This window comes from Lepidochelys kempii, chromosome 1 (assembly GCF_965140285.1).
Source record: "Lepidochelys kempii isolate rLepKem1 chromosome 1, rLepKem1.hap1, whole genome shotgun sequence".
In the NCBI taxonomy this organism is placed as follows: Eukaryota; Metazoa; Chordata; order Testudines; family Cheloniidae; genus Lepidochelys; species Lepidochelys kempii.
Window position 1 is genome coordinate 295,676,386 of NC_136380.1, and position 144,179 is coordinate 295,820,564.

The 144,179-nt window shown below is 44.2% G+C and overlaps 1 protein-coding gene and 1 long non-coding RNA gene across 6 annotated transcripts; one reads left to right on the plus strand and one right to left on the minus strand.

Annotated features, from left to right (window-relative positions):
* Positions 1 to 9,062: 9,062 nt before the first annotated feature.
* LOC144930115 (uncharacterized) lies at positions 9,063 to 48,542 on the minus strand. Of its 4 annotated transcripts, none has more exons than XR_013635204.1 (6): positions 48,149 to 48,542; positions 38,379 to 38,501; positions 38,025 to 38,164; positions 22,622 to 22,722; positions 14,825 to 14,880; positions 9,063 to 9,740 (listed from the first exon to the last, which is right to left on the minus strand). It is a non-coding gene; the product is annotated as an uncharacterized LOC144930115 (long non-coding RNA). The 4 variants fall into 4 exon arrangements; XR_013635203.1 differs by having other exon boundaries at positions 38,379 to 38,504; XR_013635205.1 differs by lacking the exon at positions 9,063 to 9,740 and adding an exon at positions 13,999 to 14,292 and having other exon boundaries at positions 38,379 to 38,504.
* On the plus strand, positions 48,272 to 116,850 carry SLC38A1 (solute carrier family 38 member 1). Of its 2 annotated transcripts, XM_073327992.2 has the most exons (16): positions 48,272 to 48,926; positions 74,202 to 74,412; positions 84,341 to 84,416; positions 84,867 to 84,982; positions 93,297 to 93,370; positions 95,001 to 95,093; positions 95,419 to 95,500; positions 97,107 to 97,189; positions 99,008 to 99,066; positions 99,180 to 99,308; positions 100,415 to 100,494; positions 102,015 to 102,115; positions 107,049 to 107,167; positions 108,164 to 108,305; positions 108,398 to 108,495; positions 109,755 to 116,850. In XM_073327992.2, exons 2-16 carry the CDS (start codon positions 74,294 to 74,296, stop codon positions 109,854 to 109,856), a joined length of 1,473 nt encoding a protein of 490 aa, XP_073184093.1. In that variant the 5' UTR covers positions 48,272 to 48,926; positions 74,202 to 74,293; the 3' UTR covers positions 109,857 to 116,850. The 2 variants fall into 2 exon arrangements, with proteins under 2 accessions (XP_073184093.1, XP_073184094.1); XM_073327993.1 differs by lacking the exon at positions 109,755 to 116,850 and having other exon boundaries at positions 108,164 to 108,301; positions 108,398 to 108,487.
* Positions 116,851 to 144,179: the final 27,329 nt, after the last annotated feature.

The following is a 144,179-nucleotide window of genomic DNA, read 5'->3' on the forward strand; positions in this document are numbered from 1 at the left end:
TGTGCTAGGGACCTAGAGGGGAATGGCCGTACCATTGCAAGTTCCTTGGATAAGCTAGTTTGCTTACGTCAGGGTGTCCCAAACTGTTTTCATAGTAATATTTCTCTAAGAGGAATAAAAGTATTCTGATGTCTACCCACATGAACAATTTTTTAAAATGAAGTGCTAGACAATGGGTCTTACTGGAAAAAAAAGCTGTGGATTGGGAGTATTGTAATGCTCTGGATGAAGAAGGATGCTCGCTTTTTCTCCTTTCTTGTTCATTTTAGCAGAAGACTCAGCAAACAAACCCATAAATATTCAGCTTGTAATATTCAGTACTGGGTCTGATTCTGGCAACTGCTAAAAAAAGAAAAAGAAAAAAGAAAAACCTCCTTTTTATTCAAAGAACTGAGAGGGAGGTTGAATTCAAACCCCTCCTACTCCTGTTCACTTCTATTTTGAATATTATTTATTTGTATTACCATAGCAGCCAAGGAGCCTTAGTCTTGGACAAGAACCGCATTGTGCTTGAAGCCCAGACCACTGAGTTCAATGGGACAAGGCACTGGAATACTTTTAAGCATCTGGGCCCTGATGTCTTCAACAGGGATTCGGTGAGTGGGGCTTCTCCACCAGAAATATTATAGTTCTCTAAGTATGGATCCTCCTCAACATCAGGCAACTTGGGAACGTAGGCAATTATCCACTTTTCCAGGTAAAGTAAAGATTACACATCAGAGGAGATGTAAGTTACACTTCAACAAGTAAGCCTTTCCTGTCTATTGACATATAACATCAATAAGTAGTGGAAGAAGTCTTAGTCTTGTGGCTAAGGCATTGGCTGGGGCCTCAAAAAATAAGGGTTCAATTCTAACTTTGCTACAAGCTTTGTGTGGGGCCCTAAGCATGTCATTTCACTGTGATTCAGTACCCCAGTTATAAAATAAGAAGAGTAATATTTCCCTATGTCATAAATATAAAGGGAAGGGTAAACACCTTTAAAATCCCTCCTGGCCAGAGGAAAAACCCTTTCATTTGTAAAGGGTTAAGAAGCTAAAGGTAACCTCGCTGGCACCTGACCAAAATGACCAATGAGGAGACAAGATACTTTCAAAAGCTGGGAGGAGGGAGAGAAACAAAAGGTCTGTGTCTGTCTGTGTGATGCTTTTGCTGGGGACAGAACAGGAATGGAGTCTTAGAACTTAGTATGTAACCTAGCTAGGTATGTGTTAGATTATGATTTCTTTAAATGGCTGAGAAAATAGCTGTGCTGAATAGAATAAATATTCCTGTCTGTGTGTCTTTTTTGTAACTTAAGGTTTTGCTTAGAGGGATTCTCTATGTTTTGAATCTAACTACCCTGTAAGGTATTTACCATCCTGATTTTACAGAGGTGATTCTTTTTTACTTCTATTAAAAGTCTTCTTGTAAGAACACTGAATGCTTTTTCATTGTTCTTAAGATCCAAGGGTTTGGGTCAGTTGTCACCTATGCAAATTGGTGAGGATTTTTACCAAACCTTCCCCAGGAAGTGGGGTGCAAGGGTTGGGAGGTTTTTTGGGGGGAAAGACGTTTACAAACAACGTTTTCTCAGGAACCCAGATAAAGTTTGGTGGTGGCAGTGGAAGTTCAAGGGCAAAGGGTAAAATAGTTTGTACCTTGGGGAAGTTTTAACTTAAGCTGGTAAAAGTAAGCTTAGGAGGTTTTCATGCAGGTCCCCACATCTGTACCCTAGAGTTCAGAGTGGGGGAGGAACCTTGACATGGCCTTTCATCTTTAATGTGTAAGTTCTGTGTGGATATTCTGTCTGCTACCTTGTATTTTATTGAACTCACTTGTAGAGAATATTACAGAGCAGAGCATACCCTTGCATATATTATCCTGTAAGAAAGCACCTACCTCCTTCTTCCCTCCCACCAATATACTTTGCATGACCACAGTCCCAAATTGTGTGTATGTTTTTTTAAGCTATCAAAGAAAACAGGTCCTTGTGTCTGAAATAAGATTTTGTTTAAAACCTTTCTGAGTCAAAGATTTTGATCCTGCCATTTTGATGTAGCATTTTACCACCAGCATCCACCTTTAACAGAGTTTGTTTCCCTCTTTTGGTTTCATTCTTCAACCTGTTCACCGAGGAGATCTTTAAACATGACATTTATCACTTGTATTTGTTTAGTTAGTTCACTGCTCATCTCTGAGTTTCAGTGAAGATCAGTATTGACTGTACGTGAGAGACTTGTGACGGTTATTATTTTTGAATCTGTAACATTCAAATTAAGTGCAAAGTCTGGTGAAAATACACATTTTGTTCTTCCTTTCAACACCCGTCTGATAGGGAATCACACTCTTTGACCTTGACAAATTATTTTCTTCTCCTTTATATTTTCTGGCTGCAGTCTGGATAGAATTAAACTTTTGTAGAACTCTAGTGCTGATTTTGATGCTGTTGATCAAGCAACAGGACCAGATTCCTCTCTATATTGTTCAGACACTTGGATATTAAGAGTTCTAATTAGGCTTCTAGCCAGTGATGGCTGAGTTGTGTCTCCCTGAACCATGAGGGACTTTCATGTCTAATGAGAATAAATCTCTAAGCAGTTTTTCTACAAGTTCTTTCCAGATTTCACTCTTCAAGGCTTATATCAAGGCCAATAAATCACAGGTTCTTCCACCATGCTCTTTTCAAGTTTTTGCACTGTATTGCAAAATTACAAAACTTTTTTTCTGGAAGAAGCCTCTCCATTGCTTTTTAGAGATTTTCCATTTGCTCTGTAGAGTTTTCCATTTGTCAAGCCTTTACAGGGATTATAAAAAGATACCTGAATTCAAAAAGAATAAATAGATAACTATCCCAATTTCCCTATGAAATATAGATGGAAGATACTATTGCATAGTTTGACAATGGGATATGATGTTTTGATATAATAGGTGGGCTAAAAATACCCAGTATTTAATGCCTGCAGGAATCAACTCATTTGAAGATTAACCTTCAAGAGTATCTACTTAAGAGAATGAAACAAAACTAGGAATAATTTTACTATTTCCAAATCCAGATAAAACTTCTGACAGGGTGAAGTACATTGTTATTGGGTTTTTCAATAATAAGATATTATCTGGCCCTAAATTCAGGTAATGAATATTGATAAATAATATATAATATGTTGATGAGCATGGTATCCAAATAGCTATATTTATGTTATTAAACATAATGGCAAATAATGGCAAATGGCAATTATTTGGCAAATAGATGGCAAATAATAGAGACAAGAGAGTCCCAACAAAAAGGATATTTGGTCTATGTGGTAGTCAAAAACTAAATGTAAGGTAGGCACTAAATGCTTAGCCAAGGAATTGACAAAGGAACACATTTTGAGGCCTTGTCAGAAAAACACGGGAAAGTTTTTTCAATATAACTTAAGGTGAGAATTTAAACCAATAAAGTTAAACTGGTATAACCCATGTTAGACATTCTTATTCCAATATAATAGGATCTTTTTTCAGGTTAATTTATATTGCTTAGGCAGGAGTTTAAGCTAAACTGAAAAATAAAAAAGCCATACTAAAATAAGAGTGTCCAAATAGGGAGTTATGCTTGTATACCTGTATAACTATATTGGTATAACTGGTAAAACTTTACTGTGTAGATAAGGCCTGAGAGGTACTGAACACCCACAACACCCACTGACTTTCATAGGAGGTGCAGAGGCTCTGCAGGTAGTGTTAATACTCCGCAGCATTGATCCCACCATAGGTAAGAGTTAATATAGAACATAAACTTAGCCTAGAAGTGAAGTGGGGAAGCCACAAGATAGCAGAATGCTTAGTACCAACAATTTGTAACAAAAGAAGACATTCTGAAGTAAAAATCCACAATTGTTACAGAAAATGTCCAATGAATTACACAAGTCAGACTGGTATGAAACATGTGCTACTCCTGGGGGAATTCTATGCCATTGCACAATGCAGAATTTTGCAGAAATTAATGTGTGTGCAGAATTTCCCTTTTTCCCCCACAGAAACGGGCTGCAGAGATGTTGGCCACCACTAGGGGCTGTTGAACCCGGCAGCGCCCAGTTCGCAAATAGAAGAAAAGGCCTGGGACAGAGGGAGGAAACTGGAGGGTTCCCAGCAGCTGCAATTCCGAGCGTACTCTGAAGGAAGGAGGTGGTGTGCAGGAAACTCCTTGCAAGCCCAGGACCCAGCATCAGGCTGTTTCTCCCTCTGGATCCCTGGGCTCGAGGAGGGTAGGGTCTGTGAGTGTCTGAGCGGGGGTGGGAATGGGACGGCTAGGCTCGGGGGGGCTGGGAGAAAGGGGAGACTCACACCCTCTCCCCCCTCAGAGCCCAGTCTGGGCCAAGGGGGCCCAATGGCTGGCCTCTGGGGGGTAGGGGTGTGAGTGTCTGGATGTGGGGGGGCGGGGGAATGGCTGGGCTCTTGGGGGTAGAGGTGTGAGTGTCTGGCCACCTGATGGGGCTCTGGGGAGGAGGAGCCAGAGAAACAGGAACTGGGTTGTCATAAGGGGTTTTTTAACTCTCTACTCCTGGGGGAATTTTCATGCGTGTCTGTTTTGTTACAGACCTACTGGCTGACAGGTATTCTGAAATAAATTACCAGAATAATTAAAACTGGCATGATTATATAGTGTTATTTTGACAAATAACATTTGCAGAATTTTGCAGAATTTTAAAATATTGTGTGCAGAATTTTTAATTTTTTGGTGCAGAACTCCCTCAGGAGTAATGTGTAAAGTCTGGAGACAACCAAACGTGCTACCAGAATACAGGTGCATATACATGTGTGCCCATTTTTTGCTTGGGCTGTGGGGCAATATGTATGGTTCTGGAATACTTGGATATTTAGCTTTGCCATAATAAATGTAAGCTGTAATGTGACTTACTTGTTCAAGCCACTCCTGCTAAGGAAGAATAATTAGCCTAGTGGGTGTGTTTAGGGGCCATTGCTGGGTCATATCAGTAGCAAATGTGCAAACACACTCCCTCCCACTTCCGTTCACACTCAGTTTTAAAAAATTCTTAATCTCCTGGGTCACAAAGTGACATAACAGAGCCTGACCTTTACTTAGTCACTCTCTTTCCTGAAACTGAACAATTTACTGAACACAGTTGCCTAGATGCAGTCAGATAGGAAGGAAAAGAGGGCTATTTTGAACAAACAGACTTACACAATGCTATCAGTGAGTGGAGGCATTGTCCTGGAGGGGTTAGGTTGTTTTTTTTTTTTTTTGGCTCATCCTAAATGGCTTAATCACTAGGAATTTGAAAACATAACCAGCTCTATGTAGTGTGTCTGTACTATGACTGGTTTTCCTATGGTGGTTCCATTAAGAATGAGTTTGTCCAATAAACAATAAAGTGAAGCAGTCTTTTAATTGGATACTGTGGGCTTTTCCATTTTTCATTATACTTTGCTGCACAGTGCATCCTAGAGTAATCAAATTGCTTTTAGAGATAATGTATATATTTATATATATAAGCTGAGAGCTACTAAAATTTCATCTAGACAGCCTTATAGGTAGTGTTGGGGAGGAGCCAGAGGTCTTGACATATGTAGGTGGTACATGTAAGTACCAGACATAGGGAAAAGTAGGAGAGAGGTCTTGGAGGCCAAATTTAGGCTGCTAGATAAGAGATTAAAGTTCAGGACTTCCACGATAGCATTTCTGAAATGCTTCCAGTTCCATGTGCAGGGCTAGTAAGACACACAGAACTGCAGTGTTTCAACGTGTGGACGAGACAACAGTGTAGGGATTTAGGTTTATTAGGAACTGGGGCATCTTCTGATGAAGGACTGGCCCGTATGGGAGTCACAATGGAACATAAAATCAAAAAGGTTGCAGAAGGTTTTTTAAACAAAGGGCTAGGGGAAAGCCAAAAAGGTGTGGAGGAGCACATGGTTCAGGGAGAGAAGTCTGTTAGGAATGAATTTACTAAAGAGAGAACTCTATATCCTAGTAAAGAGGACAGAAAAAAACTTGATAAAGTACAGGTAGGAGCTAGTGAGGAACAGTCAAACAAACTAAAGTCCCATTTAAAAATAACACATGAAGGCAAACAACTGAATATTGACCAAAATGTACCTGTGCTTATATACAAATGCTAGAAGTCTAAATACTACTCGAGGTGAACTAGACTGCCTGGCACTAAATGAGGATATTGATATAATAGGCATCACAGAAACTTGGTGGAATGAGGATAATCAATGGGGGGCAGTAATACCAGGGTATAAAATATTATTGGAATGAGAGAGTAGGTCACCCTGGTGGGAGTGACACTATATATAAAAGGAAGCATATAGTCAAAATCAGGAAAAAAATCTTAAATGAAACAAAGTGTACCATAGGATCGCTATGGGTGTGTCTACACTACGGAATAAGGTCGAATTTATAGAAGTCGGTTTTTTAGAAATCGGTTTTATATATTCGAGTGTGTGTGTCCCCACAGAAAATGCTCTAAGTGCATTAAGTGCATTAACTCGGCGGAGTGCTTCCACAGTACCGAGGCTAGAGTCGACTTCCGGAGCATTGCACTGTGGATAGCTATCCCACAGTTCCCGCAGTCTCCGCTGCCCATTGGAATTCTGGGTTGAGATCCCAATGCCTGATGGGGCTAAAACATTGTCGCGGGTGGTTCTGGGTACATATCGTCAGGCCCCCGTTCCCTCCCTCCCTCCCTCCCTCCGTGAAAGCAAAGGCAGACAATTGTTTCGCGCCTTTTTTCCTGAGTTACCTGTGCAGACACCATACCACAGCAAGCATGGAGCCCGCTCAGGTAACCGTCACCCTATGTCTCCTGGGTGCTGGCAGATGCGGTACGGCTTTGCTACACAGTAGCAGCAACCCCTTGCCTTCTGGCAGCAGACGGTGCAGTACGATTGGTAGCCGTCCTCGTCGTGTCCGAGGTGCTCCTGGCCACGTTGGCTGGGAGCGCCTGGGCAGACATGGGCACAGGGACTAAGTGGAGTGACTGGAGTGACTTGACCAGGTCATTCTCTTTAGTCCTGCAGTCAGTCCTATTGAACCGTCTTATGGCGAGCAGGCAGGCGATACGGATTGCTAGCAGTCGTACTGTACCATCTTCTGCCGGGCAGGCAAGAGATGAGGATTGCTAGCAGTCGTATTGTACCATCTTCTGCCAGGCAGGCAAGAGATGAGGATGGCGAGCAGTCGTACTGTACCATCTTCTGCCGAGCAGCCATGAGATGTGGATGGCATGCAGTCCTTCTGCACCGTCTGCTGCCAGCCAAAGATGTAAAAGATAGATGGAGTGGATCAAAACAAGAAATAGACCAGATTTGTTTTGTACTCATTTGCCTCCTCCCCTGTCTAGGGGACTCATTCCTCTAGGTCACACTGCAGTCACTCACAGAGAAGGTGCAGTGAGGTAAATCTAGACATGTATCAATCAGAGGCCAGGCTAACCTCCTCGTTCCAATAAGAACAATAACTTAGGTGCACCATTTCTTATTGGAACCCTCCGTGAAGTCCTGCCTGAAATACTCCTTGATGTAATGACACCCCTTTGTTGATTTTAGCTCCCTGAAGCCAACCCTGTAAGCTGTGTCGTCAGTCGCCCCTCCCTCCGTCAGAGCAACGGCAGACAATCGTTCCGCGCCTTTTTTCTGTGCGGATGCCATACCAAGGCAAGCATGGAGGCCGCTCAGCTCACTTGGGCAATTAGGAGCACATTAAACACCACACGCATTATCCAGCAGTATATGCAGCACCAGAACCGGGCAAAGCGATACCGGGCGAGGAGGCGACGTCAGCGCGGTCACATGAGTGATCAGGACATGGACACAGATTTCTCTGACAGCATGGGCCCTGCCAATGCATGCATCATGGTGCTAATGGGGCAGGTTCATGCTGTGGAACGCCGATTCTGGGCTTGGGAAACAAGCACAGACTGGTGGGACTGCATAGTGTTGCAGGTCTGGGACGATTCCCAGTGGCTGCGAAACTTTCGCATGCGTAAGGGCACTTTCATGGAACTTTGTGACTTGCTTTCCCCTGCCCTGAGGCGCATGAATACCAAGATGAGAGCAGCCCTCACAGTTGAGAAGCGAGTGGCGATAGCCCTGTGGAAGCTTGCACTCCAGACAGCTACCGGTCAGTTGGGAATCAATTTGGAGTGGGCAAATCTATTGTTGGGGCTGCTGTGATGCAAGTAGCCCACGCAATCAAAGATCTGCTGATATCAAGGGTAGTGACCCTGGGAAATGTGCAGGTCATAGTGGATGGCTTTGCTGCAATGGGATTCCCTAACTGTGGTGGGGCCATAGACTGAACCCATATCCCTATCTTGGCACCGGAGCACCAAGCCGCCGAGTACATAAACCGCAAGGGGTACTTTTCGATAGTGCTGCAAGCTCTGGTGGATCACAAGGGACAGTTCACCAACATCAACGTGGGATGGCCGGGAAAGGTACATGACGCTTGCATCTTCAGGAACTCTGGTCTGTTTCAAAAGCTGCAGGAAGGGACTTTATTCCCAGACCAGAAAATAACTGTTGGGGATGTTGAAATGCCTATAGTTATCCTTGCGGACCCAGCCTACCCCTTAATGCCATGGCTCATGAAGCCATACACAGGCAGCCTGGACAGTAGTCAGGAGCTGTTCAACTACAGGCTGAGCAAGTGCAGAATGGTGGCAGAATGTGCATTTGGATGTTTAAAGGAGCGCTGGCGCAGTTTACTGACTCGCTTAGACCTCAGCGAAACCAATATTCCCACCGTTATTACTGCTTGCTGTGTGCTCCACAATATCTGTGAGAGTAAGGGGGAGACGTTTATGGCGGGGTGGGAGGTTGAGGCAAATCGCCTGGCTGCTGGTTACGTGCAGCCAGACACCAGAGTGGTTAGAAGAGCACAGGAGGGCGCGGTATGCATCAGAGAAGCTTTGAAAACCAGTTTCATGACTGGCCAGGCTACGGTGTGAAAGTTCTCTTTGTGTCTCCTTGATGAAACCCCCCCGCCCCTTGGTTCACTCTACTTCCCTGTAAGCTAACCACCCGCCCCTCCTCCCTTCAATCACCGCTTGCAGAGGCAATAAAGTCATTGTTGCTTCACATTCATGCATTCTTTATTCATTCATCACACAAATAGGGGGATGACTACCGAGGTAGCCCAGGAGGGGTGGTGGAGGAGGGAAGGAAAATGCCACACAGCACTTTAAGCACAGCACTTTAAAAGTTTACAACTTTAAAATTTATTGAATGACAGCCTTCTTTTTTTTGGGCAATCCTCTGTGGTGGAGTGGCTGGTTGGCCGGAGGCCCCCCACCGCGTTTTTGGGCATCTGGATGTGGAGGCTATGCAACTTGGGGAGGAGGGCGGTTGGTTACAGAGGGGCAGCAGTGGCAGTCTGTGCTCCCACTGCCTTTGCTGCAGCTCAACCATACACTGGAGCATACTGGTTTGGTCCTCCAGCAGCCTCAGCATTGAATCCTGCTTCCTCTCATCACGCTGCCGCCACATTTGAGCTTCAGCCCTGTCTTCAGCCCGCCACTTACTCTCTTCAGCCCGCCACTTACTCTCTTCAGCCCGCCACCTCTCCTCCCGGTCATTTTGTGCTTTCCTGCACTCTGACATTATTTGCCTCCACGCATTCGTCTGTGCTCTGTCAGTGTGGGAGGACAGCATGAGCTCAGAGAACATTTCATCGCGAGTGCATTTTTTTTTCTTTCTAAGCTTCACTAGCCTCTGGGAAGGAGAAGATCCTGTGATCATTGAAACACATGCAGCTGGTGGAGAAAAAAAAGGGACAGCGGTATTTAAAAAGACACATTTTATAAAACAGTGGCTACACTCTTTCAGGGTAAACCTTGCTGTTAACATTACATACATAGCACATGTGCTTTCGTTACAAGGTCGCATTTTGCCTCCTCCCACCGCGTGACTACCCCCTCAACCTTCCCCCCTCCCTGTGGCTAACAGCGGGGAACATTTCTGTTTAGCCACAGGCAAACAGCCCAGCAGGAATGGGCTCCTCTGAGTGTCCCCTGAAGAAAAGCACTCTATTTCAACCAGGTGACCATGAATTATGTCTCACTCTCCTGAGGATAACACAGAGAGATAAAAAACGGATGTTGTTTGAATGCCAGCAAACATACACTGCAATGCTTTGTTCTACAATGATTCCCGAGTACGTGTTACTGGCCTGGAGCGGTAAAGTGTCCTACCATGAAGGATGCAATAAGGCTGCCCTCCCCAGAAACCTTTTGCAAAGGCTTTAGGAGTACATCCAGGAGAACCGCGAATGCCAGGGCAAAGCAATCCTTTCACATGCTTGCTTTTAAACCATGTATAGTATTTTAAAAGGTACACTCACCAGAGGTCCCTTCTCCGCCTGCTGGGTCCAGGAGGCAGCCTTGGGTGGGTTCGGGGGGTACTGGCTCCAGGTCTAGGGTGAGAAACAGTTCCTGGCTGTCGGGAAAACCGGTTTCTCTGCTTGCTTGCTGTGAGCTATCTACAACCTCATCATCATCATCATCTTCTTCATCCCCAAAACCTGCTTCCATATTGCCTCCATCTCCATTGAAGGAGTCAAACAACACGGCTGGGGTAGTGGTGGCTGAACCCCCTAAAATGGCATGCAGCTCATCATAGAAGCGGCATGTTTGGGGCTCTGACCCAGAGCGGCTGTTCGCCTCTCTGGTTTTCTGGTAGGCTTGCCTCAGCTCCTTCAGTTTCACGCGGCACTGCTTCGGGTCCCTGTTATGGCCTCTGTCCTTCATGCCCTGGGAGCTTTTGACAAAGGTTTTGGCATTTCGAAAACTGGAACGGAGTTCTGATAGCACAGATTCTTCTCCCCAAACAGCGATCAGATCCCGTACCTCCCATTCGGTCCATGCTGGAGCTCTTTTGCGATTCTGGGACTCCATCATGGTCACCTGTGCTGATGAGCTCTGCATGGTCACCTGCAGCTTGCCACGCTGGCCAAACAGGAAATGAGATTCAAAAGTTCCCAGTTCTTTTCCTGTCTACCTGGCCAGTGCATCTGAGTTGAGAGTGCTGTCCAGAGCGGTCACAATGGAGCACTCTGGGATAGCTCCCGGAGGCCAATACCATCGAATTGTGTCCACAGTACCCCAAATTCGAGCCGGCAAGGCCGATTTAAGCGCTAATCCACTTGTCAGGGGTGGAGTAAGGAAATCGATTTTAAGAGCCCTTTAAGTCAAAATAAAGGGCTTCATCGTGTGGACGGGTGCAGGTTTACATCGATTTAATGCTGCTAAATTCAACCTAAAGTCCTAGTGTAGACCAGGGCTATGGTTAGAAATGCCATGTGTGAATAAAAAGAGTACAGCAATAGGATTATATTACTGACCACCTCACCAGGAAATGCTGAGGGAGGTTAGAGAGGCTACAAAAGTAGAAAGTCCAATAATCAGAAGTGATTTCCACTATCCTCATATCGACCGGGTAAATGTCACTTCAGGGTGTGATGGCGAGATAACATTTCTAGACACCATAAATGACTGCCTCTTGGAGCAGCTAGTCCTGCAATCCACAAGGGGAGAGGCAATTCTTGATTTAGTCCTAAATGGAGTACAGGATCTGATCCAAGAGGTAACCATAGCCGAACTGCTCCATAACAGAGTCCATAATGTAATTAAATTCAAAATCCTTCTGGGGGGATTAATACCAAAAAACCCCACCACAGTAACATTTAACTTTAAAAAGGGGAACTACTCAAAAATGAGGCTGTTTGTTAGGTGGAAATTAACAGGAGCTGTCACAAGAGTTAAATGCCCACAAGCAGCCTAGGAGCCATTTAAAAACTCCATAATAGAGTCTGAGACTAAATGTATACTCCAAATCAGAAAAGACAGGAGGAAGACCAAAAAAATGCCCCCATGGGTAAACAGTAGAGTAATGGAGGCCATGAGAGGCAAAAAACCCTCATCCTTTAAAATCTGGAAGTCAAAACCTAGTGAGGATAATAGGAAGGAGCACAAATTTTGGCAGATTAAGTGTAAAAATATAATAAGGCCAGCCAAGAAAGAATTTGAGAAGCAACTTGCTAGAGATGCAAAAACTAACAGTAAGAATTTTTTTAAGCACATCAGAAGCAGGAAGCCTGCCACGCAATGACAAAGGTGCTAAAGGAGCACTCAAGGAAGACAAGGTCATTGCAGAGAAGCTAAATGAATTCTATGCATCAGTCTTCACCTCAGAGGATGTGGGAGATGCCCACATCACAGCTATTCTTTTTGGATGACAATTCCGAAATACTGCTTCACACTGATGTGTCAATAGAAGATGTTTTAGAACAAACTGATATATCAAACAGTAATAAGTCACCAGGACCAGATGGTATTCACCCAAGAGTTCTGAAGGAACTCAAATAGGAAATTGCAGAAGGAAAGGTTACTCACCCTTGTGCAGTAAATGTATTTCTTCAAGATGTATGTCCCTGTGAGTGATCCACTTCAAGTGTGCATATGCCCCAAGTGCCCTCAATCAGAGATTTTCATTAGCAACATCCATTCGGCTCACACATGCACTCCAAACATCCTCATGCCCCGTGCTGAAGCTCTATAGGGCTGGTGGGTGAACTGCCTCGGTTTCTTTACTACTGCGAAGTCCCACCAAGAAACTCTGAAGCAGAGGTGAAGGAGGGCGGGTAGTGGAGCAGCCATAGGGACACACATCTTGAAGAACTACAATTACTGCAAAGGGTGAGTAACCTCTCTTTCTTCTTCTTCAAGTAGTGTTGCTTTGGGTGCTCCACTTCAGTGACTATCCCTGGGAGGAGGGAGCTTCAGAACAGAGACCAGTAGAGAAGTCAGAACTGCACTGCCCACTGCCATGTCAGATCTACAGGCATGGACCAAGGCATAGTGTTTGGAGAAGGTATGTACTGAAGACCCATAGCAGTCATGCAGATTTCAGATACTGGAAAGTCCTTCAGTAAGGTCACAGATGTTGACTGCAACCTAGTAGAGTGGGGCTTGGTCTACACTACAAAGTTAGGTCGACACATACTGTGTTAGGTTGAGTTAATAATGTATATGTCTACACTACTGAGTCCCTTCCGCCAATCTAAAGGGCTTGTAAAGTCGACTTCTGTATTCCACCTCCGCGAGAGGCGTAGTGGTTCAGTTGACATCCATACATCAACATGGGGATAGTGTAGACACTGCGCTGTGTAATTTGAATGAATTGGTCTTCAGGAGGTGTCCCCCAGTGCTCTGCTGTGACCGCTCTGGAGAGCACTTTCAACTCCACTGCACTTCAGCCAGGTACACAGGAAACAGCCGCCCCCCTGTTAAAGCTGCGGGAACATTTGAATTTTCATTTCCTGTTTTATCGGCATGGAGAGCTCGTCAGCACAGCTGACAATGGATGCTCAAGGCCGCAAACATGCTCCAGCATGGAGCACACAGGAGGTAGTGGATCTTATTTCTGTTTGGGGAGAAGAGTCTGTGCAGGCAGAACTCTGAACCAGCAGAAGAAACACTAACATCTTTGCCAAGATTGCATGGGGTATGGGGGAGAAGGGCTACACCGGGGGCACAGCAGTGCCACGTGAAAAAAGAGTTTTGACAAGCTTACCAGAAGACAAGGGAGGTGAACAGTCGCTCTGGTTCTGAGCCACAGACATGCCGCTTCTATGAGGAGCTGCATGCAATTCTAGGCGGCAACCCCACCACTACCCCAAAATGCTTCGTGGATACCTCCCAGGAGCCCCAGGAGACCTCGGGCAACAACTAGAAGGACATTGTTGACGATGAACAGGAGGAGGAGGAGAATGCATGGCAGGCAAATGGAGGATCCATTTTCCCCGACAGCCAAGAACTTTTAAAAACTCTGGAGCCCATCCCCTCACAGGACCAATTTTCGGCTGAGTGTGATGCCGGGGAAGGCACCTCTGGTGAGTACACATTTTCAATCAGACTGTAGGGGTTACATACTATTATTTTTAATGTTGAATTTGAATTAAAAAATTTTGATAGAAGTTATCGACAGCCACTCCAGGTACACAGAGGGTACTCTCTGGAAAAGACTGTTTGTGTGCCTGGGGATGGCCCAGGAATCCTCCCTTGAGATCTCTAGGAAGCTTTCGTTGAGGTACTCTGCAATCCTTTGCAGAAGGTTTCTGGGAAGAGCTGCCTTATTTCTTCCACCACGAAAGGACACTTTTCCATGCCACTCCAGTATTAACTCTGCTGGCATCACTGTGGCACACAGCATTGCAGCATAAGGACCAGGTCTGTACCCAGACGCTTGCAGCATCTGCTCCCTTTCTGCCTCTGTCACCCTCAGGAGAGCGGTATCGCATATGGTCACCTAGGGGAAATGGGAAGGTTTTAAATGCTAGCCCTTAAACTGCAAGCAATTTGATAAGTAATCTGCCCCTGTTAGGTGAATTCTGGTCAAACAACCACACTTTCCTGAGCGTGCCCTGGTTGTGCTTGGAAGGCATCACTGCGTATTGCAGGGGTAGGAGGCACGACGCTGTTCATCTCCCTGTTCATCTCCCTTCCACCCCAACCCGGTGCCACTTTTGTAACAATCAAACTATTTGTGGGTCTTTACGCTGGTGCCTGTCTTCAAGCACCATCCAGGTTGCTATGGGAAAGGGGGTTGTGCTGAGGTTGCAACCAGTGATCCTAAGGATGTCTTAACAAAAGCTACAGCACAAAACCTCTTGCCCAGGCCTCGTGGCCTGATTCACCAGGGCTGTAGCAGCAAACCGACTCTTGCAGTAGCCAGCAGTTCTGCTTAAGTTGTGGCTTGCAGGGAAGTGCACTGAGGGTTTTTTCTTTTATAAAAAGATTTAACCTTGCACCAGAAACAATGTATGCACTGTCAATATTACCCTTGTGCTTTGTATTCTTTGCAGCTGAAACCTTGTCCGTAGGCACATCCTCCATGCTGAAACAGAGAGTTTCCCAGATTAGAAGGTGGAAAAGAAGACTTGGGAGGACATGTTCAATGAGTTAATGCGTGCCTCCGAGAGTGACAAGATGGAGCTCAGTGCATGGAGGACTGTGCTGTCAGAGAGCCTACACAATGACTGCGAGGACAGAATAGCATGCAGGGAACACATGCGTGACACACAGGACAAGATGGTACAGATTATGAGGGAGCAAACCGGTTGAGGTTCAAGAAAGGGAGCTGGACACTACAGTTCCTCTGCAGCCTGTGCTGAACCTGCTGCCATTGTTGCCAAGTTCCACATCCTCCTCTCTCAGACGTCCTAGGATATGGGGGCGGAAAGTCTAGTATCCCTTGCACTCAACTCCAGGGGAGGGTGCAAGGACGAGAAGGTGCCCATTCCCACACTTCTGATTGTTACTGCAGTGCAATTGTAAGCAAGCTGTCCTTGTTCCTCCTCCCCCCCCACCCAGTGTTATCAGCCCTTCTGCCCCAGGTTGTCTTACTTTTCTTTGCTGTTTCTCAAAGTTTGTGAGCATAATAAAAATCAATGGATTGAGGAGAAAAGGCTCTTTATTAATTTAGCACACTGTGGTTAGCGGGGGTGTAATTTACAGGGGAGTACATGCAATGAAGGGGACAGCTAGGTAAGGAACAACACACGTAAGTGTCACATTACTGTGGGTCATTGATTAAACTAGTTTTCAAAGCCTCACGGAGACGCAGTGCACCTCGATGTGATCTTCTTATTGCCCTGGTGTCTGGCTGCTCAAAACTGGCTGCCAGGTGATCTGCCTTCACCCCCCACACTGCCAGAAACTTTTCTCCCTTTGTTTCATGGATATTATGGAGCACACAGCACGCAGCAACAATAATAGGGATATTGCTTTCACTGAGGTCTAACCTAGTAAGCAAACTACGCCAGTGGGCTTTTAAACATCCAAAGGCACATTCTACCACCATTCTGCCTTGTTCAACCTATGGTTGAACCACTCCTTACTGCTGTCCAGGCTGCCTCTGTACAGCTTCATGAGCCATGGGAGCAAGGGGTAGGCTGGATCTCTCAGGATCACAATTGGCATTTCATCATCACCCAGGGTTATTTTGCAGTCTGGAAAGAAATTTCCTTCTTGCAGCTTTCTGAACAAACAAGAGTTTCTAAAGATGCGTGCATCATGCACCTTTCCTGACCATCCTATGCTGATGTTGGTGAAATGGCTCCTGTGATTCACCAGCACTTGCAACACCATTAAGAAGTACCCCTTTCAATTTATGTACTCTTTGGCAAGGTGGTCTGCTGCCGAATTAGGGATATGCATTCTGTCTATCACCCCACTGCAGTTAGGGAACCCCATCATGGCAAAAGCATCCACTATGTCCTGTACATTTCACAGAGTCACTACCCTTCTGAGCAGAAGTCTATTGATTGCCCTGGCAACTTGGATCACAGCAGACCCCATGAAAGATTTACTGACTCTAAATTGATTCCACACTGACCAGTAGCAGTCTGGTGTTGCAAGCTTCCACAGAGCTATCACCACTCATTTCTCAACTGTCAGAGCAACTCTCTTTTTAGTATCGCTGCGCTTCAGGGCTGGGGAAAGCTCTTCACACAGTTCCATGAAAATGCCCTTGCACATTTGAAAGTTCTGCAGTGACTGCTCATCATCCCATAGCTGCATAACTGTGCATCCCACCAGTCAGTGCTTGTTTCCCGGGTCCAGAAGAGGCACTCCACCATGTCAAGGTGATACACAACTGTTGTCCGCATCTGTGAATTGCTCTGCTGCATGGCTTCCAGCAGGACTGCTTGCATGGCACCACATTTTCCATATGGCAGCTCCTGCTTCAACTGAGCAAATAAGCAGGATAAGGCATGAGGTGTTTGTAATGCTCACAACTACTGTGTACAGCTGAGCAGGGTCCATGCTTGCTGTGCTATGGCATGTGTACAGGTAACCCAGGCTTAGGGAAAAGGGCACAAAAAATGCTTGGTTTGTTTGCTGTTGATTTCAGGGATGGAGGGAAGGAGGAAGGCTAATGCCATGTTCCCATAACCACCCGTGCAAATGTTTTGGTCCCATGGGGCATTGCAAGCCCAACCCAACATTCCACTCACCTCCATGCACTGTGGGATAGCTACCCAGAGTGCCTCGCTCCGTGAGTCGATGCAAGCCTTGCTAGTGAGGATGAGCTCTGCTGACACAATGTGCATAGTGGGGACATGCAGAATTGACTTGCTTAAATCGGAGGCTCAAAGTCAACTTAAATAAAATCGACTTAATTTTGTATTGTAGACATACCCTGGGCCAGAACCCTAGCAGGATATTGGGGGCATTGGCAACCTCATAGTAAGCAATAATACATTCCAAAATTCACCTTGATTGTCTCCAGGTGGAAGTGGTGGAACTCTTTGATCTGTCTGCAATGGATACAAATAGTCTAGGAGACTTCTGAAATAATTTGGTCCTATCAAGTTAGAAAGTCAATGCTCTTCTGACATCTAAGGTAGGGAAAGAAGCTTCCTGACCCAAGTTATGTGGTTTTGGAGAAAAAGGGCAGTAAACACATGGTCTGAGTCAGATGAAACTCAGATGATACCTTAGGAAGGAATTTGGGATGTGGATGTAGAAACTTTATCCTTGAAAAATACTGCAAAGGGAGGACCCACCATCAAGGTCCTGATTTTCCCCAACTCTTTAAGCTGATGTAATGGCTAAAAAAATGTCTTCATGGATAAATATAATAATGAGCAGATCACTAAGGTTCAAAAGGAGGCCCTCTGAGAGCTCTGAGAACTAGTTTAAGATTCCAGACTGAAGTGGGGGCTTTTACTTGAAGGAAGAGGTTCCCCAGTCCTTTAATTAACTTCACACTTGTGCGGTGAAGGAATACTGAGAATCCTTCCACTGGAGAATGGAAGGCTGATGAACTTGATAAGCCTGTTTTCTGTTGTTGTATCAGGTAATCCAGCATAAGTGTCAGCAAGGCAGAATCAGGTGCAATTTGCCAGTATTCACACCAACAGCCAAATCTTTTCCACTTCTGAAGGTAGAACATGGGTAGACTCCTTCGTGCTATAGCTCTACTAAACAGGTGTACTGTAATCAATGAGCCATGCTTTGAGGCAGAGAATCTTTAGTCTGGGATGAAGCACTCAGCCCGCATCTTGAGAGAGAAGATGAGGGAAGGATGGAAGATTGATCGCTGGACAAAGACAATCAAAACAAATAAGATACCATGCTTGTCTTAGCCACATAGGGACTATAAGGATAACCTTGTCCTTGTCCTGCCTGATCTTGTTCATCACTTCTAGAATTAAAGGTTTGGAGGGGAAATACATAATACAGCTCCTTCATCTAAGGAAGGAGAAAGCATCTCCCAAGGATTGAAGGCCTATGCATTCCCTTGAACAGATGAGGCAACACTTTTTGTTTGTGGCTGAGGCAAAAAGATCCACCTCTGGACGTTCCCACATTCAAAATATGTCTTCTAGGATCTATGGGTCCAGTGCCATTTGTAGTCTTGGGCAAAGCATCTGCTGAGACCATCAGCTGTGGTGTTTTGTACTCCAGGAAGTTACAGTGTCAAAATGTGAATACGATGGGTTGTGCACCAATTCCATAACTTTTATTGCTTCAGCATACAGAGAGAGGGATCTCGCTCCACCCTGCCAGTTGATATGAAACATGCAGGCCACATTGTCCATCAAGTTCTTGATAGACTTCCCTCTGATGAGAGGTAGAAAGTAGAGACAGGCATTTCTGACTACCTTAGTTCCAGCAAGTTGATGTAAAGACTGTTCTCCTGAAGTGACCATCTGTGCTGGACTACATGAAGACCGAAATGCACCCCTTCTCCCATCCAAGCAGCAATACATCTGTCCCAATGTTATGGTAATCCTTTCATCAGTCTAGGGAATCTTTCACCTGACACAAAACAGAAACTTATTTGTCAAAGCTGTGTCCATTTTGTGAATAGACTGTTCTGAGCTATGCTTGAAAGCAGCAAAGGCATAATCTTGCATGATTATGATTATGATGAAAGTGCAAGCTGCCATGTGACCCAGGTGCTGCAAACAGAACCTCACTGAGGTTTGAGAGCTTGCTTGAATAGTCTTGATGAAGTTTAATAAGGTTACGAATCTCTCCATAACAAGATAGGCCCTTGTAGTTAGTGAATCCAAAGACACCTCTATGAAGTAAATTTTCTGCATGTGGGTCAATGCAGACTTGTTGAAACTGAGCAGGAGGCCTAACTGCAGACAGTAATAGGGCCCTCTAGATGGCTGACAGCACTTCCTTATAAGACTGACCCTTGAACAGCCAGTTGTTGAGGTATGTAAACATGACAATTGCCTCTCAGTGAAGGGGAGCAGCCACCACTGCCAGAACTTTTGAGAACACTCTTGGAGTTGGGGAGGGTATCACAATATGGAAATAGGCATCTTGGAGGTTGAGGGCTAAAAAATAATCCCCTTGGTCCAATGAAGGAATTATCACTGCCTGAGTCACTATCCTGAAATTTTGGGGCTTCACAAATTTGTTTAGGAGCTTTAGATCTAAAATCGGTCTCCACCCTCTGTTTTTCTTGGGTTGAGAAAGTACCTCAAGAACCCCTTTCCCGCCTTGTAGAGCTGGGACAAGCTCTAGCACTCCTAATCCAGTTTGTCTCCTGTCTTAGTAGGAGCTCATGAGAGGGGTCCCTGAAGAGGGGGAAGAAGGGTGGGAAGGAGGGGGGATGTGAAGTAGATGATATAGCCCAGTGTAACAATCTCCAAAATTCATTTGCCTGTGGTAACGTGCTCTCATGCATGCCATAAATCAGAGAGCTAGCTTCCAAATGGCGGGAGAAGGCAAACAGTTGTAGCTGGCAGGCTAAAAAGCATGGGAGGCTTCAAACTCTTAACCAGTCTGTCAAAACTGATGCTTGGAAGATGAAACTGTGTACCTGAACCAGATAGTTTTGTGTTTCCCTTCCTCTGGAACCTGTGCTTCTTTCTGGGGTTCGGTAGGTCTCTGGAACATGGAGAAATATATCACGTGGGAATCTCTGGGCAGTGGGAGATCTATTAAACCTTCTCTTGCTTGCAAGAATATAGATTCCCAGGAATCACAGAGTGGATCTGTAGTTTTTCAGAGTATGAAGGGACTCACCCATGTTCTCTGCAAACAACTTAGGCCTGTTGAAGGGAAGGTCCTCCACGGTACTCTGGAGCTTCTTTAGGAAGAAGCCACAATGACCTGTACATGACTACTGCTGTAGAGATGGAACAGGCTGTTGTGTCTCCAGCATCCAAGGATGCTTGGAGGGATGTCCAGGCTAATAATTGTCCTCCAGCAACAATAGTTTGGAATTGCTCTCTTTGTTCTGGAAGAAGGTGCTCAAAAAACTCATTAAACTATATAGTTCATGTGATTGTATTTGGACATAAAGGCCTGATAATTAGTGTCCCAAAATTGTACGGTCACTGATGAATAGGACTTCCGTCCAAAAAGATGGAGATTCTTCTATTCCTTGTTTTATACGGCTGCCTTGGCATTCTGTAGTTTTCTCTGCTCATTTATTGCCTCTACCACCAGGGAATAGGAGACAAATGGGAGAACAAAAATTCAGAGCCTTGATGGGAACATAGTCTTTCCTATCAGACCTCTTGCAAGTTAGTGGCACTTTAGCTGGGGTCTGCCGAACCATCCTCATGAGATCCAAGATCACCTCATTAATTAGAATGGTGACTCTGGTTGGTGTTGCTGATTGGAGGATATTTAATAACTTGTGTTGCAATTCCTTGACCTCTTCAAGCAGTATCTGAAGGGAGTCTGCCATGCTATTTGAAGAAGAAATATTAACTGAAGTATGTAACCTCTCGCTGAAACAAATCTCTGTGCCAGAGGACTGGAGAGTAGCTAACGTAACACCGATTTTTAAAAATGTCTCTAGAGGCGATCCTGGCAATTAATGGCTGGTGAACCTAACTTCAGTACCGGACAAATTGGTAGAAACTGTAGTAAGGAACAGATCTATCAGACACCTAGATGAACATGATTTGTTGGGGAAGAGTCATCTTGGCTTTTGTAAAGGGAACTCATGTCTTTGAGAGTGTCAACAAGCATGTGGACAAGGGTGATCAAGTGGATATAATGTACTTGGACTTTCATAAAGCCTTTGGCAAGGTCCCTCACCAAAGGCTCTTAAGCAAAGGAAGTAGTCATGAGATAAGAGGGAAAGTCCATTCATGAATCAGTAGCTGGTAACAGATAGGAATCAAAAGATAGGAACTAATTATCAGTTTTCACAATGGAGAGAGGTAAACAGCAAGATCCCCTAAGGATCTACACTGGGACCTGTGCTGTTCAACATATTCATTAATGATCTGGAAAAAAGAATGAATAGTGAAGTGGCAAAGTTTGCAGATGATACAAAATTATTCAAGATAGTTAAGTCCAAAGCTGACTGTGAAGAGTTCCAAAGGATCTCACTAAACTGGATGACTGGGCAACAAAATGGCAGATGAAATTCAACACTGGTAAGTGCAAAGTAATGCACACTGAAAAAAATAATCCCAACTACACGTGTACAATGATGAGTTCTAAATGAGCTGTTACCACTCAAACCATTAGGAAAGAGAAAGTAAGACAGAAAATATCATAATGCCAGTATATAAATCTATGGTGCATCCACACCTGGAATAGTGTCCAGTTCTCCCCATCTCAAAAAGAATACAGTGGAACTGGAAAAGGTTCAGAGAAAGGCAACAAAGAGTATCAAGAGTATGGAACGGCTTCCATACGAGGAGAAATTAAAAAGATTAGGGCTGTTCAGTTTAGGGAAGGTATGATGAAGGAGGGATATGACAGAGATCTATTAAAATCATGAATGGTGTGGAAAAAGTGAATAGAGAAGTGTTATTTACCCTTTCTACCATACAAAAACCAGGGGTCAACTAATGAAATTAAAAGGCAGCAGGTTTAAAACAAACAAACAAGAGGAAGTGTGTTTTTCATACAGTGTACAATTAACCTGTGGAACTCGTTGCCATGGGATGTTGTGATGGCCAAATGTATAACTGGGTTAAAAAAAGAACTAATAAATTCAGAGAGGATAGGTCCATCAGTGCCTCTTAATCAAGATGGTCAGGGACGTAACCCCATGCTCGGGGTGATCCTAAACCAGGAGGGGAAGTGTGACAGTATCCCCAGGGTACAACCTGGAACTGGGTTACCATTGTTCCCCCTTAACTCTCCAGCCTGGGCTGTTTCTCACAATGTTTTGTTAGTGACAAGCAGCAAACCCTCCAGGTGCTGTTATCACTCAGCATAACAACATGTGGAACCCCACACCCAGCTAGATTGCATGAAAGCTCCCAGAGCCACTCATGAATCACACAGAGAAAGGCACCAGAAAATCTCCCAAGCCCCCAGACTTGCACTCCAGAACTGTACCGTCTTGCCCTGATCAGAAGCTTGACCAGTGTAAGTTTATTACCCAGTCTGCCCCTCCCTCAATGTGGAGAGGAAATACACAAGCCTTTGTAAACTAAGCTGAGATTTCGCAAGCACTTCAACCACATAACATATAAAACAGATGTATTAACTACAGAAAGATAGATTTTAAGTTATTATAAGTGGTAGGCACAAAAGATCAGAGATAGTTACCAAAGGAAATAAAAGGTAACTGCACAGTCTAAACCTTAAACCTTATTACACTAGGCAGTGTTTGGATCAAGCAGTTTTCTCACCCCAGTGGATTTTATAGTTCTTTATACACAGGCTTCTCCCTTAAGCCTTGGACCAGTCTCCTCAGTTGAAGTCTTTGTCTTCCCAGCATTCTTGTTGCTTCCTGTGTAGGTGAAGGAGGAGAAAGGCAAAGGCATGATGCTACTGTCCTTTAATTTATACCCTCAGTCCATGTTCTGGGAAAATACTAGCCTAGACATGTTCTGGTGGGCTTTGTTGAGACAGAGTTGAGCAATCCCCCTGGTGTGGTCTTGTGCAACTGAGTCACAGAGTTGAGAAGTCCCCATTGTATGGTGCCTGCACAACAACTCCCTGCTCATTGGTGATTTAACAACCTTCTGGCCAGGGGTCACCACCCTTGTAGTGGAGACTACAAGTGAATATACTTACAACATATTTCACTAAAACCATATAGCAAAATATCATAACTTCATATATGTTAGGATATAGATATTCAGGCCTGTCTGCCAAGGCCTGTACTTTAAGAATTTAGGTGTATTCTTATCACTTGGCTAATTATAGAGGTATAAAAGAAAGAATCAAAATCACTATCTGCTGGTGTAAGGGCCTTCTCTTACTGTGACAGTCTGAGGCCCTGTTCTTAGGCTAAGGCCTTTGGCTAAGCAACAGAGGCAGCCATAAGCTAGGAAGTGAACAGTCACATCCTCACATTCCAAACTAGTCACATTGAAATAAGGTGCTATTGTATGCCTATCACCTCCAGAGAAAGGGAAGTGCCTAGAAAATGTAAAAGAAAACTTAGTTTGATAGCATCCTGTCTGGCAAGAACTCACTTATCAATAGCTGGGATGTGAAATCCTCACTTCTGTATTGTTTTGTCATTATAGTTCCCACTTTGCTATTGTTTGTCTGTATAATCTCTGTCTGGTTCTGTGATTGTTCCTGTATGCTGTATAATTAATTTTGCTGGGTGTAAACTAATTAAGGTGGTGGGATATAATTGGGTACATAATCATGTTACAATATGTTAGGATTCGTTAGTTAAATTTCATTGAAAATGATTGGTTAAGGTATAGCTAAGCAGAACTCAAGTTTTACTATACAATCTGTAGTCAATGAGGAAGTGAGTGGGTGTGGGGGGGGAGTGGGAGTGGGTGTGGGAGATGGTAACAGGGAATGGGGGTAAGGAAATTGCAATCATGTTTTGCTAAAGGGGGAAATGGGAACAGGGAATGGGGGTAAGGAAATTGGAATAATGTTTTGCTAAGGGCAGGAATGGGAACAGGGACACAGGTGTAAGGCTCTGTGGTGTCAGAGCTGGGAAGGAGGACACTAAGGAAGGAAACTGGAATCATGCTTGCTGGAAGTTCACCCCAATAAACATCGAATTGTTTGCACCTTTGGACTTCGGGTATTGTTGCTCTCTGTTCATGCAAGAAGGACCAGGGAAGTAAGTGGGTGAAGGAATAAGCCCCCTAACAATATACACTAATGAAATACATATTTTGACAGAACAATGTGTTTCGGCAGATCATGACCTTTCACATGATATCCTTCATGGCATGCTTTGTATGAAATATATCATAATTATATATTAATGATGAATATAGGGGTTACAGGGTGCTGCTCTGAGGTACAGAGTGCCACAGAAGACAGGAGTGGAGCGCTCCAAAATTTTACTGTTTTGTAGACTCTCCTTGAACCTCTGGTATTGGCCACTGTCGGAGACAGGAGACTGGGATAGACAGACCATTGGTCTGACCCAGTATGACAGTTCTTATGTTCCAATCATTAATTGGTGTCATCTTAGAAATTGATTACTATCGTTGTTGGCAGCATGCTCATTACTTTACAAGACACAAAAGTGGAGATGGACTACGCTCTGAGGCATTTTTAGTCTAAAGTGTAGCTATATGGTCTAATCTTTGCATTAGCTGGACCACACATATTTCACTTCCAATCATTTTTATAAAAATAACATATATTTTACAGTACTACCTGAAGTGACAATAAAAAACCCATAAAACACTGATTCTACTCTGATTAAACTTTCCACAGAGAAGAAGTAATGGCCACAGATTATTAAAAAGGTCTAAAAGTCAGACACCATTATTGTAAGTTTCATTATTACAGTCTGAGCTTGTTTTATTGCAATGTAAATATTTGTTCGCAATGGTACAGTTGATTGTGATGAAAAAATCTAAGCAAATGTGGGCAGACCCAGCTCCCAGCTCCTACTACAAACCACTGGAGGCTTCTCCACAGCAAACAAAAGGAAATATAAACCTCATTCTCAGGGTAAGCCTTCACAGCAGAGGTAACTTGGGTGATCTGCACACAGGTCTGAGCACCAGGATTAGCCTATCCCAGGTGTGAGCAGTCACAATGCAAAGCAGTACTTGAGTTACTGTCTCTTCACTGGTGCTCACTCAAGGGTGTCACTAGGATTTCTGGGGGCATATCCCCTGGTTCTTTGTGCTGCAGATAGCTGAACTGCTCTATGATTCTTTCCCAGTGAATTGGGGAAGAATTTGTCCATCTTTCTGGGTACACGCGGGGGATTGTGGGAAGGCACTGGAGACTATCAGCACTCAAATGATTCAGCCTGCATCCTCACTACAAAGTGGGCAGGATATTAGCTCGAATGAAAGCAGAACCCAGGCTCTAACCCTAACCCATGCCCCCAGCTATGCCAGCTAGCCCAGGTTCAAAGCAGACATGCCAAACCTGCAAAAAAAAAAAAAAATGCAGAAATTGGGCTTATTTTTGGCTTAATTGGCTTGTGAGTTGCTTGTTGGCTAGTTTTTGGCTTGTAGCTTGTTGCTTGTTTGGCTTGTAGCTTGTTGTAGCCTGTTGTTTCTTTTTTTGATCAGCTCCCGGCAAGGGGGGGCAAGAAGGAGCAAGGTGGGGAGAGAGTCATGGATGCACAGCAGACCCACGACAGTCCCAGATTGCACGCCGGGGGATCTAGTCATATAGAGTGTTGGGGTTCTTAGGGATTGGCTTGTTTTGGCCTTGTTTTGAAATGGGATTAGCTTGATTTTTGGCTTATTGTGAAAGTCGGGGGTGCTTATTTACCATGTGAAAATTGGCAACTGTGGTTCAAAGCTCCACTTTGAGTGTTTTTTGTGTGTGGACAGGAGAGGAGTTAGGGGCAACACCCAAGTAAGAGCCCAGTGAGGTCTCTGCAGTGAAGACATTGCTTGAGAGTGAGCTCACTTAGTTGTAGATATCACAAGACCAAAGGAATTGACTTTCAAATGCCCTGGTGATGGATCTGCTAAGTTGGGGATTATAACTCCAATCAGTCTCTTCAATGTACTTCCCCTTCTCCTGGGCAGGTAATGAGATGAGAAAGATCCTGAACCAGCAAGTTGTCATGCTCTGGGATGCAGCAAGTGCATAGCTAGCTAGGAGCAGCAGGGAAGCTGGATGCAGGGGCCGCATGCCTAGCCAGGAGCTCCAAGGAATCTGGAGGCAGCAAAGATTCTCCACGAACGATATGCAGAGCCATGTATGAAACAGCAGGTGGCTGACAGATATTACAGCTGTGTGCAGGTTTGTGTGGGACTTCTGGGGGAGAAGTAACAGTTGGGGAGGGAACCACTATAGAGGGGCCCCAATGAGAGACAGTAACTTAACCTGACCTGGTAAGTCATAGTAAGTTTTGGGGAGTTCAGTTTATATGTCACCAGTGCTTGAACCTGCTCCCTTTGAAGTTAATGGCAAAATTCCCATCAACTTCAACTGCCTCAGGTTTGGACTCTAAGGCCCCAAACTAGCAAAGCATGTAAGCACATGCTTAACTTTAAGCAGGTAAGCAGTCCTTTGACTTCAATGCGTGTGTTTAAGTGTTTCCTGGACTGGGGCCTAAATTAGGGATCACCTTCTATGCAAGTCATCTTACACACACATATGTAAGGAATGTATGTTAAAGTTTTATAAAACAAGGGTCCAAGTGCTTCCTCCAGTGCCTAGCAAGTAACCCAGCCAGCTGCTGCAGAACTCCACAGGGCAAAGCAAGAGTTGGGGAGAACCCTTCCTCCAAGAATGTAGTGGGTCACTACTCCATGGCCACTACTCTTACCTAGCACTATTACAGAATTATGTCTGGATGATTACCAAAAGATCTGTGTGTGTGTGGTGCCTGTCTGTCTGTCTGTGTGTTGTATCACAACATGGTTAAAAGAACTGCTAATCCATGCAGGATACCTAACTTCCAACCGGCCAAATCAGACCAACCATGGAAAACCATGTTAAATCACGAGAATGCATTTAACAGGGACTGGGTGACCTAACCTCTCAGAACAAGCTGCGTTTTCAGTTTTTAATGACTCTTATAAATATTACCAGACATTACGCCAGCTGTGCCAGTAAAAGAATTCCTCACAAGATGGTCTTTAACAGTGAACATTTGCTTCTGAGATTGCCAAAATGAATATATTTATAGAAACATCTTCTCACTCTTAGAGGTTGAGCATTCAGAACAGGGTTGAGCCTTAATGGCAGGATAGTGTCAGGAAGACTAAGACTATGATTATTATGATTTATTTGTATTATCACAGTGCCTAGGAGCCCAAAATATGGATGAGGATACCATTATGCTAGGTGCTGTACAAATACAGAACACAGAGAGTCCCTGCCCAAAGAGTTTACAATCTATATGAACCTCAGTCTCCAGGACTAACAATCCATATCCTTCATGATTGCAGACACAGTGATCTGGGGAGCTGGATAATTTGATAAAGAATAACAACATGTGCTATGTTTCAGAGTAGCCGCCGTGATAGTCTGTATTCGCAAAAAGAGAAGGAGTACTTGTGGCACCTTAGAGACGAACCAATTTATTTGAGCATGAGCTTTCGTGAGCTACAGCTCACTTCATCGGATGTGTGAGATGGAATCATATGATGTAATAATGTCCACAGTGCCTCTTGCAGTGCTTACTTACTGCTTGGCTTCACAGTCAGTGGCCAACTAAGATATTTCTATTCATACCTCAGAACAGATTTTAATAATTCCTGTATAATCATATTAAGTAGAATGAATATGAAAAAATTATGAAAAAATAATCACAAAATTTTCTGTCAGCTAACTTTCTCTTCTACATAGGAGACACTGTCTTGATATGCAGTATTAAGCATTAAAGAGGATCAAACGAAAAAAGATCAAAAATTCAAATGTTATTCTTATTAGAGTCCACTTCAGGGTTATTTTCTTGTTTTTCATTTCCTGTCAGAACTTGATTCTCAGATGAATTTGACATATGCAAACTCTCTACACATGCAGTAATCAGATTTAGATTTAGATTTATGACTAGGATGAGTGGGTGGAACTGGGGCTAGATTGGGATCATCAGGACTTTGGTTGCTAGTCTCCTTAACTCTGGTCTTTGAAGAAAGATCTGGAAGCAATACATATTTGATAGCTATTATAATTCTGTATCACAGAAGTATTATTGAAATAACACATCACTATTAAAAATGAAAGCATTTCTGTTTTCCTGAAAAGTATATAATTATCTCCTGGAAAAAAGGAAAACTCAATGCATGTTACATTGAATGTACACCAAAACTGATATGGAAAATTCCCTTGTATACTAACAGAATGTTCATTTTGAAGGGAAAAAAGCCCCCCAAAATTGCCACCTTCCTGCAACTTCTGAACAGGACTGTTTCAGAATTGCAGTATAGTATAGGGTCCCATACTTGCAGAAAAGGCCATTCTGAAGTCTGCAGGGTCCCTTTGGGAAACAATGGTTTTATTTAACAACTTGCCTTGGTGAACTTCAGAACAAGGATATTTTTTTCTCACACCATTTGTTTTTAAATCATATAGGATGAAAGACTGGAATGTGCCATCAAAAATATGTCATATTCAGTATGTACTTAAAGTCTGTTGACATCTCCTAAATCCATTTTACCAGCATGAATTGTGTTGCACAGTATTAATTAGCATTCTGTGTAACATATGGACTCAAATCATCCCAATGGATGGAAGCCAGAGGGCAAGATTTTCTGTTCCTAAGTGACAAAAAGTATTGATGCTCAAGTATAAATATAATTAACTTTGTGCTGATGTGAGTTATTAAATCCACTCCGTGTCCCTGGTATAAGAGAAAATAAATAATAGTTTAATCCCAAGAATTAATTTCTTTATAACTGAAGTATTATGATGCAAAACAGTGTACCTGCAAAATGCATATTATTGAAATCTTACATTGCCCAGTAAATTCAGTGTTCTGGAACCAGTTTTGTTAGTAACATAATAACTTTGAGATTAGGAATGCCAAAGTTAGGATAGTGCTATAAGAGACAAAGTTAGTGAAAGTGTTAAACATCATAAACAGCATATTCATATTTCTCTCTATATATAAATCAATGCATATATAGACCATAGAATCATGGAAGTGTAGGACTGGAAGGGACCTCAAGAGGTCTTCTAGTCCAGTCCCCTAAACTCAAGGCAGGACTAAGTATTATCTAGATCTATTGATTATATAGCTCAGTCAATGCAAATATATACATTTGGTTAGCTTGTTACAAATATATTAATTAATTGTTACTACTCCCTCTAACTCTCACACACACACACAGACAAATCTATATATATATTTGAATTTACTCTCCCAAAGACAACATTTAGGATAGACTGTAACTTGGACTTCACATTTGCAAAGAAGTGTAAGAGAGAGTTGGCCCTGGTCTACACTAGGATGTTAGGTCGAATTTAGCAGCGTTAAATCGATGTAAACCTGCACCCGTCCACACAATGAAGCCCTTTATTTTGACTTAAAGGGCTCTTAAAATCGATTTCCTTACTCCACCCCTGACAAGTGGATTAGAGCTTAAATCGACGTTGCTGGCTCGAATTTGGGGTACTGTGGACACAATTCGATGGTATTGGCCTGCGGGAGCTATCCCAGAGTGCTCCATTATGACCGCTCTGGACAGCACTCTCAACTCAGATGCACTGGCCAGGTAGACAGGAAAAGAACCGCGAACTTTTGAATCTCATTTCCTGTTTGGCCAGCGTGGCAAGCTGCAGGTGACCATGCAGAGCTCATCAGCACAGGTGACCATGATGGAGTCCCAGAATCGCAAAAGAGCTCCAGCATGGACCGAACGGGAGGTACGGGATCTGATCGCTGTTTGGGGAGAGGAATCCGTGCTATCAGAACTCCGTTCCAGTTTTCGAAATGCCAAAACCTTTTGAAAATCTCCCAGGGCATGAAGGACAGAGGCCATAACAAGGACCCGAAGCAGTGCCGCGTGAAACTGAAGGAGCTGAGGCAAGCCTACCAGAAAACCAGAGAGGTGAACAGCCGCTCTGGGTCAGAGCCCCAAACATGCCGCTTCTATGATGAGCTGCATGCCATTTTAGGGGGTTCAGCCACCACTACCCCAGCCGTGTTGTTTGACTCCTTCAATGGAGATGGAGGCAATACGGAAGCAGGTTTTGGGGACGAAGAAGATGATGAGGAGGAGGTTGTAGATAGCTCACATCAAGCAAGCGGAAAAACCGGTTTTCCTGACAGCCAGGAACTGTTTCTCACCCTAGACCTGGAGCCAGTACCCCCCGAACCCACCCAAGGCTGCCTCCTGGACCCAGCAGGCGGAGAAGGGACCTCTGGTGAGTGTACCTTTTAAAATACTATACATGGTTTAAAAGCAAGCATGTGAAAGGATTACTTTGCCCTGGCATTTGCGGTTCTCCTAGATGTAGTCCTAAAGCCTTTGCAAAAGGTTTCTGGGGAGGGCAGCCTTATTGCGTCCTTCATGGTAGGACACTTTACCACTCCAGGCCAGTAACACGTACTCGGGAATCATTGTAGAACAAAGCATTGCAGTGTATGTTTGCTGGCATTCAAACAACATCCGTTTTTTATCTCTCTGTGTTATCCTCAGGAGAGTGAGATATAATTCATGGTCACCTGGTTGAAATAGAGTGCTTTTCTTCAGGGGGCACTCAGAAGAGCCCTTTCCTGCTGGGCTGTTTGCCTGTGGCTAAACAGAAATGTTCCCCGCTGTTAGCCACAGGGAGGGGGGAAGGTTGAGGGGGTAGTCACGCGGTGGGAGGAGGCAAAATGCGACCTTGTAACGAAAGCACATGTGCTATGTATGTAATGTTAACAGCAAGGTTTACCCTGAAAGAGTGTAGCCACTATTTTATAAAATGTGTCTTTTTAAATACCGCTGTCCCTTTTTTTTTCTCCACCAGCTGCCTGTGTTTCAATGATCACAGGATCTTCTCCTTCCCAGAGGCTAGTGAAGCTTAGAAAGAAAAAAAAAACGCACTCGCGATGAAATGTTCTCTGAGCTCATGCTGTCCTCCCACACTGACAGAGCACAGACGAATGCGTGGAGGCAAATAATGTCAGAGTGCAGGAAAGCACAAAATGACCAGAAGGAGAGGTGGAGGGCTGAAGAGAGTAAGTGGCGGGCTGAAGAGAGTAAGTGGCGGGCTGAAGACAGGGCTGAAGCTCAAATGTGGCGGCAGCGTGATGAGAGGAGGCAGGATTCTATGCTGAGGCTGCTGCAGGACCAAACCAGTATGCTCCAGTGTATGGTTGAGCTGCAGCAAAGGCAGCGGGAGCACAGACTGCCACTGCTGCCCCTCTGTAACCAACCGCCCTCCTCCCCAAGTTGCATAGCCTCCACACCCAGACGCCCAAGAACGCAGTGGGGGGGCCTCCGGCCAACCAGCCACTCCACCACAGAGGATTGCCCAAAAAAAAGAAGGCTGTCATTCAATAAATTTTAAAGTTGTAAACTTTTAAAGTGCTGTGCTTAAAGTGCTGTGTGGCATTTTCCTTCCCTCCTCCACCACCCCTCCTGGGCTACCTTGGTAGTCATCCCCCTATTTGTGTGATGAATGAATAAAGAATGCATGAATGTGAAGCAACAATGACTTTATTGCCTCTGCAAGCGGTGATTGAAGGGAGGAGGGGTGGGTGGTTAGCTTACAGGGAAGTAGAGTGAACCAAGGGGCGGGGGGTTTCATCAAGGAGACACAAAGAGAACTTTCACACCGTAGCCTGGCCAGTCATGAAACTGGTTTTCAAAGCTTCTCTGATGCATACCGCGCCCTCCTGTGCTCTTCTAACCATCCTGGTGTCTGGCTGCGCGTAACCAGCAGCCAGGCGATTTGCCTCAACCTCCCACCCCGCCATAAACGTCTCCCCCTTACTCTCACAGATATTGTGGAGCACACAGCAAGCAGTAATAACAGTGGAAATATTGGTTTCGCTGAGGTCTAAGCGAGTCAGTAAACTGCGCCAGCGCGCCTTTAAACGTCCAAATGCACATTCTACCACCATTCTGCACTTGCTCAGCCTGTAGTTGAACAGCTCCTGACTACTGTCCAGGCTGCCTGTGTACGGCTTCATGAGCCATGGCATTAAGGGGTAGGCTGGGTCCCCAAGGATACATATAGGCATTTCAACATCCCCAACAGTTATTTTCTGGTCTGGGAATAAAGTCCCTTCCTGCAGCTTTTGAAACAGACCAGAGTTCCTGAAGATGCGAGCATCATGCACCTTTCCTGGCCATCCCACGTTGATGTTGGTGAAACGTCCCTTGTGATCCACCAAAGCTTGCAGCACTATCGAAAAGTACCCTTTGCGGTTTATGTACTCGGCGGCTTGGTGCTCCGGTGCCAAGATAGGGATATGGGTTCCGTCTATAGCCCCACCACAGTTAGGGAATCCCATTGCAGCAAAGCCATCCACTATGACCTGCACATTTCCCAGGGTCACTACATCACATCACTGCATCACAGCAGCCCCAACAATAGATTTGCCCACTCCAAATTGATTCCCAACTGACCGGTGGCTGTCTGGCGTTGCAAGCTTCCACAGGGCTATTGCCACTCGCTTCTCAACTGTGAGGGCTGCTCTCATCTTGGTATTCATGCGCCTCAGGGCAGGGGAAAGCAAGTCACAAAGTTCCATGAAAGTGCCCTTACGCATGCGAAACTTTCACAGCCACTGGGAATCGTCCCAGACCTGCAACACTATGCGGTCCCACCAGTCTGTGCTTGTTTCCCGAGCCCAGAATCGGCATTCCACAGCATGAACCTGCCTCATTAGCACCATGATGCATGCATTGGCAGGGCCCATGCTTTCAGAGTAATCTGTGTCCATGTCCTGATCACTCACGTGACCGCGCTGACGTCGCCTCCTCGCCCGGTATCGCTTTGCCAGGTTCTGGTGCTGCATATACTGCTGGATAATTCGTGTGGTGTTTAATGTGCTCCTAATTGCCAAAGTGAGCTGAGCGGCCTCCATGCTTGCCTTGGTATGGCGTCCGCACAGAAAAAAGGGGCGGAACGATTGTCTGCCGTTGCTCTGACAGAGGGAGGGGCGACTGACGACACGGCTTTCAGGGTTGGCTTCAGGGAGCTAAAATCAACAAAGTGGGTGTCTTTACATCAAGGAGTATTTCAGGCAGGACTTCACGGAGGGTTCCAATAAGAAATGGTGCACCTAAGTTATCGTTCTTATTGGAACAAGGAGGTTAGCCTGGCCTCTGATTGATACATGGCTAGATTTACCTCGCTGCACCTTCTCTGTGAGTGACTGCAGTGTGACCTAGAGGAATGAGTCCCCTAGACAGGGGAGGAGGCAAATGAGTACAAAACAAATCTGGTCTATTTCTTGTTTTGACCCACTCCATCTATCTTTTACATCTTTGGCTGGCAGCATACGATGCAGAAGGACTGCATGCCATCCACATCTCATGGCTGCTCGGCAGAAGATGGTACAGTACGACTGCTAGCCATCCTCATCTCTTGCCTGCCTGGCAGAAGATGGTACAATACGACTACTAGCAATCCTCATCTCTTGCCTGCCTGGCAGAAGATGGTACAGTACGACTGCTAGCAGTCCATATCGCCTGCCCGCTCACCATAAGACGGTTCAATAGGACTGACTGCAGGACTAAAGAGAATGACCTGGTCAAGTCACTCCAAATTTAGTCCCTGTGCCCATGTCTGCCCAGGCGCTCCCAGCCGACGTGGCCAGGAGCACCTCGGACACGACGAGGACGACTACCAATCGTATTGCACCGTCTGCTGCCAGAAGGCAATGGGTTGTTGCTACTGTGCAGCAAAGCCGTACCGCGTCTGCCAGCACCCAGGAGACATAGGGTGACGGTTACCTGAGCGGGCTCCATGCTTGCCGTGGTATGGCGTCTGCACAGGTAACTCAGGAAAAAAGGCGCGAAATGATTGTCTGCCCTTGCTTTCACGGAGGGAGGGAGGGACGGAACGGGGGCCTGATGATATGTACCCAGAACCACCCACGACAATGTTTTAGCCCCATCAGGCATTGGGATCTCAACCCAGAATTCCAATGGGCAGCGGAGACTGCGGGAACTGTGGGATAGCTACCCACAGTGCAACACTCCGGAAGTCGACTCTAGCCTCGGTACTGTGGAAGCGCTCCGCCGAGTTAATGCACTTAATGCACTTAGAGCATTTTCTGTGGGGACACACACACTCGAATATATAAAACCGATTTCTAAAAAACCGACTTCGATAAATTCGACCTTATTCCGTAGTGTAGACATACCCTAAGAGCCCTCACTTACAACCCTGTGTGAGCTCACTAAATCTTGGGTCTGGGCCCACAGGGCGAAGTGGGTGCTGCACAAATTCCACTCCCACCTCCCAAGCAGGTAGATGAGATGTTGTGGGTGGAACCTTGCCTCTGCCTGCCTAATACACTGGACAGCACAATTATTCACACATGCAGACAAATCAGAGAAATTATTGCAACTCTTGGACACAAATCTCTGATGTGGTCCAGATCTGCTCTCATATATTGTATGAGGTGCCCGAAGCAAGAGGGTAACTGGGTTAAGAAAAATCAAGGAAGTTCCAAGGGGTAATTACAGGAGGATGGAGAGATGTGAAGAAACTCTCTGTTTAGGGCCAGTCTTGAAAGTCCTAATAACAGGCATTTTTGCTTGTGAAAGGACTGTAAAACCAGATCGTTAGCAGGGTTCTCTTCAGGTTCTCTTTCTATTGCACTGTGTGTAAGATGAGTTTGTTGCTGCTTTTCCAGATAACTAATTACCTAATTCTGAAATATGACACAGTGAATCACATGAATTTGTTAGAGGAAGTAGTAACAATTAATTAATGTATTTGTAACAAGCTAACCAATTACTGACAAGCATTAGTTCCTGTTTAACAACAGCTGTATATCAAGGAGAAAAGTAAACAGATATAGAAATACTGTATTAAACTTTGGCAACACGTATTCCTGCTTCCAGGAAAAATGAAAAGCAAACAAGTAGGGTGGAACTCTTATGTCTATACAAGCTACATACGCACATGTAGGCAAAACAATCAGCTATACAACTAAGAGCAACTATATACTCAGAATAAAAAAAATTACTTGGATTGTAATAATTATATAATGTTGGAAATATCTGGCTTCCAGGACTTTTAAATTATTTATGGCAATTACATCTTCCCTGTAGAAGGTTTAGTAAGAGTAGGGTCAGGGTTTTTGTTTGTTTGTTTGTTTGTTTGTTTGTTTGTTTTTATTATCACCTCTCGTGATATTGGTTAAATATATGTACATTTTTCATAAAATTTTCTAGAGTGAAAGGTGTACGATCCATCCATGTGTACTACTTGTGTGTTTGGGTTTAAGATTTGCAGCTATTAGAAAGATTAAACCAGTTTTTATTTTCTTATTTTGTTGTTACTGTTACATGCTTGATGCTTTTCTCATTATTATAGGTGACATACGTATAGTTAAAGTTGTCCATGGTTTCCATTTGATTGCTCTATTTTCAGTTCCTTAAAATGGCATAGAACTTTTACTGTTCAGGATGAAATTTTCCATGGAGGTTTCTGCCTCAAGCTGATTTTTTTCCCTAAAGTTTCAGCTAAAATAGTTCAGCCATTTTCAAACACAAAGTTAGGGAAAAATACTTTGTTTGCCTAAACTAAAAAACTTCTTACACCTGTTTCATTGAGAAACTCTAGCACCTCCATGCATTGGAACAGGGTTTTAAAATTTGGCAGGGGAGTAGCCCTGGTGTCAGAGATGTGTCTTTTGCTGTTTCTGTGAAAATTCTCCTCCAAATCATACAATGTTTCTTTCTGTTCTGCAGCCAGCTTCTCTTTCTGCTCTTTCCACAGAATAGCCAGTGAGAGTCCTTTCTTTTATAACCTTCACCGTCCTCTTTGTCAGGTGACCCCTGACCAGCTTCATCAGGTGATCAAAGTCCCCCACCAAGTGATCTATTGCTTAGTTATCAGCTCACAGGGGCAGAACCAGTTTTCTTGATTTTTTTAAATCATAGTCAGTGTCAAAAACCTATGTTAGTGCAGAGTCAAGGTTGCTTGGTGGTATGTTTGCAGAACATTGAGTTGAGCAAAACTCAAACGTCTTTAAAACCAGGAAATGCACAGTTAAGGTTGCCCATGCAAATTAACACACACACCCCCACACACTCCCTGCAAGCAGGAAATGCATCCCTCTGAAGTCTTTGCTCCCTGGTATACAAACATTTCTACTGGTCTTACTTCCCTCCCTCCTATAACTGGACTCACATGCAGTGCCTGTAGCAAAGGATGATTATCTTACAGTGGATTGGTGTTCCTGCTCATGTTTCATAATGGTTGGATGGTGAAGTTTGTGGCAAGGATGGACTTCTGTTTCAAAATACTTAGTTTTACTTTTGAGAGAAAGATCCTCTGACCCCTGATCCAGGAATCGCTCAAAATCCACACAGTGGCAAGACAGGGCACACATATTCCTTTTCCATCAATGGTCAAGGTACCTGCACTGTCAGTTCCAAACCTCCATCCAAGGCACCTTTGGAAACATCACATTCACCTGCCCCAAAATCAGGAAGTAGCCACTCTATTCCCTCCTCTCCTGCCCATCCCATTTCTGCAGAGGCTAGTAAAATGCATTTTTCTCAAACAACAAATGCAAGGCTTGCCTACCATCTGTTCTCATTTCCTGTACCCTCCACAGCTGTAACCCTTCTTCAAGTCCCTGTTCCTCCAACACACACAAAGTCCTGTTCTCTGATTCCTCTGCACCCAAAATAACAAAATTGTTGGCTAGACCACCTGCTGACTAATCTGCTGTGTTCACAGTAAACCTACCCACAAAATAAAACATGTTATATTATAACAGAGACAACTTTCTGTAAGCAACATGAGCTATTAAATCTTTATTGCATAGGTAAACAAAGGTTCAGACTAGAAACATCAGTGGCAAGGTGTTCACCAGGAGTAATGGTGTTGGTATATACTCTTGGATTACCCAGGCAATCATAAAGTGGCTGCACAGAAACCCTCTCATTTTTTTACTTTACTGGTGCATGTGCACTGTAATCCTTCCAGATGGTACATCTACACAAGCAAAGAAGTGAGCATGTTTTTAAATACTATTCTCATTTGGATCTCCCAAAGATTTAGTGGGTAAAACTTGACAGAATGAGACCATTTTGACTCATATCAGATCAATAATTTGATGTCTAGCTCTGCTTAAATAACAACCGACAACTATAACAACAACCCTAGAAACTTTTTTGAAAAATGGCTATTTTGGGCTAGAGGACATATATCTCCACAACCCCTAACTCAAATGAGGCTACATTTGGGTCACTAATCCTACTCCACACCTGCCTGAGGTATACCAAAATTCAGAGGAATCCAACAAAGTTAGGTAGATGTAATTCGCCTTGCGTCGACCTATTCGTGCATGTGTCTATGCTAAAATTTGTCTCCCGCTGATGTAAGCACCCTGTCACAGTGATGCTGTAAAACCACCTCCCCGAACAGCGCGAACACTCACGTCAACACACTGAAAGTGTAGACACAGTGTAACTTGTGTTGACCCTAATAGTCATCTAGCCGCTGTCCTATAATGCCCCATTCCTTGCAACAGTGACTGTTCTGGTCACATTTATAAACTCCTCTGCTCAGAGGTCATGGAGACCAGAAAACTTCCCTCCTTTGAACTCCACCCCATCCCCATTTTTTAAATGCATTTTTCTGATTGCCCGCCTTGGCAAGCACACCTAGCAACTCTCCCTTCTTGTGTGCAGCTACTCAACTGACCATGCCAGCTCCACACCAGACATGCCAAACCTGCGGAAAAAAATGCAGAAATTTGGCTTGGTTTTGGTTTAATTGGCTTGTGAGTTGCTTGTTGGCTAGCTTTTTGCTTGTAGCTTGCTGCTTCTTTTTTTTGATCGGCTCCCGGCAAGGGCGGGGCAAGCAGGGGCAAGGGTGGGAGAGAGTCAGGGGTGCACAGCAGCACAGCCCACCACAGTCCCAGCCTGCACGCCGGGGGGATCTACTCACATAGAATGTTGGGGTTCTTAGGGATTGGCTTGTTTTGGCCTTGTTTGGAAATGGGATTAGTTTGATTTTTGGCTTCTGGTCAAAGTCAGGGTGCATATTTACCGTGTGAAAGTTGGCAGCTGTGCTCCACGAATTAAACATGCTCCTACGTGGAATAAGTGGGAGGTACTGGATCTCCTGGGCCTGTGAGGAGAAGTGGCTGTGCAAGCACAACTACAGACCAGTCATAGAAACATGGACATCTGCGAAAAGATTGCATGGGGATTCAAGCAAAGGCATAAAACAGGAATCAGCAATAGTGCTACGGGAAAGTGAAGAAACTGAGCCAGGAAGACGTGCCACTTTTACAACAAGCTGCACACAACCAGCATCCTGCAAACCACCCAGGGATACCTTGGAAGAGCCTAAGACAAAGACCCTTACTGTGAACAGCAAGGCAGGGGAGGAGAGAGTCACCTTGTGTTGTGCATCTTCTGTTGTGACTGTAAATCCAATGATACATCTGTCTGTTTTTTTTCCAGCAGCTGCTGCTGTTACAGCCTTGAAGGGTCCACCTCCATGCCTGCTGAATGTCTAACTCTGCTGAGGAGGAGAAAGAAAAGGAGTAGGAAGGACATGTTCGCTGAGATCTTACAAGCCTGTGCTGCATCAGACTGCAAATATACGGCCTGAAGTGCCAACAAGATAGCATGGAGAGGGAAAGAGCAAACAGGAGAAAGGCCCAGGAAAAAGTAAGGGAGATGCAAGATGACGCAGTGGGTCTTCTCAGGCAGCAAACGCAAATGCTGCAGACCCTGGCTGCCCTACAGGTCCAAAAATCCCAGACTTCCCACCCTCTGTTCTCCTTAGAGAACTCCATGGTAGCAGCTCCCTGCAGCCCCCAATATTCTATGTGGCACCAAGGGCTACATCAATACCCCTACCATTCCCTGCGATGGGTCACCATGGAAGACTACAGTTTCTCATGAAGTGATCTGTGAGAGCCACAGTAGTAGTTGCATGGAGTGGAAAATACAGTAGGTAAGTATAAATACACAGCACATGAAAAGATGGGAGCTGCCTTACTAAGTGAGGGGTCAGTGCTAATGAGCCAATTCAATTAAGATGGAAGTGGACTATTCCCAACTCTGTTCACATATCTATTCAAGGGACACCATAACCACATCAGCTACACCATCAGGGGCTTGTTCATCTGCACATCTACCATTGTGATATATGCCATCATGTGCCTGCAATGCCCCTCTGCCATGTACATTGGCCAAACTGGACAGTCTCTACATAAAAGAATGGACACAAATCAGACGTCAAGAATTATAACATTCAAAAACCAGTAGGAGAACACTTCAATCTCTTTGGTCACTCGATTACAGACCTAAAAGTGGCAATTCTTCAATAAAAAAACTTCAGAAACAGACTCCAACGAGAGACTGCTGAATTGGAATTAATTTGCAAACTGGATACAATTAACTTAGGCTTGAATAAAGACTGGGAGTGGATGTGTCATTACACAAAGTAAAACTATTTCTCCATGTTTATTTTCCCCGCCCTCCCACTACTGTTCCTCACATGTTCTTGTCAACTGATGAAAATGGCCCACCTTGATTATCACTACAAAAAGTTCCCCCCCCCCCCCCAGCTCTCCTGCTGGTAATAGCTCACCTTACCTGATCACTCTTGTTACAATGTGTATGGTAACACACATTGTTTCATGTTCTCTTTGTATATAAAGTCTCCCCACTGTATTTTCCACTGCATGCATCCGACAAAGTGAGCTGTAGCTCACAAAAGCTTATGCTCAAATAAATTTGTTAGTCTCTAAAGTGCAACAAGTACTCCTTTTCTTTTTGCGGATACAGACTAACACGCTGCTACTGTGAAAGGTGGCCAGTGTATGGTTTCATGAGCCAGGAGAGCCAGAAGTAGGCTAGATCCTATGGAATCACTATTGGCATATCAGCATCACCAATGGTAATCTGCTGGTCAGAAAAGAACGTCCCTGCTTGAAGCTTTCTGAACAGTGCTGTGTTCTTAAAAATGTGAGTGTCATGTACCTTCCCTAACCTGCCACACTGATACTGGTGAAGCGTCCCTGGGGATCCATCAATGCTTGCCTAATCAGTTGATGTTATCAGGGTTCATGGGTTCCCTGATGAATGTGGGCAGATATTTTCAGAAAACCATACTAGCCAAATCATGCTGTAGACTACCACATTCAGCATGCTTTTATAACTCCACTGTTAGACCAAAAACCCTTATATATAAAAGTCAAGGAACCCATGTTAAAATGCTGGTAGTAACAGCAGTGTTTTAACATCAGTGTAGCAAGCGCAGTTCTGTCAGCCCTTAGTTTAATACTCCATATTAAAGAGCAATACCTCAAACTAAAGAGTCAGTATTGTAGATTTTCTGATAATGTAATTGATCTTCCAGATGAGAGTGTCTTACATAATAGGGCAATGTATTGTGATAACGTAGCCAACAAAAGAATTATAAAGTATGTTTTCATTTTTCAAAGTATAGTTTTTATTATGCATGTATAGTTTTAGATAGATAAGATAGACAGATGTGAAAGCCAGTTTTAAAATAAATTTTTAGGAGCTGTGAGGAAAACAATTATATTTCAGGGTGTAACTCTGAAATTAATTTGGATGCTAAGTTTCTCACATTTATAAAATATAAATAGGGCAGATCTAAAGATAACCCTCAGATTATGGGCTTCAGTAACAGGAAAGATGGGAATGTTGTCATTAGTGACAAAGAACAGCAAGTAGGGAATGTTTCAGAGGAAAGATGAGAAGTGCAATTATAGTTAGGTAAGTTTAAACTGATGGATGGTTGGAATTCAAGAAGAGGTGTCAGAGAGAGACAGGCCTAGATATGAAATTGGAGGGAGGGAAACAGGATTAGAGTAGAGAGGTAGATTTGTGAATCATAAGTATAATGAAGCCACATTTGAGGATGAGATCATACAGGAAAGGAATATAGACAGAGAGAAGAGTGGGGCCAAAGAGGGAGTGGGAGAGAAGCAGACTTTTTGAAAGAAAAGCTGAAGGAATGAGAAAAAGGTAGGAAAACCAGGAGAAGATTTGGTCACAAAAGACAAGGTTAACACAATATCAAGGAGAATATGATTAACAATGTCAAAAACATGAGAGAGATCAAGTAGGGTTAGGGTTGACATCTTGGTAATATTTAAAAACCAGACATTCCAACAGGAGTGCTGGAACCTCCCCTGGTCTACCTCTTCCCCTGAGGCCTCGCCCCTATCATGCTTCTTCCCCCGAGGTCCCACCCCTACTCCCAAGGCCCTGCCCCATCCACTCCTCTTTCCCTCTCCCCCAGTCGCTCACTGCTTTTTTTCTCCCCTTTCCCCTCCCCCTCCTGGATCAGGAGCCAGGGCTGGGAGCTGGGAACTGCAGCCACTCGATTCAAGTAGAAGGCAGCCCCAGCTGAGTAGGGGCTGGTGCGGACCATGACCCAGTGCCTCCCTGCCTCCCTCACCCACCGTAACCAGACTTTGGGTGTCCGGTCAGTAGATATGACTGGGCTCTGTCAGGTCCCCTTTTTGACGGGACTTTCCAGTCAAAAACTGGGCACCTGGCCACCATAAGTAGAATAAGAATAGATTGGTGACTCTGAGGCCCTATTTATGGCATGATATGAGATCAGGCATTCAAACAAGCATACTATGTATATCTAGGCTTGCATGTGGATATGTGTATCTGGAACTCCAAACCTGATTATGTTGTTTAAAGGTTAATGGGAAGAATTCTGACATTTATAACCTAGTTTTCTTGACCTTATGAAAGGAACCGAGTCTGCGGCAAAGCTGAGGTGAGGTTTTATAAAGAAGTTGTTCTCCTAGGATAAAACATGTTAGCCTTATCCCAAAAATTCATATGAAAAATGTCTTAATTGGTAAAACGTATTATTATTTTTGCCCAGCTGCGTTAAGATATGATTAACAGAATTTTACCAAACTTTATAAAAATTAATCACCTTGAGTTCCAAGAATAGCTCTGAAAATTTTAGACTCAATTTTTAAAAAATTATAATTGCCTTCTCCACATAACTTACACGTTTGGTAGCACAATGATATAAAACAGTAACCTGATACCTGATACCTAACCTGATATGTCTGAGTTTTCATTTATAAAAATGAAGTAAAGCATTCTTATTCTTCACAATATCAGTTGGATCTGATCATGCACACTGTGTAATCTGTGTTTCTGTTGAGTAGATTTCTTACTTCCTTGAAGTTCTTTTCAATTCACGTTTTAAAAGAAACATGGATTAAAGTCTAATTAAATAAAAGAATAAATTAAAAATATTTCCTTATCTGCTTTTGGCAGGGACCATGGTCTGGTACTTTTAGCACAGGACTGAGTCAGGAGTTCTGCCCATGACTTGGAACCTGGCCCCTCATCATGAGATTTCAATGGGGCTACATACATTACCCAGGGGAGTAGTTGTGATAAAGAGGTCTACTGGTGGTTCAGCACTTTGTTTCAACAACTTGTCAGGCCTGACATACTCTCTACACCTAACACTCTGTTGCAATAATCTGTATCTAAAGGGTGTCATGTAAGGCAGTGTTTTCCAACCAGTGTGCCGCATAATTTTTTGAAAAACTACATGTGAGAACTAATATTTCCCTTGTATTTTAATTAGTGTCAAAGCCAGACTGCATTCTGTACTTTTGTTCTCCAGAATGAGGCCCCTTTCAAATATTATGCATGTGTCACATTCCATTCCCCAAAGCAATGCTAAGAAGGATAAAAAGTAAACAAAGATGATGTGCCCTGATGAATGCAATGTGCTGCAATGAGCCTTTGATGATGATGTACATAAAAAAGACATAGAATTCAAGCCTAAGTTTTATATTTACATTTGACTTGGGATAAAAGCCAGAACAAGCCGGACCTGGAATGAATTATAATTAATTATATTGCATTTAAAAGCAGCGGAGAAAGTTATACACACTTGGGAAAACTATTTTGGGAATGAGAAGAAATTATTAATTATTAATTTCTTGTTATCCCAAAATATTATTCTCCAGTGTGTGCCACTTTCTCCACTGAGTACGCTTTTGTCCAGAGTTCTTATATTTAGCTTTAATGTTAGTTTCCACTGTTGAAAATGTTAATTCTAACACAAAAGATAGATCACGATCTAATGTTAGCCACCAGGGTTGTTTTGATTTTAACCCTACCAGCTTCCTTCTGGATTGGCTCATGAATATTCATGAGACAAAATTAAAAGTGGCCTGTGAAAGGCGCAACACTACACTCAAATGAACTTGATGTTACTGGAGTCATGTGGTGGTCAGTGTGTTTTCCAAATCTTACAAATCTCAAAAGTTACAGCAGTGAATTTCAAATTTATGACCCAAAAATTGACAAATATTTGAAGAAAAACGATTTTTGCAGTTCCACATGAACTTGTAGTGGTGAAGCTGAACATAAAATTAAGAAAGTGAAAGTGGTGAACTGACACTTCTGTGACAGCTATCTGCAATATGGATATTCATCTACGGGGAACCATCTTGCCATCTTCCACAATGTTCCATGTGTGGGGAGAAACTCTCAAACCATGCCATCGTGCCAAGTAAGTTAAAATGACACTTTACAAGCAAACATTCATTCCTTGCCAAGAAGGACATCATTTTTTTTAAGCGTCTGAGGGATCAGAATGAAAAGCAAGTCTGACTGATGATAGACTGTGCAACTGTTTCTGACAAAGCACTGGAAGCAAGCGACGTGGTTGCTGAGTTTGTAACAAAGGCAAAAAAGCCACCTACAATCTTAGAAACATTAATTTTACCAGCATGAATAGAAATCATGAGAGTAACATTAGGTGCACTCAAAGTCAATGAAATTGAAAAACTTCCCCTTTCAGATTCAGTGCTAGGCTTGGATCTCAGACTTGGAGTTTGGCACTTCCAAAGCTATACAAAAAAGAAGTACCTCAAAGATGAAAAGGTAATATCATAAGTCTTGATACATAATAATATTGTTAGTTTATGTTTCTCGATTGGTACAATTTTTGTATTATTTGTTGTTTATCATATAATAAAATTTGGTGTCTTGTTGGTGTGCATGTGTGAATTGACTGAAAATACTTGTCACAGTGAATGGCAAGAGCAGTAAACAGCTGAAACTGAGGCGATAAGAGGATGAGTTCATTTGGAGACAATTTTGGTGGTGTTCCTTAAAATAATTAAAGGTATCAAGGTGTGCTCTGGCAGAGAAAAGGTTGGGAACCACTGATGTAAGGTATCATATACAAACTGGTAACATGCTGGTCCTGAAAATCATTGTGTGGTGTATATACAGTGTATACACAAAGACTTATAAATATGTGCTAAAATTATGTTTCTAAAATGTGTTTGGCAAGCAATACATAAGGCCAGTCTGTCCTAGACAAAGAGATGTGTATTTACTTGTCTGACCAGCCTGGCCATCAGCCAGAGAACAAGGAAGGTATATTTACATAAAACATAAACAAAGCCATCAAACTAACAAGTGGAGAAGTTTACTGTCTCGATGGGGGATGAAGACTGCACCCCCAGGAAGCCTTCCTGCCTCTTGAAGCAGAGTCAATGAATTTTGGGAAGACAGAAGGAGAGAGAAAAGGCCATTTTGGCACCCATCACTGGGGGAACTAAAGAGGCCAGAGCTCTTGAAATCAAAGAACATTACTTGGCTCCTTCAACCAAGGGGGTGAAGTCTCTGGAAACTGACAATGATTGAAAAACCTGCGTAGTCAAAGATTATAACTGACTGAAATTAAGTTTTAGTATTAGAAATGTATTTTTACGTTAGTTTGCTTGTAACCCTTTCTGTCTTTATTCCTTATACTTGGTATCACTTAAATCTATGCCTTTTTGATTAATAAGCTTGCTTTACTTTTAATAATAACCAATACATTGCTGTGATTGAAATAAGAATGTTTTTCAAACCACAATTACATTAATGAGCTGCTGTTTACTGTCTCTTTATAGGAGCAGTAAACAACTTATGTCAGTGTTCAGAAAAGAAGCTGGACACTGCAGGGAAATGCTTCTAGGGAATTTGGGAGTTAGAGTTCACTATTTCTTACCTGCAAGACTAGGTTTGGACTGCAAGAGTCCTGATGAGTTTGCCAGTAAGGCAGACAAGTTGGTGTGTCAAGGAGTTGTCACATAGCTCAGCAGTAGCAAAATTTTCATTTGCTGAGGTTGAGGCGTAATATAGTAACTCACAATTCTGGGAACTCCAGCAGGTCATCACAGTAGTGAGTGAGGTTACTCACATAAGGGCTTCTAGACTGCCCCCTTGTTTTGTGACTTTGAGCAAGCCACTTATTCTCTAACCTCAGTTTCCCTATCTGTAAAATGGGGACCATAATGTGTATCTGCCTCAGAGGATACTGTGAGGCTTAATTAGTGAATGTTTGTAAAGCACATTGCAGAGGTAAAGTAGTAAGTGTTATTTTTAATTTATATAAAGTAGTTTGGGCCCCATTGATGAAAAATGTTACATGCATACAAAATATTATTATTTTAAAGCCACAGTCCTGCAAGTTTGACAGCCACCATCTTAGCTGACACACACAGGGTTAAACTGGGGACCTCCAGAACTAAAAGCATGAGGTGCTACAGCCTGAGCTAAAGAGCCAAAGCCTCTGTTGCTGTAATAACAATGAGGAGTCCTTGTGGCACCTTAGAGACTAACCAATTTATTTGGGCATAAGCTTTCATAGAACCCACTTCATCAGATGCATGGAGTGGAAAATACAGGAGCAGGTATAAATACATGAAAAGATGTGAGTTGCCTTACCAAGTGTCAAGTCAGTCTAATGAGACAATTCAATTGACAGCAGGATACCAGAGGAGGAAAAATAACTTTTGAAGTGGTAACGAGAGTGGCCCATTTCAGACAGTTGACAAGAAGGTGTGAATAACGGTAGGGAGAAATTAGTATTGGGGAAATTTGGTTTAGGTTTTGTAATGACCCAACCACTCCCAGTCTTTATTCAGGCCTAATCTGATGGCATCCAGTTTGCAAATTAATTCCTGTTCTGCAGTTTCACGCTGGAGTCTGTTTTTGAAGTTTTTTTGTTGAAGGATTACCACTTTTAGGTCTGTTATTGAGTGACCAGGGAGACTGAAGTGTTCTCCTACCGGTGTTTGAATGTTATGGTTCCTGATGTCAGATTTGTGTCCATTTATTCTTTTGCGTAGAAACTGTCCAGTTTGGCCAATGTATATGGCAGAGGGACATTGCAGGCACATGACGGCATATATCACAATGGTAGATGTGCAGGTGAATGAGCCCCTGATGGTGTGGCTGATGTAGTTAGGTCCTATCATGGTGTCCCTTGAATAGATATGTGGACAGAGTTGGCACTGGGGTTTGTTGCAGGGTTTGGTTCCTAGGTTGGTGTTTTTGTTGGGTGGTGTGTAGTTGCTGGTGAGTATTTGCTTCAGGTTGGGGGGCTGTCCGTAAGCGAGGACTGGCCTGTCCCTCAAGGTCTGTGAGAGTGAGGGACCATCCTTCAGGATAGGTTGTAGATCCTTGACAATGAGCTGGAGAGGTTTTAGTTGGGGGCTGTAAGTGACGGCTAGTGGCATTCTGTTATTTTCTTTGTTGGGCCTGTCTTGTAGTAGGTGACTTCTGGTTACCCATCTGGCTCTGTCAATTTGTTTCTTCACTTCACCAGGTAGTTGTAAGAATGCTTGATAGAGATCCTGTTGGTGTTTGTCTCTGTCTGAGGGATCGGAGCAAATGCAGTTGTATCTTAGAGCTTGGCTGTAGACAATGGGTCGTGTGATGTGGTCTGGATGAAAGCTGGAGGCATGTAGGTAAGTATAGCGGTCAGCAGATTTCCAGTATAGGGTGGTGTTTATGTGACCATCGCTTATTAGCACTGTATTGTCTAAGAAGTGGACCTCTTGTGTGGACTGGTCCAGGCTGAGGTTGATAGTGGGGTAGAAATTGTTGAAATTGTATTTATACCTGCTCCTGTATTTTCCACTCCATGCATCTGATGAAGTGGGTTCTAACCCATGAAAACTTATGCCCAAATAAATTTGTTAATCTCTAAAGTGCCATTAGGACTCCTCATTGCTTTTGCTGATACAGGCTAACACAGCTGCCCCTCTGAAACCTGTAGCTGCAATAACTCAGATCCTCTGTGGAACATCACAGCAGGCAGTGGAGATGGACCTGTAATGTGAATGGGTTACATATGAACAATCTTACACATAAGCTTAACTTCCAGCCTGTGAGTGGCCACACTGAAATCAATGGGACTACATGCCTAAAGGTATGCATGGTTGCAGTGAATATAGGATCTGGATCTAAATTTGTTAATGGTGATGAAATTTTATTTCTGCTTTATTCCTTAAATTCCTTTTCAGGCTGAGAAACTACTGAAATGAGCGGATACAATAGTTTATAAACAGCATCTGTGAGGTATCCAAGTATGTCATGCCAATTGTATATTTAATATACATATTATTTCTCCTAAATGTGTTAGCATTTCAAGAAAAAGGGAAACTTTTAGTATGTACTTTGGTAGAATGAGTTGGGAAATTGGTTTCAGCACATGTTGAATTTTCTGTAGCTATTTTGGGGATTTGAAACTAATCTTTATATAAATTAGTTTCTTCTTGCAGGAAGGGGTTCCTCTTGAAAGAAAACTGTCACAGCACCAAAAATTCAAGAAAAGCAAAGAAAGCATAAAACATAGGGAAGAAGAGCTTTCACTTAAGATGTCACTTTGCAGGGAAGAAGAGCTTTCACTTAAGATGTTACTTTGCAGTTAGTATTTACTGAAGAGCTAGGTCAATGAACCAGATAACATACACAGATTAAATGCTCTCCCACTTCTCTGTATTAGAAATTAGTATGAACATTTGGATATGAACAGTATTACAATTTATTACTCAATGCACTCTCTTATTTTGTAGAAGCCAATAAAAACACTGATGGAATCATGGAGATTTCCTTTATCTCTGTGTATCATCCCTGGGTGTACAGTGGGATCAATTCTATAGTGGAGCAGGAAGGGCTACAATTATTAAGTCCCAAGATATGGAAACCAGACAAAGGGTTTGTCTGTTTTTCAGAACAGGACTGGGTGCTACTGTAGCAAGGACAGTGGGCTACATCTCTAGGCTAAGCCACAGAGCCCACCTGCGGGTGCAGCCCTACAAGCACAGATCCAGCCCATATACTCACTCCTTGTTGCAGCGGTAGACAAAGGCAGCCTGAATTCGCTCCAAGGCCCGGCTGTTCCTCCCATCACCATCATCCTCCCACAATGCAGTTCCACCTGTGTCATCGTTCCCCCCTGGAGGGGTGGGGCTGGCGGGTGGGCTCTCTCTGCCTCTAAGACCTGCAGCCGCTGGCGGCAATTATCACCGCCCGGGGGCTGGGAGCGCACAGACACAAAAGCTGCCTCTCGTTGGGACAGCACACCGCTGCGGCTCTCTTGGCGTGGCCCCTGGGGCAGGCCAGGAGATGCTCTGGGCTCGGCCCGCAGCACCTCGCAGGAGGCGGCGGTAGCTGCCTCTGAGCCGCAGTGACGTGCGCACAAAGGGGGAGAGGAGCCGGAGCCCTCGCTCCTGTCTGAAGCCGGCTGGACTCCAGAGGGGCCGGGTTTTTAATACGATGAATACAGACACACGCAGCTCGGCCGCGTGGGTGGGTTATTTGGTGCGTGGCTCGTAGCTCTGAGGCAAGCTGCTCAGCAGTGCTACAGCCCATAGGGGGAAGAAGAGGAGGAAGCGGCTTTCTCTGGTCCACGCTGCAGCTGAAGGTCGCGTCTAAGCATCTCCCGCCCGCTCCGCTTGCCCGCCTCGCTGCGAGGAGAAGGCGCCGCTTTGACCCTTCCTCCCGAGCGGGGCACAACCCACGGGGCCTTCTCCGCACGCGGCGGAGCCCGCGGCGGCCAGCGCCTGCCACGGAGGACAGCGGCGGGGACACCTTGAAGGCGAAGCCCACCCTGGCTGCGGAGGTGAGATGCGCGGCTGCGGCGCGCACTGCTCGGCGGGTAGGGGTGGGCCCCAGACTCGGAACGATCCCGATAAAACCGGGACACGTGGGGTCGCCCTATCTGAGGATGGCTGGGACTCCGGGCCCTGCGGTGGGGGAGCTCGCCGGTGGCGCCGCAGCCGAGGGGAGCCCCTGCGGACCGGGCGAAGCAGCGTGGTCCCCGGTCTGCCGCGCGCGGGTGGCGGGGCTGGGTTTTGCTGCGGCCCGTGGCGGGGCTGGTGGCGGGCAGGGAGTAAAGAGGAGCACGTTTCCCACCCCGCGGCTCTCCCCAGGATGTCTGAACCGGCGGGCGGGAGGCGAACGTGCCGCGGGCACATTTCGCGCTCACTCTCCGTTTCCTTTCCGTTCCCGCCCGCGGGTCGGGCTGTAGCTTTTAAATGAAAAGAACTACAATGGGGAGAAGAGATGCAGTCCGGGGGAGGGGCCCTTTGGGGAGAGACATCCTTCGTCCCTCACGGTCACTGCACAAAGGCTGCCCCCCCCATGGCCCTTGCCCGCACCCCCACCCGCTTTAATCTGTAATTTGACTTCTGATTTCAGTTTCTATCGCTCCCGCCAACATTTGAAAGCTATAAATAGGGACATTGGGTAGTAAAATAGGGATACATCTTTTAACTCTTATTGAAATTCATTGGGCTAGGGGAGATTTGGGAGCAGAAACATAAACAGAGTATTCTCCTGAAAAGCAGAGACATCTCTGTCTGGACAGGGACAGTTGGATTGTGAGTATTTGCATTTTAATTCTGCCAGATGTTCATTTTGAATGAAATGTTGGGACGGGAGGGGTTGATTTTATCTTTTGGTTACAGCCACTGCAGTCGTGTATAATGCCCTGGTAGGGTTGCTGCTTTAACAGTAAACCAGACTTTGTGTTTGTTTTTAAATATGGCCATTGATTAATAACCCTGCTGGTAGATTGCAGCAGTAACATTTTAAAATTAAGTCGTGGGGGGAAAACGAGTATCTATCATCTGGGGAAGAAACTTCCACGGTAAACATCTGATGAAGTGAGCTGTAGCTCACGAAAGCTCATGCTCAAATAAATTGGTTAGTCTCTAAGGTGCCACAAGTACTCCTTTTTTTTTTAAAAATATGATGTGAATGTGTGTGTGTCTGGTAGATCTGAAACACACTCATATGCATAAATCAAACCCCACAATTACTGGCTTTTTGTCTAATCCTGCATTTCAATCATGCCCAATAGTCTCATTCAGTTCAGTGAGAGTTTTGTGTAGGCAAGAAATGTAGGCTGAGCCCACTATATGTAAATAAATCTAGTACCTTTGCTTTCATCACCATTAAAAGGGAGAAGCTTAGTTGGTATTGTTTTGGGCTGTTTTGTTGGCCTAGTTTCTCTTATCCCATAATTGGTTTCCTCTAGACCAAAGGTTTTTGTTCCATTTGTTTTTAAAGTTGAGGTTGTAAATTAAAGCAAACTGTAATTATAATTTATCACCTTCATGAAAAAAGAGAGGTGGCATATATAAAACCCTGTGCTTTGTTTATCTGATATTAGAAGGACAACTGAAATAAAATCCATCCTTTCCAGCTGCTAGCATGATGGTCATACAGTATGAACCTGCCAGATATAATTAGATTATTCAATTTCCCACTGTCCTCATATTGCTCTTAGGCATTTCTACTAACCTATATTTCAGAATATAGTGACTGCTGCTATATGGTGCTCATTCATTTTTTGTGAGGGGTAGTATTACTTGAAAGGCAACATAAAATGAACCTATCATTATTCTGAAGTTAAAGCACTGGTCAGAATGAGAGACACCCTTAATTAATCCTTTTAACTCAGAAGTGTTTTTTAATTTAACAAATGTTTTTGCAAAAAGAACATTGTACTATAAATCCAAACTTTTACCAATTTCAAAACAATCTGGGAAGCTGTGTCATCTGTCAATGAAAAATAAATAAGTAATAATCAAAAGGGATCAGATTCAGACCTGGGGCTTGTTCCTCTCACTAAAATCGAATGAGAGAACTTCATTACATCTCAGGAATCACTTCAGTTGGAGCAATGGACCCTTGATGTAAAGTGGTGCAGTTCCACTAAGTAGTTCTGATTTGACTCAAACACTTTCTGTGTAAAAACATGTGAGAAAGGAACACTCACCCGAACCATTACACACCAAGGAGGGTGGCTGAAACCAGTACATTTTCTGTCCTGTACAGTGGACCAGTTTTGGTATGGATGGGACAAAGGGGACTCTCAAGACTGAATAGTGCTCGGGGATCTGTGGGTAGCCAAAGGCAAGACCCCATGAACCCCTAAGAAGAAGTGCAGAAAACCATCATCCCACGTGCCTCTCAGAACCCTTTCTCCTGGATGTCATAGAGCATGGAGGATGATCTGTGCTTTATTACCTAATCCTATTTTTTACAAGGACATTAATGCACATAGGAGGAGGACCAGGTCATTTAGAGAGGTTGCTCCTTGACTCCTCCATTCTGTGTCCTTGCCACTCCCCTTTTTTCCCCACTTCTTTTTCCCATAGGGAAAAGTGGTGACTGAGCAGAGAGTGGGATTGTCCTGTGTTACCACATTTTCACCTCATTTTTGCAGTTCTAAGGTGGTTTTGCTCATTCCTTCACAGGAGAAGCTAGCATATAAGCCTAAGTAAACATAATCTTTTAAAATATACATTATGCAGGAAAACATTATTTTAAGTAAAAAGTGTTTTAATTTATTTTTAAGGGACTCTCTTTCACATGATTGATCTTCAGTCCTGTTTACATAAAGTAGTATTGTGAACCAAAGAATCAGTTGGAAAGCAAACATAATGGATGGAAAGCAAATTTGGTCTGTTGCGTAGGGTTGCAAGGCATCTGGTTTTCAACCGGAACACCAGGTCGAAAAGAGCCCCCAGCAGCTCTGGTCAGCTCTGCTGACCAGGCTGCTAAAAGTCTGGTCAGCAGGGCTAAGGCAAGCTCCTTGCCTGCCCTGGCTTTGTGTGGCTCCCGGAAGTGGCAGGCACATTTGGCTCCTAGGTGCAGAGGTGGCCATGGGGGCTCTGCACACTGCCCCCGCCCCAAGCGCAAGTGCTGGCTCCACAGCTCCCATTGGCTAGGAACTATGGCCAATGGGAGCTGCAGGGGTGGCGCCTGCAGGCGCAGGCAGTGCACAGAGCCCCTTGGCCCTTCCACCTTGGAGCCGGACATGCCAGCTGCTTCCAGGAGCCTCCTGAGGTAAGCACCTTCTGGCCAGAGCTTTCTCTCCAAACTCCGTCCTGCACCCCAACTCCCTGCCCCAGCCCTGAGCCCCCTCCCACACCCAAACTTCCTCCTGGAGCCCGCATACCATACTGCACCCTAAACCCCAGCCCTGAGCCCCCTCCAGCACCCCAAACTCCTCAGCCAGAGTCCAGGGCCCACACCCCCAACCAGAGCTCGCACCCCAGCCCCCTGCCCCAGCCCAGAGTTCCCTTCCACATTCTGAACCCCTCGGCTCCAGCCCAGAGCCCCCTCTTACACCTCAAACCCCTCATCCCCAGCCCCACCCCAGGGCCCAGACCCCCAGCTGGAGCCCACACCCTGCCCCAGCCCTGAGCCCCCTCCCACACTCCAAAATTCCTCGGCCCCAGCCCAGAGCCTGCACCCCCAGTCAGACCCCTCACCTCCTCCCACACCCCAACCCCCTGCCCCAGTCCAGTGAAAATGAGTGAGGGTGGGGGAGAGCAAGTGACAGAGGGAGGGGGGATGGAGTGAGCAGGGGCGGGGTCTCAGAGAAGGGCCTGGGGGCAGGGGCGGGGCAAGGGTGTTTGGTTTTGTGCAATTAGAAAGTTGACAACCCTACTGTTGGGTCAGCTAGTAGAACCCTCTGTGGTGTGGAAAGATTTAAATATTCTAAATCTAAATGAAAAGCTAAAGTTACATTTTCTTACATATCTTGTATTATTATAATCTAAATCCAATACAAGAAGTTTGAACAGCTGATCTTCTTTGTGATGATCTTTTCATTTTCAAAATGCCTTCCAGGCATTTTCCAATTAACCCTCACACTATCTCTGTGAGATCGGCATATAAAAATTATTTTTCCTATATTACAGATGAGGAAACTGATAGAAAGAAGATACAGGTGTACTACAAAAAGAAAACAAAAAATTGAATTAAGAACAGATTTCTGTGCAGACAGATCCTTACTAAAGAATCTATCAGCACATTTAGCAGCAAATTAAATTTTAAATAACCTTTTCCCCTTTGTGAATCCTCTTGGTACTTACTTCATGTTTTATTGGTGGTATTCCACAATTTATCATTCTGTAATTTCACAATTATTATGGAATCCATGGTTTGAAATGAGATTTTAGAGATTTGTGAGGTTGCATTCTGAGATCTCTTCAGCAAAATGGAAATATTAAGAGGATTTCACAGGAAACAATAATGAGAAAAAAGTTAAAATGTATTTCTGTGCTGAATGCTCCTTATAGCTTGATTGCTGAGGGCTCAGAACTAATCTGTACCTAAATCTGTTTTCCCTTTTTTGATTTATCTTTCAATGAGTTGCCTCAGGCCAAGCCGTAAGTCAGTGAGAGAGTCAGAAATAGACCTTGGTGATTTTTTAGTTACCGTCCTGTGCTCAAATCTGCAGACCATGGTTTCTCAGTTTGGTGAGGGAAGGTTGCAACCAGACTTCAGGGAGTCATGACCATCCTCCTTTTCTTTATTGCTGGATGAAAAGGAGGCATCCCAAAAATTACGGAGCAGGGGAACCTGAAAGTTTTTCCTGTTGTAACACAAGGTCACAATATGGCAAAGGTTGAGAACCACTTCACTAGTCATAGAGTTTAGGCACAGAAAGGACCACCAGATCACCTAATCTGACCTGTATATCACAAGCTACCTACACCACCAGCACCCCCACACTAAACACAACAACTGAAATTAGACCAAGGTATTACAGTCCATGGGAGTCTAGACGATTATGTGACACAGGCAAAGAATAGTCTCTATACCTCTGTTCCTCATTATAGCATCTCTTTCCAAACTTCGTTATCATGTCCTCCATACACACAATTTAAAACTCATTGTTTCATTATTTATATCCTTGGACTCTTACTGGTCATATTGCTGTTCCTTTCAAAGAACACCCAAAGGTATGGGCAAAAGGAAAAACACATATCACATCTCAAGTCTTTTTGTACAGGAAGCAATTTGTGTGAAACTCAAGCTCTGGATTCTGATAGCTTTAGTAAACTTCACAGAGGAATTCTTCACAAGATTACCAACCATATCTATGAACAGAAAAGTGAATCAAATTTCAGCTTTCAAGCAAATTATCTTGAGTTCTGTAGTTAAAACTACTAATTGTATCTTAGAGGTTTAATGTCCTATCACAACACTAAAGGACAATTTGATTACTGGGAACTCCACAATGAATCTGTGCAAGACCATGTGACTGTGAAGAAAGTCCTGTCCAGAGGTGAAAGCACACAAGCCACTCAGCTGCAAATACCTCTCAAATACCTCGCCTGCTTCTCAGGAAGTAGGCTCTGAGGTCACCATTTTGAATTATGTTATTTGAGGAAGAACTGTCAGTTAAAGGAGTATTTCAGTGAATGATGCCACAGCATCAAGCAATCACTTTTATCTCTTGCTGTGGTGACATTAATGCCAAAAGTGCCACTTTCAGGAGAGGTATTTTCTGAAATACATAATTTAGAAGAACCACCAGAGCTGGTTCATGCTTCTATTGGGTAGTGAGATACAATGGGACTGTTTACATTGGGTTTTGTTTTTCCAAATACCTAGACTTTTCAGAAGAGTTAAACCCATCTCTAGTGTTATGATATTTAGACAATCCAGGAAACTGGAGTTGCAGGGATTCTGTTAGAAGACAGTAAAGAAAATGGCTTGAATTCTTTGCCTGACAGGTTTTGACAGTCTGTGAGATTCTCAATATCCTTGAGAAAAAGAAGGGCATATCCACTCATGCTCATCTGTCAATCCTACTTTTAAAATCTGACAAATTATAATCCTTTTCTATAATTTTCAAGGCAATGGTGTTCTTCTGTGAGCAGCAAAGTGTAAGCAAATTATCCGTAATAGGTTTTTCAAGATATGTCATGGGTTGTCTAAAGACAAAGGCAAGCTTCCAGTCCAATCACATAGAGACTTCAGGATACAAGTCAGAGGATATGTCTACACTACGAAATTAGATCGAATTTATAGAAGTCAGTTTTTTAGAAATCGTTTTTGTATAGTCGATTGTGTGTGTCCCCACACAAAATGCTCTAAGTGCATTAAGTGCATTAACTCAGCGGAGTGCTTTCAGAGTACCGAGACTAGCGTCGACTTCTGGAGCGTTGCACTGTGGGTAGCTTTCCCACAATCTCCGCCGCCCATTGGAATTCTGGGTTGAGATCCCAATGCCTAGTGGAGCAAAAACATTGTCACGGGTGGTTCTGGGTACATGTTGTCAGGCCCTCCCTCCTTCCCTCCCTCCGTGAAAGCAACGGCAGATAATCGTTTTGTGCCTTTTTTCCTGGGTTACCTGTGCAGACGCCATACCACGGCAAGCATGAAGCCCGCTCAGCACACTGTCACCGTACATCTCCTGAGTGCTGGCAGACGCGGTCCAGCATTGCTACACAGCAGCAGCTCATTGCCTTGTGGCAGCAGACGGTGCAATAGACCTGATAACCATCATCTTCATGTCCTAGGTGCTCTTGGACGCCTTGGTAAGGTCGGTCAGGAGCACCTGGGCAGACATGGGCACAGGGACTGAAATACGAGTGACTCGACCAGGTCATTCTCTTTAGTCCTACCGACAGTCCTATTGCACCATCTTCTGGCAAGCAGCCAGGAGATGAGAATGGCTAGTAGTCCTATTGCACCGTCTTCTGACGAGCAGCCAGGAGATGAGGATGGCTAGCAGTCCTACTGCACCGTCTGCTGCCAGCCAAAGATGTAAAAGGTAGATGGAGTGGATCAAAACAAGAAATAGACCAGATTTGTTTTGTATTCATTTGCTCCCCCCATCCCTTCTCTTCCTCCCTCTGTGAAATCAATGCCCGACAATCGTTTTGGTGAGGTCTGTCAGGGGCACCTTGAAAAGTTTAATGGAGACTCAGTCCTGCCTGGAATATGGGGGGAAGGGATAGCTCAGTGGGTTGAACAATGGCCTGCTAAACCCCAGATTTTGAGTTCAATCCTTGAGGGGGCCATTCTGTGTGACAGTTGTTTTTGTTTCTCCTTGATGTAAAGCCACCCCTTTTGTTGATTTTATTTCCCTATAAGCCAACCCTGTAAGCCATGTCATCAGTCTCCCCTCCCTCCATCAGACCAACGGCAGACAATCGTTCTGCGCCTTTTTTCCTTGCAGATGCCATACCACGCCAAGCATGGAGCACGCTTAGATCACTTTGGCAATTAGGAGCACATTAAACACCACGTGCATTATCCAGCAGTATATGCAGCATCAGAACCTGCCAAAGCGAAACCGGGCGAGTAGGCAACATCAGTGCGGTGACAAGAGTGATGAGGACATGGACACAGACTTCTCTCAAAGCACGGGCCCTGGCAATGTGGGCATCATGGTGCTAATGGGGCAGGTTCATACCGTGGAACGCCAAATCTGGGCCTGGGAAACAAGCACAGACTGGTGGAACCGCATAGTGTTGCAGGTCTGGGACGATTACCAGTGGCTGTGAAAGTTTCGCATGCGTAAGGGCACTTTCATGGAACTTTGTGACTTGCTTTCCCCTGCCCTGAAGCACCAGAATACCAAGATGAGAGCAGCCCTCACAATTGAGAAGCGAGTGGCGATAGCCCTTTGGAAGTTTGCAACGCCAGACAGCTACCGGTCAGTTGGGAATCAATTTGGAGTGTGCAAATTTACTGTGGGGGCTGCTGTGATGCAAATAGCCAACACAATCAAAGATCTGCTGATATCAAGGGTAGTGATTCTGGGAAATGTGCAGGTCATAGTGGATGACTTTGCTGCAATGGGATTCCCTAACTGTGGTGGGGCCATAGACGGAACCCATATCCCTATCTTGGCACCGGAGCACCAAGCCGGAGAGTACATAAACCACAAGGGGTACTTTTCAATGGTTCTGCAAGCACTGGTGGATCACACGGGACGTTTCACCAACATCAGCATGGGATGGCCGGGAAAGGTACATGATGCTCGCATCTTCAGGAACTCTGGTCTGTTTCAAAAGCTGCAGGAAGGGACTTTATTCCCAGACCAGAAAATAACCGTTGGGGGTGTTGAAATGCCAATAGTTATCCTTGGGGACCCAGCCTACCCCTTAATGCCATGGCTCATGAAGTCATACACAGGCACCCTGGACAGTAGTCAGGAGCTGTTCAACTACAGGCTGAGCAAGTGCAGAATGATGGTAGAATGTGCATTTGGATGTTTAAAAGTGTGCTGGCGCAGTTTACTGACTCGCTTTGACCTCAGCGAAACCAATATTCCCATTGACAGGTTTCAGAGTAACAGCCGTGTTAGTCTGTATTCGCAAAGAGAAAAGGAGTACTTGTGGCACCTTAGAGACTAACCAATTTATTTGAGCATACGCTTTCGTGAGCTACAGCTCACTTCATCGGATGCATACTGTGGAAATTATAGAAGATCTTTTTATACACACAAAGCATAAAAAAATGGGTGTTTACTACTACAAAAGGTTTTCTCTCCCCTCACCCCACTCTCCTGCTGGTAATAGCTTATCTAAAGTGATCACTCTCCTTACAATGTGTATGCTAATCAAGTTGGGCCATTTCCAGCACAAATCCAGGGTTTAACAAGAATGTCTGGGGGGGGGGGCGGGGTGCTGGAAATGGCCCACCTTGATTATCATACACATTGTAAGGAGAGTGATCACTTTAGATAAGCTATTACCAATAGGAGAGTGGGTTGGGGGGGCGGGGGACGGACCTGGATTTGTGCTGGAAATGGCCCAATTTGATTATCATACACATTGTAAGGAGAGTGATCACTTTAGATAAGCTATTACCAGCAGGAGAGTGGGGTGAGGGGAGAGAAAACCTTTTGTAGTGGTAAACACCCATTTTTTCATGCTTTGTGTGTATAAAAAGATCTTCTATACTTTCCACAGTATGCATCCGATGAAGTGAGCTGTAGCTCACGAAACCTTATGCTCAAATAAATTGGTTAGTCTCTAAGGTGCCACAAGTACTCCTTTTCTTTTTGCGAATATTCCATTGTTATTACTGCTTGCTGTGCGCTCCACAATATCTGTGAGAGTAAGGGGGAGACGTTTATGGCGGGGTTGGAGGTTGAGGCAAATCGCCTGGCCGCTGGTTATGCGCAGCCAGACTCCAGGGCGGTTAGAAGAGCACAGGAAGGCGCGGTGTACATCAGAGAAGCTTTGAAGACCAGTTTCATGATTGGCCAGGCTACGGTGTGAAAGTTCTGTTGGTATCTTCTTGATGAAAACCAGCCCCCGGGTTCACTCTATTTTCCTGTAAGCTAACCACCCTCCCCTCCCCCCTTCTATAACCGCTTGCAGAGGCAATAAAGTCATTGTTGCTTCACATTCATGCATTCTTTATTAATTCATCACACAAATAGGGGGATAACTGTCAAGGTAGCCCAGGAGGGGTGGTGGAGGAGGGAGGCACCGCGTGGGGTGGTGGAGGAGGGAAGGACAAGGCCACACAGCACTTTTAAACTTTAAAACTTACTGAATGCCAGCCTTCTGTTGCTTGGGCAATCCCCTGGGGTAGAGTGGCTGGGTGGCCGGAGGCCCCCCCACCGCGTTCTTGGGTGAAGAGGCTATGGAACTTGGGGAGGAGGGCGGTTGGTTACACAGGGGCTGTAGCGGCGGTCTGTGCTCCAACTTCCTTTCCTGCAGCTCAACCACACACTGGAGCATATTAGTTTGATCCTCCAGAAGGCTCAGCATTGAATCCTGCCTCCTTTCATCATGCTGCCGCCACCTATCATCTGCAGCCCGCCACTTACTCTCTTCAGCCCGCCACCTCTCCTTGCGTTCATTTTGTGCTTTCCTGCACTGTGACATTGTCTGCCTCCATGCATTCGTCTGTGCTCTATCAGTGTGGGAGGACAGCATGAGCTCAGAGAACATTTCATCACGAGTGCGTTTTTTTTTCTTTCTAATCTTCACTAGCCTCTGGGAAGGAGAAGATCCTGTGATCATTGAAACACATGCAGCTAGTGGAGAAAAAAAAAGGGACAGCGGTATTTAAAAAGACACATTTTATAAAACAGTGGCTACACACTTTCAGGGTAAACCTTGCTGTTAACATTACATACATAGCACATGTGCTTTCATTACAAGGTTGCATTTTGCCTCCCCCCACCGCGTGGCTACCCCCTCAACCCTCCCCCCTCCCATGGCTAACATTGGGGAACATTTCTGTTCAGCCACAGGCAAACAGCCCAGCAGGAACGGGCACCTCTGAGTGTCCCTTGAAGAAAAGCACCCTATTTCAACCAGGTGACCATGAGTGATACCTCACTCTCCTGAGGATAACACAGAGAGATAAAGAATGGATGTTGTTTGAACGCCAGCAAACATACACTGCAATGCTTTGTTCTACAATGATTCCCGAGTACGTGTTACTGGCCTGGAGTGGTAAAGTGTCCTACCATGGAGGATGCAATAAGGCTGCCCTCCCCAGAAACCTTTTGCAAAGGCTTTGAGAGTACATCCAGGAGAGCCGCGAATGCCAGGGCAAATTAATCCTTTCACATGCTTGCTTTTAAACCATGTATAGTATTTTAAAAGGTACACTCACCGGAGGTCCCTTCTCCACCTGCCGGGTCCAGGAGGCAGCCTTGGGTGGGTTTTGGGGGGGTACTGGCTCCAGTTCCAGGGTGAGAAACAGTTCCTGGCTGTCAGGAAAACCGGTTTCTCTGCTTGCTTGCTGTGAGCTATCTACAACCTCCTCATCATCATCTTCCTCATCCCCAAAACCTGCTTCCGTGTTGCCTCCCTCTCCATTGAAGGAGTCAAAGCACACAATTGGGGTAGTGGTGGCTGAACCCCCTAAAATGGCATGCAGCTCATCATAGGAGCGGCATGTTTGGGGCTCTGACCCGGAGCTGCTGTTTGCCTCTCTGGTTTTCTTGCCTCAGCTCCTTCAGTTTCACGCGGCACTGCTTCGGGTCCCTGTTATGGCCTCTGTCCTTCATGCCCTGGGAGATTTTGACAAAGGTTTTGGCATTTCGAAAACTGGAACGGAGTTCTGATAGCACGGATTCCTCTTCCCATACAGCAATCCCGTACCTCCCATTCGGTCCATGCTGGAGCTCTTTTGCGATTCTGGGACTCCATCATGGTCACCTCTGCTGATGAATTCTGCATGGCCACCTCTGCTGATTAGCTCTGCACTCACCTGCAGCTTGCCACGCTGGCCAAACAGGAAATGAGATTCAAAAGTTCACGGGCCTTTTCCTGTCTACCTGGCCAGTGCATCTGAGTTGAGAGTGCTGTCACAATGGAGCACTCTGGGATAGCTCCTGGAGGCCAATACCGTCGAATTGCATCCACACTACCCCAAATTTGACCCGGCAAGGCCGATTTCAGCGCTAATCCCCTTGTCGGGGGTGGAGTAAAGAAATCGATTTTAAGAGCCCTTTAAGTCGAAAAAACGGGCTTCGTCGAATGGACGGGTGCAGGGTTAAATTGATTTAATGCTGCTAAATTTGACCTCAACTCCTAGTGTAGACCAGGGCTTACTCTCAGGGGCAATTACACCACAGAGGATTGTTTTATTCAGGAGGGTGGAAGAGTGCTATGTGAAGGGAAGAAATCTTATTTCTTGGGCTAATTTTCTTTTTTCTTTTTAATTTTCATTAGTACCAATTAGAACACTGCTTTACTTTTTTTGGAGGTTAGGCATGGAGTGGGAACATAGGTAATGGCTGGAATTGGGAATTGGAATTGCTTAGTTACCAATCAGATTATTGTTCATATCTTTGAGAGTTAAGAAAAAGGCCAGGTCTACACTAGACATTTATGCCAGTTTAGCAATGTTGATTAGCTATGTGAGTTTTGGATATTTTTATGCTAGCTAAAGTCCTAGTGTGGATGCAGCTATAGCAGCATAAAAGTATTTTGCCAGTATTTCACTCTCCAAACCAGTATAAGATATATCAGCAAAAACACTTTTTTGCTGATATAAGCCATGTCTAACCTAGGAAGATTTTGCTAGTATAACTGTACTGGGATTGCTATACCACCAGCAAAATTTTTAAGCATAGACTAGTCTTATGTTTCCTTGGTTATTAAACAAGGAAGTTCTGGAGTTTGCTTGGGAGAATAATAACACTTTGCCCTTATATAGCATCTTTCAACTGTGGATTGCAAAGCACTTTACAAAGCTGAATAAGTGTTAGTATTATCCTCATTTTACAGATAGAGATACTAAGGATTAGATAGTTGTCACTTGCCCAAAGACTCACAATGAGTTAATGGCAGTCAGGCCAAGAATACAGGTCTCGAGACTTCCAGTTCTTATCTGTCCTCTAGAGTCCATAGTGCCTCATAACTCTTGTTTGAAAATTCATGTATTTGTTTGTTTTGATGAAAGAAATAGCCCCTCGTCTGAGTTGGAATGAATGACTCTATTTCTGTTGAGTTATTTTGTTGATGTTAATGTGAATTTTTATATACTTAAGAATGAACTTATTGATGAGATACTGTGGTCTTATAAGCATTATCGCCCCAATCCTGCAAGTTACAGCATGGGGTGGACCCTGCACCCATGGGGACCGCCATAAGGTGCAAGTATATGCCCACATACACAGTGTTGCAGGATTAGGGTCTCTGGGTGAAATTCTGACCCCTCTGAAGTCAATTGATTTCATTGGGGCCAGAATTTCACCCTATATTGTTAAACCAATTTTCCATATAATCTAAATATTCATTTTAAAAAGGTTCGCGGCTTTTTCATTACTAAGAGAACCTTCACAAATCAGTCAATGCACTTCTGCCCTGTTAGTCCTGATTTGCAGCTCTTTAGCTCAACACTAGCAGAAGCAAGGAATGTGAGCTTTACCTCAGTGATCTGTGAATTCTGTTCCCCAGCACTCTGTTCATCTCAGTGAAGTTTTAATTTCATCACTTAGTTGGGATTACTAAATGCTAACTTTCTAAAGCACAGGCAATGTAAAGGCAATTCTGCAAATGCTTCAGTGGGACTACTCAGGGTACTGTGGTCTGTGCTGGTTAACTAGTATTTGCAGAACAGACCTTAAGGTCATGTCTGCATGAGAATGTTGCACCAATTTAATTTAAATCCGTTTTTAAATTGATTTTAGTCAAACTTGGGCAAACCTTTGTGTGGACACTTTTCACTTTCAAGATCTTCGTGGCCTATCCCTACCCTACTTGTCATCTCTCATTCAGGATCAGTAGGTTGACTCCTTCCTCCAGTAGGCCCATGGAATAAGGATGTCAACCTCCAATGTCCACTTGTCAAACTTTCAAACAAGCATCTTTGTGCTTTCTCCTATGCTGCTCCACCCACAAATGTCCCTGTAAACATCTGCAAAGCACTTCACTGTTCTCCTTCAAATCCCTACTTAAACATTCTTCTTTGCCATGATGTCTACCAAAACTCACAATGGTTAGACTTCTGTTGTGCTGAGACCAATGTCTATCATGCTTACCAATATTGACTCATTGGTCCCTTGACTTCCCCGTCTGTCTCCATCTGTTGCCTCTGATTTTATCCTTAGGGTATGTCTACACTGGCAGAGTTACATCACCGGCAGTTACAGCGCCATTCAGAGAGCGCTGAAGGGAAACCGCTATTGTGTGTTCACACTGTCAGCTGCCTGCGCAATAGCGTGTTCACACTTGTGGCACTTGCAGTGATATTCGGAGCGGTGCACACTGGGCAGCTATCCCACAGAGCATCTCTTCCTCTTCTGCCGCTAAGAGTTGTGGGAAGGTGGAGGGGGTCACGGGGCATCCTGGATCCTGTCCCAATACCCCATAATGCATTGCTTTGCATTCCAACAATCCTTGTTCTTCCATTTGCATTTGGCACCATCTTTCAATGGTTTGTGTACTGCACGCTCTGCCTCTTCAGTCTACAGGAATGGATCCCGCACTGTTGACCAATATGCTGCTCGCTCTCACTAACACGTCATGAGTGGCAGTGGAGTTATTCCTTAAACCACAAAGGCAAGGGGAGTGCGATATTGATCTCGCCACGCGTACTAGCTACGACATGAGATTGCTTGTGGCATTCACGGAGGTGCTTACCACAGTGGAACACCGCTTTTGGGCTTGGGAAACAAGCACTGAGTAGTGGGATCACATAGTCATGCATGTCTGGGATGAAGAGCAGTGGCTGCAGAACTTTCGAATGAGGAAAGCCACATTCATGGGACTGTGTGTTGAGCTCACCCCAGCAACTACAGCACAAGGACACGAGAATGAGAGTTGCCCTGTCGCTGGAGAAGTGCATGGCGATTGCACTGTGGAAGCTGGCTACTTCAGACTGCTACCAATCGGTCGCTAACCAGTTCGGAGCAGGAAAGTCGACCATTTGACTTGTGTTGACGGAAGTGTGCAGGGCCATTAATTGCATCCTGCTCCGAAAGACCGTGACTCTGGGCAACGTGCATGAGATTGTGGATGGCTTTGCACAAATGGGCTTCCCTAACTGCAGAGGGGCGATAGATGGCATGCATATTCCAATTCTGGCATCAAACCACCTAGCCACCGAGTACATTAATCGGAAGGGGTATTTCTCTATGGTTCTCCAGGTGCTTGTAGATCACTGTGCATGTTTCATGGGTATTAACGCAGGCTGGTCAGGAAAGGTGCATGACACATGCATCTTTCGGAAAACTGGCCTGTTCAGGAAGCTGCAAGCTGCAAGTAGGAATTTTCTTCCTGGACCAGATGATCACCGTAGGGGGAAGTCGATCCTGGGAGACCCTGCCTACCCCTTAATGCCATGGCTTATGAAGCCATTCACAGGGCATGTCATAAATATAAAGGAAAGGGTAACCACCTTTCTGTATACAGTGCTATAAAATCCCTCCTGGCCAGAGGCAAAACCCTTTCACCTGTAAAGGGTAAGGAGGTAAGGTAACCTCACTGGCAACTGACCCAAAATGACCAATGAGGGGACAAGGTACTTTCAAATCTGGAGGGGATGGAACAGTTCTGTCTGTCTGTGTGATGCTTTTACCGGGAACAGATCAGAAATGCAAGCCTTCCAACTCCTGTTAAGTTAGTAAGTAATCTAGCTAGAAAATGCGTTAGATTTTCTTTTGTTTAATGGCTTGTAAAATAAGCTGTGCTGGATGGAATGTATATTCCTGTTTTTGTATCTTTTTGTAATTTAAGGTTTTGCCTAGAGGGATTCTCTATGTTTTGAATCTGATTACCCTATAAGGTATTTACCATCCTGATTTTACAGAGGTGATTCTTTTACTTTTTCTTTAATTAAAATTCTTCTTTTAAGAACCTGATTGATTTTTCACTGTTCTTAAGAGCCAAGGGTTTGGGTCTGTGTTCACCTGTACCAATTGGTGAGGATTATTATCAAGCCTTCCCCAGGAAAGGGGGTGTAGAACTTGGGGGGGGGGGGATATTTTGGGGGAAGACGTCTCCAAGTGGTCTCTTTCCCTGTTCTTTGTTTAAAACGCTTGGTGGTGGCAGCATACTGTTCAAGGACAAGGCAAAGTTTGTACCTTGGGGAAGTTTTTAACCTAAGCTGGTAAAAATAAGCTTAGAGGGTCTTTCATGCAGTTCCCCACATCTGTACCCTAGAGTTCAGAGTGGGGAAGGAACCTTGACAGGGCACCTTGACAGCAGCAAGGAGCGGTTCAACAAAAGGCTGAGTAAGTGCAGAATGACTGTTGAGTGTGCTTTTGGCTGTTTAAAGGCCCACTGACACTGCCTATATGGGAGGCTGGACCTGGCCGATGACAATATTCCTATGCTTATAGCTGTGTGCTGTATGGTCCATAAGGTTTGTGAAGGGAAGGGTGAAAGCTTCACTCAGGGCTGGACCTCTGCGGCTCAGCGCCTGGACGCTTAATTTGAACAGCCAGAGACCAGGATTATTAGAGGGGCACAGCACAGGGCCATAAGGATCAGGGATGCCTTGAGGTAACAATTTGAAGCTGAAAGCCACTAATATTTGTTGCTATGCTCAGGAGTGCAGTGCTTGTAATGCTAGGAGGTGATTGTGATTGGTGCAGATAATGCACTGTGAAGGTTTAAGAAAATTGCCTGTTGCTTTGCAGGGCTCTGTTTGCTTTCAATTAATGGAATAAAGATTGCTTTCAAACCAAAACAATTCTTTTATTAAAAATCAACAACCGGAGGAGAGAGACAACCAAAAAAACACATCAGCACTGAGGGGGATGGGGGAAGTGAGGGTCCCAGGAGGAGGTGGGATCTTGGGACGGTTAAAGATTTGTGTATGTCGACTTCTCATATCCAACCTTCTCCTTTGGAGTACAGTACAGTGGGTACTGTACTTCAGCAGGGCTAAACTGCAGAGGGAGGGGTGTTGAGTGCAGTGGGTAGTGAGAGTCCGCAGGGCTGGACTGTGATGGGGGAGGAGTGGAATGCAGTGGGTACAGACTGGAAACAGGAGGTTGATAAGAGTGTGTGTTGGGGCGAATGGGAAAGAGTTTAGCGACAGCGGCTGCAGGGGAGGGTGGGCGCGGAGCTGCTCGATTCGCAGTGCTAGCAGTGCCTGGAGTATGTCCGCTTAATGCTCCATAATGTTTAAGAGCCGCTCTGTGGCTTCATTCTGGCGCGCCATGTTCTCCTTTCGGTCCCTCTTCTCGCTGTCCCGCCACTCCTTCAATTTTTGTTTTTCGGCCGCGAAATGCATCATGACCTCACGCAGAAAGTCCTTTTTAGTTCTTCGTGACCACTTTCTAATTCTGCACAGCCTTTCAGCCGACAATAACAAAGAGGGAGGCTGGGCTCCCAAGGTCGTATCTGTGAAGCCAAAATGCAACATTTTACAGAAGCAGTATTGTTTGCAACACACATGGCCCCTTTCTGTCATGCATCGTGAAATCTGTCTGCAGGTATCATAATTCCTATGGCTGGAGTGCAGTTGGGACTGGACAGCCTCCTCTCCGCAAATGCTGATGAGGTCCAGTAGCTTGGTATTGCTCCAAGCAGGGGATCGCCTCGTGTATGGAGTAGGCATGGTCACCTGGAAAGATGCGCTGAGACCACTGCACACGTCACTGAGCAAACAGGAAGGGGACTTTCAAAATTCCCAAGGAATTTAAGGGGAGGGGATGACGGTAGATCACCTCAGGACAGGGCAGTAGAGTTCAAACTGATGACCGGAGAGGTGAGAACAGGCATTGTGGGACACCTCCCGGAGGCCAATCGTAGCGCTGTAATCGACCAGGGTGTCTACACTGGCACTGTGGCACTGTAGCCCTGGTGCACAAAGCTCTACGCCTCTTGTCGGGGTAGTTTTGTTACAATGCTGCAACTGTGCAGTTTCTGCGCACTAAGTGGCTTGGCAGTGTGTACACCTCAGGAGTTACAATGCAGAAAGATGCTTTACTGCACAGAAACTTGCAAGTGTAGACAGGTCCTTAGATTGTAAGTTCTTTGGGGCAGGACACTCTTTTTGTTCTCTTTTTGTACAGCTCCTAACACAGCGGGGCCCTGAGCCATTACTGGGGCTCCTACATGCTATGATAACCCAAACAATGAATAATAATAAATCCTTTTAAGAGTGGTTAATTTCATTTTAGCATAAACCTATTTCCAATCTATTTCAGCGAAACTGGAGCGAGAGGGGAAAAAAGAGCCTGTTTTAAACCAAAATAAAAGGGTCCACACATGGTTGTATGGGTTTAAGTAAATCACTTTAAATTCACACGTTAGGCTGTGACTGATGCAACTTTCTCACACAGATGGAAATTTATTGGCATATTTATAATAGAGGAAGGATGGTTCAGTGGTAAGAGCACCACCCTCAGATTTGCGAGATGCTGGTTCAATTCCCTGCTCCACCACTGACTTCATGGGTGACCACAGGCAAGTCACTTAGCCTCTCTGTACCTCAGTTCCTTATCTGTAAAATGGGAATAATAGTACTGCCTCAAAGGGGTGTTTTGAGGTTAAATCCATTAAGGAGTGTGAGGTGCTCAGGTACTGTGGTGGCAGGGGCCATCTATCTTTGATAGATACAAGTATAATTATAAGAGTGTCCACAGACTGAGTTATACCTGTGAAACTACAGAGATATAATTATGTTGGTATATTTCCCTGTGTAGACAGGCCTAAAAAAACAACTCAGCTGGAGTTGAGGTGCTTTCTTTCTAACTATTTTTAGGAGTGTGATTTTTTTTTTCAAATCTGAGATAGTTATACCAATACAGCCCGCAGCATGGAGGTGGTTATACTCATAAAAAGTTTTTCATACTGGTATAGCTTATTCCTCTTTCTGTATGGGAATAGCTATAAGTATGAAATTAGCTTGTACTGATATAACTTTTGGTCCACGCTGAGGGGTTTGTACTGCTTTAACTATTGAGTTGGTATACCAGAATAATTAAAGCAGTACAACTTTTGTGTGTAGATGCATTTAGGAGCCTAACTTTAGGCATCCATTTTTGAAACTTTTGGCTTTAGTCTTTTTTATCAGGAATTTTTATAGGTAGATCGTACTGTATTTATTAAGTAGCCCTAATTCATGTTTAAATTGTTTTTACTGTCATTGTACGTCATGGGATAAATGGGTCTTTCTTTAGAATTAGCAAAAGCCACTTCAGCTAGGCCTGTTTACTTTTTCAAGTGCTTTTTTTCAAGGAAATTTGTTTGAAATAGGGGGATTCCTTGTTTTTTTTTAATCTTAAACTTTGCTCTTGAAAATTCAAAAGGTGGATTTTCAAAACCCCAGGGATAAGAAAATTATCTGTCTAACGACACCTGTGAAACTCAATATAAGATTTTATTATACCTTTGAAGAGATTTTGAGAGATTATTTAAAGTGAAGCTGCCAACCTCTGCTAAGTGTTTTCAAATACAATGAGGATGTAGGGTAAGCAGCAGCCTTGGATTCTGTTTATTTGATATAGATAGGAGGCAGTAATAGTTGGACAGGAATTGAAATAGGGCCTCACATATTCATGTAGGGTCCTGCAAAAACTAGGGACAGCCCTGATTCCTTAGTTATGCCTGAATATTCTGAGGGTTGCTTTTTTTTTTTTTTTTTGAGGGAGCTCTGACGGCTTCAGAGATCCCGCCCCCAATATCCTCAGGTTAGTCTGGTATCGTCAGTAACCCTCTCATTACAGAAAAATTGCTGGGTTTAGAGAAGTTGCACAACATATCAGCCATTTACTGGAACTGTTTCTTAATGACACTTTATCTTCAAAAGCTTGTTGGGATGGTGGGGCAGTTGAGTTCCAGAGTTCTTTGATTCTCAAATACATATGGTCTTGGGGTGATGAATTGTAATCATAGAGGTGAAAGTATGGCCTTTCAAATTATCCACATTTCTGAAGAGGAAATGTATTTTATTGTAGTGGATTAAACCAATTCCACACAGGTGTTCTTTTTAGTTGCCTCAGGTGCTGCATCTTCTCCCAGTGGAGAGACTGATTTATTTCTCTCAGTTGATAGCTTAACAATTGCTGGATACAAGACACAGATTATTCTCTCTTCAGACTGTCCATGAATGTAGGGATTTGATTTCTCAATCAGAGGAGTGTTTGTGGTCTGAATCTTTATCTCCAGATAGTAGTGTACTCAAATAACTGGAATGAAGCTATTTCATGGAAAGAAAACTGCAGTGATGATATCCCTGTGTTGCCTTCATTTGGTACTAATGTGGACACTAATAATGAAAATTATATTGAATGGGACCTTTTATATGCATATTAAAAGCAGGAGAGAGACAACATGAGAAAAAAACAAAGGCATGACAACTAGCTGGGGCTCGAACTAGCACACTAAGGGTATGTCTACACTACGAAATTAGGTCAAATTTATAGAAGTCGGTTTTTTAGAAATTGGTTTTATATATTTGAGCGTGTGTGTCCCCACAGAAAATGCTCTAAGTGCATTAAGTGCATTAACTCGGCGGAGTGCTTCCACAGTACCGAGGCTAGAGTCGACTTCCAGAGCGTTGCACTGTGGGTAGCTATCCCACAGTTCCCGCAGTCTCCGCTGCCCACTGGAATTCTGGGTTGAGATCCCAATGCCTGATGGGGCTAAAACATTGTCGCGGGTGGTTCTGGGTACATATCGTCAGGCCCCCGTTCCCTCCCTCCCTCCCTCCCTCCATGAAAGCAAGGGCAGACAATCGTTTCGCACCTTTTTTCCTGAGTTGCCTGTGCAGAAGCCATACCACGGCAAGCATGGAGCCTGCTCAGGTAACCGTCACCGTATGTCTCCTGGGTGCTGGCAGACGTGGTACTGCATTGATACACAGCAGCATCAACCCATTGGCTTGTGGCAGCAGATGGTACAGTATGACTGGTAGCTGTCATCGTCATGTCCGAGGTGCTCCTGGCCACGTTGGCCAGGAGTGCCTGGGCAGACGTGGGTGCAGGGACTAAATTTGGAGTGACTTGACCAGGTCATTCTCTTTAGTCCTGCAGTCAGTCCTATTGAACCATCTTATGGTGAACAGGCAGGCAATACGGATTGCTAGCAGTCCTACTGTACCATCTTCTACCAGGCAGGCAAGAGATGAGGATGGCTAGCAGTCCTACTGCACCATCTTCTGCCGAGCAGCCATGAGATGTGGATGGCTTGCAGTCCTTCTGCACTGTCTGCTGCCAGCCAAAGATGTAAAAGATAGATGGAGTTGATCAAAACAAGAAATAGACCAGATTTGTTTTGTACTCATTTGCTTCACCCCCTCCCCCGTCTAGGGGACTCATTCCTCTAGGTCACACTGCAGTCACTCACAGAGAAGGTGCAGCGAGGTAAATCCAGCCATGTATCAATCAGAGGCCAGACCAACCTGCTTGTTCCAGTAAGAACAATTACTTAGGTGCACCATTTCTTATTGGAACCCTCCGTGAAGTCCTGCCTGAAATACTCATTGATGTAAAGCCACCCTCTTTGTTGATTTTAATTCCCTATAAGCCAACCAGGTAAGCCATGTCGTCAGTCGCCCCTCCCTCCGTCAGAGCAACGGCAGACAATCATTCCGCGCCTTTTTTCTGTGCGGACGCCATACTAAGGCAAGCATGGAGGCCGCTCAGCTCACTTTGGCAATTAGGAGCACATTAACCACCACACGCATTATCCAGCAGTATATGCAGCATCAGAACCTGGCAGAGCGATACCGGGTGAGGAGGTGACATCAGCGCGGTCACGTGAGTGATCAGGACATGGACACAGATTTCTCTGAAAGCATGGGCCCTGCCAATGCATGCATCATGGTGTTAATGGGGCAGGTTCATGCTGTGGAATGCCGATTCTGGGCTCGGGAAACAAGCACAGACTGGTGGGACCGCATAATGTTGCAGGTCTGGGACGATTCCCAGTGGCTGCGAAACTTTCGCATGCGTAAGGGCACTTTCATGGAACTTTGTGACTTGCTTTCCCCTGCCCTGAAGCGTATGAATACCAAGATGAGAGCAGCCCTCACAGTCGAGAAACGAGTGGCGATAGCCCTGTGGAAGCTTGCAACGCCAGACAGCTACCGGTCAGTTGGGAATCAATTTGGAGTGGGCAAATCTACTGTGGGGGCTGCTGTGATGCAAGTAGCCCACGCAATCAAAGATCTGCTGATATCAAGGGTAGTGATCCTGGGAAATGTGCAGGTCATAGTGGATGGGATTCCCTAACTATGGTGGGGCCATAGACGGAACCCATATCCCTATCTTGGCACCGGAGCACCAAGCCGCCGAGTACATAAACCACAAGGGGTACTTTTCGATAGTGCTGCAAGCTCTGGTGGATCACAAGGGACGTTTCATCAACATCAACGTGGGATGGCCGGGAAAGGTACATGAAGCTCGCATCTTCAGGAACTCTGGTCTGTTTCAAAAGCTGCAGGAAGGGACTTTATTCCCAGACCAGAAAATAACTGTTGGGGATGTTGAAATGCCTATAGTTATCCTTGGGGACCCAGCCTACCCCTTAATGCCATGGCTCGTGAAGCCGTACACAGGCAGCCTGGACAGTAGTCAGGAGCTGTTCAACTACAGGCTGACAAAGTGCAGAATGGTGGTAGAATGTGCATTTGGACATTTAAAGGCGCGCTGGCGCAGTTTACTGACTCACTTAGACCTCAGCGAAACCAATATTTCCACTGTTATTACTGTTTGCTGTGTGCTCCACAATATCTGTGAGAGTAAGGGGGAGACGTTTATGGCGGGGTGGGAGGTTGAGGCAAATCGCCTGGCTGCTGGTTACGCACAGCCAGACACGGTTAGAAGAGCACAGGAGGGCGCGGTTAGAAGAGCACAGGAGGGCGCGGCACGCATCAGAGAAGCTTTGAAAACCAGTTTCATGACTGGCCAGGCTACGGTGTGAAAGTTCTGTTTGTTTCTCCTTGATGAAACTCCCCACCCCTTGGTTCACTCTACTTCCCTGTAAGCTAACCACCCTCCCCTCCTCCCTTCGATCACCGCTTGCAGAGGCAATAAAGTCATTGTTGCTTCACATTCATGTATTCTTTATTCATTCATCACACAAATAGGGGGATGACTACAAAGGTAGCCCAGGAGGGGTGGTGGAGGAGGGAAGGAAAATGCCACACAGCACTTAAAAGTTTACAACTTTAAAATTTATTGAATGCCAGCCTTCTGTTTTTTGGGCAATCCTCTGTGGTGGAGTGGCTGGTTGGCCGGAGGCCCCCCCCACCGTGTTCTTGGGCATCTGGGTGTGGAGGCTATGGAACTTGGGGAGGAGGGCGGTTGGTTACACAAGGGCTGTAGTGGCATTCTGTGCTTCAGCTGCCTTTGCTGCAGCTCAACCCATACACTGGAGCACACTGATTTGATCCTCCAGCAGCCTCAGCATTGAATCCTGCCTCCTCTCATCACGCTGCCACCACATTTGAGCTTCAGCCCTGTCTTCAGCCCGCCACTTACTCTCTTCAGCCCGCCACCTCTCCTCCCGGTCATTTTGTGCTTTCCTGCATTCTGACATTATTTGCCTCCACGCATTCGTCTGTGCTCTGTCAGCGTGGGAGGGCAGCATGAGCTCAGAGAACATTTCATCACGAGTGTGTTTTTTTTCTTTCTAATCTTCACTAGCCTCTGGGAAGGAGAAGATCCTGTGATCATTGAAACACATGCAGCTAGTGGAGAAAAAAAAAGGGACAGCGGTATTTAAAAAGACACATTTTATAAAACAGTGGCTACACTCTTTCAGGGTAAACCTTGCTGTTAACATTACATACATAGCACATGTGCTTTCCTTACAAGGTCGCATTTTGCCTCCCCCTCAACCCTCCCCCCTCCCCATGGCTAACATTGGGGAACATTTCTGTTCAGCCACAGGCAAACAGCCCAGCAGGAATGGACACCTCTGAGTGTCCCCTGAAGAAAAGCACCCTATTTCAACCAGGTGACCATGAATGATATCTCACTCTCCTGAGGATAACACAGAGAGATAAAGAACGGATGTTGTTTGAACACCAGCAAACATACACTGCAATGCTTTATTGTACAATGATTCCCGAGTACGTGTTACTGGCCTGGAGTGGTAAAGTGTCCTACTATGGAGGACGCAATAAGGCTGCCCTCCCCAGAAACCTTTTGCAAAGGCTTTGAGAGTACATCCAGGAGAGCCGCGAATGCCAGGGCAAATTAATCCTTTCACATGCTTGCTTTTAAACCATGTATAGTATTTTAAAAGGTACACTCACCGGAGGTCCCTTCTCCGCGTGCTGGGTCCAGGAAGCAGCCTTGGGTGGGTTTGGGGGGTACTGGCTCCAGGTCCAGGGTGAGAAACAGTTCCTGGCTGTCGGGAAAACCAGTTTCTCCGCTTGCTTGCTGTGAGCTATCTACAACCTCCTCCTCATCATCATCTTCTTCATCCCCAAAACCTGCTTCCATGTTGCCTCCATCTCCACTGAAAGAGTCAAACAACACGGCTGGGGTAGTGGTGGCTGAACCCCCTAAAATGGCATGCAGCTCATCATAGAAGCGGCATGTTTGGGGCTCTGACCCGGAGCGGCCATTTGCCTCTCTGGTTTTCTGGTTAGCTTGCCTCAGCTCCTTAAGTTTCATGCGGCACTGCTTCGGGTCTCTGTTATGGCCTCTGTCCTTCATGCCCTGGGAGATTTTGACAAAGGTTTTGGCATTTCGAAAACTGGAATGGAGTTCTGATAGCACGGATTCCTCTCCCCATACAGCGATCAGATCCCGTACCTCCCGTTCGGTCCATGCTGGAGCTCTTTTGCGATTCTGGGACTCCATCGTGGTCACCTCTGCTGATGAGCTCTGCATGGTCACCTGCAACTTGCCACGCTGACCAAACAGGAAATGAGATTCAAAAGTTCCCGGTTCTTTTCCTGTCTACTTGGCCAGTGCATCTGAGTTGAGAGTGCTGTCCAGAGTGGTCACAATGGAGCACTCTGGGATAGCTCCTGGAGGCCAATACCGTCGAATTGTGTCCACAGTACCCCAAATTCGACCCGGCAACGCCAATTTAAGCGCTAATCCCCTTGTCAGAGGTGGAGTAAGGAGATCGATTTTAAGAGCCCTTTAAGTCGAAATAAAGGGCTTCATCGTGTGGACGGGTGCAGGTTTACATCGATTTAACGCTGCTAAATTCGACCTAAAATCCTAGTGTAGACCAGGGCTAGAACTTTTTCCTTGACTACTAGGTTATAAACCTATTTTTTGAAGTTGTGTGTTACTAATTTGTTCACTATTTTATAAATGTAAACACAGCCAAACCTGTCATAAGCAGTCAATGGGATTGACAAAATGTTGTTACTTAAACAGAGGTGTTCAGTGCTTAATTTGTAATGAAAGAGGTGTCAGGGCTCAAGCAATTAGGTGCTGGGGCTCAAGCAAAATTTTTACTTTCATAACTGATGTGGCAAGTCCAGAGGTGCCGGGGCTGTGAACTGCCAAGCCTAGAGGTGCTTGGGCTAAGCCTTGGCACAAATTAAGCAGTGGAGGTGTACTTCTAATTAAGATGGAGGAACCTTTTACTCCACCTATACAATACATTTGGGATATAATCTGGGTTGGTTCCTGCGGACATGAGGTTGCTTGATAAAGGCATTCTTTTGTATAGATTTCACTCTAATCTTATTAGAATACTGCATACATCTTGTTTTTCTTACTGCATTTTAGGTTTTCGAGCTCACGTTGTGGCTACTGTCTACCTACAAAATATACACTATTATTTGGATAAACATTTGGATACTTATACTTCCTAGCTCACGATGCCTTTCAAAAGCGGATTAGAATTAACTGAGTTGCAGAATATGACTGTCCCTGAGGATGATAACATCAGCAATGATTCAAATGATTTTACAGAGGTAGAAAATGGCCAGATAAATAGGTGAGTATTTTTCCACTGATGCTGACTATCCTGTGAAACACACTGTTTAAAAACAGCATTCTAATTTTCAGTATCTCTCTTGCATTATTCATTACCGAGTCATGCTCCATTTGAAGATGTAATTTGAATTTCTTATGTGACATCTGTTGGGCATAGGTTGCAACAGCAGATAAAGCAAACAGAGTAGCAATTTATTCATTGTTTTAAATTTTTCAAATGAGTCTAATAAAACGCATAAAATGTTAAAATTTCAAAATATCTACATATACAATACAAAAAATGAAATAATAACATTAGACCGACAGAAACATTTTGGGCAAAGATATAGGATTTTCAATAAAGGTTGTTCCACAATCTGATGTATGTAACCACAATGGCCACAAAAATGTTCTTTAGGCTTCTGTGAATTTATAACTCATGCTGTTGACAAGAAATGTAGATCATATCTTCCTGTCTATGTTTAAAACTCTCTGCAAATGAGAATGTATATCAAACCTTTGCTCCTAAGTCTAATAGAAAATGCACTTTTAGAAAAAGTGACCGATTTGTAACTAATGTTCAAATTTAAATGTGAAAAAAAATATTCTCTGCTCAACAATTAAAGTAAAATGCAATTATTACATAATTACTTAAAAATTATTATAGCATTTTTTTATAAACTTTTTGTTAATTTAGTAAAATAGAACAATATTGTTCCTGTCATAATAAACCCTTCCAAGCTTATTGCAAGGTAAAGAGTTAAATTTTCAGGTTCTGAATAGCCTTCATATTTATGGTAAGGATCTGCTGTTGGACTAGAGTGGCAGGCTGTTTCTGTGGGGTTTTTGAGCTGGAAACAAGAAGTTACCCTCTTCCTCTGAAACTTCATTCAAATTTTGCAGAACAAAGGTGGTGTGAGAGAAAGAAAAGGAGCAGTTGAAGGTTCCCAAATTTCCCAAGTAACTAGGTTAGTGTGGACCCCTGTGCCCACATACCGTCCTGTTGACTGTAATGGGACTCTGCTGGAGTACTTTCAGGTGTCCACTTTCATGGATCTACTTACAGGATCTGGACTAAAAACTGCCTTATTCTGCCACCCTACTGACAGACAATAGGTAGCAAATGTTTGCAGGAACAGGCACTTAGAGGCTGATTTTACTGCTTAGATCTGCATGGGGAGGAGATTGACCCCGGTGTGAAAAGGGTGTCAGCTGCCTCTGTGGAAGAGTTTTTTCTTTCCCCATACCTTGCCAAAAGCCTTCCCAGTGCTGAGATCAATGCAGGAGGAGGGATCAGGCTGGGGGAAGAGTGGGCAGGCTAGTGGGGGATGCACACTGTCAGCCAGCCCTTCCTGTGAAGCTCAGGGTGCAAAGACAATGCAGTCCTGGGTGTCTTATCTTTCTGTGCCATCCACCACCATAGTGGATATACCCCTTTAAGGGGAAGTGCTTGGGGCAGCAGCTGCCAGCTGTGAGAGCTCTGTCAGTGTGACTTCTGCAGGTGCAGTCATGCGAGATACCAGTGATCCAGAGTCTTCACACAGAAGTCCCTGGCCTCCTACTTATTCCCTGGGGTTCTTGGGCCCACCGCTGTTCCACAATGTAGTGCAAACTCCTCTACCAATGGTGGGGGAAGTCTCTGTGAAGAGAATCTTATGCATGTTTTGAACAGCAGTAGTAGTGAGAGCTGACATTGACCATCAAAGCATATGCTGCAGCTGGAAGGACAGCAAAGCTCAGGTTGGGGATGGAGCTGGGAAGGAGGAGTTCAAATGGTGCAGGGTGCCTGAGGGGAAAAAAGAATAGTTGGGTCAGAGTGGGGGCAAATTAACAAAAAAAAAATGTAATTAAGAACAGAAAAGATTTCCCCTACTTTTCTCAGCCTTCTTCTGCCTCTCATAGTAGATTGAAGCATTCCAGAAACCAGCTCACCGGGCGTGGGGGCGGGTTCCAAAATGAAAAATCTTTGAGCCATGGCTCAGAGGGGTAGCCATGTTAGTCAGTATCCACAAAAACAATGAGAAGTCCAGTGGCACCTTAAAGACTAACAGATTTATCTGGAAATAAGCTTGCATGGGTAAAAAACCCACTTCTTCAGATGCATGGAGATGCATGGCTGTAAGCTCGGCCAGGGGATGCATTCGTAGACAGGTATCCAGAGAGGGCCTTAACAGGAGACGGATGCTACTGTATCGCTACAGTGCTTGCATCCCTCACCTCTTCTAAGAGCATGAGTTTCCAAGAGTTCCACTCTTAACAAATGTTGGCCTACCACATTGACACTAAAACCCCAGCCTGCTCCTGCTGGAGTCAGTGGCAAAACTCCCTCTGACTTCAGTGGAAGCGGGATTGGGCCCCACCCTATAAGGGTGGTTTATTAGTTTCTATTTATATAAATGACATATAGATAGCATTCCATTCAGCAATGCTGTTTTCATGCTTCTTCATAGAGGAGTCATTCCCCTTCTGTTTCATAGAATCATAGAATATCAGGATTGGAAGGGACCTCAGAAGGTCATCTAGTCCAACCCCCTGCTTAAAGCAGGACCAATCCCCAACTAAATCATCCCAGCCAGGGCTTTGTCAAGCCTGACCTTAAAAATTTCTAAGGAAGGAGATTCCACCAACTCCCTAGGTAACGCATTCCAGTGTTTCACCACCCTCCTAGTGAAAAAGTTTTTCCTAATATCCAACCTAAATCTCCCCCACTGCAACTTGAGACCATTACTCCTCGTTCGGTCATCTGCTACCACTGAGAACAGTCTAGATCCATCCTCTTTAGAACCCCCTTTCAGGTAGTTGAAAGCAGCTATCAAATCCCCCCTCATTCTTCTCTTCCGCAGACTAAACAATCCCAGTTCCCTCAGCTTCTCCTCATAAGTCATGTGTTCCAGTCCCCTAATCATTTTTGTTGCCCTCCACTGGACGTTTTCCAATTTTTCCACATCCTTCTTGTAGTGTGGGGCCCAAAACTGGACATACTACTCCAGATGAGGCCTCACCAATGTCGAATAGAGGGGAACGATCACGTCCCTCGATCTGCTGACAATGCCCCTACTTATACATTCCAAAATGCCATTGGCCTTCTTGGCAACAAGGGCACACTGTTGACGCATATCCAGCTTCTCGTCCACTGTAACCCCTAGGTCCTTTTCTGCAGAACTCCTGCCGAGCCATTCGGTCCCTAGTCTGTAGCGGTGCATGGGATTCTTCTGTCCTAAGTGCAGGACTCTGCGCTTGTCCTTGTTGAACCTCATCAGATTTCTTTTGGCCCAATCCTCCAATTTGTCTAGGGCCCTCTGTATCCTATTCCTACCCTCCAGCGTATCTACCTCTCCTCCCAGTTTAGTGTCATCTGCAAACTTGCTGAGGGTGCAATCCACACCATCCTCCAGATCATTAATGAAGATATTGAACAAAACCGGCCCGAGGACCAACCCTTGGGGCACTCCACTTGATGCCAGCTGCCATCTAGACATGGAGCCATTGATCACTACCTGTTGAGCCCGACAATCTAGCCAGCTTTCTATGCATCTTATCGTCTATTTGTCCAGCCCATACTTCTTTAACTTACTGGCAAGAATACTGTGGGAGACCGTGTCAAAAGCTTTGCTAAAGTCACGGAACAACATGTCCACTGCTTTCCCCTCCTCCACAGTTATCTCGTCATAGAAGGCAATTAGATTAGTCAGGCATGACTTTCCCTTGGTGAATCCATGCTGACTGTTCCTGATCACTTTCCTCTCCTCTGAGTGCTTCAGAATTGATTCCTTGAGGACCTGCTCCATGATTTTTCCAGGGACTGAGGTGAGGCTGTTTGTCCCTTCCAATCACCATTATGACTCATGCATTTCTCCTGTATACTAGCAGGTTGATAGCTATATCTGGTGCCACCTTTGGTGCCATCTCACATGTGACCTAGGGCTAAGTGAATCTCTAAAGCCCTCGGAAGTCAGTAGGTGTTTTTCCATTGACTTTAACAGGCTTTGGATCAGACCTATCATTTTCCACAATTTTTTTGTTTTTTGTTTTTTTGGTTGTTTTGGCTTGTTGGTTTTTCACCCTACGTTTCACATTAAGCCTGAGTTACTTACAGCTCTTTGTGGGGCATATGTTTTCATGAGGGTTCAACACAAAGCAAGGTTTACAAGGATTTCTGAGGGAAGATCTGCCTGAGAGGCAACAGACACTAGTGTCTGTTTTTAAATCAAAACAAAATCACAAAATTCCACTTGAAAAATTCTCCAGACACAGCCAGACATTGCTTTGGGCTTCAACTAAAGGTTTGTAGGCCTAAAAATAAAATCTCATATAAGCTTGGATGGGTTTATTCTGTGTTTGAACTTGAAACTAACCACCTGCATTATGACACTGAGAGCTTGTCTACAAATTAAGTTGTTCCTGGTTCTCATTAACTCCATGTGTGGACATTCTTATTCTGAAATAAGAGTGCCAAGTACTTGTTTAGCGCAACCCACCAGAAGTTAATCAGGAACAACTCCATGTGTAGACAAGGCCTGAGTTTCCTAGTGAAAGGTCTGTACAGAAATATTCATTACTGCCAACTATCCCCACTTCCAGGCATCCCCTTATTGGTGCTCCATTAACCATGCACGTGGTCTGTATTACAGCACATTACTGTGTCTGAATACAATTGCTAGCCAGTGTGTTAGTTGGCATGATGTTGAACACAGTTTGGGCTGTGTAGACAAGAAAAAGTTGTGTTTCGCCTCTTATCACTAACTGTGATTAAACCCTCAATGAGGTAGCTGAGTTAGCTGACACAATGCCGAATGCAGTTTGTCCTGGTCTATGCCAACCAATAAACCATGGTCATCCACAGGCCAGCTAACATGATAGTTGTGCTCAGACATGGTTGTTTTGTAGTGGGAGCCAGCACAAAGAGTCTTATGCATTCTTGTCTCTGCTCACATTGGAGATCTTTATCAGTGTCTATGCTAGACATCAATTTAGGAGGATGCAGCATGATACAGGATTGTCACCTTTGTATAAGTTAGAAACCCTTGCCAAGCAATTAAGGCACTGTCTAAAAACACTTCTGACTAATTAGGTTTAACACAGTGGAGTCAGCCATTTTGTTTAAGCAGGCTTTAAAACCAGTTTAGCTAAGGGCTTGTCTACATGGTGAGGCAGTATGCGCTCACGTGTTGCTCATTAATTTGCCCTTGTAAACCTTACCGGTGCACATGAAAGGTTCCCTACACTACTCATGAAAGCTTATGCTCAAATAAATTTGTTAGTCTCTAAGTTGCCACAAGTACTCCTTTTCTTTCTAGAGAACCTTTAGTGCACACCAGCAAGGTCTACATGGACCAATTCTTGGCGACATATTAGTGCACCTTAGAAATCACATCCCTGTAATACACACTGTTGAACCATGTAGGCAAGCACTAACTCAGTTAAAGGGACATCACTTTTACCAAATGACCACCGTCTAAGCTGTTTTTAAAACTCCAGATGAAGACGATGTTTACATGCGGTCCTTTAAACTTGTTTGAGCCCCGAAATGGATGGAGCCTAAGCTTTAGCACAGTGATAGAGAGAAAAAAAATGGGTTAAGACGTTCTTTGTGAGCCATATACAAATATGGACCTACTATCAGTATGAACTGATTATTTTTAAGTTTACAGATTCTTTTGTAAATATATAGAGTTTTATAAAATCTGTTCATGTGCAGTTGTGATGCACTAAGTGTTAAAATGAAGAATGAAAGAGGAGCAGGAATATACAGCAATCAATGGTGTCTTTTGACAATGAACAAACTGCTTGAAACAAAGAATTCCAAGCAGGTTAACAAGTCATAAAGGCATTAAGAACATGGACTGTCTTACTATGTGTTTGTGTAGCACTTTGCACTATGGTCTCCACTCTCTGTGGGAGCTAATTATCACATTTTATGTTATGGTTCTATTTATAAAGTTTCCAGTTATAAAGGGTTAACAAAAGACTAATAGATGTCTTAAGAAATGAATACTCAATTGTTATAAAATCCAAAAGGTCAGTTGCTTATAACTACGGCTTATAGATAGCACTGAGGACAAATAGGAATTTTCATCCAGTGGGAAATTCCAGTATTTCAACATTTGTTTTCATCCCAAATTGGGACAAAAAATTGAACTACCGATTTTTTTCAGAGAATCAAATATTCTGAAAAATTTCAAATCAGTTTGTTGAACTGACCCAAAGTGCTTCATTTCAAGTCAGTTCAACATTAAACTACATTTTCTGATGGTGCCACATTGCCTCGTCAGAGTTGTAGTTCGGAAACTCGATGCCCTCAGGGTCAGGCTCCCTGGCCTGACTACTACTCCCATGATGCACCTACTGTCATGTGATCCCATGATGTACAAACAGCTTGGTCAGAGTCTTAGAAGAGTCTGTGTTGCATCATGGGAGATGTAGGCCAGGCCAGGAGCCCAGCCTATGAGGAAGAATTGGGCCCTGCACTTCAACTCCCTTGAGGCAATGTGGCACAGGAGAAAAATGAAGTTATTGTAGAACTGTCTCTAAACAAAACATTTTGAGCCAATTCACCAAACCAAAAATATTTCAATTGTGGTCCAACAGACCTTAAACAAAATAATTAATTTTGATTTTTCCCAATTAAAATTTGCAAAATTTTGGTAAAACTGAAATTTGCATGTGGAGGATTTCAGTTTTGTGGGAACTGCATCTTCCATAAAAAAAAAAAACTCTTATATGGAAAATTCCCACCCAGCAGTTCTGCTTATAACTATCTGTAACATCTTCAGTTGATGTGCCTATAACCATCTATAATGCATACTATTCAGGTCTGTAACAATCTTAAAATATGTATTACTCATTTATTAACCCTTTATAAATTATTTTAATGGAGTCTTAATATAAAGGATGATAATGATAATAAACCTGTAAACGACAGGATTTTTATTTCTATAATTATTAAATGGACTAATCGCTAGGGTTGAGCAGAGGGGGAGGAAAAAGATGATATTGTAGGAAATATTGTCTCTGTCTTAACTCTAAGTCTGGAAAAAGGCAGAATCTCTGACTGGCAGAAGCAAGCACACCCCTCAGACATTCCTAGCAACACGTCCAGAGGAAACAAAGCTCCTCTCTGTGCTCCTTATTACACCACATGCAGGGTTTTTCAGTGAGAGCATCTGAGTGCCATGTAAACTCTTCCCATTCAACAGCCTACGTTCAGCAATGTGGCTTAAAAAATACATCCAAAGTATACAAGTTCCAACTCACTAGAAGCCCAGGGCCAAATTCTATTTTAAATGAAAACAAAAAATCTGCATATTGAGCAATAAAATGTGGGTTCTCCCTCAGAAAGAGGGTGGCTGATTTGCACCTCGTATGTAACTAGAAGGGGAATCTGCTGTCTACCCCCAACAGATCTCAGGACTCTTGGCATTGACACTGCAACTGTCTTTCTGTCTTCACTTGCTGTAACTTTCTGAAAATGGATAGTTTTTAAAATGTATGAGAAATGAAATAGTTGATTCAGACGTAGATAAGCCAAGTCAGACCAATCTGATAGATGTGAGTCAAATCTGTAAAACTAGCATTGGGATTAAGTACATTTTAACAGCAATATATGTGTCTAAGTTTGTCTGGGTTTAAGGGGTAAACTTAAAAGGGAATTATACAGCAGAGATGATGACTAAGACTTTTCAAGATATTTTCCATCAGAGGTGTATCCTTCCGAAACCACAGACAGAGCACAGAAAATCATTTTTAAAGAGAACTGTAAAGTTAGTAGACTAAATGCATCCCCTATTTAACACCACTGAAGACAGTGGATATACAGCTATCTGAATATGGCCCATAGTTAAAACAACACCACGTTCTCATCATGTATTGCCAGTAAGAAGGTCATAGCCAGGGTAGTGAGAAGTTTAATAAAACTTTACATTGAAAGGTGCAGAGGTATAATATACCTAAGGCGTCTGATTTAAGACTTTAACCAGTAAACACTGATTAACTCCCCCCCACACACACACACAAACACACCCCGGTACTAAAAATATAAATAAAATGAATAAGTAAAGGAAATCAGTGTTTATCCAATAGATACCAGAAAACCCCCAGAAACGGTTACTCAATTCATGCTGATTTCACCCCATGTGCAGTTTGTTTTATATAGACAATGTCCCTGCTCCCTGGCTTGTATTTAAGGGCCTGCCTACATGGAGCAGTAATGCAAACCATGGGGTGTGATTTCTAAAGCACACATTAATTGGTTTGTGTAGACTCTGCTGGTGTGCACTAAAGGTTCCCTAGTGTGCTCTAATGTACTGCTGCTTAAAACAGTGCTATGTTAAAATGCACCAGGAAACAAACACTAAATGCTAAACCAGAGGTTCAATGACAAGGATGCAAAGGTTAATCTAACATGTAATTCATTTTTATACATATAATAAAAATGAAAATAGATCCTTTGGGAAGTACCTGAAAAAGCTTCTCATTACAGTATCAAAAAGAACCCCAAAACCCTGGATTTTTGGACATCGACATAGAACTCAAAAATTGTTTAAAATAACTCCCAAAAATGAGCCCCCAAAAAGATAAAGCCCTAAAGATAGCCCACAATACTTTTTGATGTATTAATATAATACATGGTTTGATTCAGAGTTTATTACATATTTACAGTTAAATTAGAACTGTATGTCCCTGACCTGGGGATGTTAGCTCATTGAATGCTTTGAAATGCAGGGAACTGTTGTGGATGATATTTTTTAAGTAAAGCCACCCAGAGTGGTGTTGGTTTTGGTTTGGTGTTTGTTAAAAGAATCGCCTAAAATTATCTAAAGCAATCTTTGAAAAGGGGTAGGAACACATGGTTAGGAATTAAATTTGCATACTGGTTGATGCAATAGCTAGGGCCCAGAGATCCATGTGTAAGTTAACAAGGAAATTAGGGACACTGCAAAAACTAAACAACCGGGCCAAGGGTTACACAATCTAAAAGATTTCAGCAGAGAAAAGAAGTGGGAGAAAATAAATGCAAGAAATATATTCCAAGATGGTGAAGCACAAAGGCAGGGGATGGACAGAAAAATAGCAGGATGCTTTTGTTGTCCTAGTGGCAATAGATTTCTAATGTGCACATTGTGATGACAAAGCAAAACAGCACATGTGAAGAGTATGGAGAAAGACAGCTATATCACTCTAAAGAGCAGCTCTTCCGTTAGTGCTTTCCTAAGCTAAACTAAACTGAACTTTACAGGACAATGAGCTAAATCATTGGCTTTGCCAGGGCCCTAGAAGATGGCTTTGATGGAAATACTAAAGCCCAGATTCTTGGCTACACCCATGGAACACCCAATGCAGCTCAGGAGGTGGATGTGCTCTCCCCCATCCTGGGCTGTCTGAATTCAAGGCTAATCCCACAGTTTAACTCCAGCTCCTATTGGCTTCTGTATGGCAGCCTAGGATCTACAGGGCATAGGAACATCCCAGTCATGCTCATTTCCCTCAGCTGTACCTCTTACGCCAGAGCAGAGAAATTGGGTAGCTATACAACACTAGAAGATCCCCTACAGTGGGATGAGCCTCCCATGACTGGATTTGTTGTCTTTATAGCTAAAATCTACCAGCAGGCACACCATTCCAGAGAATCTGGACTAATATGTTCTGTTAATGTGTATGCAGATTAATTACCATCGTGTCTACAGAAGCAGTACTTCTCTTTTACTAAAGATCCAGGAATAGCTTTCTATATTTGTTAGGTCTGGTTCTGTTCTCACTCTAGTGTAACTCCACTGACTCCTGATTTACACAAGTGTAAATGAAACATCATCAGGCTCATTATAACCCTTTAAATAGCTAAGTTTGACCCCCTTTTGCAGGTATCAAACCATGCTGTGTTTGTAGCATTAAAGTGTATATTCATATTCTATATGTCCTCATGATAGAAAATGTATTCTCTGACTTCTTTTCAGCAAGTTTATTTCGGATCGGGAGAGCCGAAGAAGTCTCACGAACAGTCACTTGGAAAAAAAGAAATGTGATGAATATGTAAGTCTGTCTGTTTGTCTCTTTCTCAATATACTGTTGACTGTGAACTATACAACCCTTAGATCTGCTCTTCAGAGGTGCTGAGCGCCTACAACTCCAGCTGAGCCAGGGGGAGCTGCATGTTCTCAGCACCTCTGAAAATCAGCTCCTGTGGTTAATGGAACGCATTTTTAAAAATACTGAAAATGTTTAAAACAATATATATTGCCCACACAATTTCTGTTCTATAAGTGCATTTATCCCTTCCATAAGGCAGTAATTGGAATGTCCATGTGAAAAGGTTCACTAGGATTTATTCTCTTTCAAATCTTGCTTTGTATTTTTCTACTGTATCTTTGCTGTAGCAGTAATTACTTTTACTTCCTATAACATGAAACTTGGAATTCACAGTATATGTGCATTGTACAATGAACTCTAAACTATTTATATGTCCATTTTTCCTATGTCCAGATTCCAGGAACAACCTCATTGCGAATGTCTGTCTTTAATCTCAGCAATGCCATTATGGGTAGTGGAATTTTAGGCCTTGCCTTTGCATTAGCCAACACAGGAATCATCCTTTTTGTGTAAGTATCCACACAGTGAATAGCAGGACTAGGCACACTTTCATATTGATTTTAAAATGTTTGCATTTAGAGAGAATGTGGTTGTTTATAGACCATTCAAAACACAGTGGGCAGTTTTACTAAATGAAGTAGGCTGCATACATAAGTAGCTTGGATTTCAGAGGTGCTGGCTTCAGTAGCAGCAGCTAATGCCCAGACCAATGATTTAGGTAACTAAACATGGACTTGGATATTTAAGTTCGATCATTTTGGTCATGGGTTTCAGATATGAATGTATCACAATGATTAGTAAAAAAGACATGAGGTGTAATCTTGGACCAATTGAATTCAATACAAGTTTAGCCATTGGCTTCAATGAGGCCAGGATTTCATTTGGAGTCTCCAAGCTGTATAAGTATTAGAAAGAGCATTTTTGGACAAGAAATGGTATGAGAAATGTTAGTTTATAAACAAGAGAATAGTCTACCCAATTTATATTTTAATAACTTATTTGTTATCCTACTTGTCCCAGAGCCCTAAAAAACAAAATTTAAAGAATCACACACCTTTGGGTGAATCTTTGGGTGTTCTATGTCCAGGCCCAGAATCTCACTCCTTTTCTCTGTCTGAGTAGATTCCCTGAGTAAGATGCCCAGAAGGGTAGTTTTCTATTAAGACACAAATAGTAGGCTACATTTAGGTATTTTTAATATGTGAGCAGCTAAATGTCAGTGATTATGGACCCTTTCCATTCTCCAAGAATCAATGAGAGTTTTGCCAGTGCCTTCACTGGGAGCAAATCACAAATCCAAACACTTATTATTTTAGTGATTACATAGTGTGAAACTACTTCTGAAAAGCAAAGCAAATTAAAATCCTTCAGCACTCTATGTAATATAATAATGGGCTTACAAATAATGGGCTAGGCCATGCAGTTTGTACAATTTGTTGGAGGCAGTGTAGAGCCGCTCCACGCAGGGGGAAGCACTAAGACAAATTGTATCTCTCTCAAAACTGCCTGGCGTGTATAGGGATTTACACATGACATTGTCTATAAGTAGGGCCCTACCAAATCCATGGTCCATTTTGGTCAATTTCACAGTCATAGGATTTTTAAAATAGTAAATTTTATGATTTCAGCTAATTAAATCTGAAATTTCACAGTGTTGTTATTGTAGGGGGTATCCTGACCCAAAAAGGAGTTGTGGGTGGGGGGTATTGAAAGGGTATTGTAGGGAGTTTGCATACTGCTACCCTTACTTCTGTGCTGCTGCTGGCAGCAGTGTTGACTTCAGAGCTGGGCGGCCAGAGAGCAGTGGCTGCTGGCCAGGAGCCCACCTCAGAAGGCAGGGCTGCTACCAGCAACAGCACAGAAGTAAGGATGGCATGGTATGGTATTGCCACCCTTCCTTCTGCACTGCTGCCTGCAGAGCTGGATGCCCAGCCAACAGCCACTGCTCTCCGGCTGCCCAGCTCTGAAGTCAGCACAGAGGTAAGGGCGGCAATACCGTGACCCCCCTAAAATAACCTTGCGACCCCCACCCTGCAGCTCCCTTTTGGGTCAGGACCTCCAATTTGAAAAATGCTGGTCTCCTCCGTGAAATCTGTATAATATAGGGTAAAAGCACACAAAAAAACAGATTTCACGGGGGGAGACCAGATTTCACGGTCTGTGACACATTTTTCATGGCTATGAATTTGGTAGGGCCCATCTATAAGGTCCCACTGGCTGGTATGACGAGAAGCATGACCATGGTTTCTCCTGGTCCCTACCTCCTTTAAGGTGATTTATTTTCTTCAGTGTGGAAGGAGTAAGTAGTCCCTGCTCGTAGAGACCATTATTGTGCCTATTCTTCAGGTGGATCACACAAGGCATAACCCCCAGTGGCAAGGCAGATCGCAATTTGGCCCCAGATACCTGGCTCTTTCAGTATTTGCCCTAAAAACAGGGTAAGGAACAGCTGGACAGACAAAGCTGAAGAGTTCCAGTTGTTCAAATGCATACAATGCAATCCGAAGACTTGGATGTTTAATTTTTATACAGTTAAAATACAGTTCTTTTCAGCCTGCCACACTAGAGTACTAAAAAGCCAAAAAAATACGGCCAGGACTTCAGTTGAAAAAGAGATTTGAGGTAGAATGCCTTGTCTGCACCAAAATGGAGGCCTGTTATAAAGTAGGAGAATATTATAGTTTAAAAATGAACCGTTGCCACTTACCAACAAATCACTGAGATGTGTTGTTTTGGGTTCCAGAATAATACATTTCATTTTCAAAAGTGACTGAGGTTTAATAAAAAAACAGTTGGGAATTATTCATAAATCTTAGTGATACTAATGGGAAATTTAGGGGTGCACTGATGGGAGAAATAGAATAAGCCACATCTGAAAAATGTTCAATACCAGTATTGAATTGGCAACTCATTCTAAGGCCACTTGGTTTGACCTTGAATGGGTTACTACATTTTGGAATTGGTTGTTCTTTTTCATTTTAAGTATTTAACAGAAACTCTGTATTATGGAATGGAATCTAACTGCTCCATAGTGAAGGTTTCATGTAAGGTCTTGCCTACATTGTAGATTTTTGTAATAGTGTAGCTATACCCATACTTCTAGGATTAGCTGCACTGGTAGAAGTCACCGTTCACATAGTTTTCAGAGCTGCATTTTGCAAAATCTAAAATCTACAAAAGCCATCAGGTTGGCCTGAAATGTAGTAGCTCAGGTAAAGGACCAGAGTAGAATTTGTTGTGAACATTTGAGGCCATATGATCAAGGGGTGACTAAGATACAGCATCATACAAAATGAGATCTTTTTCAATGTTGAAGGATTCTTCTGAGGGCTCGTCTACATTAGAATCGCACCTGCGGCACTGCTGTACTGATGTAGCTGCACCACTGTAGCACCGCTAGTGCAGATGCTCTGTGCCAGTGGTTTTCAGACTTCACATCATGATCCAGTGCTGGGTCGTGGAATGCAAGGCACTGGGTTGTCTTGCTCAGCACCCAGGGACCCTGGTGGCCGGCCAGTAAAAACTAGTGGTCCCTACCTGTTCTGACACCGCGCTGTGCCCCAGAAGCGGCCAGCAGCAGGTCCAGGTCCTAGGCAGGGGGGCCATGGAGCTCCACGCGCTGGTCCCGCCCCGAGCACTGTCTCCACGCTCCCATTGGCTGGGAACCGGCCAATGGGAGCTTGGGTGGCGGTGCCTGCAGGCAAGAGCCGCTCAGAGCCGCCTGCATGCCTCCGCCTAGAAGCCAGACCTGCTGCTGCCCGCTTCCGGAGCACAGCGCAGTCCACGGTGCCAGGACAGCGGGGAAGCCTGCCTCTGCACCCTGGCTGCACCAGTGACCAGGAGCCGCCAGAGGTGAGCCCATGCCCCAATCCCCTTCCCCAGCCCCTAGCCACCCCCAAACCCAGAGCCCCCTCCTCCACCCCAAACCCATTATCCACAGCCCCATCTAGAGCCTGCACCCCCAGCCCAGAGCCCTGACCCCCCTCCTGCACCTCAACCCCCAGCCCAGAGCCCCTCCCACAGCCTGAACCCCTCATTCCCTGCCCCACTCCGCAGCCTTCACCCCCTCACCCCAACCCTCTGCCCCAGCCCTGAGCCCCCTCCCACACCTTAAACCCCTCATCCCCAGCTCCATTGGGTCTCAGGCATCAACAATTTTCTTCAACTGGGTCACCAGAAAAAAAGTTTGAAAACTACTGGTCTATGCTGACGCGAGAGAGCTCTCCCATTGGCATAATTACTCCCCCTCTCTGAGCGGCGGTAGCTATGTCAGTGGGAGAGCTTCTTCCGTTGATATAGCACTGTCCACACCAGCTCTTAGGTCCGTGTAACTTACATCACTCCAGGGGGATGCCGTTCCACACCCTGAGTGACTTAAGTTATGCTGAAGTAACCACTAGTGCATACAAGCCCTCATACTTTTTTGTGCACAGCTTGGGGGGGGGGAGAGGGGGGATGATGGGTAGGAGGCACATGAGATTTGTTTCCTCGATTTTCCTTTCTGAGATCTAGCACATGGTACCAAGAGACAGATCTGAAACTTAAAATATGAAAAGATACAAATCAGTTCAGGATGTTTTGAACTGCTTTGCTACTGCAGCACTGACAAACATTTCATTAAAAATAAACTCACTAGCTTATATGTCAAATTAAAAACGGAAGTGGACAGAGCTATTGCTACATCAGTGATTTCTAATTAACATGATAGAAGTGCTTCAAATTTTTATATCAATTTGCAAATATCTGTTTTATGTATGTGCAGTATAAGATTGCCCTGTAATCTGAAACCCACTGAAAAGAGAAAATCATTCTGATTTTCACTCTGGGAATTGATTTGCTTTGGAGAGTTCAGGGTCCTGTCTACCCTACAACTGTAACCAAATCAGGAATCAGCTCCTGGTCCAGTTACGCTTTAAAAGTTAGTATGGATGGGAACTATCTGTGTCACAGTGACTGGGTTAAAACTCTGGAACAGTCCAAAGCATTAGTCTAATTACATTCTGATTCCACTGAAACTTTAGTTCTTTGTAAACTCTCACAGCCTTCTCTGCTCCTCTCATCAGCACACATACTGCTATTGAACTCATTAGCACTAACAAGAAGCTAACCCCACATTCTGTAAAGCATTCTGTTGCCAGGGTTCAGTTGAGAGATGTGTATCTCCTGAATGCTTACATTTCTCTAAACGAGATAAAAGCAGTTTTATCAGAAGTAGATCACATACATGATACTGAACCCTAGAGAGGCTTATAATGATCTTTGATAGTAGTTGGACTTGTCGTGAATCAAATACTGGGTAGATCAAAGTATTGAGCTAAGGTGAATGCTGAGTACATTATTTGTACTATAAAGAACAGAATTATTCTCTACTTAATTAACTGTGCAGATTTAATAGCAGATATTTATTTTAATAGCCATGCATTTGTTAGCTCTGTAATGGTTTTCAGTCATGTTAGCACTGTCATAGACAAAGCCATTAAGACCAAAGATGAAGTAGCTAGTAACAAGTTAGAGAGTGAGAGGCAAGTTAGCAGGGAATGAGCCATCAAACCAGTCTTTGAGATACAAAATTGTGACTTCTGGAGCTCTGTGGCAAATAAAGAGCACCGTTTAAAATGTTCCTATGTCCTGCAATGCAGAGAGTTGAATCCAATCGATCAAGAATACATTTTTTTCCTCACAACTTGATCAAATGAATCTTTCCAACAAATATATAGTGCTATCTTTATCACACGTTGCTTTACAAGTGATTAAAGACAGAGACCAAGTATTATTATTTTTGCATTTTGAACAGAGGGCCTTGTTGTATTCATTACTTGTAAATTACACAGGTCTAAAATGTTTCTAAGCCTGCTTTGATCTGCATAGACTTTGGTTACCAAAGAGAACCAGGCACTGTGATCTAAAAGTAAAAAGCAAAGATGGAAAAGGAAACCTGTGTGTTAAAAAGCTAATTAAGCAAATGAAGGCCTGCTTTTCCACCAGCATGACTCCACTGACTCCAGTAGAATCAAACCTGATTTACCCCCTGCACAACTGAGGTCAGAATCAGGATCATATAGTCTTTGCATACTGAATTAAAAATAAAACAACAAAAACACTATTGTTAATGTATTATTTGTGTAACTTAACACCATAGGTAGGTATGATGCTTTGCAGGTGTAAAATAAGGTGAGAGCCCATAGGTGCTTACAGTCTAATATGGCTAATAACTATGAGCTATGCCATAGAAAGACTCTTCCATATCAGCAGTAGGGGAGAAAATCCTCATGGCTGCAGAATGTTTGGAAGGCTGCACCTGAGCCAGGCCACAGAGAGACCTTTGGAGGAAGATTCTGCAGACTTTGGCACTGGTTGAGCCGAGCTCTGCTGTGTCCTGATCCCCAGTGAAATTCCAAGGGGGTTTGCGTGGCAATGCTAGTGAGTGGCAGATGTGTGGCCTGTTAATCCATCAACTTCACAGATTCTCTGGTCACAAAGCCCAGGCCTCTGCAGTGCAACGGGCCACAGTAGTTGCTACAGTTGATGAGTGAAGGAAGCAGCTGTGGACAGACAGCATACCTTCCCAGGGTGGGAGGTAGGATTCTGTTCCCCCTAGCTCTGCGTCAGTCCTTTGCAAATAGCTATACACTTGGCTTGGACTGGGGGTGAGAATTTTGCCCAGATTTCTTAGGTGGTTGCCAGCACTTTTTTAAACTGGACAAAATGTGAAACATGAGAACAATTTTGATACTACAGGGTTGCCAAAGCTTCACTGCTTACGTTTTGAGTTTGCAAAAAGTGAGGGGAACTAATATTTTCATTCCATTCTATGGGATGCTACTAGCACTAGTCTGTCTAAACCACAGCCCTCACACAGAGGCTTTTCATATGGCCTTACTGAAAAAGGACATGTTTCTCATAGCAACTTGTGAGACTCCCGAGGGGAAGTAAGGAAACAGATCAGATCACCACCTGGCTGGCTTGCAGCTGTTATTTTTACCTCCTTGAAAACGCCCTTTGCTTGGTGTCAGCAAATTAGGAGTTTAATGTTAAGGGCTCAGTTACAGATTGCTTCAACAGCCAAGCAATGACTAGCCAAGTGACTAGCTTCAACAGCCAAGCAATAATGGCTGGAGACATTATGCCCACATAGTGCAAAAACATGCATGATGTCTCTGGTGGGAGCATGCTCAGCAGCAGCACTTACTCCACCTTATGAAAAAGTTCAGTGTGGGCTCTCCCAGCACTGCCTTCCAGGCATTACAATGTACAATGCAGGCAAGGTGGACAAGTTCCTTTGGGAAGTGCAGTGCCATTGTTGTTTGATGCCCCCTTAAGATCGAGTAATGCTGTCTGTATCATTGTGGCATGTTCTGTACAGTTATACTGAGAAGAATGGGGCTTCTTGTGCCCTCTTCCACTCTACTCCACCCCCCAGGCCAGGCAATCATGGCAAGAGCAGCCATAATTTTGGCCCCGAAATATATCTAGTCTAAGGAAGAAAACATTGTTTTCAAACTGTCTTTCCCGCATGTTCCTTTCAGTGAAAAGACTTGTTTTTGTCATCTATTGTAGCAGCTTGTTTTCTGTTTAATTTTAGATTTGTTTAGATGGTGTCCTAAGACATTTTGTCATGATAGAAATGATAGAAATGCCAACAGATTGTTTTAATACTCCTTACACATATCATGAAAATGTGTTGTCAATCAGCCTGTGTAACTGTACACGGAGAAAAGGAACACACAGTGCTTGAATTGTTCCCTGGTCTACAGGAGATGGATCATTGAGCAAAGGTAGTGTTGTGCATTTGGCCCATGGTACTGCCTTGTTATCAGGCGTGCTGCTCAGCCCTTTGCAAGTATCGACTAAGCATTCATTCCCACTTTAATTCCCGAATTTTTCTGCAAACCAGTGATTACAGTGCAGGGGCCAAATGATGGATGCCCCATCGCAGGAAGTACCAACTGTAATGCAGGATGCAGCTAACCCTTCAACCTCTGCTTCTCTCAGTGCAAGGACAGGGACTGGAGTTGCCAGTGCCATGCAGTACCTCAGAGGAGGGGTGTCTCTGCTGTCTCCCCTGCTCAACATCTGTAGCTCAGAGACCACCACTCTGGGGAGCACACAGTGTGAGGCTAGTGTCAACAGGGGTGCTAGTGTCAGGGCAAAGAACCACATATCCTTCCACTCCAGAGCAGAGCTGGAATGGTGCACAGATTGGGGGAGATCACTCTGCATCCTCTACAATAGGCTGGCAGGGCTACTTGGGGCAGTGCTGCCCCTGCTTTCCCAGTGGCACTGTCAGAGTCAGGCACAACAATATCAGGAGATACCATTAATATCCACTGGAACTTGGCTTGGGAAAGAACATTGGGATGTGGCCCTCATGTCCTTAGATAAACAGATAAAATTCTGTGCCTCAGATTTTAGAAAGATCATTAGACTAAGTAGTCGGGAGCATAGGGCTCACAGCTGCTCTGACTAGATCTTCTTGCTTTGATGGTAGGAGATTTTTATTTTGGGTTAGATTAAAAGTGGGAGGGGTTACTAATCAATAGGCTATAAACTTTGAGCACCATAAGTCCATCTCTGCAGGCCTTCAATATAAGACTTAATGGGCCAGAGCCTCAGTTATACTAGGTCCCCTTTTTACACTATAGCAATGTAAAGAAGCCATAAAGCATGTGTCAGTTATATTTATACTTACTTTAGGGCCCCTTTGCACTGCCAGAAATTATGAAGGTGGCTTAGTGTAAATGAGAATCTGTCCCAATATGTACAAAATTGCAACACCAAGGAATTATTTTATTATAATACATTTTATTTTTCACTCTCTTCTAGGTTTCTGTTGACTTCAGTGACATTTCTGTCTATTTATTCAATAAATCTCCTGTTGATATGTTCAAAGGAAACAGGTAATTTGAGATGATAATGTATCAATTTAGTAGGAGGGAAAAGAACAAGAGGTGAAAGATGTTCAGAATAAAGCAAGATGGCTGGGTTTTTTCTCAGTTTGAAAAAGAAAAGAGAAACTGGGCCAGAAGCCATCAAATTTAGTCCAGATTTATACTGATATAACTGACACCAGAATCTGGCCCATTGCTATAAAGAAAAGATATAGTCTATCCAATTCACAGAGAATTCTGATACAGTGAAATTCCATTTAGTGAAGTAGAAGGAAAGACTCAAACTGTTTTATTGCATTACAATCTGCAGATTGCAATTCGAGGTATAATGAAACTCTGTAAAGTGAAGCTTATCTGGGATAAGATGACATCACTAAAATAGAGTTGATGTTCCCAACAGTACCCATGGTATAATAATAGGTACTTTCCATATAGGGAAGAAGCCCCAAGGATCTCACAATATATAACTCTAAATACATATATAAAAGTGTGCCATTGTAATGTTAAACCCTTCACTGTACATAGGCTAAGAATAATGTCCTGAGGTTATAACCTTTTAGTCCAAACTTTCAAAATTACCCATGCATGAGTATGCTTCCACATTTGAACACCTAATTTGTGTACACAATTATCATGACTGTGTATACAATGGCAGCAATTGCATATTCAAATTAGGCATGCAGATACACACACATTTGTGTCCTTGAAATGCAAAACATTTGGGTCCTGGGCTTTAGGCTGCTAAGGAAGACATTGCATTAAAACTCAAACTGCATTTATTCTTGTTCATGTGAGTTTTAAAGAGAAAATGTCAACCAGGAGAGAATGTGAGGAACCCAAACTGAGAGATAATCTGTGCACTGTAACACCTGAAATATTTATCTTTCATTCTCATTGCATATCCTCTTGCGTTCTTAATGCTATACCTTTTCTGTCAGCCCAAGCCACAACTGGGGGAAAAAATTGCTAAATTCAACTGGAACATCTTGTAATTAATAGACAGTCTAGCTACTAGTTGAATTTGACAGACTTTAAACAAAGAATATTTAATTATAGTTCTCATACTTTCCTTCTTTCACAGGAAATATAGGAGATGAGAACTCAAATTAATATATTATCATAAGGAAATAAAAATAATAATTTAAATGAACAGTCTGGCCTCTCTGCATTAATCTAGTCAGTTAGTCAAACTGTATAAAATTAGAGCATTGCAGTGTTGTGTCTCTCTAGCTTGTCTGCCAGAGCCTTGGCTTGCAGATCCCTGCTGTGTTGAATATTATCTTCCATTAAATCTTATATTATTCCTACTGAGGGAGCAAATTTAAGACGTCAGGATGCCAGGTTTTTAAGTGTCACGAGGACACTTACATTAAAGGGATATAATCGTCTCACTGTGAGTTCCAACTTTCAAAAAGTGATTGGTAGCCACTCCTGACATTTAAAAATGTGAGGAGGATATTTCCAAATAAGCTTGCTTGACTCCTGTCAGTTACAATAGAGACCCATATTTGTGTGAAAAGGGAAGAAATAGCAGCATGGATGGGGAAATTAGCTGAATGAAGAGGAATCTTAAATGTTTTGACTTGACAGTTGCTTGTCACCCCTGATTTCTGATTTCTCCTCCAATTGGTTTACGCAGGCTGCATGGTGTATGAAAAGCTTGGCGAGCAGGTCTTTGGCACCCCAGGAAAAATGATTGTTTTTGGATCCACTTCTCTCCAGAATACTGGAGGTAAAGGAAGTATAAAAGACAAGAGCAAACAAAGGAATGCACATACATTTATGCCTGTCAGATTTGTCATTCTCCCAATGATGTTTTGGAGGTCCTCATGTTCTGTTGTGCGGTTCAAAGTAACATTCTCTGTGTAGTCTGTTGAAATGACATATCAGAAAAAACCCAGCTTGGATCAGTATCTTAGAATCAATTAAACTTCTTTGCCTTAGATCAGCTTGTATTTACTTCGGGATGGCATGAGAACCCGTGTCCAGTATCCTTCTATGTGCTCATTCCACAAGATATCATGTCTACTTTCTAAAATTGTCTCATTTTCCCCCAGCAATGCTGAGCTATCTCTTCATTGTAAAAAATGAGCTGCCCTCTGCCATAAAGTTTCTTATGGGAAAAGAAGAAGCATTCTCGTAAGTTTAATACTATTTTGCTTACTTGACTTCAGAGTCTAAACTTCATGTAGATAAACTACAGTATGGGTTTATAAAAGCACTGATTATTGGCTGTTCCTTATGTTAGTGTCAGATCGTCACAGCAGGGTCCCTAATGGGATTGTAAAGCGTGGGAGGGGAAAAGAAAAGAAAAAATAAATGAGCCTTTAGTGATCACTGTCTAGATTTTCCTTCAGAAGAATGATTTCTACAACATTCTTATCATATGGTCTGATCCCACAACATCCTGAGCAATACTTGGGGCTATTAAACACCTTCAACACCTATTGAAACCAATGGGCATTGAAGGCACTCAGCACCTCCAGGAGTTCTGATCACCTTGTAGGAGTCAATCTGTAAAGAACTCCCCAAAGTGCAGGGGAGGCCAAACTTACTGACCCTCCAAGCCACATATGACAATCTTCAGAAGTTCGAGGGCCGGGGTGCAGCTGCTGGGGCTTGGGGCTTCAGCCCCATGGGAGTCGCCTGATGGTGCTTGGGGCTTCAGCCCTGCTCCTGCTGAAGCCCTCAGCCCTGGCAGATGCACTCCACGAGGCTGAAGCCCTGAAACCCCCTTCCCCGTTGTGGAGAATGGAGGCCCCTACCCCACCACCCCACTGCAATGGAGAAGTCCTGAGCTCTCACCCCCACACCCCCATCTGGTAGGTGGAGAATGGAGTGGGGTGTTGGGCGCTCAGCGAGCTGCACTTTAACTGTAAAAGAGCCACATGTGGCTCCTGAGCTACAGTTTGGCCACCCCTGCCATAATGCCCCAATACTAAAACATGACAGGAGTGGAATACCTAGGGTAGATTTCTGCCACTTGTTACTGCTTGATGGCATCTACCGTCACCTTAAACAAAACAAAAAGGGATATTTCTTTACATTGGTACATGTCTTGTTTGTTACATCAAGTTATATGATGTCTTGTAACTTAGCTAAAAAGTGGAAACACCATCCTGAAGATGTTTCATACAAGACTGGACAGAACACTTCAAAATATGTTGTAGAGAACAATTTCTCCCCTTTCCCTGCAAACCACCAGGAGAGGATTCTAACCACAGACTATGGGAAGGGGTCAAGTGACTGGGGGCTGGTGCATCCCAGCCCCCAGTATCATGGTCTGTCATTTAGGGCATGTGGCCAGGCCCTCAGTAGGTTAAGCGGGTATACTGTTGTGTGCAGCATATGCTGCACGGCACTGTCTGACCGCTTGATCTGTCTCTTCCTGTGCTGGCAGGAGAGCTTCTATCTAATGCCAACTGGTATTGCTCCATCTCTTCACCAGGCCACCACTCCTACCAGTAAGGGCAACATTTTGCCCTCTAACTATGAAAATCCGTTGTGGCTCAGATTCCAAAGAGTGCCACTTTTTAAGCAATTACTGATAGAATATTCATTTTACTACCACATGTAACCAGTACCGTAGGAAGTTCAGAAATTGTCCCAGTCTTTGCTTGTACTTGAGCTTACAACATATGGAAGCCAGAGAAAATGCTGTAATTCTGGATGGCTGACCCAATGTAAAAAAATAGTGATAGTGCTTTAAGAAGAGATTTCACTGTATCTTTGAAATGTTTTACAGGGCATGGTATGTGGATGGGCGAATTCTTGTTGTAGCCGTAACATTTACTATAATCCTCCCCTTGTGTCTTCTTAAGAACTTAGGTAAGACTCAAATATTGTTAGAATAAAGTGGGGGTACCCAAATTTTGCTCCCCTCTAGGTCGTATTGGCCATTCAGATATAATGTAGAGGGCAGTGCTCAGTCATGAATAAAGTGGCCTTAGCACAGGAATAAGCTATGTATTAGGCATCCTGAAACAAGCCAGGCCTAAATTAAAAGCTAGTAACATGACATATGAGCACAGTATAACTAAATTGATTCAAAATAATGTGTTCGTTATCTCTTCCATTTGCTGGTGGCAACTGATTACAGTTTTTATGACCACCGGGGTGTTTATTCCATTAGGTAAATTAATATTACATAGAACTAGTAATTTTTTTAATTGCAACAGAATTGTCAAAAAATGTTTTTTCCATCAAAATTCAAAATTTCAATAACAATTCTCATTGAAAATTTTTGACTAGTTCTGTCTAGGTCAGAGGTGGGCAAACTATGGCCCGCGGGACCGTCGTGCCCAGCCTCTGAGCTCCCGGCCGGGGAAGCTCACCCCTGGCTCCTCCCCTGCTGTCCCCCTTCCCCGTAGTGACACTGCCACTGGGGCAGCGCAGTTTGCACCCACCCACCCCCCAGGCTTTCCAGTAAGGCTGTCCTGCCGCTCTGAGTGGCACGGTAAGGGGGTGAGGGGGTGTTGGATAAGGGGCAGGAGGTTCCGGGGGGAAGTCAGGGGACAGAGGGTGGTTGGATGGGGCAGAGGTTTTTGGGGGGGGCGGTCAGGAGACGGGAGCAGGGGGCGTTGGATAGGGGGTGAGGGACCAGGGGGGTCCCGGGGGTGGGGGCAGGGAGCAGGGGGGTTGGATAGGTGGTGGGGTCCTGGGATGCAGTTAGGGATGGGGGTCCTGGGAGGAGGCACTCAGGAGACAAGGAGTGTGGGGGGGGGTTGGATGGGTCAGGGGTCCCGGGGGGCCTGTCAGGGGGTTGGGCGCGTGGATGGGGGCGGGGCAGTCAGGGGACAGGGAGCAGGGGGGGTTGGATGGGGGTGGGGGTGGTTAGGGGCGGGGGGTCCTGGGAGTGAGAGGTCACAGGACAAGGAGCAGGGTGGGTTGGATGGGGCAGAGGTTCTGAGGGGGGCAGTCGGGGGCGGGAAGTGGAAGAGGACAAGGGCCAGGCTGTTTGGGGAGGCACAGCCTTCCCAACCCAGCCCTCCATACTGTTTCGCAACCCCCATGTGGCCCTCGGGCCAAAAAGTTTGCCCACCGCTGGTCTAGGTAATATGTGTATATGGTTATGGATATTCCTTAGATTCCACTAGGCACCTCTCACCCTATATGGCCAGATTTTCAAAGGTATTTAGGTGCCTAACGTTGCTGATAGGCATCTGTTGAAATTTCCAAAAGCACCTAAGGAGGTTAGGCACCTAACTGCCCTTGAAATAAAAATAAAAATCTTTGGAAAACCTTTGGAAAATCTAATCCATAGTAACTTTTAACATTTAAGCACTTCATGATTTGCGGCATATTTTCCTATTATCAAGTTTATGTCCATTGTGAAAGTCATTCTCAAGAATGCAGTTAGTCAAATTGCCATATAGATGATCTGCAAGGAGGCAGGAGAGGAATATTAAATGAGGGTCAGACATATCAGAACAGAGTTTTAATATGTCTGAAATGTTGCAACCTTGTGAAATGACAGATTTACAGAAAAATGAGAAGCACTTTTATACTATCCTGAAGTTCATGGTGCATGTTATATGTAATAACTTTAACTATGTTATAAAGTAACAAGCTATGAAAAGAACAAAAACAAAATAAATGTGACCATTAAATGTGTTATTGATTTTATTTCTTTTGTATTTCTTTTAGGGTATCTTGGATATACTAGTGGATTTTCCCTTGGTTGCATGGTTTTTTTCCTCATAGTGGTAAGTTCTGCTTGCTGTTTTGGTTGGATTAGAGTTGCTCCTATAGTGTCTTCAGTGTGCATTTTTATTTTAATAATAGTTTTTACAGTTTACCATGTGACACTTTATTCCAGGTTATCTACAAGAAATTTCAACTTTCCTGCCCAGTATTGGAGCCAAATGCAACATCACCTATCATATCAAATGTTAGCTCAGCACATGAAGATATGTGTCAACCAAAGTATGTTACCTTTAATTCCAAGGTATGTTTCTTTCTATGATATTTATTTTTAATTCAGATAATTTGATATCATACTCCATATTCCTAGTCAATTAGACACATCATTTAGATCCAGTCTCCGTGGGCCTTTCACAGATGCGCTGTGATGGAGAGGGCATAATGAACCTTCTCCCTCAGCTTGTGTAAGGGGCAGGTTCCATTGGACTTCAAGGAGTTGAGACTCTGCCTCTCTTTGCACCAGGCAGCAGATAGGGCCAGCTTCAAAGAGGGAATGAACTGCACTATCAATCAATACCCAGAGGTTGTAATGCCTGGGAACTCCAGCAGGCATTTGCCTCCCTGAAACAGAATGTATCCCAGTACTCCCTCTGGGACAGTGACCCTCTGCACTGCTCCTTACTATGGGCTGAGCCTAAATATCACAATCCAGCTCTTATCTATCATGATCAGACACCTCTGAGCATCCATTCTATGGCACTGAAATAATTTTCCTCCTCATGGCACGTAAAGATCAAACATTTGCCCCTCTCACACAAGAGTGTATTTGGCAGCAATAGTAGAGGATGTGAAAGTGTCTTATTCAAGGGAACAAAGCCGGTGGTAGCAGGGCCACACAGAGGATTCAGGGGACCTGGGGTCTTCGGTGGCGGGGGTCCTTCCACTCCGGGTCTTTGGGGCACTTTGCCAAAGACCCGGAGCGGAAGAAGCAGCGGCGGGTCCTTCACTCTGGGTGTGTTCGACGGCACTGAAGGACCCGCCACCGAAGTGCCGCCAAAAACTCTCATGGGGGCCCCTGTGGGGCCCAGGGCCTGGGGCAAATTGCCCCACTTCCCCCCCACATCTCCCAGCGGCCCTGGGTGGTAGCAGCAGCTACACGACTGCTGTCTCTGAACTGAGTCCAAAATATTTGCAAGAAAAATGCATAGATTGTGTCCTCACATTGAAAAGTTATTGTTCCTGATGTTTTGTTAAATACGTGTTATTTGACAGGCGCTCTGCCTTCCCTGCAAGGACTCTCAGTGTTCAGTTGAAGAGTTCAGAAAGTTGGGAGATGAAGTAATTGAAACACTGATGATTTCTTAATATGTATTTTTCCTAACTGGATTTTCTTCAATTATGTTCAAACAGACTGTTTATGCTTTGCCCACCCTTGCATTTGCATTTGTGTGCCACCCATCGGTCCTTCCAATCTACAGCGAACTTAAAGAGTAAGATGTTTTTTATTGTTTGATTGTTTAAAATGGACTGTTTAGAGTGTAAAATGTTAGTGCAGAGTTGCTCCACATCACCCTTGTAATTCAAATGAAAGATAGTTTAATAAAATCAGAAAACAAAGGAGCACTGCTTGAAGCTAGGTAAATCTGGGTTCCCTATGGGGTAACATGACATCCCAGGGGTTTTCTTTAGAATGACAGCTATTTTGAAGAGCCAAGCAGTGCAAATTATTATAGTTTACAAGATAGTCTTGTATTTCAGCTAATGCCATTGATTCCAATGTAGCAAAAAGACTGTGACAGTAACAAGTTATGCTTTTTATGTACAGGCTTTCACCCCAATGTGTTTTTAAACCACATCAAATGTAGTTAAATGATGTGACTAGCACCAATAACTTTTCTTTGTGTAAGAAAGATGAAGAGGAGCCTCCCACACCAGCCACTGTACCTCTGTCCCTAGCATAAGGGGAGCAAAGGGGCATGAGCAGGCAATAGGTGTGGTGACTTGATTTGCACTGGTGCAAGTTACAGTAGCCTCCCTGCTGCTTTAACATCCATCAAGGCTGAGCAGCCAATGATCAGGGAGCTGCAGCTGGCTCCTTGCAACTGCTCCCTCCAGCATAGCTCAGATTGAGTGGAGAATCAGGGCTGATATTTTTATACCTTAGATGAAAACATTTTTTGCCGTGAAGCAAAATCTGCTCCTAAATGTCTGTGTGCCATTTTCTCTCTTTACTCTATATTAATGTCTTTGCATTAGTTCTTCAAAGCCAAAAGAGTTCAGCTCCTATTTAAGTACCTAAAAGAAGTTACTGGAATTTCAGCAATGCTCAGCCTGCTGCAGTTCCCATCCTTGTCAAAGGATCTGCTGTTTGTTGAAATTCTGGCCACTTAATAAGGTGTCTAACTGGGAGCTGTTGGGCACTTTCAGCTTCCATTGACTTCAGTGGGATTTTTGGGTGCTCAGCTCTTCTAGAAATCTGGGTGTTCTATTTTGGTATCAAAATATGGATTAAGAGCCCAACTTTAGGCACCCAGGTTTAAGCATTTCAAAATAAGTGTCAAAAATGAAATGTTTATGTTTAACCAATTTTTTTTTTAAACTACAGCAGTTCTTACCAGAGGACACAGACCATTTTTTGCAAACATTTAGGATGTTAACAGTCTGTTGTTTTACTGGTCCTTTAATTTGCACACAGAAGCAGTTCCAAGCTGACCCCTTCTCTGCTACAGAGGCTACTGCTAGGGGCCATAGCCACCCGTTGTGATTTGGGGAGGGCACTATTCACAGAATGGTCATTATGTTCCCTTGACTTAAAATCCTAGCAAAACTGGGAGGCTAGCAATGGCTTTTGGGAGACTTAGTCCCCCAGTCATTTTCCTCCTTCAATACAGCTATTGGGGATCACTGATTTAAATGAAGAAAGACACACTCTGGAGTCTCTCCGATGCTAGTTAATTTTGTTTGTGCAAAGATTTATACAGCCATTTATTATTTTTCCTTCTTTTTCCAGTCGCACACAGAAGAGAATGCAAATGGTTTCAAATACCTCATTTTTTGCCATGTTCGTTATGTACTTCATGACTGCCATTTTTGGCTATTTAACTTTCTATGGTAAGTAAGCAGTTTTTGCTGATCTAACATACCTGTCAGAAAGAATCCAGGTGAAATCAATAACATTTACCCATTGAAAAAGGAGAATCCCACTCACTTATCTTACTAGAATTTTGAAAACAATTTCCCTAAATTTTTCCATAAAGATACAAATCTCTTCTTTACCGGTGCTCTGAGTGGCTACACACAGTAGCTATATGCAGCACTTGCTAATTTAACTTCAAAAATGAAAGAGAAAGGAGCAAAGGCACAAGTTTAATGTAAACTAGTTTTATTTTGGGTAACTGGAGCTTAGCAGTGTCATATCAGTAACTTTCAGTTACTAGTTTCAATTCAGCTCAGATCAGTAATGACCTAAAGTGATTAAGTGATATCTGATTGGCTATTCAATTGCCTGTGTAAAATGAGATTGTGATCTTAGGATAGCGCTTAGTGAATAGGTGTCAAAATCATCACCACAGTAATTGGCAGCCTTATTGCTGTTCTCGGCACAGAGGCAATGGATGCGGAGACTGTACTCCCTCTGTTAGCAAGAACTGGTCCCTACCCATTCAAGTTAAATACATTGGTGATGCAGTTTAGGTCAGCTTGGAATGCTGCTGCTTGAAATACTTTCGCAGTTCTGAATACTTCAGTGTCCAAGATTTTCAACCCGCCTCCTTTCATGAACACTAATTCACTTTAAAAATACAAAAACCAAGCAAATCTTATTTTTTTTCCTTATTAAAAGGAATATGCAGAATAAATAAAAATCGGAGAACCCAGAGACCCTTACACTGGCAGGATGATTGAGAGCTAATGTTCTAAAGCAGTTTGAGTCTTGAAATTTGGTACATTTGTTCGTTACAGGCCACTAAGTCAATCAGAGGGAGATCACAGATTTGACCTGTGAGTTTTCCATAAGGGGCACCAAAAGGTCATCAGTCTTTCTTATTAGATTTCAAGTGCTCTGTCAAGCTACAGCCTTCATGTTTGTTACAGTCATTCATTATGGCAGTGGTTCTCAACCATGGGGACGCGTACCCCTGGGGGTACACAAAGGTCTTCCAGGGGGTACGTCAACTTATCTAGATATTCACCTAGTTCAGTGTTTCTTTACTTGGTGGTTGCAACCCCCAACGGGTTTGCGGGATGGGTTTAGGGGGGTCACAAGTGCAGAGCTGGCATTAGGGGATGGCAAGCACGGCAATTGCCTGGGGCCCCATACCACAGGGGCCCCCATGATACTAAGTTATAGTCTTCGGCCCTGGGCAGTGGGACTCGGGCTTCAGGTACACTGAACTATAAGTACAGTTTTTCTATTCTAATCAATGTATTTTATAATTACATGGTAAAATGAGAAAGTCAGCAATTTGTCAGTAATAGTGTGTTGTGACACTCTTGTATTTTTATGTCTGATTTTGTAAGCAAGTAGTTTTTAAGTGAGGTGAAACTTGGGGTACACAAGACAAATCAGACTCCTGAAGGGGGTACAGTAGTCTGGAAAGGTTGGTAACCAATGCATATTTGGATATTGATGGGTAGGGGAAGCAAATTTGAAATTTTACATTTCTGTCATAGACAGATGAACTTTTGGTGACCTAACAACTTACAAAAAATATATTAGTTTCTACCATGAGGCTGTCATGGTGGATATGAAGCCTCCAATTTGCAGAAAGTAAGATAATTTGAATTCACCATTTCTGTTTAATGGATTATGCCAAGAAAACTGAGGAAGGCTGCAGGTGCCAAGACTGGTGGCCACTCATTCAACAGTTGGGCTGCTGCTAGCCAGTAAGTTTTCATAGAAAACGACAAATAAAATATTAGAATTAATGATCCAGTTCTATGGTCCTGAAGAAATAGCCACAATGGGCCAGATCTTCAGCTGGTATAAATCAGTAGATCATATTGACTTCAAGAGAGCCAGGCAGATTTACACCAGCTGCGGATCTGATTCCCCAAGACGTTTGAGAAGGCGAATAAACTCCCCAAGATTCATTTCCTGGAACTTCTTTGAAATTCCCACCTCATGTAGGAGGAGTTTGGAGTCCTGTGATGGGGTGTACAAACCCCGCTCTCAGCAACACAGGGTTAATGAGCCTAGCACACTTGCAGCCCCTCTTCCTGTTCCTCCAGAACCTCTTACTGAGCATCTGGCTGCATTTTTCCTCACATTTCCTAGTCGTGGCACACCTCATCCGTGGCCCCAGAAAGTCATGAGGCCTCCTTGTTAATCTCCTCCTGGTGCTTGCCCAAGATTTCCATCCATTATACCAGGAGGAAGAAGCTGAGCAGGACTGTGCTCTGTAACTGTGGGGCCTACTTCTGATCCCTCGTATGATCATGCCTCCAGGCAGAATTCCTCTGAGCAGGGTCCACTGACTCCCTAGACACCTTTGAGGAGCAGTCGGTGTTATCTGGGGTTCTCTGTTCAGTGTCATGCTCCAGATCCCTGATTTTCAACCTATGACCTCACTCCTGCTTCTGTTTCTTTTCTTTTTTTTTTTTTCCCCATTTGTTGTCCCCAGAAATCAATTGTGGTCTGGGCTTAGTGGTTACTCTGATTAATTGAGGGGGGGGGGGCTTTTAGTTTTGGGTGGGGCTAGACCTGCCGGCCCCAGTATTACAAATAGTATAGGGTTAATGAGCTACTGTGGACTCACTTGGCTGTGCCTGGCTTCACCTGTAGGTGATATCAGAATTGGAGGGAGGAGCTTAAAAGAGAAAAACCCAGCTGAACTGGGGGGCAGACCAATCAGGACAGCAAATCTTCAGTTTTAGCTACTGGACCAAGTTCTGGCTAAAGGCTAGAACTCCTTAGCTGATACTGCCTGGAAACCCCTCCTCAAAGGAAGGGAGGACCTGTTGTGGATCCACTTATGATGGGACTAATCTTTGACACTAGTCTGTGAGCCTACTTGGGGCCCGCTGCTTTACAGAAGATGAAGAGGACTCTGACCCCACACATGGGATGTTTCATTTGCGGTTACTTCATTTGGGTTTATTGAAAACCCTGGAAGGGTTGGACTATCTGTGGCTCAGCTGAAGGATCTGAGCCTCTTAAGACCAAACTAATGCACCAAAACTCCCAGATACCACAGAACAGATATCTGGCTGAGTGCTGGGACTGGGTCCAGGGGGCGACCTGGAGCAGGAACCCTGGAGACAAGTCCACACAGGAGGCAAATCTAACCCTACAGATTGCGTGAATCTGTGAGGAAAGGAAACCCAATTCTTTTCTACTTTACCATGTGTCTGAATATTAATAGTGTGTGGATAATGCTGCATCTGCGAGAGCTCCCCTCTCCAATGTTTGCCTGCACACTATCAGTTGTAGAATTGGGGCGTGGAAGGGCAGTATTACTTTTCTTCTTGCCCATGGATCATTATTTGAGACTGACAGGAACATGAATGAATGCCTTTTTTAAATGCACTTTTTTTTTCTGTAACCCTTTCCACCATCCTTTCATAGACCAGAATAGCATGTTTATTTTGGCCCTCTCTTTTTTAAACCAACACCACTTGTCTGTTTGCTCAAGGTGTCGCGTTATTGCCATATGTACACTACAAGAGTACAGTTACAAAAAATTAGGTGTTGCTAAAGGTCACTTGCTTGGGCTGTTATTTCATGGTCATGGTATTTCATGGTCAGGCTGAGTGGGAGACCAGAGGTACAGGGGCAGCAACCTGGGCTTGTAATGGCAGAATGTGCCTCATGTGGTATAAGCCAAGTACAAGAAGAGGCTATGCCAGCCCCCTTTTAAAATTGCACCCTCAAACTGAAGAAGTTTGGGATGATTTCAGGCTTTTTCTGTATATTGATAAGTGATTCTTGCCAGAGAGGGTTTATCCTTTAGGGTCAAATCTTTCTGACAAGCAATATTTTTGCCTTTAGGAATAGACCAGATTGCACCAAATGGCAGGTATTTTAAAACTATATATCCCCAATGAGCCCCCTGCAAGGTCTTTACCCTCCTGCCTCTCCACTTCAGATTACACTGGCTGACCACTGTTCTGTGCTATCAGTTTTTTCAGGACACCTTTCAGAAACAAAGTCTGAACACCTCCAGAAAAGGGCAAATTAATATACTTTTTTTGTGCCCAGTGCATTTGCTTCCTTTGGTTACAGTTATGTGAATTTTTTAAAGGTGCGGAAACAAACAAATGAATTCTATGTTCTTCCTGTCTGCCAGCGTGCGTACACCTGGTTCATAGCATTTCTCACTGGTTAAGGGAGATAGATGCTTTTGTGGGAGGCTTTGTTAAAATACTGTCAGTACACCAGCATATGGCACTCCCAGTGACCCATATCAGCAGCATTTAGAATGGATCACTTCCTCCAGGAGGTGGTCATTGAGGTGCAGGGGCTGTGAGTGTTGCTGAGAGAAGAGGGTAAGTTCAAGGGGGAAAATGGGGATGTTGGGGTAGCCACCAGAAGTAGCTGGATGGCAGTTTGTGTGGTTGGAGAAACCCCATGTTGCATGGGGAAAGGGTTGACCTAAAACGGGGTTTGTTCTTCAAGAGAAGATGTTCTGTTTTCTCCTAGCACTCTATTTGCTATTTGGACTTTAGTGAAACCTAATAATTTAGTATAAATTCAGCAGGGACAGTGCATGTGGTTATTTTTATATAAGTTTAAGCTGCCAAAAAATCCCCAGTAGCTATGCTATGCCTCCCTGTAGTCTTCCTGCAATGGACTTTAGCTTAGAGTTAACCTTGTGCTTTCTTGACTAGGGATGCTTTTCGGAAACAGGGCCCCAAAGAGTTAATCTTGAAAAATGGAATCACTAGAGTATGGTTTAAAACCTATTTTAACTCAAGAATGTTTCATTTCCTGCCCTTTTGTTTGTTGATACATCACTTATTGTACAAGAAGGCCCTTGTTAAGTGACGGTTTCTATAAATTAATTGCTTATTTGCAGGAACACTTACGTTATTGTCTTCTCTGCAGACAATGTGCACTCAGATCTGCTTCACAACTACCAGAGTAGAGATGACATCCTTATCCTGACAGTGCGTGTGGCTGTCATTTTTGCAGTCATTCTCACAGTGCCAGTGCTGTTTTTCACTGTAAGTATCAGGCTCCTTGCAATTTGGAAACAGCTAAGATCTGTAGTAGGTGCACTCTCCCAAAGCAAGGCTGGCTTGTGTGTGGGGCCTGGTTTCTGAATCAGTGGCAGACTACAGCGAGTACTTGATCCTGCAGTCAGTCTTTCCACATATTAAACTCCCATTGGCTTCATTGGGAGTTTGGATGGGAGAATAAGAAACTATCATACAATTAAAATAAATTATTCTCTCTTGGAACTGGAAGGTGTTAAGTCGATTTAAAATGAAAATACATAAGGGCCTTGTCCTACCCTATTGATCTCAATAGGGGCAGAATCAAGGATGAAATTCATCCAAGAACAGAGGAACCACAGAAATCCCTTTCAGTCACCCTGTTGTAGTAGGGCTCTTCATGAGAGGGTGAGATGGACTGACCATGAGGGCAACCTCCACTTCCCGGTGTGTTGCAGGGATCAAGGAGCTCTATACAACATTTGAAGAATCTGACATAGAAAGGGGCATTGTGGGCAGGCTGGGGGAGGAGTCACTGAATCTGAAATTATGCAGATCAAGTGGATTCAATACCTTCCTGCCCACATGGGTGACATTATTCCAACCGATTGTGTAGGCTGAAATGGCAGCCACAGAGTGGCTGTGTTGCAGCATTGGATGTAGGTGAATCCCATTCCTTCCCTTCGCTGTTTAATTCCACACACAAAGCCGATTACATGAGCTTTCAACCTAGCAGAACTAAAAATATACATGTCAACATACTCCCCCACCTCTGTCAAGAAATATAATCTGGGGGAAAATACACTCGTACAGACACATAGAAATCCAGTTCTCAGATTTTGAATTAAATATAATCCTTATTCCAAAGGCAGTGCATTTGAGTCCTCCAGAATCACTGGGGCATCTATGCAAATCTCATTGTCATGCACAGAGTCAATAAAAATTAGTATATGGGCTTGAACGTTGTATGCTCCTCCTAATAGAGAACTCTTCCTTTTCCTACAGGTGCGTTCTTCTTTATTTGAGCTGGCTAAAAAAACAAAATATGACTTATGTCGTCATGTTGTGGTTACTCTTGTCCTCCTGGTTATTATCAACCTGTTAGTAATTTTTATCCCCTCAATGAAGGATATTTTTGGAGTTGTAGGTACAGTATTCTGGTTTTATATAATAATAATAAATAGCTGTTGGCAGATGTGAAATTCTACAATAACTAACATATTTATTTGAATGTTACAGGAGTAACTTCTGCCAATATGTTGATTTTCATTCTTCCTTCATCGCTGTATTTAAAAATCACACATCAGGATACAGAAAAATTTACTCAGAGGATTTGGGTATGTTTTTCTGTAGATCAATTTAGTGCTTTGCGTGTTACTCATTAAAATGTATTAGGTTGAGAACAGATCTAATATGGTTGTCTGAACATACGTGAACCTGCTGCTGTTACCCTTGTCCTCCCTCCCTCTGTCACAGTCCTGTGCAGTGTTTTGTCTTAAATTAGATTGTAAGACCTTTGGTGTGGGGACTCTTACCTTCTTATGTGTTTGTACAGCACCTAGCACATTGAGGCCTTGATCTGATTGGGGCCTCAAATCTAATTGGGGGCCTTCCGGAAGTACCACAGTTTAAATAGTAATAATCCCTAGCAAGGTTCTGAGTCCCTTGAAGTTTGGTAACAAAGGAACTGCCCCCATAGCCACAACTTATTTTCCACAGCAACATATTACCTGAAAGAGCCTGCAGTGTGTCATGTTTGCAGCGCTTTACATTTGTTTTAAGGGATCACAGTCAAATTTTGGGTGCCCCCTGCAAAAGGAGCCAGCTCTTCACCGTTCGTAAGCATACAGGACTATGACAACTTGATCTCAGCAGGGCTTTACAAGTTTTTACTGAATGTCAAGGGAGGTTTGCAGTTCAGAAGATGTCACAATCCTTCCCATACTGAGATTAGAATAAAAAACTTCTTTGGTAAAGGTCAAGGATCCTGTTAATTTCCCAGCTGTGAATAGAGTCATGTAAGATTCTGAATAGTCCCTGTGGTTTGCTGAGTGCACTCAGTGCACTACCAAACCAGCCCTTCTGTTATCATGCCTTTGGTTTTGTTCATATTACAGTAGTGATTTGGATTAATTTTATTTAATTCCTCCATAATCAAGAACTTCATTTGGGCCAGGCTCGTGATTCCATAGTTATTTCTCTGCACTGGCATGCAAAAATCTTACGTAACGTATGTGGGTTAATTCATTAGCTCCATAAGATGACAATGGCTGAAATACTGTGCAAGTAAACCCTCATGGGATGACTCAGTGCATGTGCTTTATTTCATTCTGCCATGAGCCCTTTAGCTAGTTAAAGAGCAGAGGTGATAGGTACCAAAGGAGAACCCATTCAGTCCTCTTCAGATAGTCACTGAAATGAGCACTTAAGGCAGAGGTTGTGAACGGAGGATAGAGGAAAATTTCATTCTCCGTGCTTAACAAGGAATTCAGAGCTTTGTTTTCATTTGTAATTTTGAAACCCAGTATCAATTTGTAAGTCTCTGTAAGGAAAAAAGTTACCTTAGTTGAAAGACTCCTTTCCTTTTTTCTTTCAGGCTTCTCTTTTCATGGCATTGGGAATATTGTTTTCCCTCGTGAGCATTCCTTTGGTCATCTATGACTGGGTGCACTCAGGAGACAATGCTGAAGGCAACTGAAGTCAACATCATGCTGAAAAGGATACATCCCTGTTTGCTACTCATCAGAATCACAACCATTCTGTTTTGTTATCTATCCCATCCCATCTATCTATCCTGTTATGAGTTTACTCAAATCAAATCCAAATAATTAAATACTGATATAGATGGTATTTTCTTGCAGAAAATGCCCATTTTCCCCAACAGCAGTATCAGTTTCTCCAATTCCATTGAGTTATCAAATCAATGTTAAGGTTGTGTTGACTGTCTGCAAGGGTTTACATGGCTTTGCCACTTGGTTGCAATCATAATTAATTTTTACTCTTCTGGTCATGAATTAGATTGTTCTAGTACTGGTCTTAAAACTTCCGAACCCTAATATTTAGTCCTTTGGAGCAAGCACTGTATTTGTTTTTGTTTTACAAATCCAGATTCTAGAATAGTTTCCACAAATGATGTTCTCTTCTCACCATCTCTTTTTTTTTAAACCAAAACTCTACTCTTAAATTGCATACATTTGATCTGGCTTTTCATTACTATTTTGTAAACCCTTTCCCCTCATTTAGTAAGTGTAGCATTCTGGAGTGTTTACATGAAGGGCACCATGAAAGCATCAGTTGGTATTAGATAAGAGTATGTCCTACACTTTGTGCTGCTCTTCGTTTTAAAAAAAAAAAAAGGTTATGGGAGCAGCCAGCCCCAATGGTTGAGCTGATAGCACATCAAACCACCATGCAGAGAGACATACTCAACCATGAGTGACCTTAGACCAAGAGGAATATTAAATAGCACTAACGCTTTTGAAACTGACCAGTAATAGACTCCGTATAGAGCACTGAACATTTGAAACCAACCAGGAGAAGGCAGAGCTGATTTCGGTGTGAAAGGAAAGGTTCAGAAATATGCATTTTCTTCCATATAAACCAATATTTACTAAATACATCTACGCTTTTCAAGAAAAAATGAAAAATTCCAGTTATATCGAAAACCACCACCTTTAGTCATACTTAATGCCTTTTCCATCCTAGGATAGTTTTGCATATACCTAAGGCTGACCTTGTAAAGAAGTTAACTTACTCTTTTAGGGTCAGCCCTCCTCCGATTGAAGTCAGTATGAGTTTTGACTCCAGTGGGAACAGGATCAGGCCCTTATGCAAAACTGGATTCTTAATTGGAATCAAGCCAGATTTTTATTTTTAACACCTCTTTAAATAGAACACTTTTTTATATTTAAAAAGCCTATTTCTGTTTCTTCAGGATCAAACAAAAATAGCTGTAAATTATTTGCAGAGGCACTCTAACTTTGCATTTATATTGTGGCATATTGTCAATTTGGAGAATGGCTCAGGTTAGAGATTCAAGTACTAAGCAGGTGATCTTTATCATCAAATACTGAATCATTTTTAGTACTAATGTACTGCCAGGGGGACACATTTGTTCATGTTGTATTGTTCTTGATGTGTGAATTAGAGAGAGTCTGAATTCTGCTGTCAAAATGCGTGCTAGGGATCGGAACCTTTGGCACACGGCCCGCCAGGGTAATCCCCTTGGCAGGCCGGGCTGGTTTGTTTACCTGCCGCATCCACAGGTTCGGCCAATTGCAGCTCCCACTGGCCGTGGTTTGTCGCTCCAGGCTAATGGGGGCGGCGGGAAGCAGCGTGGGCCGAGGGATGTGCCGGCTGCCACTTCCCACAGTCTCCTGGTGGGCTGCCTGCCAAAGGTTGCTGATCCCTGTCCTAGTGTAAGCAGAGTCTGAATGAGCTCTCCCCTGACATCTAGTGGTGAGCTGTGGAAAAAGACATCAGAAGCTGATCTTGTTTGCATGGACACACCCACCCTGTCTAGGTGCTCAGCATGATGGGATTGCTTGCCCAAATGATCACTTGTGGTTGGTGTTGGATCCCCAGTCTCCTTGTTTTGGGGCAAGAGTAATAAAGGGTTGTTATCCTTGTTGTGTGAACAGAGGGCAGCAGAACTGCACCTGGCATTCCCCGATGGAGGGACTCACCCTCAACTGAACAGCACTTGCTAGGCAGGGGACATTGGTTCCAAAGCCCAATGACTTGAGAGAGGATGGGTCCTGTTTAAGGGTCTTAGACACTGTTTGACCCTCCCTCCCTCCCTCTCTCCATGGTATAATAAAAGAGCTAATTTAGATTCAATTGAGAGTCTTGTTACATGCTGCAGAGCTGAAATCACTGATACCTAGGTCTAAGTATTAGATCTACTTTAGGACAGCGTCTCTGTTGTAAGACACTGCCCAGTGTGCACCAGCAGTGTGGCTCCCCAACTAACAGTTGAAGTCACTGAGAGACATCTTGGCGAGTGGCCATCAGGGTGGCTGATGGAGAGGGCTAGAGCAGAGCCCCACAGAGAGGCGCGGCAATTGACTGTTGGGGTAACAAGCAAGTGTCTGAGCAGCAAAGTGTGTAAGGTTCCTCCTTACACCACACCCCCCACTTCCACACAGCATGGGAGCTGAACTCTGCGAATGAACCGCTGAACTCTGGGGCTGCACTGGCCAAGAACAGCAACTGTGAGTGGGGTACAGAGAAGGGACGGGCACGTTAAAGGGACTTGGGTTTCTGGATTAAGAACCTGAGGTGAAAAGGACACTGCCCAACTTACTTAGGCGTGGGTCTTTTGCTCATGGTTTGTGTTTATGAACTCTAGTTGCAGTGTTTTCCCAAATTAATTCTGAGTTCCCTCCTTTTATTAAAAAGTTTTTACTGCACTCAGACTTTGTGCTTGCAAGAGGGGAAGTATTGCCTCTTAGAGGCACCCAGGGGGGTTGTGTGTAATTGTCCTAGGTCACTGGGTGGGGGCTCGAGCCAGTTTTGTGTTGTATTGTTGCAAAGGAACCACTAGATACTGAACCTGGCCCTTGCTGCTGCTGGCTCCACCTGGCAGAAGGGTTACACTAGCAATGGAACTAATGGCTAACAGGAGTCCAGGTGCACATTCAGGGGTTGAACGATGCCCTTCATAAGTTCAAGTGTACCTGCCAATTTGTGAGGACTCTCATTTTCAGTGGCAGATTCATTTTACACACACACACTCTATAACTAAGGAAAAAGACTAGGATTAGCAATTGTATGTATGGATATTATGTGTCACTATAGCTTTTTCTTTTTACAGACCTGATAGTTCAAGATATTGAACTTCCTGTGAGCTGTTGAATTGCCTTCACTCCTATTGCCTTGGCCTTACATTGCTTGAAGTCACTGGGAGTTGAGGTCACTTAGCAACTTGGCAGGAGGTGCTCAGGACCTGTAAGGTTCTAGCCCTATGGGCTAGTCTACACTACACAGTTAGGTCAACATAAGGCAGCTTATGTCGACCTAATTATGTCAGTGTACACGCTACAGCTTTGACCCGCCGATATAAGTGCCGTACTACGCTGACATAATAACTCCACCTCCACGAGAGGCATAAGGCTTATGTCGGTGTAGTTAGTGCAATGCAGTGTTTGTGTAGACACTGCATCTCTTACATTAGCTTTCTTGTCAATTTCACAATAGGAGCCCTGCTGAGAGTCAGGGTGAGAAGCCCAAGCAGCCCTGCGCCAGCTGCCAGCAGGAGGAGGGGTGAGAAGCCCCGGGTGGCTTCCCCTGGCTCCCTGTGGAGAACGTGGGGGCAAAAAGCTTTGTCCCGCTCCCAGTGAGGACTGGGGAGCAAAGAGGGGGACAGCCTGCTGGGAGCCTGTGGGGCAGCTGGGCTCCAGGCAGGGAGCTGCCAGAGGAGCTCAGAGAGCAGGCTCTCAGCTCCCCACACTGCCCCTCTTAGGTCAGCAGAAGTGCTCCTCATGAGGATGTGCACCACCAACCCAAAGAGGGTAGTGTGGATCTGCACTACCACATTAAATTACTATGGTGGCTGTAAATTGACCTAATATAGGTCGACTTTGGTTTGTAGTGTAGACACCCTAAAAGACTAACTTTAACCTGTGAAAATTTCATAGGTGACTGTGTTATCCTACAAGTACTCTGAGGTTGTCCTCCTTCTCATTCCCTTTTCGTTCTCTCTTCTACTTCTGACAGCATAGATTACTGAGTTGATGGGACTGTGACAGAGGAGATATTGAGGGGGACTTTCAAAGTCACAAATGAATTAGGTGCCCAACTCCCATTGATATTCAATGGGAGTTGGGCACTCTCCCTCTTTACTTCTTCCTCACCTGCTTTGTCCCCTTCTTCAACTTGCATACTGCAGTCTTATTGGATAAAATAAAATGAATTAGCAGGATTTATGCACTGAGTGCAATTTCCCTTAGGCATAGGACCATCATCATTTCTGTCCTGAAAGGGTGCAAGATGAGTTCAGTCCTTAAACAGGCTGTGTGCTGGCCCTGTACACAGGGTGGGGGGGAGGATTTCACTCAGACTGATTTACTGGCATCATATATATATATATATAGCTATTTATGCAAAGGAATAATATGTATGTTGATGTCTGTAGTACAGACTGTGAAATAATATGCTTTTTTATTTTCTCATCAGGTTTATACATTCTTAACAGAATGCAATAGACCCTGCTGTAACTGTCAGAATCACTGTATGAGGTTATCTGTAAAATGTGCTGCTTTTATTCAGTTTGTTTGGAATAGTGAACTTGTAGCTAACAAAAGTATGAGTCCCACATTTTAGCTAGGCTTTTAAGAGCACTGTAAAATGCTATAGGAGTTCCTCTGTTAAATAAGTAGGATCCAGAGTACTGTATCTACTTAGTAGGTGGCAGCATGCTTTCCTGTTCTAGAGAGCTTGTCACTATTGTGGACACTGCAAATTCATAGACTGGTCGTGAACCTAGTTAAACTATTCTGTTATAGTTATTGGAAAGTGGTGGGAGAAGGAGGTGGGGGGGAGTAGTTCCAAGCAGGAGTTCCTAATAAGGTTTTAGGAATAGATCATGAGCTAGTGTTATGTTGACTGACACCAGCTACAGATCTGGCCTATAAAATTCTTTACTTTTGGCTTTTGATCTTGACTAGCATTTCATTTACAGTGATCTGTCGAGAGAAATGAAGAAGTTCTCTCTCCTCCTGCCTGTTTATAAACCTAAATAAATAAATTACTATAATTTTGGACCTAGAATCTTGGAAGTAACATTGTTTTGGGATGAAGTGTACAGATGGGCCTGCACAAGACCTGTGTGCCACATAAGCCCTAATTTGAGGATGTAAGTGGGATCTTAGTGGTGCACAGCCCTTGTATTGGCCCCTTGCAGAAGGGTAATTCCTACCCTTCAGGATATCCATCCACTCCAGAAGGTTGATTTTGTGAGCTTAATAAGGATGTGTGTGTGTTCGGTTTTGACCAGGCACACATCTAAATGAAACTTTGAAAACATGTTTGGGGACAGCATGGGATTCGTCTGTACGTCTGCCTCACGACACAAAACACCATACGTATTTATGGTGCTGTACGAATAATTAATTATATATAACGGTATCTATAGCCCATCCTAAATCAGCAAAAACTAATTGCTTTAATCTTATATTAAGACTAAAGAGCATCTTGGCAAAAAGCCTTCTGATTTTGAATGACCCCAATCCAGTTCCACAATCCTAGCACTGGTATCCTTAGGACCAACCCACACAGTATGTATTCTATTCCATCAACAATACCAATAAATGGCTCTTATTTCCTGCTACCAAGAAGCTCACACAAAAGTTCCCAAGAGCACTTTGCATCAGGAAAACCTTTTTCCTATAACATATACAAAGAATGTTTTATTTGTATAAAAAAAAAAGGCTTTCTGTTACAAACTGTGAAAATGGTAGCAAATTAATAAATACAGGGGGGAAATGGTCTGAACATTCACATACTGTGCATATGTTTGTTTCTAAAGAAGAATCTATGCAGTTGTGTGGTATTGTATGAAATGTTTCATTTTTATGTATCTATATTGTAAATAAATAGGATGCTGTATATTTTTGCTATTGTTTATCCCCTATGAAATAGATGTGTTAGTCACTGCGTATTAACAAAAATAGGTGTTTGTGTCCGAATTTGAACAGAAACATGAATACTTTAGCTTCTCACGTAGTAAAATGTACATCCCCTCCCCTCTACCCTTTATCATTGTTGCCTCAGTAAACTTTAAACCTAAAACTATAATTATATTGATGAATGTAGCAAGAAAATGGCTGCATTTTTTCCAATATAGTCCAATGAATTTGCTAGAATTCAGTTCTAATGCCTGTATTCGTATTTTCTCAATAGCAAATTATTCAAACAATGCTCACGATGGGTGAAATTAGTCCCTGTGCAAAGGGCCTACACAATGCCTAGTCACCTCCTAGGTTCTTGATAGGGATCAAGTGGAACTAATATCTTGAACAGGCCTTGTGAAGGTTGCTACACCAGGTGAATTTCACTCACTGAAATAATCATGCTTTAGAAACAGGTGCTAGAGACAAAGTGATCAAGTATATTCCATGCCATGTTAACTCTGTACAATATAGTATTCAGTATTTATGAAAAATAGAAGTTGAGAAACGGGTCTAAAAATAAATATTTATTTTCCAAGCTTGCTTTGTAGCCTAGGATAAGGACAGGTCTTGAAGTAATATTTGTTTTAAACATGAGCACAAATTTGAATGAAAATGTATTAGTCACTTTTACAGAGCTTTTCAAACTGCTGCATGTTTACAGTGTTTCAGCCAAGACACAGACTGTAAAAGGTATTTTTTCATAAGGCTTGAACTTCAGATTGTTTATACTAAATCCATTTCCTAGAGTCCCTATGTAAGTTAAGGTTCACCCAGCTGCAGTACAAACACTACAGTGTGATGTACACTTGATACCAGGTAATTTCCAAGGGAGTGTTCAAATGAGTCATGACTCATGGGTGATACTTTGCTCCTGCTAACGTCACTATACTTTGTGCTGTTCATATTAAACATAAGCAAATAGATTGTTTCCCAGTTTGTGTGTAAATAAATAAAAAATAATAAGTTCTATAATCTGTTACCAATATAGTTTTTAAACATTAAAAATGTGATCTAAAAGAACGAGAATGTTACATTCATTCTTTCAAGGGGACAAATATTTATTTGTTACAATCTGTTAAACAGCATGAGCTAGCAACTCTTACTGATGTTGAGTAGTACTTATGCAAATAATCCCATTGAACTCAAGGCTTGCAGCCCTAGGTACCCAGTTGTACTAGACTCTCAGGGAATTGATAAGTGGGATTGGATAACATTTTCAAAGTCAGCTGAATCCCACTGACCTCCAATGACACCTAGGTGCTTTGAAAAAATTCTTTTTCACCTTTAAGTCACTAATATAACTATAGCTCTGGTCACAGTGAACAGTGCTTGTGGAATGAATTGGTGGCTACAATCCCACCCTCAGGCTAAAATCTTCTCCCTGAATAACTCAACTGAATGAAAGGGAACTATGTGGGGAGGTTTAAAATAAAAAGGAATCTTTTCCTAGCACCCATCCATCCACCTCAGGAGGGAGGGAAAAGGACCAGAGGAGCCATGCATTAAAAAGTTCCTTGACCAACCTCTGCCCTGTCTCCAAGCCCTCTCCGTGCACAGTAGCCCAGTGAGCCCTCATGGAGCAGGATCCCATGCAACATATATGCCTCTATTCAGCCTCTGCTAACCTATCCCCCCTTGTTTTGCAGAAATGCACCATGTCCACTTCCAGAGGGCATTCCAAATTACCATCTTTGCTCCATACATTATTGGGTAGGGGAGTGTGAATTGGTGAAACTGAAAATTTAAACAGAGGAGACATTTTCTCTGCATCTCTCTCCCACCCCTTTTCTTTCCTCATTTGGAGAAACCAGGGCAGGAACATATTCACTCTTGCTCCTCAGGTTGTAGCATAGAATCATAGAATATCAGGGTTGGAAGGGACCTCAGGAGGTCATCTAGTCCAACCCCCTGCTCAAAGCAGGACCGATCCCCAATTAAATCATCCCAGCCAGGGCTTTGTCAAGCCTGACCTTAAAAACTTCTAAGGAAGGAGATTCCACCACCTCCCTAGGTAACGCATTCCAGTGTTTCACCACCCTCCTAGTGAAAAAGTTTTTCCTAATATCCAACCTAAATCTCCCCCACTGCAACTTGAGACCATTACTCCTTGTTCTGTCATCTGCTACCACTGAGAACAGTCTAGAGCCATCCTCTTTGGAACCGCCTTTCAGGTAGTTGAAAGCAGCTATCAAATCCCCCCTCATTCTTCTCTTCCGTAGACTAAACATCCCCAGTTCCCTCAGCCTCTCCTCATAACTCACGTGTTCCAGTCCCCTAATCATTTTTGTTGCCCTCTGCTGGATGCTTTCCAATTTTTCCACATCCATCTTGTAGTGTGGGGCCCAAAACTGGACACAGTACTCCAGATGAGGCCTCACCAGTGTCGAATAGAGGGGAACGATCACGTCCCTCGATCTGCTGGCAATGCCCCTACTTATACATCCCAAAATGCCATTGACCTTCTTGGCAACAAGGGCACACTGTTGACTCATATCCAGCTTCTCGTCCACTGTAACCCCTAGGTCCTTTTCTGCAGAAGTCCTGCCGAGCCATTCGGTCCCTAGTCTGTAGTGGTGCATGGGATTCTTCCGTCCTAAGTGCAGCACTCCACTGGTCCTTGTTGAACCTCATCAGATTTCTTTTGGCCCAATCCTCTAATTTGTCTAGGTCCCTCTGTATCCTATCCCTACCCTCCAGCGTATCTACCTCTCCTCCCAGTTTAGTGTCATCTGCAAACTTGCTGAGGGTGCAATCTACACCATCCTCCAGATCATTTATGAAGATATTGAACAAAACCAGCCCCAGGACCGACCCTTGGGGCACTCCACTTGATACCGGCTGCCAACTAGACATGGAGCCATTGATCACTACCCGTTGAGCCCGACAATCTAGCCAGCTTTGTTATGACCACTGCAAGAGGCACTGGAGATTGGGAGCAATAAGGAGGAGTGACAAGCACTTCCAAGCACGGCTCCATGATACAGGATTTTGACTCCTTGTTGTCCTATAACCTGTCCTCTCCCGCATTGCCATGCAGTGGAGCAGCATCAGTTGTGCTGCATAATTCAAAGCTGCCAGCAGTCCCCACTTGGACCATGGGATTTGTGCTAGAGTGCTTTGTGGCAAAAGCAGATGCCATTGAAGGGTGTGTATCATGGGCTACAGAATTGTTAAATAGAAGCTTTTAGTCTGGCATTCATCACAAGCATTAAAATCAAACACCAAGTCTTTCTGTTTCAACTTAGAGAAAATACAGTTTAATAAAGCAGTTCATATTAAATTTGTAAATGCCATAGCTTTGGCTAGAAACAGAAGTCTTCTTATTGGTTTAATAGTCCTTGGCTTTGCCAAGGTATTTGCTCATCAGGGTTTATTGCTTAAAAAATAGGGGGGTTACCAGAATGCTCAGGAAAAGGAGTTGCTCGAGTTAGATTTAGATAATATGGCAACAAAATGAATTGGAAGAGGCAGGAGTAAGAGATGCTCCTGAGGAAGGCCACTGTGCAATCCAGTCCACTGAGCAAGGTAGCTTTATAGGCTTGACTTGGTTCCTTATTGATCAAAGTCCACTTCAGAACTTCACTGAACTGATTCTCCAAGACCTGCAGGCTATTGGCCCAGCTACTAAAAAGATCACCCCTTCTTCCACAACTATGACGACATCTTCACTCCATTAGAAAATAAAACTTGAAAGTCTCATATTGCAGAAACAGAATATTCCTAGATTATATAGCCCCAAGAACATCCTCAATCCTGGATTATGCCCTGCCACTTTTCTCTGCTCAACCCCATATCCCAAGCCTGGTAGGAAAATGCTAACTCTACCTGTCTATCGGTCTCCAACTCTCTCTCAACTCTTCATTTAGGAGTGTGTTCCCCTAGCATCCATCATCCATCTCAGACAGTGACTTGCTGGTGCACGTTAACTTCAGCCTGGTGAGTTAGTCATGGCCTGGTCATGACTAGAGCAGCACCTGGTCAGGCATGTGGACAGGTTTTGTGCCTTTCTGAAAAAATCTAGCTTGAGGGCTCCAGGTTGCACTTGCCCCTACCCATCTGATCCCCTCTCTCACATGTAGGGGACTTGTGTTCAGCTAACAGACCCTTTTTGAAAATGTGTCCCAAATGTGTCCGTGCAATTTTGCCAGCATGTTTTGCTACATGCACCCACTAAAGCTTTAGAAAATTTTGGCCATGGTACTAAGGCTTGGTACTAGCTTTATTGGTAGAGGGATACAGAGAATAGTACCAATGGTGTGGTCTGGCATGAAGGATCCACTGGGACTCATTGGCCATGACCTGTACAACTCATTAGTGGTTTTGCCACTGATGAATAATGCATCCAGCTCAAATTCATGCTGAAAGAACCTTTATAGCACACCATTCTGTATTCCCTATGTAACATGCATAGAATGTTTCCAGGCTCTTAGGAATACTGCAGCCAATTGTGCATTTTATGGGTGCCTCTTACAAATGCCAAAGAAACAGCAAAATCTTCAGATAAAATCTCCCACAAGCTTGTCAGTTTTGCTGCAGGAACCGACACTGAACTGCAGCAAAGTTAATGAGGCCTCCCTTCCCTCCCCTCCACCCTTCCTGACAGAAAACAACTTTATAGTTTGTAGCACCATAGAAATGGCCATCAAGCAAATCATCACCTGTGAGACAACATTCCAAAGAGGTGACAGAAGGTACTGCCAGGCAAGGAGGCTAGCATGAGAGCTCAACTAAGCTGTAGTGGGGAAGGTATGAGCAGATAGAACTCAAACTGAAATGGGTTTTAATACAGTTCAAGAGGAGCACCTTGAAGTAAATACAATGTAATTCCAAGCCAGAATGGAACTGTGTGAACACTCCACTCAGAATCATAGCAGGAGCAATTTTTAACCATTCAAGGAATTGGTGACTGCATCTGGATAAGACATAAGGAAATAACTTCATATAATCTCTGAAGACCCATACCCTGGACACGCCATATTTTCTGTGAACAGTTCTCTGCATGCACTGATTATTGGGGGCAGCTTCCACATGGTCTAGTCCAGTAAGTTTGCATCTTTTTCTTGGGTGCCTGACAGTCAGTGGAAGTTTTGCTTGTGTAAGCAATGCAGAACCAAGCTCTAAAGCTGTACATAATATTGAAAAAATAAATTACAAGCTTTGGCCAAGGTTTTCAGAAGTGACCAGTGATTTTGGCTGCCTCGGTGTTTGGGTTCCTGACTTGAAACACTCAGTGAGATTCGATTTTCAGAAAGAGCCTCTGAAAAATCAGACTCCCTATGAGTGCCTCGAGTTAGCCACCCAAAACACTGAGGCAGCCAAAGTCACAGGTTGCTTTTGAAAATCTTGGCCTGTTTTCCTAGCTCATTAAATATTTTACAAGCCTGTGAATTGTATAGAAAGTGACATGTAAGGTGTGACGAGCATGAACTAAATTGTTCCCCGTGTTCATCCCCACTGAAGTCACATGTTTAACCGCATAAAGTCAATGGGACTGTACAGATGTACCTGGAGGAGAATACATCCCCACATCTGCAGGTCTTTCAGAAGTTTACAGCTTCTTTGTAAGTAAATCTCTAATTAAATAGAATTGCTCTGGCTACTTCTTAACTCTGCTTGTCTGCACTAAACATGATGGACTCAGCCCTCTCCCCTGTTCAACTGGCTTTGAGCAGGTGGGTTTTATAGTGGCTGGAGGCGGGGGCAGGTGGACACAAGTCATTAGGATGCAGTAGTCTTTGTAGTTGCTGTCTGCCTGCCCTCTTCTAGTGGGGGAAAGGAGGCAGGGTTGTGCCAGCAGGATCAGAATAGTCATCTCCACTCCAAGCTGCTCCGATCACAGCGCCATGACGCACAGGATGTGGATTCCTTATAGCTCTCTACAACCTGCCCTTCTCTCCATCCCCATGCAGTGGAACAGCCCCATTTGTGCTGTAGGTGGAGCCTTCTGCAATCCTCACTTGGGCCACAGGATTTGTGCTAATAGAAGCCAGATTTAAAATACTCTGTGCCCCAGGGTTGGTAGCAGTTATTCTTCCAATATTGAGATGTTAGTAAAAGATTGCAATAGCCTTTGTGGGCCTGACACTCTATCTCAGCGTTTCCGCTCTTGTTTCTATAGAAACAAATCTCACTTTTGTTCACTATTAGCAAGGACACAAAGCTACCAAAGGCAGTGACTGACAAAACCCAATACCGCTATACGGTGTCAATACATTACTGTCTTGCGGGTCATGTGCTCCCCCTCCTAATGAAAATCAGCAGTTTCATGACCCTTGCTGAGCACCCTTGCTGAGAGGGGATGAGGGCATGTTAGAATGACCACTATACAGCACACTGGGAATCTGAACATATGCAACTGATGCTATTTAAATAGCACATGAAAGTTTGGTAACAGTAAATGAATAGAAGTGTATTTTGTGTATACTCATCTAAAGGATCCTTAGCTCACTCTTGCCATTCTGGTTATGTCTGATACAATGGTAGCTGAAGAAAAACTTAAGTACAACTCTTTGCAGAACCACATGCTGCTCTCAGTTACACTGATGTCACAGAATAACTCCAAGGAAGCCTTTTGTATGTATGTCTATATCCCTTATTTTCCCATGAATGATTAGTAGAATGACCACACACAGGAAATCTCCATTCTTCTTTGAGCGATTGCTCATGTGTATTCCACGCTGTTTGGGGAAAACCCATCTCAACAATCGCTGCAAGATTTGCAAGTCATTTAAGCCTCGGACCAAGAGAGAAAAGGACATTAGGCTCCAGGCTATCCTGATGGAGTCGGCGCTAACCCCGGCTCTGGTGTGCCACTCTGAGTCGGCACTGGGCACCGTAGTGGCGGTGCGTGGTGACCCTTGGGCGCCATCAACTAGTTCGCACCGCTCCCCGTCCCTGTGTTGCACCAAGGCAGCTAGGAAGAGGCCTTCTTCGCTGCGGCACCAGAGTAAACCTGGGACAGAAGCTAGACCCATGTCGGGCAGTCCTTGATCTCCACCGGCCTCTAGGCCTCCAAATCAATTCGAGTGTAGTAGCCCGGCCCATTCGGAGCAGGCCTCCCCGGATGTCTGGATGCCTTCCACACTGGAGGCTCTGCAAGCGGCCCGGGAGGTTATATCCAGGCCGGTACTAGGAGCACCGCCAATGTCGGCCCTGCGCTCCAGAGGCAAGCCTCAGCTGGGATCTCTGCAGTCGCCTCCAGCTCAGTATTGGTCTCAGTCGAGGGAACGTTCCCAATGCTGTTTGCCGCCCAGCAACCGTTCAGAGCAAAGTCCACATGGATCGCCCTCAACCCCCACCAAGCTTTCTGGTTGGGTTCCGTCCCATCAGGATTCTTGGCACCACTCCGCCTTGAGGAGCGACCTCCAGCGGGACTGAGGCAGACAATGCCAAAGGTCCTCGCCTAGGAGGGGCTATCGCAGCTGGTCACAGCACAGGCGTTGACATCATTGACATTTGTCGTCCTGCTCCAGGGCCCCATCTTGGCACTGCCTCCGCAGACCCGGGCCTCTATCGCCGGTGTCTCACCGTCGCAGGTCCACCCGCTGGAGCAGATTGTGGTGCAGCTGTTACCAATGGTACTGGTCCTCCACATCAGGTTCGCAGTCGGCACCGCCACTCCTCCCAGTCCAGGACAGCAGCAGGTCATATGTCAGCCCAGCCTCCCTTCGTAGTTATCCATCGAGGGCCAGGCCAGTCAGGCCGATCAGCCGGCTCCACCTATGCTGCAGCAGGAGCGGTGGCACTGGGCCCCGTGGCCAGCCCAATGGTACCAGTGGGCACCGTGGCCCCCGATGCAGCTGGGGCTCGCTCGGTGGCTGGAGCCTCAGAAGGGCCATTGGCCTCTGTCTCTCCAGACCCCGAGGAAGGAGTCGGTGGGACGTACATCTTCGGCACCATGCCCAGAGACTGACCAGGTGGTGGACCCTCCGGTGCCGGTGGACACACAAAGTACCGCACTGGCCTCCTCGCTCTCCCAGGATGAGGCGATTACGGCCCCTCCTCCCTCTGTCCCACAGGAGGACTTTAGGGGCCACCCTTTTTAAGAGTTCTTGGTGGGATGAAGCCTCCACCTCCAAGCAGAGAAGATAGAGGAGCCCTCCGACTCCCCATTTAACATGCTGTCCTCCTTGGCACCGGGCAGGGTGGCCTTGCCTCTCCACGAAGGGGTGGTGAACATTTCAAATGCACTGTGGCAAACCCCAGCCTCTTTGGCCCCCATCTCTAAGAGAGCAGAATGCAAGTATTTTGTACCTTCCAACAGGCATGAATACTTATACACCCACCCTGCTCCTAACTCCTGGTGGTTGAGTAGGTCAACCACAGTGAACGGCAGGGCCAACCAGCTCTTACCCCGAAAAATAAAGATTCAAGGAGGCTGGACTCATTTGGAAGGAAAATGTATTTGTCCTCAAGCTTCCAATTATGGGTGGCGAACCACCAGGCTCTCCTGGGCCTGTATGAGTTCAATCTGTGGGGCTCCCTGCCCAAGTTCGAGGACTCCCTACAGGACCGCGACAGGAAGGAGTTCAAAGCGCTGGTGCAGGAGGGCACAGCAGCTGCCAGAACAACCCTACAGGCAGCTTCAGATGCAGCAGACACGGCCGTGCAGTCCATGGCCTCTGCGGTGTCCATGCGATGGGCATCATGGGTCCTGCTCTCGGGGCTGTCCAGCGAGGCGCAGACCTCCCTGCAGGACCTCCAGTTTGACGGCAAAGCTCTGTTTGCAGAACGGATACAAAGCTGCATGGCCTAAAACACTCCCGCACGGGTCTCTATGTTCCGGCTCTGGCTAAACTTAAGTTTAAGCTGCAGCAGACTCCCACTCAGGACACCCATTCAAAATATGAGACTGCTTATACGAAGTCGCGGGACTATAAGAGGCACCCGCAGAGGCAGTCTCGGCCTACCCCCAAGCCTGGGTCCTCAAAGGCAAGCAGGCAGGGAAAAGGCAGTTTTGACGGGACGCCCAGGGGTGCCCTGCCAGTTCTCATTAGGGATCCACCCTCAATAAAGCTTCCCTTCTCCAATTGGTTGTGAACTTTCCTCCCGGTGTGGTCGCGGCTGACCTTGGACCGATGGGTCCTCAACACCATCTCCCGGGGCTATATCCTTCAGTTTACTTCCTCCCTGCCCAACCATCCCTCGCCCCTGTCCCTCCTGGGGCACCCCTCACATAAGGCTCTGCTCAAGCAGGAGGTGGGGTGGCTCCTGGGCCTAGGAGCTGTGGAAGTGGTACCGGGGGAGTTCAAAGGCAAGGGGTACTACTCCCGCTATTTCCTTATCCCAAAGGCCAAAGGGGGGCTCAGGCTGATCTTAGACGTGCGAGGCCTGAACCAGTACATGGTGAAGCTCAAGTTCCGCATGGTCTCCTTGGCCTCCATCATCCCCTCCCTGGATCCTGGGGACTGGTACATCGCCCTCGATCTGCAGGATGCATACTTCCACATTCATATATTTGAGGGGCACAGACACTTCCTCCATTTCACAGTGGGGCAGGAGCACTACCAATTTACGGTCCTCCCACTTGGCCTGTCCAGTGCCCCCAGGATATTCATGAAATGTATGTCTGTGATGGTGGCCAACCTCAGACGTCGGGGGGGTCCAGATCTTCCCCTATCTGAACAACTGGTTGGTCAAGAACACCTCCCAGATGCAAGTGCGGGATCACGTGGTGCTCCTTCTGTCCACGTGCACCACTTTGTGCCTGTTGCTTACCACCACCAAGTTCACGTTAGTCCCGGTACAACGCATAGGGTTTATCGGGGCGGTCCTGGACGCCTCATCAGCCAGAACCTCCCTCCCACCAGACAGTTTTGAGACCCTGAAGGTGCTCATCGACATGGTCACAAGGTTTCCGGTGACAAAAGCCAGAGCATGCCTCCAGCTCTTGGGTCACATGTAGGCATGCACATATGTGGTCCGTCACGCCAGACTCAGGATGAGCCACCTCCAGCTCTGGTTGGCTTTCGAGTTCTCCCAGAAAAGGGACAGGATGGACAAAGTTCTCACGGTGCCCAAGTCAGTGATCACCTCCCTAAGGTGGGGGTCCTCCCCGAAAAATATGCTCAAAGCGGTCCTGTTCAGGGGCAGGGCCCCATCGCTGCACCTGGTGTCCGATGTGTCGGACCTGGATGGGGGGCCCATGTGGGGAGCATTCAGACCCAAGGTCTGTGGTTGGCTCAGGGCTTGACACTCCACATAAATGTAAAGGAGCTCAGGGCAGTATGGCTGGCATGCATGGCCTTCCGCTCGCACCTGGAGGGCCAGGTGGTCAGGGTCCTCATGGAAAACATGGTCTCAATGTTCTACATCAACAGGCAAGGCGGAGCCAGAGCCTCTGCTGCGAAGCCCTCACGCTGGGGGACTTTTGTCTAACCCACTACATCTGTCTACAGGACTTCCATCTGTCGGGTGCCCAGAACGTGTGGGCAGATCGCTTGAGCGGGGACTTCTCCTCTCAGCACGAGTGATCACTCCACCCAGAGGTGGTGCACAGACTTTTCCATATGTGGGGAACTCCCCAGGTGGACCTGTTCATGACCCCACCGCAGAACTGTAACTGTCCCCGGTTCTGCTCCGGGGCGGGGACTGGGATGGGGCGCTATCTTCGATGCCTTCCTCCTGTCCTGGTCAAGCCAGTTCCTCTATGCCCCATTCCCGCTGATCGGTAGGGTCCTGGAAAAGAAAGACAGACAAGGCCCGGGTCCTTCTGATTGCCCCGGCATGGCCCAGCAGCACTGGTACGGGACTCTCACAGGTCTGGCAGTCGCCCCATTGCCATCCTGCCTGGACCTGCTCTCCCTGGGCCGCCTCCTCCACCCCAGGGCCACCTCCTCCACCCCAACCTAGCGGCACTCCACCTCACAGCGTGGCTGCTCAATGGTTAAGTAGGGAGGAAAGAATGTGCTCGGAAGGGGTTCAGCACGTCCTCCTGGAAAGCTGGCGACCCTCCACACACCGAGCCTACTTGGCAAAGTGGTCTCAGTTTTCCAGATGGGTGGACGAGCGGGGAGTTTCCCCGGTGGCTGCCCCTATCCAATTTATTCTGGACTACCTCCTTCACCTTAGAGCCCAGGGCCTGGTGCCCCCGTCAGTCAAGGTGTTTCATAAAGATAAGGTCCTGCTCCACCCACACCCTTCGTTCCTTCTGAAGGTGGTTTCCCCCATCACATGGGTCAGGACATTTTTCTGCCGGTCCTCTGCCCCATGCATCCAGTGAGGAGCGCCGCCTCCACACGCTGGATGTGAGATGGGCTCTGGCTTTTTACCTGGAGCAGACTAAGCCATTCAGGAAGTCCTCACAGCTGTTCATCACCTCAGCCGAGCACATGAAAGGTCAGCTGATCTCCACTCAGCGGCTCTCCAACTGGATCACCTCGTGCATCTGTACCTGTTATGACCTGGCGGGACTCCCTCCACCACCAATTGTGAGGGCACACTCGACTAGGGCACAGGCCTTGTCGGCTGCCTTTTTGGCCCACGTCCCCATTCAGGACATATGTAGGGCTGCCACACGGTCTTCAGTTCACACATTCACCACACATTATGCGATCGTCTTCCAAACCAAGGAGGATGCCGGGTTTGGCAGGCCTGTCCTCCATCCCGAGAGTTTGTGAACTCCTACCCACCTCCAACAGATATAGCTTGGAATCATCTATTGTGGAATACACATGAAGAATCACTCAAAGAAGAAAAAGACAGTTACCTTTTCCGTAACTGGTGTTCTTCGAGATTTGTTGCTTATGTCTATTCCACATCCCGCCCTCCTTCCCCTCTGTTGGAGTGGTCTGGCAAGAAGGAACAGGGGGTCGGGGGAGCACGCAGTGCCCCTTATACTGCGCCATGGAGGTACAACTCCAGAGGTCGCTAGGGGCGTGCCCCTACGGGTACTGCTGGGGGAAAAACTTCTGGCACCGGTACACATGGCGAGTATGCACACCTATTGTGGAATAGACATGAGCAACACATCTCGAAGAACACCAGTTAAAGAAAAGGTAACTGTCTTTTTCTCAGTAGGAACAGACTTCTGTGCTACCAAGATTTCAAACTAGGTCAAAAGCAAAGAGTCTGTTGGCCGTATGTTTTGCCTGTCTCCAATACTAACTCTCTAAAATTCCCAGTTGTGTTTCTGGCTGTTCAATTTACCACCGAAATGGGAAGAATAGGATATCTATAATACCATTTGAGAGAACCAAACATGTTAAATAGCACAAAGTTGTTTTATCTACAGCAATTAGAAAGGAGTGTGATGCAGTCAGGGGCCAAAATACTGCAAAAAGTGTTACAATAACAAAGAAACTTATAAAGAGGATACAGAGATTTTTATGATATCAGATCAGATTAATGACTTGCACATGGACCACAGTAAAAGTAGCAGAATACAGGTGTCATGACATTTCTAGAACACATTTTTGAAACCATAATCAAAGCTTGCAATGGAGCTGGCTTTTGCAGAGCACCAAGTCTTTTGTAGATCGATGTATACAGTGGTTCCAGTAGTATTTTTATGCTAAAGCTGATGCTCCTAGTAATTCTCCAATTCTGTGTCTAGATAATCGGAAAAGTACCAGATGCTGAGGAAATGGCTTCACAGGCATAACAAGGAATTATATATCTCTTGCAATTAGATCATCATAAAATAAAAGGAAAACAAACATCAGTCTATATCGTTCTTGTATTCAGTGGCATTTAGACAATAGAAGCAGTTCCTTTTTATTACTCCTGGCAGACTTCCAGCAGCACTTTCAAAAGGCAGTGTGGCCCTGATGTAAATTGATAAACAATCTTGTTGAGCAACAAGCACAGGAACATTCAGGCCTAACCCATCTTTGTTAAATTTTGACTACAGTGGAGAGTTAAGTGGCATCCTGCCGGTATTAACAGATAAGGGTCAAATTCCCCACTTCACATAGGCAGATTATTTTAACCAGAATCTACAATCATCACAGTTGATGCAACAAAGCCCAGGAATAGGGACACTGAGAGGCAAACATTATTTGCTTTATTACAGCCTTCTGGTTACTATAACAATCAAACTTTGTTCCTGGAAAATCTTTAGCAATTGGGTCTGTTTTAGTTTTTGGTTTCACTGTAGCATTGCTATTAGAATAATCAACTTTAAGGTAAAAAGGGACCATTATGATCGTCTAGTCTGACCTCCTGCACAACACAGGCTAGAGAATCTCACCCACCAACTCCTATAACAAACCCCTAACTTATGTCTGAGCTGTTGAAGTCCTCAAATCATGGTTTAAAGACTTCAAGGAGCAGAGAATCCTCCAGCAGGTGACCCGTGCCCCATGCTACAGAGGAAGGCGAAAACCCCCCAGGGCCTCTGCCAATCTGCCCTGGAGGAAAATTCCTTCCCAACCCCAAATATGGCGATCAGCTAAACCCTGAGCACGTGGGCAAGACTCACCAGCCAGACACCCAGGAAAGAATTCTCTGTAGTAACTCAGATCCCACCCCATCTAACATCCCATCACAGGCCATTGGGCATATCTACCACTAATAGTCGAAGATCAATTAATTGCCAAAATTAGGCTATCCAATCATATCATCTCCTCCATAAACTTATCAAGCTTAGTCTTGAAGCCAGACATGTCCTTTGCCACCACTGCTTCCCTTGGAAGGCTGTTCCAGAATTTCACTCTCTGATGATTAGAAACCTTCGTCTAATTTCAAGTCTAAACTTCCTGATGGCCAGTTTATATCCATTTGTTCTTGTGTCCACATTGGTACTGAGCTTAAATAATTCCTCTCCCTCCGTGGTATTTATCCCTCTGATATATTTATAGAGAGCAATCATATCTCCTCTCAGCCTTCTTTTGGTTAGGCTAAACAAGCTAAGCTCTTTGAGTCTCCTTTCATAAGACAGGTTTTCCATTCCTATCAACCTAGTAGCCCTTCTCTGTACCTGTTCCAGTTTGAATTCATCCTTCTTAAACATGGGAGGCCAGAACTGCATACAATATTCCAGATGAGGTCTCACCAGTGCCTTGAATAACCATACTAACACCTCATCATCTCTAATGGAAATACCTCACCTGATGCATCCCAAGACAGCATTAGCTTTTTTCACGGCCATATCACATTGGTAGCTCATAGTCATCCTGAGATCAACCAATACTCTGAGGTCTTTCTCCTCCTCTGTTGCTTCCAAGTGATGCGTCCCAAGTTTATAACAGAAATTCTTGTTATTAATCCCTAAATGCATGACCTTGCACTTTTCACTATTAAATTTCATCCTATTACTATTACTCCAGTTTACAAGGTCATCCAGATCTTCCTGTATGATATCCTGGACCTTCTCTGTTATTGGCAATATCTCCCAGCTTTGTGTCATCCGCAAACTTTATTAGCACATTCCCGTTTTTTGTGCCAAGGTCAGTAATAAAAAGATTAAATAAGACTGGTCCCAAAACCAATCCCTGAGGAACTCCATTAGTAACCTCCTTCCAGCCTGACAGTTCACCTTTCAGTGTGACCCATTGTAGTCTCCCCTTTAACCAATTCCTTATCCACCTTTCAATTTTCATATTGATCCCCATCTTTTCCAATTTAGCTAATAATTCTCCATGTGGAACTGTATCAAATGCCTTACTGAAATCGAGGTAAATTAGATCCACTGTGTTCCCTTTGTCTAAAAAAATCTGTTACCTTCTCAAAGAAGGAGATCAAGTTGGTTTGACACGATCTACCTTTTGTAAAGCCATGTTCTATTTTGTCCCAATTACTATTGGCCTCCATGTCCTTAACTACGTTCTCCTTCAAATTTTTTTCCAAGACCTTGCATACTACAGATGTCAACTAACAGGCCTGTAGTTACCCGGATCACTTTTTTTACCTTTCTTAAAAATAGGAACTATGTTAGCAATTCTCCAGTCATCCGGTACAACCCCTGAGTTTACAGATTGATTAAAAATTCTTGCTAATGGGCTTGGAATTTCATGTGCCAGTTCCTTTAATATTCTTGGATGAAGATTATCTGGGCCCCCCGATTTAGTCCCATTAAGCTGTTCGAGTTTGGCTTCTATCTTAGATGTGGTAATATCTACCTCCATATCCTCATTCCCATTTGTCGTCCTACCATTATCCCTAAGCTCCTCATTAAAGACTGAGGCAAAGTATTTGTTTAAATACTGGGCCAAGCCTAGAATATCCTTAACCTCCACTCCATCCTCAGTGTTAAACAGTCCCACTTCTTCTTTCTTTGTTTTCTTCTTATTTATATGGCTACAGAACCTTTTACTATTGCTTTTAATTCCCTTTGCAAGGTCCAACTCTACATGGCTTTTGGCCTTTCTCACTTTATCCCTACACGTTCTGACCTCAATAAGGTAGCTTTCCTTGCTAATCCCTCCAATCTTCCACTCCTTGTAGGCTTTCTGCTTTTTCTTAATCACCTCTCTGAGATGCTTGCTCATCCAGCTTGGTCTACAACTCCTGCCTATGAATTTTGTCCCCTTTCTTGGGATGCAGGCTTCTGATAGTTTCTGCAACTTTGACTTCCATGCCTTCTCCGCCTTTAGAGTCACAAGTTTCAGTCCAATCCACTTCCCTCACTAACTTCCTTAATTTTTTAAAGTTAGCCTTTTTGAAATCAAAAACCCTAGTCACAGATCCATTTTTGTTTATCTTTCCATTTAGTTTGAACTGAATTAGCTCATGATCGCTCGAACCAAGGTTGTCCCCTACAACCATTTCTTCTATGAGGTCCTCACTGCTCACCAAAACCAAATCTAAAATGGCATCCCCTCTTGTCGGTTCAGCAACTACTTGGTGAAGGAATCCATCAGCTATCGTATCCAGGAAAATCTGAGCCCTATTATTATTACTAGCACTTGTCCTCCAGTTGTACGGGGAGACTTTGGCAAACCATTAAAGTGCCTGAAACTACTATGGCTTATTGCTAAAAGCAGCCAAGTCAGCAGGCTTAGCTTAACCAAGGCAGGAGGAGAGGCGGGGTTTTGGGTGCCACAGAAAGGGCAGCTTGACCCCGTGTCCTTCCCGGTAAGACTTGTCTTGAAGTTGCTGACACATACATCTTAGAAGAGCAGGATGTGCCCCAGGAAGGTCTATTGAGGCCTCAAGGCTGCAAACTCTGGAAAAACCCACACTTGGTTAATCAGTAATCAGAAGGAGCCTCTTGCTTGCCCATTGGAACTGCTTGCTTAACAAGTTTTCTTTAAGGGACATGTCATTCTATTACTAATGTATAAATAAGGGGGAAAGTTTGAGGTAGGGGGACTCTGCCTCTGGATGCATCTTGTGTTCCCCACTAGCAGATGGGCTGCCGCTGTGCCACTCGAGAGCCACACTCAACTTTGGTAATTATCAAGGGTTGGGGGTGTTTTACTAACCTGTTACAGACATGTGTATAAGTGCTTGAGACTAAGTAAAGTTTAGCTTTAAGTGAAAGCACTCTTGTGTTGTCCTGTTTGTGCCAGCCATCTATCGGATGGATGGCGATGTCTCCCCTGATTTATTTCCTGACACCACCTCGCACAGAGTAAAAGTTACCAAGAGCTTTCGGCTGAAAGAACCCCGAGTAACACAGTCTATATCTGGGAAGTTAAAGTCTCCCATGATCACACTAGTGATCCTATTAGCATTTACTTCTTTAAAAACGTTAAAGAAGTCTCTATCAATATCCAAATCGGATCCCAGCGGTCTATAGCACACCCCAAGCACTATCCCAGGGGAGGCTCTAGTAGTTTTCTCCCACAATGTGATTTTTGCCTAGACAGACTCGGTCTTATCCATTCCATCACTTTGTATTTCTTTACGGTCTACCTCATCATTGATATACAATGCTACTCCACCACCTTTGCCTTTATTTCTGTCTTTCCTAAACAGCACATACCCTTCAATACCCGCACTCCAGTCATGACTACTATTCCACCACGTTTCTATTATCCCTATAATATCTGGGATCACCTCCTGCTCCAGCAGCTCTAGTTCCTCCATTTTGTTACCTAGGCTCCTTGCATTAGTGTACAAACATCTTAATTTTTGCTATTTGGCTTCGCTCACAGTCTTTACCCGATTAGGCACAGACATTCTACTGCCAATATTACCTATTAGATTGGACATAAGGAGGAAGGGCCGCGTGGATACCATTCTCCTACCCACGGCTGTATCCTTTCTTACTTCGTTTTCTTCCCTCTCAAAGAGAAAAATCTGGTGTGGAGATTACCTGGACATCTCCCCACCATCTCCCCTGAATACCAAGTTTAAAACTTTCTTACTCAGTTGTGCCAGCCTCCATCCTAGAAGTCTATTTCCTTTCCTGCTCAGATGAAGCCCATCCCGAGAGAAATGTCCTCTCTCCATGAATGCCTCCCAGTGGCCATACATCCCAAAGCCCTCCTTATAGCACCACTGCCTGAGCCATCTGTTGATAGTCAATCTTGTCACACCTTTGTGGCCCTTCTCTAGGGACAGGCAGAATCCCACTGAAGATCACATGAGCCTCAATTTCGTTAAGCGTCTTCCCCAGCCTGGCATAGTCTCCCTTGATACGTTCCAGCGAGAATCTAGCTGTATCCTTTGTTCCCACATGAAAGATAATCAATGAATTCTTTCCCGCTCTCATTACGATCCTCTTCAGCCTCAGGTCCACATCCCGTATCTTAGCACCCGGCAGACAGCACACCCTTCTTTTCTCTGGATCAGTTTTTGTTTCAGGCCTGTCTATTCTTCTCAGTAAGGAGTCCCCAATCACTTAGCCCAGCCTTAGACTGGAGAATAGCACCATCACCAGGAGATCTCCTGTTCCCTCTGGCCGCAAGTCCTCTTGATTCCTATTGTCCCTTGCAATCCTCTGCAACCCATCCCATATTCTCCTGGGGCTCATATTTGGTGTTCTCTCCATTGACTCTTGCCCTCTTCCTATTAGACTATCTGCTCTTGTCTTCTTCCTTGCCCTCTCACCTTCGGTGACTACCTGCTGTGCCCCTTCTTCATTTTCCAACTCTGCAACCTGTTTCTGAGCTCTATTTCTCCTTCACTGGCCCGTCTTTTCCTCTGCCTGGTTCTCTTAGTTACCTGCTTCCACTGTCCACTTTCCTGACCCAGCAGTATCCCCTCAGGGTTCTTCGGTCCTGCTTCCATTTGCAAGTCTGAGCTTTTCTCTTCAGCCTCCTTATGTCTTTGCTCCATCATCCACTCAAACCCCATTCTAAACTCAACCAGAGTCTCCACCTGCATCTTCTCTTCCATCAGCTCTATCAGGCGGCACTTCATGCAGATGAAACTCTTTTCAGGCACCCCCTCCAGGATCATGTACATGCCAGAGCTTCTACATCCAGTCATCTTCATTGTGTCTTCCACTGCTGCCTCTGTGTCTGTCATAGCCTTCTCACTTAAGACCTGTTAGTCCGGGAAACACAAACCAAACCACGACCCCCACAGCAAAACAAACCCCCAATGAGCACCAAAACACTGCCAGACCACCACACACTCCCTTCACTAGCCCGTCTGTTCCTTGGCCTGGCTCTTATTCTTTCCCCAAAACTCCCCTTGCAAACTCCCCTGTTTACAGCTCTGTTTGCTAGCTCCTGGGCCGCTGCAGCTGTTTGTGCTGCTGCCTAACTGGCTGGCTACCTTTAATAGGACCCCTAGTCAGAGAGGCTCCGTCCCTAATCAGAGCTCAGCTTCTCTCCCAGCACACTGCCCCTATTGCTCAGAACAGAGCTATCACATTCATGTGGGAGCCAATAACCTAGAGTAGCATTTTAAAAATCTGTTTGTTATAGACTGGAATGGATTCTCATCAACGTCAAGCAGCATGAAACAACTTGAAAATTGCCCTGCAGGGACAGTTAAGCATATCCCTGATGTAGAAGAATCCCTGGGAAGCATAAAGCTGACATAGAGGGATCTATGCCACTTGTCCATCTTTCTTTTGTACAGTGCTTCAGCTTAATTTTGCCTATTCTAAGAGTATAATCTACATTTAAAACACTACAGCGAGCAGCTTCACTGCTGTACCACTTCAGTGTAGACGCACCAACAGGAGGGGTTTTCCTATCAGCATAGATAATCTACCTCCCCAAGAAGCAGTAGCTAGGTTGATTGGGGGAGGGGGGGGGGAGAAAACTACACTGGGGATTTCAGTTGGTTTAACTAAGCCACTTAGGAGTGTAGATTTTTCACACCTCTGACTGACATAGTTAAGACAACCTAATTTTCTATTTTAGCTCAGGCTAAGCTAGAGCGGGGGCTGTTTCAGCTGCTGGCCAGCTGCAGGACCAGTGAACCAAAAGGAAGCTTAGAGCCATCTCTCCTCTTCTCAACCACACTAAGCATGAACTCTGCACAACTAAGGAGACGTCCTAAAGGGATGGCCAAACCCAGCGGGGCAACAAAACTACAGTACTAGTTGAGTGGAACCAAAATGAACCAGACAAATGTTGGATCTGTGTAGAACAGGAAGACTCTATTCTGTAGATTCTTTAATCATCCTATGGAAAACATTAAACCTCTTCAAACAGGTCCACACCTGTGTGTTGGTTCAATGCTCTCTGTATAGGACACAGAGTCAGCCCTGTTTGCCAGGGCTAGAAATAACCTGCACTTCCCTTCAGGGAATCTAGATGCCAGCTAGACTCAGGACAGTTATATAAGAAGGAAAGAATCTTGGCTATAGGTATTTTATGAAATAATTCAGACCTAGTAAACAAAATTGTTCCAAATTGTAGAAAACAGCTTTGGCCATAATGTTTTTCTTTATACTTTTCTGACAGCTGTGAATATACTGTGGTCAGTGCAATCCAACAATATTCACTGAAGCAGCCACAGAGAGGTGAACATTACACCACCCTGTGCCAGTGAGGCTCCTTGCAGCACAGGGGCATTTACCCAGAAGAGGGCCATGCAGTGATTCTGCTACCACCTCTCCTTGGAGATTCCCCTGAGGGCAGCAGCTGTGACTCTCCTCAGAGGTCCATCAAAGTTCCATGCACAGACACACAACCACCGCACTCCAAGCCACCCTTCCTGGTCAGAATCCTGCTTTTGGGGCGTGCACCCACCCCCTAACACTCCCAGGTGCAAAGAAGATTTCAGTGGCTGTGTGCCACTGAAACCTCCCCCTAGCAAATTTTCTGTCTTGGGGGCCTTCTATGTCCAGCAGAAACCAGTATACACTTTCCATGAATCTAGCCCTGTAACTGTAAACCAGATTAGCTAAGCAAGTGTTTGTATAAAAATATGCTGCATTTTGAAGACACATGGACTAACCCACAGCTAACAAGGGTACCAGGTGGGGTGTTGGATTTTTTTTAAGTGTGGAAAATTATCCAGTAACAACTTGGACAACTAACTTATTTCACATAGGACACTAAACAGCCATCAACTGGTTAGAACTTTCAGTCCTTTCTGGCCTGCACAAGAGACAAATTAGTGAATCGAAGGTAAAATGCTAGTACCAGTTAGCAGTCCCCCAAAGTCTCCAAACCCTAAAAGCATTGGGGGAAAGAGCACTATGCAGTGCTCCAAACTTTCTAACGCAGGAATGGTAACACTGATCTATGGAAAAGCTGAAGGGTCAGATCCTCAGCTGGTGCAAATTGGCATAGTTCTATTTAATAACTTTATTCATACTACCTGAGGATCTAGTCTATGTGTTTGAAATGAAACAGCAAACCTACTCAGGATTTCCTTTGTAAATTATTTTGAAGGCAATATCTTGAAGCTTTCAACTCTTGCTCCATTTTATCATTACTAGAGAATTAGTACTTCACTGGTGCAAGCCTTTGAAAGAAATGAAAAATTAACTAAGCTGCCTTTGCAACGGACATGGAGAATCAACAAGCAAGCAGGGACGTAAAAAGCAATGAAGAGGAAGGTTACTATAGTATGGAAAACATAAGGAAAAAAACTGCTGCTTTGTGGTTATAGCAAAGAAAAAACTTCCTCAGTAGTTCTGGGTTGTTTATGTCTATTTCCCACCAAAGCTCAAACTGGGGAAAAATAAAATTAAAGTCAAGCCCAGGTAAGTAGTAATAAGTAGTTAGTGATGACTATTTAGGGGATGGTGTGAAAAAGGCTTGTGACCTTAATTTAATTTTGTGTGTCTGCAATACAAAAACTCCCTTATAGCGGACAGTCAGTCATTCTGGCAGACTCAGAAGAGAGGCCAGGAAATGACTGAGTATAAAGTTCTCCAGATCAGTATTGATAGAAGTGCAAAGGGATGGTTTGAATATAGCTACCTATGCTGTACCCAGTTAGGCAAAACGCCCACTGAAGTGCATGGGAATGACAAGATTGGGCCTCCTAGGTTTTTATGGTCTTTAGTTAACATTATCTCAAGTGTATCCCATGTTTCTAAGTGCCATTTTTGTTGTCACTTCTTCTTTCTTCTCTTTGATCTGTCAGGCAAAAACAACAACAAAACCCTCCATGTGACTTTCTCTTCCACGCTTGTTGTACATCTAATCCCGGACACAAATTAACTGTCCTTCCTGAGATGAAAGGGCAATTCAAACATGTCAACATGGGGCTTTTGTCAAAGGCGCCAGAGTTTTTGCACTAAACCAAGCCACACAGATTCACAGGGGGAGTTGCTGTCAAATACTCCATGCTAGATAATGTAGATCTATACCCGGCTTTGATAAAACCAGGTCACACAAACAATATTTCCTCCTTATGTATCATTTCACATCTGCACACTTTAGACCCTTACATGTTACTTCACACTGTAGGCTTTAATGATAAATGAAAAAAATTAGTCTTTTCCAGTAATGAAGGTTTACAAGTGAGCTCTGTCTGAACAACACACAGAGCATCTTTCATAGTATGCACAAAAGTAGGTCAAAGAGAAAACAGATCTAGGAGATCAGCTAATATTAGCTGGAGTAAAGACTGAAGATAGGTCATAAAGCTACTTATATTAAAATATAGACTCTTTGATGAGTTGCGCTTTTGTTTTTAGTAACGAGCTGCTACCTGTCTTAGGTTTTTATACTTCTGCCTATCACTGTACTATCTGAGCACCTTCCACATAAAATCAGTAGCAATAACTAGGGCCTGGTCTACACTAAAAGGTTATGTTGACCTAGCTACTTCACATGGGGTGTGAAAAATCCACACCCCAGGGCAACATAGTTAAGTCAATCTAATCCCTGGTGCAGACTTTGTCACAATAAAACTGGGCTTTTAAAGGGAATTTTTCAGTCATTTCCTTTGTATCTTTGAAGGATTAGTGTAAGACATCTGAAACTAGTGTGGCATGTTCCTATTAATAAAATAAGACAACTGCATTATACATGTACTTGCAATTGATATTAAATGGTTATTTAATAAAACTTCTCTTCTCCACCGAGAACTAACATAAGTACCAATCAAATATCTGCTCAGGCAAAGCTGTTACAGGTTTTAGGCAAATACAGAAAATATTTTAGCTAATGAGAACAAGTTCTGCAGCAGTTTCTAACTGTTTTACTTGTTCTACAAGAGGAATGGTGTCAATGGCATTTCAATTTTAGTCTGGCCACCGTTTTTGTTTTGTTTTTTCCCTTTTCTTTTCTTTTTTTTTTTTTGAAAGAATGATTCATAAGTCTAGCAAGATCAGAGCACCTGGAGTCAAATATTGGAGTGTTCACTGGATGGTAATACAAAGAGAAAATCATTGCTAGATATTAAAAGCCCTATAAGCTGGCCAATATGTCCTACTTGGTATATTGCCACAGAAAAATACAATAGAAAATTGGTACCATGCAGAAGACTGTGCTGTTTGGAGATCTTTTGCTAATGGGGTTTGGCTCTTTACAATGAGTTTTTTAGCCAGGCCTCCTGCAGTTTGTTATAACATCAGTTTCTCATGGAAGCAGATGGTATGTGACGTATCAATTTACTATGCCTCTCTTTTGCAGATTTTTTTTCAGCTCCTTCTGTTCATTTTTAGTCAAAATGGGGACCATATGGCCTGTTGTGAGATAGTTTATAAATAGTTGTATATTTACAGTAGCAATTGACATAGAGTCAAAACACACACCTTAAAGAAAGCAGCTAAAAGTGGTAGGGTAGTGTAGGATTTTAAATTATTTCCTGACTATAGCACAGTGATGTACAATGAACAATTAAACAGTAACTGATTTCTTGTGCCTTCCTAACTGTACTCATTTTGCTGTTGCTGAAAAACACAGGGTGTCTAATCAATGCTGGTAAGAAGAGCTTGGGTTGCAAGCATCCTGAGGGTATTTTTGCCATTCCAACTGGAACAATGGGCCCATTCCTTGGCTCTGTCTGAACTGTGCTTGATACAGGTCATTGGCAAAGAACGGTACTTGGTATAAGAAGGGGTAAGGGAAGATGGCTTTATGTCACTGTGACAGGGTCTGACTCTATGGTGCCCCCTTTTGGGCCAAGGGGGCAATACTTCCCTGGTTGAAGCATCTCTGACAGTCAGTTGCCACCTCTTATGGGTCAAGTGCATACTTTGACCCACACCTTCTGAGTTATTAAAATCCAAAAATAAAGGAAAATGTTTAACTCAAAACAGTGTTGTTTGAACAGTCTTTGGCAGGACCCTGATCTTCTACGCAGGGCTTGTCTTCGTGCAGCGAGTCCCTTTAGTCAGTCTTCCTGCGCCCAGTCACCCCATGCCCTGGAAGTCTTGTCCAAGTAGCAAGCTATCTCCAGCTCTTGGCTGAAACCAGGCTTTCAGCCCCAAACTGAGCTTTGTCTTCTCCTTTTAACTGCCCATTGAATTAAGCCTCTCAACATCCCTGAGATGTGAATATTACTGTCCTCATTTTGCAGATGAAGAATCAAAAGCACAGAAAGACCCCACAGCTGCACCCACTGAATTTAGAATGAAGTCACCACTCAGGCCAGATTTTCCAGTGCTGAGCACCAATGACAGGGTGATTTTCAGAAGAGCTCAGCTCTTGTTTAAACACCTAAATGAGAGCTAGATTATCCAAGGTGCTCAACATCCAGCAAAGCCCACTGGGACATTTACGGCCAGATTTCTGAGAGACCTCAGCACCCAACATAGTTGGCTCTTTGGAAATTCTAGCCACTTATTTTTGGTGCCTGAAGAGGAGCTGAGCACTTTTGAAAATCTGGCCCTAAGGTCACAGAGGAAGCTTGTGACAGAGCTGGTCTCATAAAACCAGTCTTCCTGCACATGCACAAACCTCTGTATTTCAGTTCTCCCCACTTCCCTCCATTAGCGTAAAGACTTATTAGCCTTATTTTCTCTGAGAAATAATACCCCATACAATTGAACACACACAATTGAACCAGCTTTTTAGTTATAATTTTCTCTACTTTCTGCCATGTATCACTTCTGCCACTGATCTGTAATTTATGTGCAGTTAGTTACCAGTATTTCCAATAGAACTGCTTCAAGAAGCAGTTATGTTGTTTTAAAAATAGTGTGGCCTTTTGCAATAACTCAATAAAGGCTGTGTGTGTGTGTGTTTTTACACATGCACACATGTTACTCCTGGGGAAATTCCGCACCACTGCACATGCGCAGAATCTATGTCCCCTCGCAGATTTCTTTGCTTCCCTGCAGAAAAATGTCTTTCTGACAGAGAAGCAAAGGGAAGTCACAAGAGTGGTCCTGAGCCCCTTCCCAGCAGCGTGTTTTGGGTGCCCCGAGCATTCGGCAGAAAGGTAAATCACTGTGGGGCGGGGGGCGAGACTGGGAAGACCTGGCTGATGGTTCCTACCCTGTGCCGGGCTCAGCTGCTAGTCCCAGCTGGGCTGGGGAGGACAGGACTTCCTCTTCCCCTGTATAGCATCCGGGTCTGGGTCAGACCCACCCCCAGATTTTTCCCCTGGCTGTAGGAAGCTCTGCAAACTCCCCCCTGCCCCCAGTGCTTCCTGCACCCATTGCTCTTCAGCTGGGGGGGGGGGAGGAGAAGAGAGAATTTTGTGTGTGGCGGGGGGGGTGAGGGATTATTATATAGGCTTCCCCATCTGCCCAACTCCTGTGCATCCAGATCCCCTCATACCCAAACTCTTCCACCGAGCCTCACTCCCCCCACACCCAGAACTCCCCCACGATGAGCCCCAGTCACACTCCCCCAGCACCACCCTGACGAGCCCCCCGCACCCAGATCTCCCCCAACACACACACCTAGCCCCAAACCAGCTGCACCTGGATCATCATCACTTCACTAAGCCCCACTCCCCCAGCATCTGGACCCCTTGCTGAGTGCCCCATACCAAGATCCTCCTGCTGAGCTCCATGCCCCCCAACCCAGACCCCCCACACACACTGAGCCCCACCCATCTTCACCTGGACCCCCCTGCAGAGTCCCATTACCATTGCACCCAGAACCCCCCCTCCCCCACAAGCCTCTGTGCGTCCAAATCCCCACATGCCTGGATCCCCCACGGAGCTTGCCTGCACCCAGGTTGCCCCACACAGTAACTTCTCAACCCACACCTGGAACCCCTGCACTTGGATCTTGCCTTGCTAAGCCTTCCTGCCTGCTCACACCTGGTGCACCTGGCAGAGAGGGGCAGGGCCCTGAGGTGTTTCTGGGGCAGGCCTGGTCCTTGAGCCTCACCACTGAGTCCATGTCCGGCGGGCGTTAGGGGGCGGGAGAGAGAGGGGGAGTTGCACAGCAATCTCCCACCTCTGTGCAGCAAGTGGTCTGTGCTCCCCAATGCCATTCTGGAGCATCCACATTTATTTGACAAATAAAATTTGCTGAATTTTAAAATAGTGTGCATAACTTAATTTTTTGGCACATAATGCCCTCAGGAGTAATATGTACAGTGTGAATGAAACAACAACACAAATTAGACATAATGGAAAATCCAGAATGAAGCCTAAGATTTTTTTGCTGTTGATTTTTCACGCCAGATGAGAGCCCCCATTTAAGTTGAAATGGGTTAACATTTGTACGCTGTGCTAAAGTGAGTTTTCATAAGGCATTTAAATGGGGGTGATCAGTTCTACGCAGTGATATATCAGTTCTTTCCAGGTGTATTTTTGGAGAAAGTCCATTTTATGGTTAATTTCAGTGGTTTTTAAAAAAAAAAGTCATGGATTGACAGAACTGAAGAAGACTTTAAAAACTACCTGTCTACACAACACACATGGCATGAGGAGAGCAATATCAGCTTCCTCAACCTGCCCTGGCAACGTGCCTCACCCTTGGCCTGGAGGAATTAAATCTTGGTGAGTTCATTGTCCCTGTGTACTCAGTTTTTCTGGCTTCTTTAGAAGCACCAAAAAACATTCCCATTATTGTGAACAGCAATGTAGAAACCTATACACTAGGAATGTGACTGACACATTTTGCTTGGAATACCAGATGTCTAGACAGTATCAGTCCACTTTTCATGCATTTCTTAATATTTTTAATTTTCAGTCAAAATATGAGATTGTTTTTAAGAGTGTGACGTTAATGAGACTATTCACATGAGTAAAGTTATGCACGCACTTAAATGTTTGCAAGATCAAGAACTGATTATACCCAAAGGATTGTCAAATGCATAAAACAGAATAAAAATAGAAAGATTACTTTTTTCGATCTCTTTCAGTGATAGAAACCTTTGGTGCTATTTATAATAATAGTAGGTAGAAGAATTCAAAGAGTTTTTTTTTTTTCCATCTTATAATATTCCTTTAAATGTTCCAGTGCAGTATTGGCAACAGATATACAGTGGAACAGTACTGTGTTTCTACAAGAAATCCAGATAGTAAAACTGAAGCAATCTAGTAATCTAGCAAACTGTTAGCAATCTAGTTTCTTGGTCTAAAAACTGATTGAAATTGATAAAATAAGCAAAGAGCATACATTAGTAAAAGAGTATTAGATTAAAAATTCTGTTTTAATAATGTACAGTACTAATAATACTTTATAAGTAAAGGAAATAGATCTGTTTTTTTAAACAAGTAAGGTCACACCACCCTCAGTGGAGGTAAATTGACATGGTTCAATTGACTTCAGTGGAGCTAGGCTGATTTGTATCAGCTGAGGATTTGGCCCAAGGTTGGCTGGTTTGTTTATATATATTTTGAGAATGTCTCTTAAATTCTGTTTGTGGTCTACTCCTTTTTCCTTCTGCAACAGCAAAACTATATGCCTGGCATAGTAACATGGCACCTTCCTCAAAGACCAGAAATTCAGTGACCTCACATTGCAAACAAGCAATTGTTGAAGTAAATGGAGTCTCTTAACTTGTCTTTATTAAGGCCATAGTCAATCAGAAGTAACTGACCCTTGTGGGTAGGATGTTAATTATGCTTTTGTGTTTCAGAGGGTGTAGAACTATAAACAGACTGTTAGTCACATGCCAAAAGTTCCACCAACTGTTTACAATTGCTGGAAAATATGCACATCCCAATTTATGTTAAATATGTAGGGTCATAGTGAGCTCAATCCTGCAAGGTGATGAGCACAGCACCCCCAACTCTTACTGGGAATTAAAGGCCCTCCTATTGAATTTATGTTTGCCTGACTATTTTCAGGTTTTGTATAGTCCTCATGCCTGTAACATATAGGTCCTTCCTATGTAAATATTTTAAGAGGCTAGAATTATTCTGTAATGGAAGAAACTTTGATTGCTAACATCCAGTTACAAAATCACTTATGTCTATTTAGACATGGCACCAAGTAAAGTAATTTACTAAGCTACTTAAAATCAACATGTAACTGATTCAAAAGCAAAGGACAGCTACCAATCAAAATGGTACAAAAATGATAATGTACAATGGGTCTGCCTTCAGCAAACAGAATGAAACTACAATATGAGTAGCAAACAACTGTTTCATGCTGCCACAGTAATTTTAAAAGGAAAAAGTATTATTTTTTTATTATATATTAAATGTTATTGTAATTTAGAAAAAAATATTAGTAATAACAATTACAAATTTTCAGGTTGTGTAGCGATTTACACCCTGTGCAAACACATTGATTTTAATGCGGAGTTGGACCATAAGGGGTCAATTTACCAATTTATCTAAATACTGCACGGGAAGAGTAATCTGTATCAAAACCGCCTATCCCTACTGTATCAAAGAATGATGTGCTGCCACCTACTGGTTACATATAATACCGCTGAACGATGGTTTTCAAAAGTCATTCATACAGGACTGGTTTCAGAGTAGCAGCCATGTTAGTCTGTATTCGCAAAAAGAAAAGGAGTACTAGTGGCACCTTAGAGACTAACCAATTTATTTGAGCATAAGCTTTGGTGAGCTACAGCTCACTTCATTGGATGCATTCAGCGGAAAATAGAGTGGGGAGATTTATATACATAGAGAACATGAAACAATGGGTGTTACCATACACACTGTAACCAGAGTGATCACTTAAGGTGAGCTATTACCAGCAGGAGAGCGGGGGAGGGCGGGAACGGGGACCCTT

Coding starts and splice junctions, on each gene's coding strand:
- SLC38A1 (XM_073327992.2), top strand. CDS start 74,294: ATGCCTTTCAAAAGCGGATTAGAATTAACTGAGTTGCAGAATATGACT. Junction 93,371..95,000: donor GATATGTTCAAAGGAAACAG/GTAATTTGAGAT, acceptor TGGTTTACGCAG/GCTGCATGGTGTATGAAAAG. Junction 108,306..108,397: donor GGATATTTTTGGAGTTGTAG/GTACAGTATTCT, acceptor TGAATGTTACAG/GAGTAACTTCTGCCAATATG.